At 45.0% G+C, this 144,179-nt stretch overlaps 1 protein-coding gene and 1 pseudogene across 11 annotated transcripts; one reads left to right on the forward strand and one right to left on the reverse strand.

Annotated features, from left to right (window-relative positions):
* Window positions 1–2,437: 2,437 nt before the first annotated feature.
* On the reverse strand, window positions 2,438–67,167 carry ACSL1 (acyl-CoA synthetase long chain family member 1). 11 transcript variants are annotated; one of them, XM_036249535.1, is made up of 22 exons: window positions 67,043–67,167; window positions 46,122–46,348; window positions 33,783–33,897; window positions 30,376–30,440; window positions 26,392–26,493; window positions 24,050–24,149; window positions 23,654–23,832; window positions 18,900–18,932; window positions 18,692–18,743; window positions 18,113–18,186; window positions 15,196–15,273; window positions 15,050–15,127; window positions 12,802–12,936; window positions 11,319–11,453; window positions 10,511–10,606; window positions 9,888–9,960; window positions 8,075–8,163; window positions 7,061–7,177; window positions 5,654–5,797; window positions 4,604–4,705; window positions 4,436–4,507; window positions 2,438–4,081 (listed from the first exon to the last, which is right to left on the reverse strand). In XM_036249535.1, exons 2-22 carry the CDS (start codon window positions 46,314–46,316, stop codon window positions 3,941–3,943), a joined length of 2,175 nt encoding a protein of 724 aa, XP_036105428.1. In that variant the 5' UTR covers window positions 46,317–46,348; window positions 67,043–67,167; the 3' UTR covers window positions 2,438–3,940. The 11 variants fall into 11 exon arrangements, with proteins under 11 accessions (XP_036105428.1, XP_036105429.1, XP_036105431.1 ...); XM_036249536.1 differs by lacking the exon at window positions 67,043–67,167 and adding an exon at window positions 66,645–66,758; XM_036249538.1 differs by lacking the exon at window positions 67,043–67,167 and adding an exon at window positions 66,641–66,748.
* A 15,363-nt stretch (window positions 67,168–82,530) lies between these two features.
* Window positions 82,531–84,142, forward strand: LOC118623005 (annotated as a pseudogene).
* Window positions 84,143–144,179: the final 60,037 nt, after the last annotated feature.

A 144,179-nucleotide genomic window follows, 5' to 3' on the forward strand; every position in this document is an offset into this window, starting at 1 on the left:
TTTCGAGTTTAGATAGTGAGGGTGTGTCTAGCTGGGCCTGCAGGGAGGGGTGACATGAGCTGGGGCAGCAGGGTGGCTACAGCTAGATCAGCACTTCCCACCGGGGCCTCAGGGCTCAGGCTGTCTCAGGAGCCACGGAAAGGCAGTTACTGGAAGGAGCTTCGCATACAGCCCGCCCTTTCTGTCCTGGCCGGAGAGAAGGGTTTCGGACAGAGATCACTGGGCTCTGGAGGTGCAGGTTCAGTTTGTGGGATGGAGGACCACCATCATGCATCTACTGGAGTTGAGCAGGCTCTGCCCCCCAACAGTGTACAATGGAAGTTAAAAATTGAAGTGTTTAGGGATTAATATTCATAATATATAAAGAACTCCTATAGATCAAAAACAACCCATGGGCAAAGTACTTTGACAGACATAAAGAAGACATACAGATGACCAGATGAAAGGATGTTCAACCTTATTAGTCACCAGGAAAATGCAAATCAAAACCACAAGATACCACTGTAAAGCCATTAAGATGACTATTGTATATATGTGTGTATGTGTACATATATATATTATATACACATATATATGTATATAAACAACCACAACAATCCAGAAACCAAGTAATAGCGAGGATATACAGAAATTGAGACCCTAGTGCACTGCTGATGTAAAATGGTGCAGCCAATGAAAAACAGTATAGCAGTTCCTCAAAAAAACTGAAACACAGAATGACCGTATGCTACAGCAATTCTACTTCGGGCATACACCCAGCAGAGATGGAAGCACGGACTGAATGGGTACCGGTGTGCCCATGTTCACAGCAGCATTAGTCATTATACCTGAAAGGCAGGAGCAGCCCAGTGTCTGTAGCAGATGAATGGATCAACAAAATGTGGTATACACACTCAATGGAATATTATTCAGCCTTAAAAAAAGGAAATTCTGGCACATGCTACATGGATGGACGTTGAGGACACTGTGCTGAGTGAAATAAACCAGTCCCAGAAGACAAATACTGAATGATCCCACTTATGTGTGTTAGCTCTTAACTTCCATATTACTGCCCTAAACCTCTCATTCCAAGAAACCAAAACCCATCACTCTTATCGTTTAACCTTTCCCTAAGCCTTTCATTCCAGAAAACTAAAACCCATCATTCCAGTCAGGAGGAACAGAATGATGGAACCACCCTAACCCACCCAAGGCTGCAAATGGTCACTGGACAAGAAAAACAAGTTTCAGTAGACCCCAGCTCCCCACCAATCAAGAACTTGGGAGACCCAGGTCCGACCAATCAAAGATGACCATGTCTCCTCGGCTGAACAACCACCTCCCCAGCCCTAAATTTAAATATCCCTGGTCTGTACAAGCCGGTTGCTACTCTCTCCTTAGAGGTAGTCCGGCAGGCTGGTTCCCAATACACCTGCACTTCTGGAGACCCTGCACTGCGTTCCACCTCGTTCTTACAATGTGAGGTACCTAGAGTAGTCAAATTCACAGAGACAGAAGAAGGTGGTTGTCCAGGGCTGAGGGATGGTGGCATGGAGGCTCATGCTTAATGGGTAGTTCCAGTTTGGCAAGGGGAAAGGATCTCTGTGGATGGATGGCAGTGATGGTCACACAACATGAACCCACTTAATGCCACTGAACTGTGCACTTAAAATGATTAAGATGGTAAATTGTATGTGTTTTTTACTACAATTTTTTAAAAAAGAGAATAAATCCAATGTTTACGTCAGCTTCATTACAAAGAGGAATCTTGTTCAAAATTTCAAGTACTCATTCAAACAGGACATTTAATGAACACCTACTAGTTCCCAAGGACTGTGTTCCGTGCTAGGAGAGGGAAAAGGAAAGGCACTAGGGAAGGAGAGGAAGAGGAAGGTAAGGCAAGGTAAGGACTCAAGAACTAAAAGAAGAGCCTTAGCAGAGAGATGAGCTTGGGGCTGGGACTTTAGAGGAAGGGGCAAACATCACCACACCAAACCCAAGATTTAAGGGGCCAGAGGGAGACGGGTTTACACACACAGGCTATCTAATGAGCTGGGGGTTGATTAACACCCATGGAAAAGAAAATCTCTACAATGACAGCGTAGGACAGGGACAGAGGGAAAGAAACGAGAGGAGGACAGCTGCTCTCTGGACTGCGTCTAAAGCAGTAAGAACACAGTAAGAGACTGACGAAAGTTCAGCAGCATCCAATCCAGCACAGACCACCAACCACAGCCAGCATCTCCTGAAATGTCGTTTCCCCGCAAAGAATGTGCATTCTCAACAATGTCCGCATCATTCCCACCACGTTCCTTCTCCACGGCCCAGCAGCCCTGCTGCCGGGGAGCCTCGAGCATGACTGTGCCGGAGGGGCGGCCTGGGACGGGGGGCTCCGCTGGGGCACGTCGGCGGCTGCCCGAATGTTACTCCTGACCTGAAAACAGAGGCTTCACTCACATGAAATGCAGAAATATTTATTTTGGTTTCCTTCATTGTTTTTGGAAATTCTGTTTTGGTTTATAAAACATAGAAATAGCCAACACTTAAAGCAAACATTCAAAACCCCAATGTGACAAATTATTGACTTTTTGTGCAATTAAGAGTACACGTAGGAAGTCAGGCTACTGAACAGCGCTACACGATGTCGGCTCTTCAGTACAGCCCTCCCGTGCTGTGCTGCATATACGCACACACGTCCGGAAACAGCTGCTCCAGTGTGCACGTGACAGCCCAGTCCAGTCACATGTGGCGAAGGCTTGCAGTCGAGTAAATGCTGCTACTTTCCCAAATTCATTTCTTTTAAAAATCCCTGGAGGAGTTCATCCCAGGAAGTGCGTTTTCCAGATTTCTACATCCTAGAATTTTGGCTTGTCAAAAACATTTCATAGAAATCAGGTAGCATGATTACAGGAGAGCCTTTGATTACTACATCCATTCAATGAGTGCCCGAGTCTACCTACTCCCTACCTCCCAAAGACGTGCCCTGCCTGAGAGTTTATTCTGGGGAAGGGCTAGTTAATCACAACATGAACTTCTGATAAACACCACATTAAGAACCCATTGGCCACCACAAACAGAGGGATGGTTCAGTGAAGATAAGGTGGACAGTTATTTAGGTGTCACAGTTGAGCATGGTCTTTCCAGGTAATTATTTCTTGAAATGCTTGTCTTCACTGTAGAGTCTAAGGCAGGTTTTTTCATAACCCCGGGGGACAGGGGGAGGACTCGGTCCAGATGGAGGCTCCGTGAGCTCGCCACTCTGTGGGCGCTGGATCCCTGCGCTCTGGCGAGGGGCCCTCGTCAGAGACTCGGTCTCAATGCTGTTCTGAGTCGTCTGTCCTTTGCTTCACTGGGCTACCTTCTGCTCTGACAGGAACAACAGGGGACTGCGGGGAGGAGCAGGAGTTTCATAGCCTTCGACCGAAGGGGTGTGAGTGCGTGAGGTGGGGAAGGGAAGGTGACAGGGATCAAAATAACACCTCTGGTCCACTTGTGACATTCTGCAGCCAGGGCAGTGGTTCATAAGGGACAGTTTCCTTCCAGTGCACTGTACTCCTCAGAGCAGCAGACGGCTGCAGAACCGCAGCGAGCAGCAGACAGCTCAGAAACAGCCCAGTCCTAGTCCCTCGGTTAGAAAAGCAGGGAGAAGTGTTCACATCCGCCTTCTGAACTATGAAAGTCGCAAATAACTTAGCACATTTATAATTTTCCCTTTACAATTTTTAAGGCTCATTTTGGAAATTGTGTATCACCACATATATACATGGTCTGCCACACGAGGTGACTGTAAGGCAGTGTCCCGTGTCCTCTAACATTCCTATGATAAGAATCCCAAATGCACAGGTCAAACATAGACGTGCCCTTCCCTATGCTTGCCAACGTGAGTCCAAATCGCCAATGTGAAGGCCACCAGCAGAAGATCGTGGAGGTGTGTGGTTTCTTCTGAGCTCTCCTCCCCCCTTTAAACTTTGATAGTAGAATAAAGTTCATCTATCTGTGACCTGAAGTAATTTCGAAGTTCTGGCCGTTTAGCCTTCATTGTTGGGGTCAGCAGGCCGTTGTCAACAGAGAATAATTCAGAGTGGAGAGCAATGCCTTTGACCTGCAAATAAACAAGGCTGTTATAGGAGGAGAAGGCACAGATGAAACCTGAGTCTGAAAAGTACTTCAGCCCCCCTAAGGGGATAAAGACCCTTATGCTGGGTCCAAACCACCCTCTCACCTCTGGCCCAGCCGCACTGTCTCCACAAGGGCCATGGCCTGTTCTTAGGACAGAAGTCAGGACTGTATCCTGACCCCCAAGAAAGAGAATTCATGCCCTTGGTTAAAGAAATCCCTCCCCTTGCCAAACCACTCCATTATCCATTCCTCACAGACTTCTGTAACCTATTCATAAAGTATCTTCAAGTCAAAAACATGTTTTACAAGAAGTCATGCACTTCCAAGAAAGTCTTACCTGTTCAAATGGCTTTAGGCCGGCCTCCTTCCCAAGTCTCACCATGTCTTCCAGGATCGCTTTCTTGACGTCCTAACAAGGCAAGAGAAACAAGGTACTTCCTGTGTCGGAGGTCCCCGTACTGAGTGCACGCGACGCTACAGCAGCGGATGGCGGCCCGGAGCCTACCTTGTTTCGGCACAGCTCTTCGAAGGACCCGTCCACTCCTCTCTTCTGGGCCCAGCGACCCAACGTCTCCACATCGGGCACCACAATTGCTATGAGAAATGACTTTAACACAGACAAGTGAGTTACTACACGGCTCGATCCACATGTTCTAGAATAGTGGTCCTTGATGATTTTGCATCACAGACCCTTGGGAGAAACTGATAAAGTGATAGATCCTGTCCTCAGGACACAGTACCAGCCCCAGGAGTCCACTGACCCGGGTTCAGAACTCCTGATTCTAAAATATAGACAGCATCAGGAATTTTATAATAAATGTTTTAAAAGAACCACCAGGAATCAAAATATAACAAAACCCTAATTTTTATCTACTTTTGTGTATACTTTAAAAAAAGAACAAAACAGAGTCAAATAAGAAAATATGGTGGCAGACAGCAGATAAATAAATAAATAGTAAATAAAAATCAAAGGCATGTTAAGATTCTACGTCAAAGAAAAATAGGTACACTCTCTTACAAGAAAATATTCTTCTAAAGTTACCTAAAAATCTCAAGGTTTATAAAATGATTAACGTTCAGGTCCCCTTCTCCCCCGTCTCCATCTGTCCACTAGGGCAAATAGATGTTTCACCACAGCACTGACCTTGGTTTCCAACTTTAAGTCTACACTGACTCACAACCACTTTTGCAAAGATGACTTAGGAGGCGTATCATAAACAGCTAGGTTTAATATGTTAGAAAATTCTAAACTTTCTTATAATCCCTACATCAACATTTTCCTTCCTAATTAAACTGAAAGCCTATTTTTACTCACTCCCTTGTATCTTTTATCCAATCTGTTCCCTTGGTACATCAGATCACTCTGGGTAAAATAAAAATGAAAATTAAAGAGAAAAAAACTTCTCTGAATAAGAAACGTCCGACAGCAAAACCCAATAACGCATCGATTACGTTCCAGCACGTCAGACGAGAAAATCCCCTGGGCACGAAGGTGTGCCTGGGGACCGGGCCTGCCCACCCTGCCCATCAGAGCTCACTGCCAGAAGGCACCTACCTGCAAGCTCTCTCCGTGGACAAACACCTGGGCAACAGGTTCGCTCCGCAGGTAGACATTTTCGATCTTTTCAGGTGCTATGTATTCTCCCTGTGCCAGTTTAAATAAATGCTTTTTCCTGTCGACAATCTTCAAGGTACCATTCTGTTCATCAGAAAGGAGGGGGCTGTGAGTGGGCCATGGCTGGTTTCCACCCATGATCAATCACCTGCCTCTCCCACTGAGTTCATTTATTTGAGAGCAGAGACACAGACTTATCCTCCCACAGTGCTCTGCACAAAGTAAGGACTCGGCAAATGTTTCCTACACAAAGGCAGGGCTTCAGTTTCTTTGTCACTGTTTCAGGGTGGGGGTGCTCCTGGCCCTTTGGGAAGAGTTGGTCAATTGCCCACATAATAACTGTGGGGACACTGGAATCTCTGGACCAGATCGGCCAAATGCCAGTACTGCCCACCTGACTTTCAACCCATCCCCACCCTGGGGTCACTGTCATGCTTCTAAAAGTCATCTGCCGGCAACTTCCTGGACTCTCTCATTCCACATCCGTCCTCCTTTTTCAACAGGAGCTGACGGGGGTCCAGAGAGGTTATGAGTCGTGCTCATTAGAGCCGGAGCCAGGATGGGAACAGGTACTGAATCCCTCTTGAACCTAGGAAGAGGAACTTTATTTCTAAATAGCTTGGATATTCTGAAATCTGAATTAATTAAGGAGGCGTTTTTCAGATCAATAAACGTTTCACAGTATTAAACACCCTGGATCTATAAGAATCAAACAATACACAATAAAAATTACATGAACCACTTTAGCACTTGCAGTTAAACACAGCAACAACCTTTAAAAGCAGTGGTTACTACCGCAGCAGCCAAATTGGCCAAATCTCTGGGTACTGCCTCTGCCTGAGCCTCCATTCGGTGGTTTCTGGAATTTCTCTAGAGGAAGTGGTTCTGAGACCAAACTGACAGGAAGTGGTCTAATCTGCGAAACACCTGTCCTATCTTTACGCAGATGGCGAGCCTGAGAACCCATGTATTCAGGTCCCTGCCCCTCGCTCCTGGCGTCTATCACAATGGTCCCCGTGCCCGTTTAACTAAGGCCCCGACATCAAGGCACAGCACTGACATATAAACCCCCAGGCTCTCTGGATTTCAAATAGGAAGCAGCGACCAGAATTGATGGCAAACATCAAAACAAAACATATCTGCCACAGATGTCTGAAACTCCTGCACAGGTACGCTAAGAATGCAGACCTGTTCCCTGCAGGAAACGGGAGTGTGCCTACCACCCCGCCCACAGGACACGGGAAAGAGAAGGGCCAGGGTGCAGCTGCCATGTGGCAGGCGGACAGCCCACGGGACATTTTCTTCCCTACCGTGCAGAGAGTGTCTGTGAGCAGGGTGACCACTTACTGGTAACCACTTGCCAATGTCCCCAGTGTGTAACCAGCCATCTTTGTCCAGAGCTTCTGCCGTTTTCGCAGGGTCCTTCAAGTAGCCTTGAAACACATTTGGCCCTTTCACACACACCTGGAGGAGAGAGGACCAGGATGGGGCTGTGGGGACTGGAGACCGCGTGACTGCTGCCCACAGCGCTGTGCGGGGCGTCTGAGCGTCACTCAGAGGACAGCCGGCGCTCTCACCACGAGGACAAGCGTTTTCTCTCACGTTCTGGCGTCTGCACGAGGTGAGGGATGTGAAGTAACTGACGTGCTGACCATCTCCCAGCCATGGAAGCCAGGTCATGACCGGGTACCCCTTAAGCTTACCCCATGCTATGTGTCAACTGTTCCTCAATACAACTGGGGGAAGGTGATCTGTTAGCAGCATTTCCTGGAGCTTCTCCAGAAAAGAAGTGGGGGTGGGTGTGTGGGGGTGTGTGTGTGTCCCCCAACCTTTCGCAAGAAGCCCTGGATTCCAGGGTCCAGAGAAGCCTACCCGTGTGCCACCGGGACCTCGTGGCCCCTCCAGTGACACGCTTCCCGCTCACTAAGCTCAGCAGCGGTCAAGCTGCAGAGCTGATGCTGCCCTTAGGTCCAGGTCACAGCTGCCGGGAAACCCAGGGGTGAAGTCCCTCTGAAGCAGTTAGGCTTCCCTCCCTAGCTGGAGCACACCAGCAGGCAGGTATCCAGGGCAACTGCAGACAGAGCTGTGCCCCGGCTCTCGGGCCCTGGAGCCTTGGCAGGCTCTCGGCCCATCCCTACCAAGTCTGGGAGAAGAAGGCAGGTGTTGGTGCCCACCCCCCATGCCCTCTGGGAGATAAACATATATGTACTTTCAAAGAAGCCAGTTTGGCTTCAAGATCACTTATACAATCCAGCTCAGAGGCTCAACGGCCTTGCATGACATCCGGGAAAGGCACTGCCCCTGGCGCGGTTGGCCCGAGACAATGACAATGGCGGTGAGTGATGGCAGGCCCTCACTCACCTCGCCCTCGCCCTTGGCAGCCAGGTAGTTCATGTCTTCCACATCGACGAGTTTCACCAAATTGCAGGGCATTGGGGCTCCAACGTGGCCTGTGTGTGAGAGAAAAGAAGGGCTGTTCCTGATGGGACTGCACTATCCCTAGGCCAAGTTATTTTTCTAACAAAGAAGCCTGCTTATAATAAGAACAGCTAGTATAAACTTTCCATTTCTGCAATTAAAGTCAGTCTCCCCCTGGCAAATTAACTGAGAGAGTTTACTCCTAGAAGATAGACAGAGTCATTCAAAAGCCTCCCAGGGACTTTCCCGTTTGGTGCTCTGACTACTTTTCAAAGCATAAACAATTTGGCTGCTGATTTTAAGGGTTTCTAGGAACACCTGGAAGCAAGCCTTCCACACACGTTTCCCGGAACCTCTGGTCTGATGCCCCCGGCCCATCATTTGCCACCTCTCCCTGACAGCAACCCCCACTGTCCCTATTCTCTGGAAGGAAACATAGGCAGCTGTGGCCAAGCTTGATTATTTTCTCACACACCACTTGGTTTTGAACAATATGGTCTTTATTTCATTGAGTGTGAATGACCCCGTTTTATGTCTAAGTTTATTAAGACAGGATGATGCTTCTTTTTACAGGTCACTTAACTGTCTTGCCAAAGGGTGTTAGGATTGAGTTCTTTCCCCAAGGCAAAAATAACAGAAATTAGATAACGTTACAAAAACATCACAAATAATTCTTCCTACGTTTTGATCATTTCAGCTTAAAAAGATCCCTATTCCAAAGTCTTTAGCTGGTAAGAAATCAAGAATTAAAAATTAAACACCATAAAAAAGGTTCACAGTTAGTGCCAATCCCAGCAGAACTGTGCTGGTAGATCGTGCTAGGTACTCCAGTCTATGCCTGTACACAGTGCTCCTACTTACAACACACCGTACAGACCAGGGAACTGATCCAGCGCAGGGCAGAGTGTACCACTGTGGTATAGGGGAGGGCACAGAGGTCTGCAGTCAGAGCTGGGCTGGATCCCTAGCTCCAGAGCATGATGCTGTCACTTCTTGTACATTATTTACGCACTTTTTAACCCACAATCAACCATTTCCTCTCTGAGCTTATAAAATTTATCTCACAGAGATGTTGTTGGGTTGAAATACACATAATAGCCCGGCCAGTGTGGCTCAGTGGTTGGGCATCAACCTATGCACCAAGAGGTCACCGGTTTGATCCCTGGTCAGGGCACATGCCCAGGTTGTGGGCCAAATCCCCAGTGAGGGGCATGCAGGAGGCAGCCACTCAATGTTCTCTTCCATCAGTGTTTCTATTTCTCTCTCCCTCTCCCTTCCTCTCTCTCTAAAATCAATAAAGAAAAAAAAATAGACATAATGTCCATTTCAAGTCCCTAACAAAGAACCTCATTATGGTGCTCCACCAATTTGTGTTTGTTTCCACTTTGTCCTTTTAGGAAAAAGGATCTGAGTTTATTTCTCCGGAGTCTCAACATCCAGCACAGCAGTGTAAATTTAATTAAAATTTACCAGCAAATCATTAGACTCCAATCAATTACTGGAAAGCTCTCTTGGGCCAAACGTTATGATCCTGATCTAAAGGCATCACCTCTTGCAGCTGTCACCTTCGGGATTGGGGGACATCTCCATTGCCACCCAGCTTTTGGCTCCCCAATTTACAAGACTGTGTACCCCAGGGCCTAAGGATCAGAGACACAGCACTTGTTTAAGCTGATGAATGAGCCCATGAATGATGAACTCAGCTCCACCTGAATAACAGAATGTCAATAAGGACTGTCCCACCAATCGAGCGCACCTGCTGTCCAGTCTCCAGGTATGGTCAGGGAGCAGCCGGCTGTGCACTCGGTCTGTCCATAGCCTTCGTAGAACTGGGTCACCAAGAGATAAAACATTATTAAAAAGGGGACACCTTTGCTGGAAGTATACAAGTAATTAAGTTCCTCTCACTCCTAAGTAATGGCCAATGTGGTGAAACCTCTTTTCAAATTTTCTGTTTGGTGAATTCATCCACTACTGCAACATGAATTATCACAGCACCCGAACACCTCATCCGCACACCAAACCCAGCCCCGCCCACGTGGTCAGGCAAGGACACTGCGCACGTGCCGCCAGGAAGGCACTTGCTCTGCCAGGGCTGAGTCCACCCGCCGAGTCCTAGGAGCCAGCTGGCTGGCCTCTGCTGCCCGTGCCCTTGAAGACAGGCTCTGTGCATGGTGCGTAGTCGGCGATCGCTTACGACCCATCCCATACCCCCCCTGCCTGGGCTCAAAGATAACAATACTTTCTCTAAGCAACCAAGGAATAACATGATCTTCTAAATAAAGGGAGACACACACAGGGAGAAAAAGAATCGCTTCTGGAAAGAAGACCCTCGGGCAGGACGAAGTCTGAGACAGTCAGGCCGTGGGGCCGGCTCACCTGACAGCCCAGCGCGGCGCGCAGAAACGTCAGCACGGTGGCAGACACCGGCGCGGCGCCCGTGACCATCAGCCTGACCTTCCCGCCCAGGTTCGCCTGGAAGACAGGAGGGGGGAAGGAGGGTTAGATGGCTGGAGTGGGTGGGCTCCTCGAAGGTCCTTTCTCGACACCATTCCCTGGGCCTCAGCTCCCTCTCTGCGGGGACACAGCGCTCTGAGGCCTAGGGACTCACAGGTTGGCACGAGGAGCGCTGAGGGGACTTTGTTTCCACCTGAAACTGTGCCATTTGCTCTTAACTAGTATGGAAATAAGCCGACCCCCCGCTGGTATCCTTGAACAAGAGCGTGGTAGATATGTGGCAACTACCACACTGCAGGCATTTTTTTCAGACATAATATTATTCTTTATCACTCATGACAAAAAGTTACAAGAGTGACATTCTTGTTCCAACAAAGTATAACCAAATGGAGAATAAGAAAAGCTACAATATCATGATTCCTTTTTCGCGCTCGATAGCTACAGTATTATTGATTTATCTCGGATCCTGAGGTTAGCGTAATGGCTTTGTCTTCAATTCTTAGAAACGTGCCAGAATTAATAAAAATGTGTCCTTCTCTCTCATCTTCATACCTCTCTTTTAAAAGAGCCCTCATAGAAAGGGGTGAATGGGGGGAAAAAAGAAGGGTTATCTGTAATTCTGTCAACAATAAAGATAAATTTAAAAAAACAAACAAAAAAAAGCCCTCACAGAAAATGTGAAGCCCAAGTCAGTTTCCACAACAAGTGGAAACAGGTGTGCGTCTGTCACCTGTATCTTGCGGAAGATCAGCTTATCCCACAGGCTGTTGTTTCTAATGATGCCGCTGCGGAGCTCTGCTTCCTTCCTCTTGGAGGCGAAGTCCAATAGCCAGCGCTTCAAGGTGGTGTTTGCCTGTCCAAAAATCTAATGAGTCAGGGAAAAAGAAGGTTCGCAATTACTAAAATGGCCAGAATCAGAAAGTCAGATAATAACAAGTGCTGGGGAAGATGTGAAGAAATGGGAACCCTTAGACCCTGCTGGCGGAAATGTAACTTGGTACATCGTTAGCAGACAGACTGGCAGTTCCTCAAACAGTTAAACACAGAGTTATATGACCCAGCAATTCCACTCCCAGACATCAACCCAAGAGAAAGGAAACACATGTCTACACAGAAGCCTGGGCTCTATTCATGGCAGCACAATTCATAATAGCCAACAGGTGGAAACAACTCCAAAGCCCATCAATGGATGAAGGGATAAACGAAATGTGTTATATCTACACAGTGGAATATTATTTGGCTGTTAAAAGGAATGAAGTACAGATACATCCTACAACATGGAAGAACATGTTAAGTGAAAAAAGCCAGTCACAAAAGAACATATATTGCATAATTCCATTCATATCAAAGTCCAGAACAGGTAAATCTATAAATTCAAAAAGTCAATTACTTTTTGCTTAGGGGTGAAGGCAAGTGGCAAGGTGGAGGATGACAGCTAAAGGGTAGATAAAGGGGTTCTTTTTGAGGTGATAAAAATGTTCTAATATGGACTGCGGTGATGGTCGCAGAACTCTGTGAATGTACTAAAAACCTTTGCATTGTCCATTTTAAATGTGTAAATTGTAAGTGAGTTATATTTCAATAGAGCTGTTTTAAAGTTTTTTCTAAAAGAACCATTAAAAACCAGGTAGGTTCTCATGGATGGCGGAAACCATGCCTCAAAATGAAGAGCATCAAATTGCCCGTCCAAATCCACTGTGGAGACTGCTCATGCCACACGCTGACCTTGCTGTGTGGTGGCCTTCTCAGGCCCTGCTGTGGCCTTGCCACTTCTCTGAAGGTAGCTAAGTCAGTCACATTTTACATGTGCACAGAGCTTTCCAATTTATAAAACCATTTCATAGTTATTATTTTCATGTGATGCAAACAGCAACTTTATGAGACAGACAGCAGGGGGAGGAGGTAACAACAGTCCACTATAGAGATGAGAAAACAGAGGCTCAAAGAGTTAATTATAAAAATAAAACGACCTCCCACCTATACCTGCATTGTACCTTCAGAATTATAAGTGTCACCTGTTTCCTCTTATAGTCCTTAAAAACAACTCTGTGAGGTCAATGTATTCTGGTTTTACAGAGGAGTAAACTCTAGTTCTGTGAGACTAAGAGGATTGCCCAAGGTCACACACAAGGTACCTGGCTGAGCCTGATTCAAACCTGAGTCTCGGACCTGAGGCCCAGCACTCTGCTCTCTGTTCTGTGCTTGGAACTTACCCGGTCAAACATCCGGTTCAGCAGTCTCGGGACCACAGGAAAGATAGTGGGTTGAAGTGTCTTGAGGTCATCCATAAGCAGCCTGATATCTCCTTGGAAAAATCCTATTTTAGCTCCGTGACACAGCATCACAAACTGGGGAGGGAAACACACACAGACACAAAGGCTTCAGCCATAGCTTTTCAGAACCATTTCCAGAAATCTTCAAGTCCCTAAATGGAGGCAGCTGTTCAGAACTGTTCTAGCATCTTTGGTCATTGTGCAGCACGGAGGTGTGGCATTGCTCTCCATCCTCCTGAAGATGAGGATCTTGCCAGAAACCGGGGTATGTTGGTTTTGGTGAGGATCATAGAGGTTCTGCTATTCTAGCTTTATGATAAATAATCTGTTCACTGAATGGCATGGTGTTAAATAATCCAGATGTTTTCAGTCTTCCAGAAACTTTAGATCTAATTTATTCTCAAAACAAAAACTTAGCAACTTACCTACAGTCCAATCTTATCAAGGTCTCATTTTCATTTATTTGAATCTAACTAAGAATTTCTAAAAAGCCACTGACTGTTGCAGTTGAGACCTAGGACATCTAACACCAGCATGGCTGGTCATTTAGCAATAATCTATGGCACAAATGTTTTCTTGTTACATGGGAACTGTGCTGGCAAGCCATGTGCACTTCGCAACAGTCTGCCTCTTTCAAACTTTAAAAAGAAAGATTCAAAAGATGATGCACCAGCCCGGGCCAGGTGACTCAGTTGGTTGGAGCATTGTCCATACACCAAAAGTTGTGGGTTCCCTGGTTGGGGCACATATGGGAGGCAACCAACTGATGCTCCTCTCTCTCTCTAAAAAGAAAAATCAATAAACATATTCTCAGGTGAGAAGAAATAAAAAATAATAATAATTCAGTGGAAGTACAAATGGTTTCACACTTGAAAGCAGAAACCACTAGGAAGGAACACCACGGTTCACTGCTTAAAAATTAAAAGCTCATAGGCTTTGTTCAGTGTGGCTTGCCTCTTAGGCACACGTCTAAAACCACCTCCAGGTGCATAGGGCCCTTCATCAACTCCTTTGGCATCAGTTGATAAGCTCACAAGCTCTCCTGAGGTGTGCAGGAAGCAGAAGGGATGAACAGCAGATGGCATCTAATGACCCTTGGCCCTGAAGGAATGAGGAAATCCCATAGGGGCAGCAGGCAGGCAATCAAAGGGCAGACCCACTGTTAATTACCTCTCTGCCCCAATACCTAGCACAGGGCACATGGGTAGTGCTCAATAAACACTTGTTAAATGAATGAATGGTGTTTATTTTTCCTGTAAGTATACAATCCAGAACTGTCCAAAAAGCAAAAAAGGTGGTTCTTGGCCAGTTTTTAAACTAGTCACACAGTTGTGTATAGGAAGCCCAGGCAAAGGTCAGCTCAAGATCATCCTGTTTTTCCAAGGTCACTTAGAATTTTGGTGAAAAAAATTAGTCTTGCCCTGGCCGGTTTGGCTCAGCGGTCAGAGCATCGGCCTGCGGTCCGGAGAGACCCGGGTTCAGTTCCCACTAAGGGCACGTACCTCGGTTGCAGTTTGTCCCCGGCCCTGGTTGGTTGTGCGGGTGGCGACCACTCGATGTGTCCCTTTCACATCGATGTTTCTCTCTCTCTCTTCCTCTCTCTTCTTCCCACTCCCTCCCACTCTACCTGAACAAAAAATGGAAAAATGTCCTCGGGTAAGGATGATAAAAAAAAAAAAAATTAGTCTTAAGCCAACTCGTGCAATTATAAACAAGCACAATAAAAAACAGAGACTTCTGCCCAGTTTGGTTCAGTGGTTAGAGTGTTGGCCAGTGGACCAGAGAGACCTGGCCCCGGTTGGGGTTGTGTGGGTGGCAACCAGTCGATGTATCTCTCTCACATCAATGTTTCTCTCTCTTTCTTCCTCCCTCTCTCCCTCTCGTTCTATCTGCAAAAGTGTCCTCAGGTGAGGATTTTTTAAAAAAAACAACAGAGACTTCTCACAGAGCAGCAGCCTTTATAGAAAGGTATTCAAAAAAAATTCTACCTCCACAGTTAATCTTCCTGGAGTCATGTCCATGTTCATAGCCTTCAAAAGTCTGAGCTTCTAATTTTAAAATGAATGATTAAAGTTCAAGTATCCAGATCCAGAAAAAAATAATACTTTTAAATAATTAGCACCGTTTCTATAACAGGGCTTGGCAAAAAACTAAAAGCACAGGGATGGCAGTGTGACGTCCAACTTACCTGCATGAGCTGCTCATACATGTGTGCAAGTGGTAAAAACGAAATGTGTGTGTCACTGGCATTCAGGCCAAGTACGCTCTGTAAAACACAACAACTCAGAGTACAAGCAAACAAGCAAGCAAGTAAAACAAAGCTCAATGCCTTACCTCGACAACTGTTTCAAACATGTGGGCAAGAGGCAAGAAAGAGATCAGAGTATCATCTGGGGAGGGAGTGACAATGTTCTGTAAGCAAAGACACCAGCAAAGCAAAAAAGCATTAAGATTCCAGTTCCTTCCCACTTCACTTTAGAGCACACAACACCTCAACACTAAGGAGAAATGGTTTCTGCTTACAATGTGCACTTATTTCTTACCAAAGAATGAAATGAAAAGCAATACTTTAATTACTCGAATAGAACAGAGGTCATTTCTCTTGACAACGTAAATCCACTCAGGACTTAAGTCAAGATAAAACATATTTTGCCTAAATGGAATATTAAGGGATTGTGTGCTCTAATCATTTAGTATTTCAAAATTATGGGACCCTACTTCCCAGCAAGCTTAACTCCACCGAAGGGTAAGAAACATAAGGTCCCGTCCAACACAGGATTGCATGTTTTGCTGTAGAAATATGAGATCCCGTCCAACATAAGACAGCATGTTATGCTGTAGAAATACGAGATCCCGTCCAACATAAGACAGCATGTTATGTTGCAGAAATATGAGATCCCGTCCAACATCCCGTCCAACATAAGACAGCATGTTATGCTGTAGAAATACGAGATCCCGTCCAACGTAAGACAGCATGTTATGCTGTAGAAATACGAGATCCTGTCCAACGTAAGACAGCATGTTATGCTGTAGAAATACGAGATCCTGTCCAACGTAAGACAGCATGTTATGCTGTAGAAATACGAGATCCCGTCCAACATAAGACAGCATGTTATGCTGTAGAAATACGAGATCCCGTCCAACATAAGACAGCATGTTATGTTGCAGAAATACGAGATCCCGTCCAACATAAGACAGCATGTTATGCTGTAGAAATACGAGATCCCGTCCAACATAAGACAGCATGTTATGTTGCAGAAATACGAGATCCCGTCCAACATAAGACAGCATGTTATGTTGTAGAAATATGAGATCCCATCCAACATAAGACAGCATGTTATAATTTAAAGGGAAAGGGGGAGAGACGATAAGAAAAACTTATTTTCAAGCTCCTTTTATCTATAGTGCAAGTGCATCTGGAGTATTTTAGTTTGATCAACACCTTTACCATAAAGCCCTCCTTTACCCATGGAAAATATCCCCATTTGATTAATGCAAGCTCTGCTCTGGTACCAGGGATTTGCTTCCCTATGAAGCACTGGTCACAAAAGGTCTATAGCGAGATAAAGTTTGGACATCTGGTTTCCACGTCCTGGCACAGAGAAGGTCTGCATGAAGTGTTATCAACATGAAGAGTTCTGGCCCAAACAGGGCTGCCGGCAGCAGCTGCTTCATCTCAGCTAAGAAATGAAGGTGCCTAGGGGGTGGTGCACCCACTTCTGAACCCTTCCCTTCCCCTCCCAAAGCCAGGCCACCCTTCATAACAATATCATAATGGGTGAGAGCACCAGTCCCGGGCAAACACAGGACTCCCAGCAGCATGTGATGTAGCCTGAACATGCCACAATCTTAGGTACATTTTATTCAAGGATGACCTGTATCCCAACTCATACTTCTCTGTGGGAAATTGTTATATAATGAGAAATCAGACTCAATAATATTGATAGTTTTCAATTTTCTGATTTAGTGCAACACATACTAGTGCAACACATTTTAGTATGATTAAAAGTTTTACAAAGTTGAGAATGCTCCTGATAATATAGTATTTTAAACAAAGTTCTGTAATTATTTGCCTCAATGAGACATGAATGCATTTTAAGTTTTTCTTTGAAGGCCCGTTAGAAAATGATCATTTCCCTTTGGAAAGGTACTAAATCTTAACTTCTGTTTAGAAAGTATATGCCAAGAAAGGTATTTGGGACTAAGAGGATGTGAGTATAAGTGTGAGACTGACCTTCTGCACCACCTGAGTTGCCCATTCTCCAAACCAATAGCACGGGCTCCTGCCACAGAAAGAACTCTCCCAGAGACCAGGAAAGCAAATCACGTAAAATGTGCCAAAGGTCTGAGAGAGAGGCTTCATCCTGTTCAATAGCAACTTTCTAAAAGGCAAGTTTGAAATCTAACCTTGGGGCTATGGACTGCATTGTGCTCCCACCCCCACCCCTATCAAATTCATATGCTGCAGCCCTAACCCAGTATGACTGTATTTGGAGGTAGGGCCTCTGGGAGGTAATTAAGGTTAAGTGAGGTCATAGGGTGGGCCCTGATCCAAAATAACGGATGTCCTTCTAAGGAGACCCAGAGACCTCTCTCATCCTCCTTGTGCACAAAAGGAAAGACCACGTGAGGCAGAGGGAGAAGGTGGCTATCCGCAAGCCAGGAAGAGAGCCCTCACCAGAAACCAAATCTGCTGGCACCTTGCTCACAGACTCCAGCCTCCAGAACTCTGCTGTTCCAGCCACTCAGTCTGTACTATTTTGTTATGGCAGCCCACGCAGACTAAGACACTTGGAAGTTCGAGGCTTTAGTCATTCTCATAAAAAGGAAGTCAAACTGACCATGATAAATAATAATAACAACTCAAAAACCTTCAACAGCATTTAATATTTCATTGTCAACTTAAATAAGTTATTTTTCCCACACTGGAATAGTAGGTAAGAGCACAAGAGTCATTTCTTCTCTGTCCTTTCCTGGAGACATTTACAGGGCAGGAGCCAAATAAAATTACACTCTACAAAAGTTCTAAGAAACTCTGTCAATTCACTTCATGATCAGGGCAGGAGTTGGAGGTGGGCCCACCGTGGAAAGCGTGTGCGAGAACTGCAGTAAGACTCAGGCCTTATCTGTATTTCAGAGGTCCACATGCGCGTGGACATGGCATGGCGGGGCTGCCTTTACCACTTTCATTCTTGAGGCCTAATGCCAACCAATGAATATGAAGAAAGATGGCAACATCCCACAAATTTACCTGTGTCATTTTCACAAACGCGGAGGAATCGCTCACTATATTTCCATGAGTGATCATTGCTCCTTTGGGGTTGCCTGAGGAACACATATGAGCAGAACCAAGTCAGAGGACAGAACTCCATCCAAAGAGGACAGGCATAAAGGAAGCCCAGAAACCTATATAATCAGGGCCGCCACTGCCTCTGGTGTCAGGTACACTCAGGAAAGCTAAATGTTGAGTAACACTAAACTCCTGAGCAATCCGCAATCCTTTACATGAAACTTAGTTATCTTAAACATTGTTTACTGCAATTTCGGAGGGTGTGTGGCCACAAGAGAAGAAAAACCAGGAGTTGTTTCTTTTTTTATTTCTGTAAATCACTGATACAATCTGTCTCAGGAAGAGGGATAAAGGGTCACCATTAACAAATGTGTGAGGAAAATACCTGACACGCTCACACTCTGAGAATGTCCTACCGCGTGACAAGAAGACAGTGTCTGACCCACTTCAGTCTCCTCTGCCTCCCATCTATCCCAGAGAAGAGGCAGGGAACATACACTTGCAGATACCAATTAGGGGCAACTCCATTGCAAAACTTACCTGTAGTTCCACTTGTGAAACAAATCACTGCAAGATCTCCTGGTGCTGGAGGCTGCAGCACATTAAAAAAAAAAAAAAAAAAGGCGGCATAAATCAGAACAGAAAACTGTGAGCCATAGACGTCACTCAACATCCCTACTGGTCTCTGAGATGGCTACATACTGGGGAAGACACAAAGGCTACGGCAGGGTCTGACGCAGAGTCTCACCTTGGGCTTCTTTCTGTTGGCTCTTCCCAGGTCCTAATTAGAAGAGAAAAAAATCTTAAATGGACACATTTTCTAAACGTAATAAGTAAATCACATCTAGTCACTTCGAGCTGACTTTACTGTGGGATTCACTGACACTGCTCAAAAACAGCATACATTTCCAATTAAATAAACTATGGCAACTTAAATTAACCCGGACCAGAAAATGTATCCATTGCTCTAAGAAGACATTTTTCAGTTATCTTCCCTCTTATACAAGACTATATAAATGGTATTAGGAATGGCCTTTGAAATAGGATTTATTCAAAAGAAGAAATCAAAGTCTTTTATGATGAGCCCTGGCCGGTTTGGCTCAGCAGTTAGAGCATCTGCTCACGGACCAGAGAGTCCTGGGTTCAGTTCCGGCTAAGGGCACTTCCTTTGGTTGTAGTTTGTCCCCAGGCCTGGTTGGGGTCATGTGGGTGGCAACCACTCGATGTGTCTCTCTCTCACATGGATGTTTCTCTTTCTCTCTTCTTCTCTCTCCCTCCTGCTCTATCTGAAGATAAATGCAAAAATGTCCTTGGGTAAGGATAAAAAAAAAAAAAAGTCTTTTATGATGGATTTTTTGTCCCCACTACCTATTCTGGCCTTTCACAAAATCCAGCTCTTAACCATCACCAAAGAACTAACTGTATATGCTCAGCACCATCTCCAAATCAGAGCACAACTAGATGTGTGCTCACCCAATTCTGCATAGCATCTTCAATCTTGAGAGAAAAATCAGTCTCAGCCAGATTTAAATGCTAGCCATTTTAGAGGCTCAAACATCTGCACTCCCCACATGAAGCAGAGAAAGAACCTGGGAATTTCCAACTATAAAACAGGCAAGAACAGAGGGCTTAAGGCCGCTCTTGAATGGACTTGAAGGTTAAGAACGACAGATTCATTTCAGAGGTCAGTATTTCCCAACAGCTGGCTCCCAATACTCCAGGGGTTCACTCTGATACTGTTCAGTTTACTGCACAAATGCAGTCTCTGTGGCAACTTTACTATCTATTTTTTAGATAAACCATATTCTTTTCCTATTAAAACTGAACAGCTTGAGTGAGCACATGGAGTTAGCAAGCCTAGAATTAAATAAAAATTAGATGGGTGTGCTCAGGGCTCAGTGAATTTCTGTCCAGCATACAGTTTTAAATCTTAATTACATTTTAAGTTATATACACAACAGATCACTGACTAAAAACAGGAATACTAACATTCAAATAGAAGTCAACTCTAAGAGCTAAAACAATGAGAATTTCCTCAATTAAAAAAAAATTATCTTTATTAGATGTAAATTCCCACCCAACTATTCAAAATTCTTACACTTCTTGAGATCTCTAATTCTTCAAAATTGATATTAAATAAAATGAAGCAATAGTGACATGTAATTGAGCTTCCAATTTATTGGGAAATGCGGCAGGCAGTTAGACAAGAGCAGAGCAAGGACAATGGGCCAGGTACAGAAGGTTACCTGGAAATCCCCGGATGCCTAGAAATGGGCAAAACTGGAAAAACAAGGATCTTGCCCCCAGGATAACCTTTCCTCCCCTAGCATATTGCTGGTCATGGGGTTTAGACCCCCTGACAGTTCCTCCCTAGGGGTTATCTCTAGGCCTCAGTTACATTTCAGCTTCAGGCCCAGAAAAGCAGCAAAACCAGACAAGTGACTCTGCTGACCCCTGGCCCAGCTGCATGGACTAATGCTCCCTTCCCTGGTGCCCAGCCATCAGCAGAGACTCTGACCCTGACCCTGAAAAGACACACCTGGAAAGCTGATGAATATTCTATTGCAATCCTCCCCTGGGACCTCGCCTAAAACCCCCACCCTTAATAGCTTTTGGGAGGGAGGACCCAGCTCCATGTCCCACCAGGGAGAAGGCTCTGGCTGCCTCTCCCCTCCCCATCCCTTCTTCCCGGAGGCCAGTTACCTATACCTTCCTCTCTCCTAAGCTCCAAGGGCACTTCTTTTGCCTCTGTAACTTGTTTCCTGAACCCATTTCTTCCAGCTCTGTGACTTTCTAAACAAATGTTCTCTTATAGTTTGAGTCTTGGCTCTGAAGTCTTTCCTAGCTAGAACTCAAGTACAGAGGTTGCTGAACCAAGGTCAGGTGTGACCCACTGGTCCAGCACCTGGTGCTGTTCTTGCTGCTGCCAACAGAACAGCATCCAAATCAGTGCACTGTTTGCCAAGAAAGTTCCACTGCCTGACACCTGTGTTATGTCATCAATTAGAAAAAAGTACAGTAATCAGCCCTGGTTGGCGTGGCTCAGTGGTTAGAGTCTCAGGTTCAATTCCCAGTCAAGGGCACATTACCTGGATTGCAGGTTTGATCCCCGGGTATGTTCGGTAAGCAACCAACTGATGTGTCTCTTTCACTCTCCACCCCTCGTTCCCTCCCTTCCACTCTAAAAATCAATGGGAAAAATATCCTCGGGTGAGGATTTTTAAAAAAAGTACAGTAATTATAAAAATAAACAAGTTGCCACCTTTAGGTCTCAAATGCCGAAAAAGAACCATAAACAGAAGAAACACCGAATTCTAGTTAGTGATTAGCATGCCGCAGTATGTAACGGTGATAAAATCTGCAACCTACTGAAAATGTATTAAATAAAAGACAGACTGATGAATGAAGAGGAACAGGGTGAGGGACTAACATGTGATTAAGCAAATACATTAAAATGTTAATTGTAGCCCTGGCCAGTTTGGCTCAGAGGCTGGAGCGTCAACCCACGGACCGGAGAGTCCCGGGTTCGTCCCCTGCTAAGGGCTTGTACCTTGGTGGCAGTTTGTCCCCTGCCCTGGTGGGTCATGTGAGTGGCAACCATGCGATGTGTCTCTCTCACATCAATGTTCCCTCTCTCCCTTCCTCTCTCCCTACTGCTCTGTCTGAAGATAGATGCAAAGATGTCCTCAGGTGAGGATAAAAAAAATAAAAATAAAAAGTTAATTGTAGAATCTTGGCATGGCCGTCTACTGTACTATTCTTTCAACTTGTGTTCATGTTTTAAAATTTTTATAATAAAATATTGAAAATAATGCAAAAATTCCAAATACCTGTATTTCTATTTTTGATTCCATATAAATATATAGTAATATAAACATGACCATAAGATCAACCATAAAGCTAATTTTAAATAAGTTTGTGTGGTCACAGATGATTATTACAATTAGTGGGGTGAAAACACTGTAAGGTATAAAAATGTCCAATCACTATAGTGATTGATACCTGAATCCAATATAATATTGTATACTAACTATACTTAAACCTAAAAAAGGTAAGACAACAGTGAAATCAACAGAGATGTGAGGTGTCAATTAAAGATACACTTAACAATTTTTACAATAAACATTGCATTTACAAGGCCAAAAAAATTAATTTCTTAAAACTTTAAAATTTTGCTTACAAAACTTGTAGAAACAAAATATGAATTACATTACACAGGTAAGTATAAAGCAATGTCTTTCATAAATAAAGATTTTAATATAAACTTTTTATTTGAATCTTCACTCATTTAAATTTTTTAATCTTAAAATTACTTCTTTATCATGTGTATGTTTGTAATGGGGGGTGGTTAGGGAGAAGGAGGAAAGATGAGGGGAAAAGAGATAATTATCATGAAAGGGGATTGATTATAAGTTTAAAAAAATTTTAAACCCAGTTTAACAATACAGCACATCTATTTAGCGCTTATTGACTCATGCTCTATGCTGCCGTGTTTGTGTGTGCATGTGTGTGCGTGCACATGTAATGTGTGTCTGTGTGTACACATGTGTATGATGTGTGTCTGTGAGTATGCATGAGTGTGTGAGCATCTGATGTGTGTGTTGTGAATGTGTGAGTATGTGCGCATGTGTGTATGAGAGCATGCACATGTGTGTGATGTGTCTATGTGAGAGTGTGTGCAAGTGTGTGCCTATGTTTGAGAGTGTGTGCGTGCGAGTGCATGCTAGTGTGTGTGTCTGTGAGTGAGGCAGAAGGCTCTGTTACAACAAATGACAGTTTCCATCTGACTTCTAAGTTCCCCAGGAAAGGTTTTATAGATTCTAATTTATAGCCTCAAATTCTTTATAGAAAACTAAAATAAATCTTAAGCCCTATTTATAACAGCTGCAGGAAACACACATACGGTTTTCAGAAAGAGAATTGCTGACTCCACTTAGCCTATTACTTCATATGATGTATACATATAAGGTCCTCCTGCTAGCTCCTTGGGATTGAACTCTAATCCAAGGCCAAAGGGGAAAATCAGCTTCTTACATGGGCCAATGTCAAACAACCAATTTCAACATGAGCCACATTTTCCTAGAATCGTTACCTTTAAAGTTGTGACGAATGTGAATCTGAAGAAATTTAATATGAAAATAAACCAAATCAAACATCCCTGCTAGAAATTCACCAGGCCTCTATGAAAGCAATTTGGGAAAAAAGAATAAGGAGGCAGATGTCCATCCCTGGCTCCATTTTAGATACAAATCGGTAAGTAACAGGTATTATATCCTAAAGAGGAGACACAAACTTAAATCTCTACAAGATGCGGTGCATTAACTTTGGGCATGCACACAGAATTCTTTCTCATCTGAGACAGGAGTTTCTGCTCTCTATCTTTTATGGGTTGCGAGACAACCAGCCAGGGCTGCGATGGTGTGGTCACACTGGATATCCCATATTTGCGGCCAGATGACCTCGGGGAAAGCCTCCAGAAGTGGGGAGAGCAGAAGGACTCACCTCCATGGCCTTCATGCTGGTGATCTCCACCCCACATTTCTTGCCTCGTTCCAGCAGATCACTGCCATAGGAGTCCATGAGAACTATGATTTTAAGGCCTGGTGTTAACTTATTTTCTACACCATCTAGTAACAGGTTGGCCTTCTCTGGCTTGTCAACAAAAACCAGAGAGAGTTCAGCTGAAAATGAAGAGATACAATGAGCAAGACACTCTGAAATATAAAGACTTTGATGGCATAATTTTTTAATTTTAAGGTTATTTTAACTACCACATTTAAAAAATAGGTAGACATACACTTAAATATAAAATCCCTATCTAATCAAATATAAGCAAGTGTGAATCACTGAATCTAACCAACAACGAGACCAATGTCCACCCGAAGACCACAGACATACCTTTGTTGACTATGTAAGTGATTGCTTCAGCTCCGAGGGTGTCATAGAGGGGAACCACCACCATTGAGTAAGCAAAGCATCCCTGTTCGATGATCACCCACTAAACAAACAGTAAAGGTTGGGGAGAGAAAATGACATGTCATCATGGACGGCTTCACAGAGACTGACCTTAGATTTAAAGGGGAAACACTGGACATGGCCCAATGTGTACATCTACCACTATATGCCAGGCACCATGAAGGACTCATAACAAGGACAAAGTATTAGTCCCCTTCTTAAAAAGGAGTGCAATCTACCGGAAGAACTGAAGCAAATGTAAAAGATAATTAACAATATAAGGTAGTGACTGACTCAGAGCCCTGATAAGCCACTTTTGTGGAGAGGTAACTGAGCGGCCCTTTGCAAGAGAACACAATTTGGTCAGATGGAGAGAAGGGCAAGGAGACCTGAAGAGCAGGGACTGCAGAATTACAAGCAGGAGGGAGGTCAGTGAGCAACTGACCGACCTGTATGTCTCTGCAGGGAGTGGGGAACAGGAAGGCTAGATGTGTGTGTGTGTGGGGGGCAAGCCCTTGGCTCTGAAGGAGCCTGGCTTTGGTCCCCAGGCAATGCCCAGCCACTGGGGGTTTCTCAGCAAAACTGACTGTGGGTCTGAGGAAGATCAGTCTGGCCACGTGTGCAACAGGGCCTGAAAATGGGGGAAGGAGGGCCACACTTGTCAAACAGAAAAATCGTTCCAGCAAAACCTCCCCAGAAAAGGAATGATGGAAAGAAGTGATGCAGTAACTAGTCACCTGGCCTCCAAACTCGGCAGCCACATAATAACTCATCAACCTACAAGGCAAATGTGGCAAGATCCTCAGGGAACCCGTTATCTCCATCGGCAGTTCTCAATTCTCTGCTAGACTCGGACACGGAACAGACCGGGGCCACAGACAGGCAGAGCTGTCATGGGAAGGGCGCACCGGCCACTCACACACATTTGGCCTGCAACTGGTTTTTCTCCGCTTGCCTCCCCTTGGAACCAATTTCAAACTACCAATAGGGAGGTAAGTCCCTAGCTCCTTAGCAGGTCCAGTGGTACATGTGGTCCTTTCTTCCCTGCCCCTTCTCCTTCAACCCCAAGCTCCCCCATGTTAAAATGCTTCGTTCCCCAACGCGGACATGCTGCTGGATGAGAACATTTCATTGACTTCCCCACCTTTACTTCTGTCAAGACTCCACTCAGCCGCACCCTTCAGGAAGTCCTCCTTGACTGAGTCCCCATAATCCTCTTGCCCTCTGTCCACACTTAGCACGTTACTGAGAAAGCATCGGCTTTTGGGCTTTCTTTACGCAGTACCTCACAGAGAGGCTCCAAGTCACTGTTGTACTTCGGTGCTCTGCACAGTGCCTGGCACATAGTAGGTGCTCAATAAACATCTGTTGGACTAACTCATAAATATAGGAAGGAAAATACTCCTTAAAGTAAAGAATGTGTGTCCTAATTATAAGATTCCTTATAAAATTTCCCTAAAACAAAAAAATTCAGGGTGTGTTCATTTGAATAGGTTTCACTCTAAATGAAAGAAATTAAATTCCACAAGCCTAGAAATGACCCAGCTGTGGGAAATGCTGTTTTTCCCCAAGTGGGACATAAAACCCTAAGAAACCATTCTCATTTACTAAATAGTCAGTAGCACATGGATGAGCCAACATACCTTCTGGACATAAGTAGGTCTGAGAAGTAGGACACAAGTAGGTCTTCAAGCCAGGTGCCTGAACTTTTCCAGCCCAGCAATGCCTTTAACTTACTCACTAACACCAGCAGCGATGCCTCCAAAAGAACTTCTCATTTAAACGTATTCTGATACAGAGTTTGCAGAAGCACCACGCCTAGGCCTGGACAGCTCAGTAAGAGACCGTGAGACTAAATTAAGGCCCGGGCAAGCTGAAGCACTTTCCCTGTTGTCTGTGGTATTTTAAACTTTGTAACTTGATCAGAGGGAAAAAAATCAAATCTTTCAGAAAGAAAATATGAGTTTGCTACTGACAAAACTGCATCTCAATTTCTTTGTAAGTCATTAATGCTATTTTTCTAATTGCTTAAGACTTCTATCTGTTGTAGGTATTTTGTTTGGGGATCTGGTTGAAAAAAAATAATAGCAATAATGTTTAAAAAGTGATTTTCCTTTTGCCCCCACCTAAACGCTAAGCAGGCCCTGGCTGGGGTTTTGACATGTGTAACTTTCTAAGGTGTGACCCAAAGCCACGTTCTCAGTAGAAATCAGACCACAAAACCTGGTCTCAAGCGGGGCAGGCGAGAGCCCAGAGCCTGACAGTCGGGGCCTGGCAGGTGTTACCTCAGGTCGGTTCTGGGCAAAGATGCCGACGAACTGATCGGGGGCGGTCCGGAAGCCCTTCCGGATCAGCGCCGAGCCCACGCACTCCGCCATCTCTGCAACCTAACGGGGAGGGAAGCCAGGAACAGTGTCAGGCGACTGGAGGAACGGAGCTCACCGTGACAGCGGCGAGCAGCACCGCACACAGAGGGCACGGGAGCAGACAGGCACCTTCAGGGACACGTCGAAACACCACAAGGTTTTAGTCACCAGAACCCACTCTTCAGGAAACTGACCACACAGTTCCTTCTGCAAAGCGACAGCTGCAGCTCTCAGGTCAGGGTTTCTTACCCAGTTCTACTTCACGCTTCAGTTTTACAAAATCTCATAAAATTATAAAAGGAATACAGGGACATATAATTTTTTTAAAATAAAGAGCAGCAAAGCAGCCCGGCCAGTGGACTGAGCTTCCCCCATGGACTGAGAGGTCCCGATCCGATTCCCAGTCAGGGTACATGCCTGGGTTGCGGGCTTGATCCCCAGTAGGGGGCGTGCAGGAGGCAGCTGATGGAAGTTTCTCTCTCACATCAATGTTTCTATCTCTTCCTCTCTCTCTAAAAAATCAGTAAGAACATTTTTTAAAAAAAGACCAACAAAGCAGCCAACACTTGTCATTTGGTATAAACACAGAAACAGCAAGTTTTGGAGAGATCTTTAAAAGAAAAAAAAATTAAATTAAACAAGTTCTTATCATTGGGCTCTCCAATTCCATTCTTGAGAATTTCTTAGGCAATAACTTAATCTTAAAAGGTGTTTTAAATTTTTTAATGTAAAAGATGTATATTTCAAAATTACCTAAAGTCACAAAACTCCAGGGGACAAAAGACCAACAGCTAGGGGGTTAAGTGCATGACAGCACATCTCTGGGGAAATGCCACACATTGAGTAAATATTACAATGATGAAAACCATACCAAACTTATGTATAACAATTTTAAGGAAAAAAATACAAAAATGCATACTATTATTACAACCAAGTTAAAATAGGTAGATTTCTAAAATTTTGGCAGGACTATTACTTGCCCCCATCCTCTGCCCATTCCTACTCCAAATTAACTAAAAAAAAAAGCTTTTTAAACCTTGAAAATTGGACTTCTCTGTTTTTATTCTGTTGGTGGATTCCCAAGAGCACCCTGAATTCACGCCCATGCCCACGGGAGGTGAAACCACACCTACTCCTTCCCCGGAACCTGGTTGGTTCTGGCACATAGGCCATGGTCGCTCAGCTAGCGGGAGTGAGAGCTGACACTGAGTGGCGGAGGATGACATCAGGATGCTGATCACGGCCACACACCCGTGGCCTGTTTCACAACTGCTGATGGCATTAAAGGTAGGGACTTGTGACAGGCCTGCAGCGTCTGCAGAGCTCCCTGGGATAATATGTGCGCATTTCTATCTCTAGAAAGAGGATCCACGCCTTTCTTCAAAAGGGGTTGCTAGGCCCTACATGTCAGAATCATTGGGGTAGTGAAAAAAAAAAAGATTGAAATGTACAAATCCAAAGTTGGCATCAGGTTGAATCCAGTTTTTCTGTTCATCAGACTGACAAACATGTATAATATGGGTGAACACCTTCAGAAACCTCAGTGATTTTCTATTTTCCCTGAAAAATGCAACCTGCAATAGATTTGTCTCTCTTCCAGCTGACATACAGAAGTGATGTGGGAATATATTAGAGTAAACCCTCGATGTGGGGGGCCTTGATTTAATGGACTTCAGATTTACCGGACAAAATTTCCAATCTGTATGTCATACATGATAATTAACACCCTGTTAATTTTAAAATGCTTTTAACCAAGATTTGCATATAATTCAATTAACAGGTTATTTTCTGTTATTAATTCAGTTATTTTAAACAAATTTTAGTGAATAGGCCATATGTTGGAAAAAACACTGTAGTAATTTTGCTGACATAAATAAATATTACATATCTACAACTATAGTCTACATATTTAAATCCAGGAGGCACCTCTCATAAACACCGTTCGGCAGATGATTAGCACGTGATCACACCACATCGTGCGAGGGAAACGGTTCTATTGTCTGGTGGGTGACTTTCTGCAGCAGTTTTAATGGTGCCGACAAATATTCCCACGTGCGCTAAGCCACACCGCAGCTGTGTGCATTTGTTCACTCGTGGTGACTGGTGAATGCACACATTTACTAGACCTATTCAGTAAAAACTTAAATTACAGTAACACATATAGAAATCTTTTCTGTGAAATTAAACTTTTCATACATACCTAATTTTAATTTCACAGACATGTCTACATAAGTGAAAACAGGTAAATTTGTCAATTTTTTAACGTACGCATTTGGAAAACCTCCTTTATTATATAATAGACTTTCAGCTCTAATGGACACCCCTTGCTCGAATTAGTCCATCATACTGAGGTTTTACTGTCCTGCACCTAACACAGTGGACATAACCCAGAAAGCACTCGGGGTTCTGTGAAGCCTTAAGACCATCATGCACCATTGTATGTGCAGCACCCACAAACTGTCTTTACACCACATACAAAATGAGGGACATTGAAAGCTGCTATTTGAACACTATTATGTGGCTTTGGGAAGGCAAAATAAAAACAGCGAAATCCATCCAGTCATCTGAACTACGGCTCGTCACCCCCACAAGAAGGTGCGCCACTGGCCTGGTCTCCTTGCCCTCTTTCCCAAGCCCCCAGCAGAGCCTCTGGCAAGCCGCTGATCCTCAGACGAGGGAAGGAAAGACAGTGTGTGCGTCAGTCTAGGACATAAAGCTTGACTCCTGGGCTGGCTGGCTTTGTGGCTCCCAGTGACAAACACACTCGCTACTAAGCACACGCTCACACAAAGCCTGGAAGGAGGAAGCTGGCGTGTGCTCACAGTGCCCTGGATAACCCACCCCCGAGCAGGGAGCCACTTCCTGGACAGCTGCGCAGAGACAAAGGCAGCAACACCGCCACTTCCTGCTGCTCCTGCTGGTCTGCAGGTACTGCTTGGACTGAGGAGAAGCACGGGCATGTAGATTTGTTGTAATCATAACAAATATAAAAATAAACAGCAATATCTTCCTGCTCTGCTACCTGCCACTCACAAACTACTATTTAAACAGCTGTAGCCATGGACAAGTTGGGGCTGCAGAACAACAAGAGTAACAACACCCAGATCCCAGCTTCCTTCGTATTTATGACAGAAACAGGAGTCATCTCTGAACACCTATGCTGCTGTGGATAGCTGTCCTGGGGTTAAAGGTCACAGCAGTCCCCAGCTGGTCGTGCCACACTGAAGAGCCCTACACTAGATGGCACGGACCACACTTCTTGGTCCTGGTTCCACCACTAACCAGCTGTGACCTTGGGTGGGCCCCATCCCTTTCGTCATCTATAAAATGAGAGGGCTACTCTATATGAGGGCTTCTCAATTTTTCTAGAACCTCTCACAGCAGAGAGGAGTAATCCTATCCTTCCACGGGTCTAGAAGGAGAGTTACCTGCTTCAAGCACATTTCTAGACTTTTATCTTCAAAATTATATTCTATTCCACAATGCATCCATATTAGTTCCAAAATAAAGTGCTTTGGGACCTGACTGGGTAGCTTAGTTGGTTGGAGCATTGTCCTAAAACACCAAGATTGTGGGTTTGATCCCTGGTCAGGGCACATATAAGGATCAACCAATGGATGCATCAATAAGTGGAACAACAAATCGATGTCTGTCTCAGTCAATCAGCAAATAAAAACAAAATAAAGTACTTTGAACCACCAGCTAAATCACTTCACTAGTTTTCCCCAAATCTGTGAGTCAGACTTCTCCACTCAGATCCTGCACATTTATCCTAAAGCTCTGCGTTGGTCAGGCACATACATCCTGCAGGGACCTTCCCACCCGAACATTCAGTGGCTCCAACAACCCACAAACTGAAACACTGCAGCTTTCGCGAGGTGCCCACAGAGCCAGAAAACTCACCTGCTTGTAGGAAAGCCATTCATAGGGCTGGTCTGGTTTCCGAGAGCCTAAGCAAGGGCCATTATCTAAAAAAAATAAAAAGGCACATAAGGGGTGTAACACATATAAATATCTCAATTTCTATCCCACCTCATTCTACAAAGTACCGAGTAGACTTCAGAGGTCTCAGATTAGAAACAGTGAGTTCAGGCCGAAAATAATTCTCCCTGGGTTTTGATTTTTTGCTTGTTTACTTATTTCTATTTTATTCTTAAATGGGGCAGGAGAAGAGGAAAATGAGAGGAGAGAAGGCAAATGCAAAAGTTAAGAAATACCAGGATGTGTCCTAATTCCAACTTAGGCACTTAATAAGCAGAAAGAAAGAAAACCCATATTAATTGTTCACACTAACAGCCAGCACAGTAATAAATATAATCCAAATCATTTACATTTGGAATTATATAAGTCCCTTTCTATAGATTAATCCCAAGCGAACTTTATGCTCAGTTTGTAGTTGTTGAAGGGAAAAGCTATGTTCACCTGGGGAAAAAAGCTGCCACATTTAGAAGATCAGAGTTGACCACATACAGGAATGTTTCCTAACTAGAAAGAAGGGCTCTACCACCAGCTCTGCCTGCTGGGCCTGTACAGCTCCTTCTCTGGGGACATCTGAAGTTGGAAGTTTTGCCACCTCCCATCTGACCAAGGCACCGACACTTCTGCTTTGAGACCATCAGACATCTGGCTCCACATTCTCAGTTTGAGCGCCAGCTGAGGTGGTCAGATGTGTGTTGGGGGCCTGGAGGAAGGGGAAGGAAAGGCAGGGCATGGCCCTATCTGGGGCCCGGAGAAGTGAGGTGCGCATGTGGGTTCCAGAATCAGTCGTGAGGACTCAGGCCAGACACGCCTACTCCTTCAGACCCACCTCCTGACTCTGAGCTCTAAGCGGCCTTATTCTCAGACCCTCCTCAATCCACAGGGGCTGTAATGAAGACCAGGCTGCCAGAGATCAATTCGTAAGTCCTGGGGATGTGATGTACAGAATGTACGGCGTGGTGACTATAGTTCACCAAACTGTATCGTATATTTAAAAACTGCTGAGAGTAATCTTAAAAGTCCTCATCACAAGAAAACAAACAAAATTTGTAACTATGTGTGGTGATGGATGTTAACCAGACTTACTGTGGTGATCACTACGCTGCATACCTGAAACTAATACACCATTATATGTCAATTTTACCTCCAAAAATAAATAAGACCAGGCCAAACATGACAAGTTCCATCAGATGTTTTCAGATGGAAAAATATATATATATTGGCCATAAAAAATAATATCACTCTATTCTTCAAGAAAAGGTGCTGGCCATCTACAACCAGAGGCCAAATCAGGCCTGCGCCTGTTTTTGTAAACACATCTTTTGGAATGCAGCCTCACTCATTCATTCACGCCTTATCTGAGGCTGCAGCTGAGTAGCTGTAACAGAGACCAGATGGCCCATAAAGCCTAAGACATGTACTATCTGGCCCTTCACAGAAAAACTTGCAGATTCTAGCTCTACAACAGTGCAGTTAACCCCGGCTCATCTGGGGAACTTAAAACTATATACTACACCCAGGCACTACTCACAACATTCTTAACATAATTGGACAGGGATGGGGCCCAGGCCTTAGTATTCTTCAAAAGCTACCAAGTGACTCTGAAGTGCAGGTGGGGGTGAGTACCACTGACGCACAGGAAACTCAGTCTTTACAAATGGCTTCCCAGGTACAGCTTTAAAATAGCAGGTTAAAAAACCCCAGCCTGGCTTCTCCCATCATTCAACAAACTCCTAACGACCTTATGTAGGTTTTGGCTCCCCTATAGAAGGTTAATCTTATGGTAGCCTAGGAAAACTAAAGCTTGGAATAAAAAGCTCCCCTGGGAGAAAAACAATAATAAAATAACCTGCAAAACAACTCCCTTTAATCAGTATAAGTTAAAAAAATTGAACTTATTTTTCTTCAGCTTCTTTGAAACATTCATGTAAGTCATTCATTTTTCAAGTAGAGAAAGTGACCCCCCCCCCCCAAGAAGTTAATAACTTGTCTTAACATCAGGGACACTCAAAAGTATAATGTAAGTCACCATACTCCTAGATGAATCCCATCCTCTGCTAACAGTGAAAAAAATGTGTGTATATTTATACACAGACATGCTTTGTGGTAGTGGTAAAGTACACGAACACACACACACACACGTATTTTTCATATGCCCTTGTTAGTCTGATTTACCTTATATTCATTCTCACAAACTCTGACCCTGATACTAACCCTGAAGAAATTCATAAATTCAATAATCTAGAAGTAAGTTTGCTCCCTTTATAGTTAATGAATGAATCTGCTACAGGAATGCTGGGGCAAACGCAGTGAACTGAGCCTCCAACTTTGCCAATATCGGGCAGAAACAACGGCACCTCTCAAGCACATATCACACGTAGCACGCTGTGGGGGACAGAGCAATAGCACCACAGTCCGTGACCTGTAAGGAAATAACAGTCTAGAGAGCAGTGGCAAAAATACAAGCTAACCCCCAAAAGATTTAAATAACAAAGTGTGGACCCCAAGGACCTGGAACAAGCAAAACCAAAAAGAACCGTGGGGGGAGCACAGGGCACCCTCCCCTGCACTGAGGCTGCCCGATGAAGCACCTACTGGGTGCCAGGCTGTGTCAGTGCTCAAGGAGCAGTGCCAATGGGACAGAAGGCTGGGTAAAAAGGTACAGGATGCTGGGTGTGGGAGGGAACGCCTCACTTGAAGGAAGGGGATGAAAAATGATAGGTTTTATAGAAAAGGTGGAATGCGACCTGAGTTTTACAAAATTAGCAAGAATAGATCAAGCACCCTGGGCTGGGGGGTAGGGAGAAGAGGCGTCATGATCGGTGGGGGAGGGGGAAGTGCACAGAGGTGCGGGGTCCTGAGAGCAGAGGCGGTCATGGCTGCGCAGGGAGTTCTGTGTGACTGGAGCCCGGGAGAGAGAGGGTCTGCAAAGGAAGGCATGTGCAGGATATCAGGGTCTCTGCTGCCACGGTTAGGAATTGAGGGTAGTCCCATTTCCAGTGTTGCTGATGGAACACTACTTCCTTCGGATGTCAGTATTTGTTTCTTAAAATGAGTCTCTTTATCAGTAACTTTGAAAAATACTGGACCGGGCCCAACTGAGGTCTCATGACTGCAGAAAAAGTCAGCCCGTAATAAGCTAAGGTGCGTGTGGAACCCACTCTGTTGCCACAGGCAGTCTTAAGGGGCCAGTGAGCTCTGACTCACTCAGCAGAAGTCATGGGACCAGAGGAGGCCTAAGCGACATGAGCAAATATGTTTCTCTGGTAAAGACCACTCCTCCTGAATGAAATCCTTAAGTGTCAGCTACGCGAATTCAGTGCAATGCTTACTTGACACGTGGATGCCCCTCAGGAAACCTTCGTATAAGGTTCTGACGTCATCATAGAAATACTCCAAGAGCTCATCACTGTCAAGCAGCGTGGATCTCCGAGCACCACCACTGCCCTATGGAAAAAGACAGACAGACAGATGAGCACGTTTGCAGAAAGCACTAAAAAGGAAAGGCCTAATGTGCCTGCCCCCATCCCCCAGGGGCCCTGTGGAGTAGCTGCCTGGGGAGTGCACTGTTTTTGTTGAACAAACTGAAGTGAGGGTGTGGTGCAGAAGGTGGATTTTGTGTCGGCTCCTATGGAGATGACACACCATTCAGTTTTACTTCCATAACACTTATCTATAGTCTTTATTTATTTAAAATAATTTTTTTTCTTTGATTTTAAAGAGAGAGGAAGGGAGAGTGAGAGTGAGATAGAAACATCTATGAGAGAACATTGATTAGCCGCCTCCTGCATGCACCCCACTGGGGATCGGGCCCACAACCTGGACAATGTGTCTGACTGGGAATAGAACCTGCGACCTCTTGGTGCCTGGGTCGACACTCCACCACTGAGCCACACCGGTTGGGCAATATATATATATTTCTTAATTGAAGTATAGTTGGCCATATTCTTTTGGAGATTATTCCCACTGTTTTCTCTCTGTGCCAACTGCTCTATAATTCGTTAGAAACTTTGGTTTCTCAGATAGTATGTAACTGTTACGACGTGCAGCACCAACAGGTGTGCAGATCTGAGACCTCGGTGCCCTTCCCTACGCTACCTCCACCTGCTGGCTCAGAGAGCACACCTGCTCTGTCCCAGAGCTCCTGACCAGGAGCCCAAGCCATCTTAAGGGGTAGTCATTCTCATCCTGCAAGCAGCTGCACCTGCTGGGGTCACAGAGACACTGCCAGGGGTCCAGATGTCCAGGGGAACGCCAGGCATTCTTTAGACATGGATGAACAAAAGTTCAACTACTATCATGCCAGAGCCTATAATTCTTTTTATTTATTTTTTTAATTTCAGAGAGGGGCTTCACATTTGCAATGGTCAGGAAACATCTCCTTGGGGAAATTAGATTATGATACAAGGACTTCTGGTACCTCAAGAAAGGACTGTTCAAAAGTTAGAGAAATCATTTCTGGCTTGAGGTTTGAAGAAAGGAGACAGGAAAGCCTTCGTGAAGAGGAGACAAAGGGCGAGGCCTCGAGGAGCAGACAGGCAGTGTGGACAGGGCTGCACCCCCCCCCCCCCCCGGGATGCACGGCAGTAGAGCCATGTGGAGACCCTTCACTAGGTAAAGATCCTTTTCTTCCTGTGGTTTCTTAGTTAGATCCGTCACTCCTCTTCCCACATGCTCTCTTTCCTCCCCTCCAGGTTGTCATTTGTATAGTGAAGAAAATTTTTTAATAACAGAAGTATATCATGGAAAAAAATAGACCCTATTACCAGTTCAGTGAGTCCCTTTCAGAATTTTTTCTATGTTTATACATTTATATACATTCTTTAAGTATCTAATAAGTGCTACATATGTGCCTTTAACTCTTGATCTAAAACTGCTAATAATTTTTCGGAGTAAATATCACCCAGTCATATATTCTAGTCTTCACAGTCTTCTCTAACTTGATAGAAACTTTCTGATACCTGTAGCCATGATTCCAAATATAATTATTAACTAGAACATTCTACTTTAGAAGACAAAGAAGCTATTCTTTGTGTGTATAAAGATGGAAATAGAATCATGCATCATTATTAATCTCTCAGTCTTTTTTCTCTTCTATAAAATGGGGATACCATGTATCCACATCCAGAGTTATTTTTAGTTAAACAAGAAATTTCCTATAAAATATGAATCTGTAGAACATTACTCAGATACCCTATAACATGCCCTAACTACAATACCAGTCCTTAGCCAATTTCTTTACTACAAAAAATATTCATATTAAAATTCGGAAGCAATTTTGTGGCTTTACAGTAAGATTCAGAAACCTCTTCAACCCAGAAAGCACCAAAAGACCCAGGGCATCATGGGTAAGTGGGAAGAGAAAGGGGGTGGGGGTAAAATGACAGCGTGGGAAGAAGAAAAGAGCGAAGAAAAGTACAAGGTGTGGAATCCTGGTGAAGAGGGGCCCACTGCCTGCCACAAACAACGGCCTCGGCCACTTTGCCCGGAGGCGCAGGTGGTCTGGCGGCCACAGCGCGGTCCCCCTGAGGCTCTGCTCGGTGTTTCTCTGCAAAAGCAGTGCCGTCCTCCCCATGCCCTCTGCTGTGCTGTGCCCACACCTGTCACCTGGGAAGGTGGGAGTCAGGAGGACGAGACACAGCTGTTCTGGAGGAGCCCGATGCCTATCCTACGTGACCAGAGGGGCTCCCGTGCACTGGCTGAGCAGAAGAGAAGGGAGGAGGTCAGAATGAACAGACAGGAGCAGACTGGAGTCTGCGGAGCACGGTCACCCTAGAACCACGCTCCTCAAAGGATGATCAGGGGAACACTCGGTCCTTGTCAGGAAGGCAAATAGCTAGCGCTGTGTCAGATCCGCTGAGTCAGAAAACTGGGGGATGTGATTCAGCACTGCTTAGCGCGCCCTCTGGGGAGCTCTAACACTGGCTCAGGTGTGAGAACCACCCGCCTGAGGTCCGAAGGTGCCCGGCAGGGAAGCGGTGCAACGGGCAATCGTGAGAGATCCACAAGCAGTGTGAGCCGGTGGGCAGAACAGGATGGAGGAGAGAGACCAAGGGGAAACCAACACATGTGGGCCTGGACCAGGGCCATGGCAAGTGGGAATGGGGGAAGGTGTACACTGAAGCATGAAGCCCCGGTGCGTGGGATTTGGCAAATAGCTAGATGTGGGAGAAAAGAAGAAAGGGGAGAGCTGGAGGGCTGAGTAGACAGCAGTTCCATTTTATCACAAATAAGACTGGGGGTTGGGGGTAGGTGTGAGAAAAGAGATTAAGCTTAGCTTTCGATATATGGTGACCACATCCCTTTGAGATAGAAGGTAAACTTCCCAGTGCTCATTTTGGAGATCATAGCTCTAGATATAATTTGATAACAAACTTTTGGAAAAATAATTCTTTGGTTAGGTTAATTTTTCGGTGGTATATAATCCTCAAGACTTTGAGAACACAGAGGTAAAACAGTCAAATCGAAGTTAAAGGAGTTAATTATATACCAAATAAAGCCATCCTCTTGACAATGTACCCTGAAGACAAGATACTTATTATTATTCAAACAAGCAATTAGAATAATTCGCAAACGTTTGAAGATGAAGCAGTACATGGGTTCTATGCCAATTTAAGGCATAAGTGACAAAGGGTAAAAGGTCGCACTATCACTTGATTGTAAGGCATACTCTGTAACTTTAGGAGAAGAGACTGAATGGAATAGGGGTGGCAAAGACCAAGCAGCAAGATTGGTGTTTTGACATGTGTTGCTCTTCGAAATGACCATGTTCCTGTAAAGAATCATTTCTGATGTGCACGCATGTGACCATTCTTACTGAGTGAAAACGCTCTATGTCAGCACTGGGTGTCACGGTCATTCCCACGAGGGACTCAAATGCCTGCACGTGCTATGGAAACTCAGCCGTTCAAAAGCCGGGGATTCAATTCTCGGGTTATTCAAGCACACATGCCTATTTCTAGGACCATCTACTCAAAAAAATACCTCAAAATGGGCCTTCTGGACTTCTGATATAACCTGCAGATTGGGGGTGGGGGTGGGGATGTCAATTTTGCTAAGCAGATAACCCCAACCTAATGTTCAGAAATCAGTGAGTAAGACTGTTAGTCAGGGAGGCTTAGGTCTTTCATTTCTTCTGCTATACACTTCGATGTGGTCATATCGTTTCCCAGTTAAAAAAAAAAAAAGATGGTGAGTTAAACCCCTAGTCACATCAGTGGTCATGAGTATATCCTGTAACATCTATACAGGCTAGCATGCCCCCTGAGGCTCCCATGTGGGCTAATGAGGATATAAAAGTTCAAACTCCCAGGACCACAGGGAACATCTGTGTGTCTGGTTCCCAGACTGGAACTCGAGCCAGCAGCTGACGAGAAGGAGCAGCTGATGGTGAGAGGCATTTGGAGCCACTCCCACATTTAAATGCAAAAGCAAATCATGTCCTTGAAGACTTCTGGGGGATAGAATGACCCAAGCTTTATAAACTGTGGTCTCACTCATCTCCATCTAGGAAACAGACACCCACAGGCCACAACTACCCAGATCCTTACCCTTCTTTACTCCCTGCAAGGAGAAGGGTGGGGGAGGGGCAGGAAGGGAAGGGACACAGGGACAAAGGGAAGAGGGGAAGGAAGAGAGAGCAGAGAGGGAGGAGGAGGAGAACCTGTAAGTTCTAAGGAGATGGATGAAGCCCTGGCCAGCATGCTCAGTGGTTAGAGTGTCAGCCCATGCACCAGAGGGTTGCGGGTTCAATTACTGGCTGAGGACACACACCTGGGTTGCAGGTTCGATGCCCAGCCAGCTCTCTCTAAAAATCAATTTGAAAAAAACAAAACAAAACAGGTGCAAAACTACTTTTCCATCCAATGACCTTGCAGAGACGCTCTCTGGCCACCAACTCTCATATCCAGCAACACCAGGTCTTTGATAGATCAAACTAGGGCCTTTTTGGTCAGCCCACAGTGACCCTCCCAACCACATTTTTTGAATGACAACGGTCAGGATATTTAAAAGAATACCTAGACTCCCCCATCATGCTGACCTATAAATGTCACAGAGTAGCACTGAACCCTCAGGTTCACTATTTATGCTCAGCATTTCACTACCTAACTTCCCAAGATCCTTTACATTCACCTGCGTAAATAAAGGCCAGAATCATCACAGTGACAATCAAAGCTGGTGTCATCTGAGCGCAGGAAAGATGGAAGGTAAGTGAGTATTTACTGAGCGCCTGCTACTGGCCAGCCACTTCGCAGATGAGGAACAGACCAGGAGGGAGGCTTTCTTGCCTCAGTCCCACATCCAAAACGTGGGGGAGCTGAGCTTCCAACCCAGCTCCTTGGACCATCTGGTAAGTTACAAGATTTCTCTGTGCTTCACTAGCACGTTCAAACTGCCCACACACTGGTCACCTTTATCTTTGAAAGACAGGCCCAGATCACTGGAGCCTTACTGGGATTTTTGGTTCCTCAATGCTTTCCCTGAATCCGCTGAACCTTTTTTCTTTTCACTCTCTGGTTTCCGACTTCCTGAGCTCCCACTGTCCCAATCAGAGGATCCATTTAGGGACGGAGGCTGACAGTACTTAGCAAACTCTAGTTCTGTGCTGCTAAACACACCTCAATCTCATCACCAGAGAAAGTCAGCTATCCACAGAAAGAAACAGCAACCCCCAACCTCTGTGAAAGGGGAGAAAGCTTAGAGTCACACAATCCAGATTCCCACAAACACACCATCCCAGCTACACAAGACAGCCTGTGGCACCTCCACACGCCTGCCATTTAGAATATGTGAGGCATCCCTTTCACTTCTGAAGCAAAGTCTGCAGGGACCCGGAGTCTACTTCTGGCCTGCTAGACACTGGTGTGAACCCAACTTGTGTCGAGGGGCTGGGAAAGCTTCCCTAATCGGGACCAGGGATCAAAACTGCAACCCAGGTACGTGCCCTTGACCGGAAATTGAACCTGAGACTCTTTGGTCCTTGGGCTGACGCTCTAACCGATGACCCAAACCAGCCAGGGCAGGGAGGCTATTTTTAAACTTAAACAAGCATCATGGCACCCATTTCTGTCATTATGTGCACACACATTCACAGACTGATAAAGCCCAGAAAGTGGCATCACTTCTGCAAAATGACACTGTGTTTAGACCTGCCTTACTGTATTCTCATACAGGTACCTGGGGGCTTTTCTTCCCATGTAAAAGAAACCCAGAAATAATTCTTTTTTCTAAAACAATCACCCTCCTTCTCCCTTCTTTGAATTCCTGAAGGCAGATACCTGATACTTCTGTGGCCTGGTCTTGGCACAAAGCTCAGAAACGTTCTCCAGTCCTCTGCACTGCCCGCCCCTCACCTCGCAGCCCATCCACCCAGTGCTGCTGCCCAGGACCAGCGGGAACCTTCTACCACCGCGTTCGAATCACTAGTCACTTTCCAGTTAGCAGACAGACAAGTCCAACAACGAGTTTTTTCCTATAATGTGAGTTTACTAAGAAAAAGTAAGTTAGCAAGGTTTTCATAGTTTGTTATTAAAAAGCCCAAGTTTTAGAAAAATTACCTACAGGTATAAAAGTGCTGATGCTTGCACACTCCCAGAATAACATGTCTACACAAAAACACCCCTCTAAACACCCTCTCTCCATCCCACCCACACTGCCCCAACCTTGACAACCGCTGGACGGCCTGATTACATGCCTCAGATGTTGTGACACTTCAGGAAAACGTGTCTGCAAAATCTCAAGCACCACGGCGGCGCTGCCAGGGTGGGACTGGAGGGCCAAATGTTTGCACACACTTGTAATCTGACAATTATACTGCAGTCGGGACCAGGGAAGCAGGCTGTGGGAATAGTGACCCGGAACCTGTAGTTACAAATGGTATGTAAATGGAAGTTAACGCCTAAAAACTGTCAAGATTTACACAAGGATGATTGACAGGTAGGAGGCCAGAGCACCAAACCAGGAGATTGCTCCAAAGCTCACATGCACGTCTAGTCAACTGTTCCGAGGCTTCCAGAGATGAGTTCGGTTGACATTTATGCAGATATTTACAGAGAACTGCAGGAACTAGACTATTCCTAGCATTTCTTCCTTCCTCTTCATGCTTACCTGCTGCCTCCTGCCTGGTGCGAATCTGTTAGTCTAAGGCTCCCTCTTACTGACGGCTTTGCCCTCCTTCCTTCTACAGACCCACAATGTCAGTGGAGGAGTAGTCCCACCCTCTGTCTGCACCTCCATCGGGGTCAGCTCTCATGTCTGCATCTCTGCCTCACAGCGCTCTGCCCGTCACAGCACCACCCCTGCTCAGAGCTAGCCCCAGCCATTCGAGACCTGAAGGGCATCGCCATTCTTTGTTTTTGGTTTTTCAGCTCTATTGAGGTGTAATTGACAAAACCACAATCTGTGTAAAGTGTACAATGTGATTTGATTGGCGCATACATTGTGAAAGGACCCCCATCAAGTTAACGCATCTACCACCTCACATCCTTATGGTTTTCTTTTTCTTTTTTGGTGAGAACACAAGTTCTACTTTCTTAGCAAATTTCAATTAGACAACACAGCTGTCCGTGGCAGTCACCCTGTGATAACAGCAGATCTTCAGACCTTCACAGCTTTTCACTGAAGTCTGTACACCCCATACACCCTCTAACGTGGACTAAGAGTGCTATCCTTGTTGCAAGTTCATGTGATCCTGGAGGTCTGAGGTTGTCCAGGGGAGCTGGCATTGAGAAGGACTGACTTCTGAATTTTAAAATCATCACCTTATTGAGCACCGCTTCCACAGGCTGATGTTACATTTACTTTGCTTCTTTTCCCTTCTTACCTGAGAATGAACCACAGCTCTGGTTTTATGGCATGAAAACAAGTCCCTTGCATTAGTCTTGGTTTAAGGATGATCCTTGCCCTCTGCCAGGGGTGGAAGGACTCCTCAGCAGAACCTTCTGCTGGCCTGTGAGCTCCCTGAGGGCAGAGCCTCTCCATCTCTGGGCTTGTACACATCCTACAGCAGAGCTCAGGTCCTTGCTGAATGAAAGCGTCTGCTAACTCTCTGTGACTTATGGAGGGTTACATCCAGAGTGTCACATCCTCCACATTAGACGTCCTGGAGCACAGAGTTACAATTCTATGGCAAGTTGCTAATCATATATATCCCAACAGAAGAATATTTAAATCTCAACCTTTCATGCAAAAGGGCCACATGTCCAGCATGTAACCCAAACGTCATGAGATCTTTGGTGTAGAAATTAATCAGCCACCCAACTTGGAGACAAGATGAGTTATACCCAAAGAACTAGCTCTGCATATTTAAAAAAACAGTAACAAATCTAAAGAGTGAATCTTTTATAGACTAACAGGTTTAGTTACCAGAGCTAAATTTTAATCTAAGCTCTGATCATCTTAAAATGAAGTCTTAGAAGGGCTAAGGACTAGAAAGTATAAAATAGTTTTTACTTGCTACAATTTATTCCCTTCTCTAATATTTAAAAACAAAACAAATAACTTGAGTTTTAAGTTTTTTATAATCTTGTAGCTGTCCGAATCTTCCCTACCTAACAGAAAGCAAGCTGCCTCAATGCCCAGATGACACCTCTCATCGGCTAGAGCAGTTCCCACGTTCTTTCCACTGCCTCCTGCAGCCATCACAGTGGTTTTCATCCACGCTTTCAATGGTTTGCTGCCTAAATCCCTTGAGCTCTGGTAGGCGGGCCTACAGCCCCATCAGCACCACGTTTTGCTCTGACCCCATCTATGTCCCATACTGTTCAGGGGTAGAGGAGGAGGAGGAGGCAGAAACTCACCAGAGATCAGCTTCCACTGCTGCGGCCCAGGTTCTGACAACTCTGTTGCCTCCCTCGTCCGCACTCCCATTCTCAACAGTTGCTGACCCTATGTCCCACCTGTGTGCAGAACCTCAGACTCTGTTTCTTACCTAACCTGCTCCCTTTCCTCCTCTCATTTCCATCACTACCTTCAGATTCATTTGCCTGCACATCCATTTTCAGAAGAGCCTGCTCGTGGGATCTAAAGCTGTAGCCACCACTGACTCTTTAAATTTATCTAGACAGACCCAAATTGTCCTTCTTGTCCTGATTTATCCCCTCAGCTGTAGTTATAACACATAACTTTCCATTCCTGTAATGAAGGCAGCATGACTGAGCTCTTGATCTTTCACTGACTGGAGGACACAACTGCACCTCCTCAGACTCAGTGGTCTCCTCATAGATAAAATGTGAGGGTTGAAAGAGGAGACCTTTACAGAAGAAGAAAACTGACCTTTACTGAACACTTACTAGGGGCCAGGCAGACACTGCATCTCTCTCACAGTCCTCTTAACAACAGCGACGGAGGGAAGGCACTGTCCCCTCTGTCTTCCAGATAAAAGATCTGAAAGTCAGGAAAGTCAGGTGCATTTGCTCAGGGCCACCCGGTCTAAGCACAGCAGCCAAGCCCAGCCTCTGCCACACCTCTCTGCCTCTTTGGTCCCTTCCAGCTCCGACATGCTCTTCTGTGTCCCTTAACTGCAACCACTGAGGTCTGTGCCCTGACCACCCCCAAAGGGTTTCCAGTTGTCCCAGTGAAGATCATCTCACTGGGGGGCATGGAGACGACAATCCCAGAGAACAGGCTGGGACTAGCTAAAACTGGAAAACTTGCATTACCACTTGTGAAAGTGATTGGGGAAAAAAAAAGACACACACACACACACACACACACACACAAACTTGCTTCTGTGTCCTGCTCAAAGTTGTGGAGCAGCAGTAGCAAAAACCCTTTGCAAGATGAAGTCCTTCCCTGACCAGTGGGGAACGGCCAGCCTTCACTCGCTGCTGCAGGCTGGTGAGCTGTAGGTGCAGACAGACACAGCTCTCTAAATAGGATGTTGATCAAACCATGCTCACAGATTTTAAAAAGACTTCGGATTCTGTTGCTAAGTCCAGTTTTCTGTCCCATTCTATAGTGTATGTCTACATCGCCTTTCCTGCACAGGTGCAGAGCATGAGAGCGAACAGCATCCTCTTTACAACCCTGATTTTAAAAGGAAATTTTACAAACTGTAACTTACAAAAAACGTCTGTCCTGCTGCTTTAAAAAAGTGTAGCTGGGAAACAGCCAGTGTGGGCAGTGAGGAGATGAAGCCAAACCAAAATGAGCAGATTCTTCTCATTTAATATCCACATAAAATTTACAGGAAGGGGAGGGCAAAGAAACCACATATGTGAGATGGGAGATGGGGGCGAGAGGAGGGACTGGCACATGGTGCCACTTGTTTTCAAAGGAAGAACGAAGCAGCAATATCCTATCCGATGCCCAGCCCTGCAGCAGTGCCAGGTACACAGGCTCCTCACGAACACCTAATGAAACAGCTGAGTTCCTCTTTCCGACACAGACATCGTACAATGATGTGAGCTCCATAAAAGCATCTCTAATTACTAAGCATCAGAGCTCCAAGGCTAACCTCAAATTCAATATTTTAAGCTCTCTTTTTAGAAACAGAAAGCAAATTTTGTATTTCTAAGATCTACAAATTCTGAAAATTCGAGCTTAATCCATTTCTATAAGCAAAGAGAAAAATCAGAAAGCCTATATGCCAGTAGTGAAATTACAGATTTTCATTTTCTTTCTGCTTGTCATTTTCAACTGTTTCACAGAGAACATGTATGAGTATTTTTTTTTAAAATCCTCACCTGAGGATATTTTTCTACTTATTTTCAGACAGAGTGGAAGGGGGAGAGAGAGAAAGAACAAAAGGAAGAGAGAGAGAGAGAGAGAGACACACACATCGACCGGCTGCCTTCCACATGACCTCGACCAGGGCCAGGGACTGAACCACAACTGAGGCACATGCCCTTGACTAGAATCGAACCCATGACTCTTTGATCTACAGGCTGACACTCCAACCGCTGAGCCAAGCCAGCCAGGGCACATGTATGAGTATTTTAATAAGGCTCAATGACTTCATGCTAATCTGGAGCTTAAAAACCACATTGTAAGTGTTGTAAGTGCCCTGGCTGGTTTGGCTCAGTGGTTAGAGCGTCGGCCCATGGACGCTCAGAGTCTCCTGGGTTTGGTTCTCGCTAAGGGCACGCACCTCGGTTGCAGTTTGTCCCCGGCCCTGGTTGGGGGTCATGTAGGTGGCAACCAATCCATGTGTGTCTCTCACATCGATGTTTCTCTCTCTTCCTCTCTCCCTCCCTCCTGCTCTATCTGAAGATAAATGCAAAAATGTCCTCGGGTGAAGATAAAAAAGAAAAAAAAACACATTGTAAGTGCCATAATTTCTCATACAAGAAATAAGAATTAGGTATTTTTTACAGTTACCACTAAATTATAAATATCTTACATCTGCACCTGCCGATTCCTCATTCCATAGTGAAGGCAATGCTACTAAGAGACACCAGGTCCTCTGCTGGGAGAGAAGACAGCCCCAAACCTCACACATACCTATAGAAGATATTAAAGCCCACTCACTATTGGTATATGATTAGCTGAAGTGAAATTGAGTTTACCTTCTAGATTGAAATAAAGGATCTTGACGCCATCTTTCCTCAGAAGTAGTTCAGTTCAGTTCTTCTATTTTTACATTTTGGCTTGAATAAAACTGACATATCTTTTATATATTTTAGGAGTTTCACATTAATGAATCCAAGAAATTGTCTGAAAGAACTAGAATCCTCTAAGTAGTGAGAAGCTGTGAGTCAGGCCTGGGCTTTATTGAGAAGGGCACACTCTCCCCCACATGCCTGCCAGCCCCGGGCTGGGGAGGCCTTTCACTTACATCTAGAAGCAGCAAACGAGGCAATTCTGCATCCTACACATTGTTTTCCATATAAGGTGAAGGTAACATACTGCACGTTCATTGAGACTTGGGGAGGAAAGCAAGAAAGGACGACGCAGAGAGTAGGTCAAGGGTCGACGCCCACTGAGAACGTGGCTGCTTCACCTTCGCTTCACCTGCCAACGGTGCAGGACCTTTACTAATGGTGAGAAGAGACCCAGAGGGGGAGGGAAGAGGAGGAGCCCTAGGACAGAGGTGGTCTGGGAGGGTGTTTAGATTTCCTCGGCCGTCCCACCCATGGGGCCCTAATTACAGAACACACACTCTGGTGTAGTTTTCACAGCGATGACAGCATGACCTTTCGTGTGCCCAAGTTACATCCAAGCAGGGCTCTCCACAGCTCTACCGCAGGTGTCTCTTGACTGCCTACCCTAAATTCTGCGGCCATGTTATTCTGGCAAGTTCCTAGTCTAGCCTCGTCCCATCGGAAATCCCAGAGTCCCTTTCCACCGCTGAGGAACGTGTTCTAGGCATCAGACACAGCACGAGCGAATCCTCCTTTCTGTGACATTTGTCTGACAACGCTCTTCTCCACTGGAGAAGCTCTGTGAGGGCAGGGGCTCTGTGCCCGTCCCTCCTGTCACGGAATCCTCGGGCCTACTGACCGCAGTGCCCAGCGGGACTTCTGGAAGGAGCCTCTGTGTGACTATGGGCAGACACCCAGCCAACACCACTTCATCTGTCCCTCTGCCCTGCATTTTGGCCTCCTCCTCCACTTGTAACCTTGGGCAACCTTCTCGCTGAGCATATTTTCCCTTACAAAGTGCCCTCGCAAGGGCTTAGCTTATGTGGGGAAACGCAGAGAACCCCACAGGCAGGCCAGCCCCCCACTTACCGGCACCTCCACCGACTGCATGGAGAGGTCACATGGCGGCTTCAGGGCCTTGGGCCTCGTGGCGTACCAGAACGTGGTGAGTGCCGCGAACGCCCCAAAGCCCATGAGCGTGTTGGTTGGCAGAGTGCGCACATACTGTCGGAAGTCAGCCAGCTCTGGCATCCGAAAATGCCGGAACAACTCGTGGGCTTGCATTGTCCTGCGCTGGAGGTGCCCTAAGCTGACTTCTGTGGGAGAGAAAACATCATGTTCATTCAAGGAGGCAGGACTCTTCTCCACAATTCCCAAAAGCCAACCATCTAACTCGATGGCCAGCTGACTAATCAAGGCGCTAAGCCCACAGTCTAATGGTCCAGGTCCTTTCCCGGCTGTCGAATTTCATTTTTGAAAAATCACTTTAGAAATGCATTTTACTTCTATCATCTTATATAATGTTTTTATTAACCACATTTAGAAATGTTTACTCACAAAGAATTCTTGCCATAAAATGCTCAAATAAGTGGCATAAGTTACCATTTTCTTGCCTGATACTATATCTCTGTTCTCCTCTACCTAATAAAAACAGATTCAGCTCTCATCATCACAGCTAATGGGGAGACACAAACAAGCCCAAACCACCGAAGGGCCATCAGTTTTCATTTCTTCCCACAAAGCTCAGAACAAGCTGGAAAAACAGACCAATCCAAGGTCAATGTGCCTCTCCCCTCCCCCATACTCTGCACCAGGAAAGCAACAATACAAATGCATGTGAAACTATAGTTAGCTATTCTGACAAGATAACATCCTTTATATTCCTCAATATAGTATAGCTAAAAAATAATAATAGATTGATGTGCATAAACTTTAAACCGAACACCACGTATCTGGAGAGATTTTATAGCACAGTATTTGAGAAAAGTATAGAATAGTATTTACGATCCCAGATTCTAGAACCAAATCCTGCCTCCCCAGCTTATGAGCTGTATGATTTGGGACAAATGATTTCACCTCTCTGTGCCTCCGTTTCCTCATGTATAAATGGAGATAAAAATAGTACCTATCTCAAAGGGCTTTTATAATTACTAAATAATTCACATAGAATTTAGAATGGTACAAGGCACCAGAAAGTGCTCAATAAATGGGAGGCATTATTATTATCTCCTTTACCAATACTCTGTGGTTAGTCCTGCATGCAGAACAGTAGGTACCAAGCTAATAAAAAACAGTGTTTGTGATCATGGTATCTCCCTTTCCACTGTCTCTGAAAATCGATGGAGAAATATCATCGGGTGAGGATTAACAAGAACAGAAAACAAAAATACACACACACACCCAGAGTGTTTGACTACTAAGAGTTTATGAACAAAATTTAGAAGCCAAAAACACATAGAAGAAAATTAGATGAACAACTCAATGTATATTAAGCCTCAAATTGCATATTATAGACAATTTACATATATATCAGTATAAAAAATGTGAAGTACAGATAATATATAAGAATAATTCTCATTAGAAAATTCTTCATGAATAACTGCACTACGGTGTGGTAGTAAAGGGAAGGGAATAACAGTAAATGATCTGAAAGAGTTTTTTCAAAGACTTCCTGGCAATCGACTAAGTATTATTAATTTACCTCTAAGTTCAGATATCTGTGAGCTACTTATATGCTCTTTTAAATAGACTGAAAATAACCCTGAAATTCTCTTTAAATTTCAGTCTTTACTATTGTACCCTTTTCTTTACAGAGTATCAGAATATCAAGTGCTTTCACTGGCCATCAATACTATATAGGGGCCAATATAATGTATTTGTTCATCTCATGCAATCTTGTGCTACCTGAGCTCTGTGTAGGTGTATGTACGTACACGCACATGTACACACACACACACACACACACACACACACAAACAGGAAATTTTGAGGTCTGACATGACAACAGAGAAGGAACAGATAAATACATTTCTTCAGGTCATAATTCTGGAGAGAAAGCACCAGCACTTACAAAACCACTCACCATCTGTGCCACCAACAGCTGACTGCTCGGTGACACACCACTGCCGAAACAGAAAAGGCAGTGGGGGTGGGGGTGGGGCAGGGATTGCAATAGCTTAGCCTGGTGCTTACCCAGGCCTGCCAAGGTCTCTCAGGGCACTGGTCACATGCCAAGTCCTGTGCTGCTGCCCACTGGGCTAAAGGTAACTAGCAGACAAAATCCATACTTGACTTCCCAGGAGAAGAGAGGGTGAAGAATGGGCCAATGAGAGGCTGGGAGCAGAGTCACCCCACTGCTCCACCCATGGGCAGGGACAGGCATCAGTTAGTGTCACTGCCAGTGCCAGTTCTGAAAACAGACATTGTTTTCTTTCTGCTCAGCTTCCCAATAAGAAGACACAATGGGCATATTTTTAAAAGCCACTGAAATGATCAGATGTTGGGTGGTATGTTGAACCAACATAAGACCGACCAAGAAAGAAACAGATTGTCAATAGTTCACTCACAGCTGATTTTATTCTAGATGAATTCATAGGAATTAAACTACTCCAGTCATTTAACATATCTGAGCATCCAGTGTGCACCAGACATGTGCTAGGAGCTGGGAAGACAGTGCTAAGGACAGGGCCAGGCTCTCAGTGGGCTCACCAGCTGGGGGCAGATACAATACAAAATTAAACAAGTGATATCCACAAGGTGTGATGAGTGTTACCACCATGAAGATCAGTGATCAGGCAAGGCTTCGCTGAGGGAGAGATGCTTACACAAGCCTGTGAGGCTGAGCAGACCCACTGAGTCCAGTCCTCTTGGCACTGAGCTTCAGACTTCACACAGTATTGCAATTCTATATATGCAAAGCAACCTTATGCATTTAATGTGCAAACCTGCCTTCCCCTCTAATCGATCCACCTCCTGGTCATCTTCGTTACCCCCACAGCACTCTGAGTGGTACTTACCCACACCCCTTACCCAACACCTTTGCCTGTCCCTGAAGTAATTTCAATAAAACCCACATTGTGTAAATTTACAGGGTTGCTCAACAGAATCACATCCCTGAGTGAGAATATAAAATAATTCCCTCACAAACAAATACAGTCATAAACGGGTAACTTTTTCTATTTTAAGCATTAGCAACCGCCAAGCTGTAGACAGCATTATATTAAGAACGAAAGGAGTTTCTTTATAGAAATGTCTAGGAAAGACAACTTTGTAAAAACTTCAAAAAATTACAGTAGCACTCAGGCAAAAGCATTTTATTGGATACTAACCTGCAATGCTGAGGGTTTAAAGCCAGCTAAATTCTTATCTCTGGTGATAATGACAAGCTACAGCAATTTATTTCATGCCTCTTAGCTGGCAATCAGTAGCTAGCTGCAAACCAACCATACTGAACAAACTGGTTAATGCTGTATGTGAGAAACCATAGCCTTCGCAATAAAGAACTAAGTCAATACTTCCTTTAGATTCGTGGAAAGAACTCTTAAATGTGAGACCAAGAGCATTATAAGTCTCTCCCCTTCTATTTAACAGCTATAAGGAAAAGGCACTTGGTATATTTATAAATGCAGGCAGACCTATATTCAAAGAAAACGAGCTACAATAAATAGCCTTTGAATGCTGTAGGTGAACATGAGTGCCACACTTCAAAACCATCTCAATCAATAATTTGTCTCAAAGAAGTATCGAGACTTATAAACTTGCCAAACAAATGTTTAAACTCAGAATTGATTCTTATTCCAATGCTGTTCTGGTTGGAATATTTTCTAAATTCTTTCAAAAGCAAATTTGCATGTCATCATCTCAGGAAGCTTATAGCCAAGGCATGCAATCATGCTGCTGCTTGCTAAGAATACGATTCAATCGGCTTAAAATCTTATGCAGATGGTAGCCAGTATTTCTCAGCTGGAACACAGGAGACTACTGGCAACCAGCTTCTCCTTCCCCTCAGCTACTCCTCTACACCTTCCTTTCCACACCTACAAAAAGAGGGTTTGCTCAGCTGGGTCTTTTGAATTTCCTATAAAGCTGGAGTCTAAAACCACAAAATGACTGGGAACATGGCAAAGGTCAGGGAAATCTGGCACAAGCCCAGTGCAAAGAACCAGAGCCCAGGCCGCCTTTAAATAGACCTGGGAGAAACGGATGCGCAGGGCAGGGAAACAGAAATGGCACTACATGCCACCACAAAGCAGCGATCCTGCCTCCCAGCTGCCCAAACTTGGAGAAAAATAGCTAATCACACAATGAGCATCGATTTGGTGTTTAAAAAAGGCTTGCACATCCAGTGTCTTATCTGAACATCGCAATACAAAATGATGATGGGGAAATCAAGGCTGGAGACTTAAAACGCTTTCCTCCTAAGGTGTCTTCCAAGACCAGGACACCAATCTGACTCTAAATCAGCGGTTCTCAACCTGTGGGTCGCGACCCCTTTGGGGGTTGAACCACCCTTTCACACGGGTCACCTAAGACCATTGATGGCGATTCATAACATAGCAAAATTACAGATATGAAGTAGCAACAAAAATAATTTTATGGTTAGGGGTCACCACAGCATGAGGAACTATATTACAGGGTGGCGGCATTAGGAAGGTTGAGAACCACTGCTTTAAATCCATGCCATTTTCGCCCTGGCCGGTTTGGCTCAGCGGTTAGAGCGTCGGCTGTGGTCCAGAGAGACCCGGGTTCAGTTCCTGCTAAGGGCATGTACCTCAGTTGCAGTTTGTCCCCGGCCCTGCTTGGGTTGTGCAGAAGGTGGCCACTCGATGTGTCCCTTTCACGTCAACGTTTCTCTCTCTTCCTCTCTCTCCCTCATCTGAACAAAAAATGGAAAAATGTCCTCAGGTGAGGATAAAAATAAATAAAGAAAATAAATAAAGAAAAATAAATAAATCCATGCATTTTCCTCCACATGAACAATTAACCTCTGGTGGGCCGCTGACCCTCTCCACTGAGAACATCCACATACTTCTTTGTACTTGGGGCTCACAAGTCCCCTTCAGTGCACCCCAGGTTAGGAACCTTTAGGAGCAGGAGACTTCTAAAACCCTTCCAGCACTCACACCCCACGGTACTAGGGGAGCTGGGCATCTGGAAGCTCTCCGTGGTTCACATAACCACTAGTATTTATCCCATCACCCTGACCCTGACTGTGCACAGAGGTTCACCTTTTACCATTCTATTTACACCAGGAAAAAAGTGGTCCAGGGCCAGAGGTGACTCACAAGGGCATCATTCTCTAAGGACAAAGGGACACACAGACGGACACACACACACACACACACACACACACACACCTCCTGCAATTCTGAAACTTATACTTACATTAGCATTTTATTTTCTTCACGCCATTCACACCACCCCCCTCCGCAAAAAAAACAGGTGATCTGGATGTTTCTCTCCTTCTGAAGTCCCTCAAGCTCTCATCCGGCTGAGTACTAGCGGTCTGAAGGAATACTTTATTTGGAATGCAGCCCTCAAACAAACCCACATAAACAGCACCCTTGCCCCGGCAGCAGCAAATGAAGAAATCCTGACATCTTTCCTTAAAACAGCAAGCCAAGCTGGCAAGATGCTGCCATTCCTTGCTCCACCTCCTCCCCTGGCACAATAGGCCATTTACAGAGGCTGAAAGCTCCCCCTTTGTCCTGCACTAGCCGGGCACAGCTCAGCCTGGGGAGGAACAAGAGAGCGGCAGCCAGACTGTGTGCTGTTCTTTCAATGTGCCACTCCAAACCGTCAGATCCATGCTCCTTAACCCTGGCTGGCAAACTACCTAAAGCTAGATTTGCTTAAGCCATCCCCTCTTGAACCAAAAGAGCAGTCGGGCTCTCCCTGGAGAGAGGGAGGTACAGACACCAAGATGCCAGAGGCTACCACTTAGAAAGGACAGCAGAGGCCACTGCCCACACCCCTTCTCATACAGGAATTCCTGACAGTTGCATACAGGTTGCTGCCCTTGGACCACCTCCTCTTTCCGAGCCTGAGAAGGGAAAAGACCACTTGGGTTACCCGGGATCATGCACAATGAGCCAGCCATTCACAGGGGACTGGTGATTCCAACCCACTGCCCTGGAGCTTTTCTCCCAAGTACAGAACCTTCAACCCACTGAACTTTCAGTACTGCGGTTCCATGAATCCCCAAGTCAATTTCCAAGATTTTTATAAGGAGAAACAAAGCAGAGATGTTCTGGTTTTAGAAACCTGGTTTATTAAACTATTTGAGAGTCAGTTGAATATTTCTACACTAACCCACTCCCTGCCTATCTCCCCTAAAGTTATCAGAGAAAGAGTAGACCACTACGCTCCAAAGGGCAACTAAGACTAGACCAATTTTTAAGCAGTAAGATTAGGGTCATACCTCACCCGTTCATATGGGTCACAGGCCACAAATAAATATAAGGTGTCCAACTTGAACAGATAAACTATTAGGGATTGGATAAAATGTCTACTTAAAATAGTTTCTGTACTTATTAAGCTATACATATATCTAATTCACATTACGATATAAATTACTTTAGACATATTTCCTTTTTCTTATTCACATTTCATTAATATTTTATTCAAATTCTTTGAACACACTTCTTCAAACAGGGTCTTAGGCATCCCTAAAGTCACTTTTGGAGGATGGACAGTTTTCTGTGGTTCATCTTCACATTTTTCTCTTCCATTTAAGTTGTCGAAGTCAAAGCATTTTTGAAGTCATATATGTGGCTACCACGTCACCGGAAAACAATTTGTACAGTGTTAAGACAGTTTTAAAAACTAAACCACACACTCTATTTCTTTTAAAAACTGATTTTTAAAACTTTTTACAATAATATCCAACACTTGCTTTTGCAATGACAGAACCCCAGGAATAATTACCCAGCTGGTGGTAAGTCTTTTGCCTTAGAAAAAGTAAAATTCGGTTAGCTGACCATTACGAGGACCCAAGACTAGGACTGCCACAGACACTTCCAGGTGCCTCCTCTACCTGATGCTGCTCAAAATAAAATGACCCAAAGATCACCCTAGAAAATGAAAGAGTTTGGGGGAGACCCTCACCTTCTATTAGGCATGTACATGGTTTAATATTCATATGAGGGGGGCAAACTGTGAAAAACTTGCAGACCCCATTCATGAGGCTTGGAATTAAAATGCATAATGCAAAGAGACACACAAAATAGTGACTACTGCCTGGCCGGTGTGGCTCACTGGTTGAGGGTTGACCCATGCACGAAGAGGTCAATGGTTCGATTCCCAGTCAGGACACATGCCCAGGTTGTGGGCCTGATCCCCAGTAGGGAGCATGCAAGAGGTGGGCAATCGATGTTCTCTCTTATCGATGTTTCCATCTCTATCTCCCTCTCTCTAAAATCATTAAAGAAAAAAAAAATTTTTTAAATAGTGACTACCAAGGTGGCAACAAGTGCCAAGAAATGATGAAAGTGATCACACGCTCAGGGGAGAGCTGGTGTAGCAGGCGCTGCTGAGCTGGTTCCCGAGCTGAGCGTGCTAAGGGAGGCAACAGGAACAGGAGCTCTGCTTCAGGGACTTCAGCTCTAGGCTTTTGGGTGAGTTAATCTGGAACAAATGATGGGTAGATTAGAAAGGGGTGGGGAAGGAAGACGCTCAGGGCGATCAGTTTGAGATGATCTCTGTCAAGCACCCATGCTGAACAATTATACACATGATTAAATGTAACCCTCATCACAGTCCTCCCTGCATGGAGTTGTTACTACCTTCAATTCAAAGAGCTGGGGAACTATACCAAGAAGGTTCAATGTCCCACCCCAGCTCCACACAAGAACAGGACTGGAGCCTGGGAAAATAGTGTGGAACAGTGAAGAGGAGGGGGAGGAGGGACAGGGAGGAAGGAGGTTTGGGAGCTCCAGCCCCTTCCAGGTCCTGAGAGACCCTCTCTGCCTGAGTAGAAGTTCCACCTTCTCACCTCACTCCTGGTGGCAAGAAGGCCCCTGCCCTGCCTCACCACCGCCATGGAGGCAGGGTCCCCGGAGCACACTCCCTCTGCTCCTCTCCCAACTCGCGTCCTTCCCCAAAGCCCACCAGTCGTCCCTGTGTCTTCCTGCGCTGTGCAACCCCCCCCCCCCCCAATCTCCTTCATTACAGCTCTATGCCCTGGCCCTTCTTCATGCCCAAACCCTACCCAAATAGGCCAGAAGCCACTTTCTGAAATAAATTCTTACAGGACCCCTCAGTCAGAAGCCGCCAGTCCTTCTTCTGACTCCAGGAATACTCCAGCCTGGTGAGGCCCTTGGCACATCCTATCTTACACCAGGTACATGTATACTTCTCCTACATAAATGCCTCTCTGCCCTGCCTGGGGGCGAGGGCCCTTCCCATCTGTCTTCGTATGCCCTTGGTACTTAACACAGAGCCTTGCCAAGAACAGGTGCTTCATAAACATTATACTGAGTCACGAATGACCCTCTGATTCTGACCAATTCTCTATGTAAGCCTGGGGAGGATACATTTTTAGAACAGAGAGCCTCCAAAGAGAAAGGGGTATGCCAAGCATCCCCCAACTCCAGCCTTCTCTACAGCCTGCGGAGCTGTGGTGGCCAGTGTGCTGGAGGAAGTGGGAAGCGGCTCCCATTTGACGTGGAGGGACAAAAAGGTTGCAAGCCACTGAAAATCTACATAAAAATACTGTATTGCCCCTCTTGCCATTATTTCTTAAACTGTTCCATTTATGTATAAAGTCACCCAAGGCCATCCAAAGACAAGGGTCCTCTCTTCTCAGGAGACATTTAGACAGACATTTAGACCTACGACTAGGGATTAGTTTAAAACAAATCAAGCTTTCCCTCAGGGAAGGGAACAGAGTAAACAAAAGCCTTTCTCAAGCAGAATAGCAAATGTCAGAAGGGCTCAAACCCATGACACCAGGGCTGGCCCCAGACTTCTGAGTGAGTTTTCTATGTCAGAGAGAGACTCCTCTAAACAAGACAAAGCCCAGGAGCTGCAGTAAAGATAGTGACGCTTAGAGGGCTGGTGGGTGGCCATCAGAGATGTAAGGAATGCTGAAGACAAGCCCTGCCCAACATTATCCAGAGAAAAACAAACAAACAACAACAAACAAAAAAACACCAACCAACCATATGGTTCTTCTGCCCTGTCTCTTTTAAACATTTTCATTAATTTTGAGAGGAAGGGAAAGGGAAAACGAAAGAGAGAGAGAAACATTAATGTGAGAGCAAAACATTGATTGGCTGCCTCCTGCACACACCCTGACCAGGGATCAAGCCTAAAACCTGGGCATGTGCCCTGACCAGGAATCGAACCAGCAACCTTTCAGTGCACGGGATGATGCTCAACCAGCTGAGCCGCACCAGCCAGTGCTCCTGCCTTCTCTTCAACACAGACGTGAAGACCTGTCCTATACATCCTGTTGGGAAGATGGTGATTATAGTCAGGACATGCCTGATGAGGATATCCATGTAAAAGCCTCCGTGTGGGACAGCAAGGTTAAATTACTGCTATGGATTTAAGAGGAAAAGTGTCCTTTCAAAAAAATTCCTTAGAGAAGAAGATGTTTCCATGGGTCCTGATTTAATACTGTTAAGCGACTTCTGTACATGGGTCGGGACAAGGCAGGGTCACTTGCTGATAAGAGCCGGAGAGGGGAGCGGCTTGGTCAAAGCAGCCGGCCTGCCAGTCGGCTCAGTCCAGTGGGTGGGAAGGAGGGAACCTGCGGGCTAGGCTTACCCCTCTCCAGCAGGAACCAAGACACAGAGGCTACTGCAGGTGAAGCTGCCCGCTTGTCACCTGGATGTAAGAAGGCCTGTCATTTCAGCTGACACTGGCCCCAGGAAGAGCCCTAATCCCATCTGCAGGGCTGCATGGTACAGAACCTGACCCGGGGTGTTGGCCCGCAAGCAGAGCTGGTTATGACGATACAAGAGCCCGGGAAGGAAAGAAAGCCCTGCTGCCACTCACACCACCTGGAAGAAGAGACTCTGGGCCTTCCTGGCCTGCGACGAGCCAAAGCTGACCCTGAAACAAGAGGCTCCACCGAGAGAAGGGAGAACCCCCTAACAGGAAAGGGGACAAACGTCCTTTCACAGTGGCCAGAGCTGGACCCAGGGAGGCAGGACTCCTGTCCGCTGAGGGGAGTAGAGTCCATTTGTTTGAGAAACTGTACGCACAGAAGGCACCTAGGTCCTGGGGTCCATCAGATGCTGTGTCCAACGCTACTCATTTCCAGTAGTGAATATAGGAGGCAGAGCAGAACGATGGAAAGAACATTAGATTCAAATGCAAAAAACTCATGTTCTGGGGACTGGCTGTGCCCCAATGAGCTAGAAAATCCTGAGCCAGCTTCCCTGCTGCTCCCTGTGTGGGCTTCGGGAGCAGAGAAAGGAGGGGGTGCTGAGGAAAGCCGTGCCCCTCCCTCACCAACACCGGGAGCACCCCCAAGATGATGCAAGAGAAGGTGGAGAACGGCCAGGAATCCTGGCTTCCAGAACCTGCAGGTAACAGTGGGACATGGAAAGAAAGCAATCCGTGTTAAAACCATCAATTCTATATGGGGGGCACTTAGTATCTGTTTTATGATTTTATTATCCTTTGCACTTTGCTGTATTTTTAAAATTTCTCAAGATAAAGAAGCTATAACTAGTCAGGTGAGTTCATTTCTTTGGTATTTAGGTATTTCCCACCTGTTCCAGAAAGGGCTTAGGGTGGCAACCTGTCCTAGAAGAGTGACAGATGAGGAGTCAGCCGGCCCAGCAAGCCCATATCCAGCTCTCACCATCTGCCCTGTGCTGGGCCCTGGTGCAGCTGCTGACCTATGTGGGCAACCTCCATGTAAGGGTCCCACTGCAAAGAAACAAATAATACTCTGAAAATCACGGAGGAAAAAAAATGTCTCAAGTTAGTCCCTCATAAGCAGAAGGCCGTCAGCATGAGGACACAGCACTGCAGGGTCTCCTCTGCCTTCAACAATTTGAGGGTGTCAATGAGCACAAGGACACCTGCAGGAGTGGACCAAACTGTACAGACAGAACGCGAGGACTGAAGAAGCAGGCGGCCCGGGTGCCCGGCACACAGAGGCAGGAGACAGCTCTCTGCAGGGGCTGCGGCGGAGGGAGGCCTGTCCACAGCCCGTGGAAGCAGGCCAGGTGGGAACAGGCAGGGACAGGTGGGGGTGTGGGGAGCAAAGAGGAGGCTGCAGAGCAGCTGGGTTAGAAACAACTGTGTCCCAAACCAGAGGCCATGAACACCCTGCCTCTGTCTCTCAGGACAGCACTCTGTTGATAGGCTAAAACGCAGGTGGCCGCAAGAGGCTGGCCCCATGCAGCTTCATGTCATTTAGGGAGCCCCCAGGTCCCTGCCAGGGTGAGGCCTAGTGTGGGAGACGGAGAAGAGACCCAGTCCTTATGGCTGAAAGAAGTCACCAAGATCAAATATCAGTGACCTGGATAAGAAGGCTAAAGGGACACAAGGTTGGGTCGAGTTACTTACACCTCTTAAAATAGATCAAGGTTTCAGAGGGCCTGAAAACTAGAGGAACGGCTTAGCAGAAGAGGGTAAGTGGAAGACAGGAGACAAAGAGAGACCTATACCCAGAGAGAGGACAGCCAGCTCCCCACTGCTGTGACCCTAAAACGCAGAGGCAAATGAAACCTACAAAGTATGCTCAGGCTGTGCGGTTCCTCAGGACCTAACAGAGCCTCAACAGAGCATGGGACCCCTATGACCTCTAAATTCTGTCAGCTCTGCCCAAGCAACATGTGAAATAGAGGAAAGGTGAACCAGGATTTAGCTCATTGTGTGAGGGATAAAGGAGGTGTTAGTGACAACCACGGGACAAGAGCTAGAGTTACACCAAGCGTTCAGGTAACTGTGAGACCAGGAACTGGCCCCGGGAGAAGTTAATACAAAACAAATCTACTGAACTGTGAGAATTACAGAAGCAGCAGCCAGTGTTTAAGGGAGGGGAAGAAAGAAAAAGAGATTGTTTGGTCTTGCTACTACCTACTTGGGTGACACTAGTTTGCTTATTTTCCTTTATGTTTTGGTTAAATTTTTATTATGAAAATTTCCAAATCTTTTCAAAAGGAGGCAGAGCCCTGGCCGGTTTGACTCAGCAGTTAGAACATTGGCCTGTGGACTGAAGGGTCATGAGTTCGATTCCCAATCAAGGGCATGTACCTAGATTAGGTTCGAGCCCCAGCCCCAGTCAGGGTCATGTGGGAGGCAACCAATCGATGTGTGTGTCTCTCTCCCTCCTTTCCACTCCAAAAATCAATGGAAAAAATATCCTCCAGTGAAGATTTAAAAAAAAAGTAGAGTGGTATAATAAGCCACCTCGTACCTATGACCTCAGCTTCAATAATGATCAACATTTTGTTACTATTGTTTCACCTGATATCCATTTTTAAATTTTTTTTTTTATCCTCTCTCAAGCACATTTTTGCATTTATCTTCAGATAGAGTGGGAGGGACAGAGGGAGAAAGAGAGAGAAACATCAATATGAGAGAGACACATCGAGTGGTCGCCACTCACACGGCCCCAACCGACCCCAACCGGGATGGGGACAAACTGCAACCGAGGTACTTGCCCTTAGCGGAATCCAAACCCGGGACTCTCTAGTCTGCGGGCCAATGCTCTAACCACTGAGCCAACCCGGCCAGGGTCATTTTTTAAAAGGATTTTAAAGCAAATCCCAAACATCCTATCATTCAGGTAATACTTCTGAGGCCCGTACAGCTCTGAGTTCCTACAGCCTGAGAACTCACCTGTGGGGAGTGAAACTGAACGGTACATCCACTGCACCCTGCCAACTGCCTGAAGGTTTCAACAAAGAAAGCCATCTTAAATATTGACCTAAAGTGGCCAACCCAGTGTGATATTTAATTGTCATGCAAGGAAAAGGTCCATATATTCAAATTGCAAATATTTATTTAGTTCCCAGTCTATGTCAATACAGAAAAATAATCAAATGCTGTCCAAATGAGGCTTCTACGTTGTCAAGTTTTGGGTTCAAAAGCAAAGCACACTCTGGATTTACCCTGACTCACCTGAAGTCAGAGACCAATTTAACGAGAATCACAGCCTAGTTTCACAAAGCAGTTTCTATCCCCTAAACTGACAAACTGAGTCCTTTCCTTTTAAAAAATGGCAGAAAAAGAGGTAGTGTTCTGATTCCCTAAACTTTTAACAATGCATCCAAAATAATAAATAAATGCATCCCTAATATGTAAGTGTATCTACATATAAACCATGTATACATATTTTCTGAACATTATAAAACACACAAATATAAATTTTTTTAAAAAGCTAAAAAAAATTATTATCTATAGATGTATACCCACCCTGCACCCTAATGGGTGGTCTACCCCCACCCACTGCAGGCACACATACCTCATTGCGGAGACTACCCCTCCATCTCCTGAGTAGTACCTGCAATGTCTTTGATCACTTGCCTGGCTAGGGTCTCCGGCAGCTCCCAAATATGGGCAGCAATAAACAAAATTGCTAACTGTAGCACCCTGAAACACCTGCCACACCTAGCAGGCAAAGTAATAGAGCCTGCCAAAGCAGGCTTTCCATCTGAGAGGGAGGCAAAGATATTTCAGAGCCCCATGATGGACAGTAGTGCTGGAGAGGGCAGGACACAACCTGTGACTGCCACCTGGCCAAGTGACCTATGGCTGTTCTGGTGGAAGAAGAATGGCTCTGAGGCCACAGCAGCCTCCGGGGCTGGCCTCATCTGAGGCGGCTGTCCTAGGGACCCTACAGCTCCAGCTCCTGCTCGGGGGCCAAGGACCTTCAGCTTGCCTGAACTCTAGGGAGGTCCTGGGATCAGTGGTGTTATCTCTGACTCATGGCAGAGAGCAAACTGACTGGCACTGTCTTCAGAGTCTAGCCTGCTTCTGGGCTGCTCAGCCACACCCGCTGGACCGCGGTCCCATCCTCTGTGAGGGGGCTGATTGGCTGCTCCACAGGCAAGGCCCCTGCCGGCTCCTCACCTGGGCCGCCTCAGAAGCCTGCCTGAGGCACGATGTGGGCAACTGTCCTGCAGGAGGAACAAACAGCTGTTTGACCATTTCACGAGAGGCAGGGCAACAAGGTGTGATTTTCAGCAGGAATACCAAGTAGATGAAGACTACAGTACAAATACGTAAGATTAGCAGGAACCTGCCACTTCTCCTCCACGTCCTCGAAGCCCACCCCACCTACAGCTCAAATATACCTGAAAGAGACACTTCAGAAGCACCCAGAACACAGTGCAGCTCAATGAAAGCACAGGCTCTGCTCTAGAGATCTAAGCTCTGCCTGGTATCATAATACACAAACCTGGAACATTTAAATTATATTGCTGTCAGTGACCCTTCTATGGGACATCAGCCATCGGAATGTTTCTGAGTCAAGCAACCAGCGGACAGTATTGAGTCCTCACTAGCATTGAGGCCCTATGTTAAATGCTGCTGACACACCAGAACGAGGTCTCCTGCTAGACCAGCGCTTCTCAACCTGTGGGTCGCGACCCCTTTGGGGGTCAAACGACCCTTTCACAGGGGTCGCCTAAGACCATCGGAAACCACATATTTCTGATGGTCTTAGGAACCGAGACCCCGCTCCTCTATCCGTCTCCAGGTGGGTCCGCTCACATACAACATGAGGAACTGGATTAAAGGTTCGCAGCATTAGGAAGGTTGAGAACCACCGTCCTAGACCATGACAAGGACTAGCCCAGAGCCTGGAGTGTGGCTGGGGTGTTTAACAAGGGAAGCAAGATATGCACACCTGAAAAGTCAAATGAAGGACAGAAAGAGGGGAGCTACTTAAAATACTGAATAAGCAGTACAGCCAGGCATCAACCTATGGGAAGAACAGGCCAATGCCCAGAACAGGGTTCAGGAGATCCTCTGCAGGTCAGGCATGACCTCTCCCCTTTCTGTGGTAGGGCTGGGGCCTCGTGTCTAACCAGTGCAGGAGCATCTCAACATTTTCACCACCAGTGTGGTTGCTGGTGCATCCCAGCTGGATGTCAGCCTCAGGCTCCAGTGAGTGATTTGGAGTCTGAAGACACTGAGTCACTCCAGGCAAGTGTCTCTGAGGAGCAGGGCCATGAGGAACGAGGGTAGGATGAGAAAGGTCAGTGCTGACAGGTCAGGGTAGGTATTCCAGGACACACGGAGGCTGATCGGCAGAAGAAAGAGCCATGTACAGAGTCTAGGGGTGCAGAGACCTTGATTGAACCCTGTGCCCCAGGTCTCTGTGCTCCAAAGGTCCCAGTATAAGATGGTTTGGGAAGCGTGGGAAACAGCAGTTGGAACCAGACCCTAGAGGCACCGACAGCCAAGTTAAATGAAGACTTGGGGCCTCACAGGAGCCCTGGAGGGCTTCTGGGCAGAGAAGGGATCTGACCAGACCTCTGCATGGAAAAGTCCTCCTCCTCCCCCTTTTTTAAACTAAGGGCCTTTCCTGTCTCAACGGGAGGTGACAGACTCTGGACTAGAATGGCAACACAACACTGAGATGAAAGGGAGAAGTGCCACGTGTCAGACAACACGGTACCAAGAGTGAGAATAAGCAGAACCTGTTGACTGACTGGATTTCAGGGTACAAATCAAAGATAAAATCAAGGTCCAGCCATTCCTCAGACAGACACTGGGCTCGGGAACAAACTCCACTGTGTGTCATGCCTGAGGGGACGCAGGCTCTGTCAAATGGGCTAAGGCTCCCTCTCCTGCACCAGTGACAGCGTCAGTAGGCTGAGTTGGGCTGAGTGTCTGGATGTAGGTGTAGCGGCTCCCGTGCCTGTGGGGTCTGGATTCGCAGCCCCTTGCCCCCTTCAACCATCACAGCCCTGCTTTTATTTATTTATTTTGCTACATTGGGGTTCCACCTAAAATTGTGGGGAAAGAGGCCATAACCACTGTGCAATACTACTATGCCTTCAAACCCTGGAAATTCTGTTCTACTCTCTTGTCTATTAAAAGTTTTCAGCACGATTTAGAACTTGTCAAGAAGGTCTATTTCTGGTTAAAAATACCCCTAAGGTATGCAGCAGGAAGTAAACCTCGGGGCCATGGTGAAAACAATCTCCTACTCAAGTGAGCGACGCTCCACCATCCCTGCTAAGCCTGGGTCCCTGTTCCCACCCCACGGGCTCTCTTCCAAATCAGGAATCCTGACTGTTCTTCAGTCTTACAGGACCAACTTCCAAGGCAAGCAAAGCCTTTTACTCTTTAATTCTCTAGAAAGTCAAGGCTGTGTAGCAAGTGATCTTATCACTCACTGAACCAAGCTGAATCAAAATTTGTTGTCCTTGTTACCACTCTGTGGTCCAAGACAGAATGCAAATGAGACAGGGAAAAATCAAGGAGCCATGACATTGAAGCAGCAGCAGCTCTGTCCTCAGACTTGCCACCTGCTGGCTAACCTGGAAGGGCCAAGCAATTAGGAGCTCTGGCCCTGAAGCCAGACTGCCCAGGTCAAACCCGGGTTGGGTGACTTAGTCTCTGCACTGGTTCTTTTATCTTTTATAAACTATAGAGAATAGTAGGACCCACCCTACAGGGTTGTTGGGAAGATTCCCTGAAGCACATCTGAAGCACAGAGAACAGTGTCTGGTACTGTTTGCTACTATTACCTACCCTGTCCTGATCTGCCCATGCTCTGCCTGTGGCTACCATGTCAATCAGCTACCACCACCCCGCTTTGCAGTTGACAGTAGAGCCTTGAGGGAGAAACCAGTTCCTATAGCAACTTTCCCTTTCTGGTTAATAAAAGAATGAACGTGTTCAGGGAGTTTCGGCATTATGTATTAGGGACACGGCTCCCTCAACAAACCTGAGGGCACAGTGCCAACACTGTGCCAATGGACAGATAATACATGTATCAGAAATCCCTCCCAGAATGAGGAAGTGGTGTGAAAGGCAATTCACATGCCTCCTTTGATGCCCTGACTTCTTTCCCCACTATCTTTCCAAACAATCAAATCTTTATTTTAACAGTTTTTTACTAGAACACATGAACCCAAAAGTCCATTGAAGCCATTCATTAATAAAAATAATTTTTAAATCATTGTTAATTTCAACAGCATTAAAGCAGAACGTGCCCTGATTTCTAAAACATATATTAAAACATGGAAAAATGTTCACAATATACTTCAGGCCATTAAAATTATCAAAAATGTATCTGTGCCCTGGCTGGTTTGGCTCAGCGGTTAGAGCGTTGGCCTGAGGATCAGAGGGTTGCGGGTTAGGTTCCGGTCAAGGGCACGTACCTCAGTTGTGGTTCATCCCTGGCCCTGGTCGAGGTTGTGAAGGAGGCAACCAGTTGATATGTTTCTCTCACATCAATGTTTCTCTCTTCCTCCCTCCCTCCCTCCCTCCCTCCCTCCCTCCCTCCCTCTCTATCTGAAGATAAATGGAAAAAAATATCTTTGGATGAGGATTTTTAAAAAATTTTTTATCTTCAATGAAAAATACATGCTTAAATTTTTTTTAAAAATTGTTTTAGAGTAATAAAAAGGAAATACATAACAATGTTAATAGTGCTGAATCTCTTCAAGACCTTTATTTTTTAGTTCCCAAATTTCCTAATAATAAGCATAGATTCCTATTATAAAACGTAGATAATATAAAATTATAGTATAATATATATATGTGTATATATATCTTTCTGAGGCAAATGGTTTTGATTTAACCCAGGTACCTACACTGAGCCACCAGTTTTGAAATCTTAGATCCTGGAGGTAAGACATATGCCTCCAGCCCAACGTCTTCTCCAAAGGCAGGCGGCACAGGGGAGCTAAGTCTTTGTCCAGAGAATATGGCATACCTCCAGGCCAGCCACATTTCAAGGAAAAGTTCCATCATCTTTCCTATTCCCCTCTGGACTCCACAGAGGTTACAACAAATGGAATACTGTGCCATTCCCACACACTCAAGAACTTCTAAATGTCTGGATGTAAAAAGGCAGAAAAATGACCAGAACTCAGGTTATGTGATAGTTTTCTCTTGTCACTGTGGTACAGGCAGTTGTTCCCAATTCTGTGTCACCTTGGGCTTACACAACCTAGACTTTCTCCTGAGTTAGCATTCAGCATTTTAGGTAAGGAACTCCATATACAATGACGATCTCAGAGTTGTGGCCACAAACACTGCTAAAATTGCCTCTATTTTGAGTTCATCAAGTCCAGCTACTACTTCAGGGCTTTTATTTCTTTAAAAGCTCTCAGAAGCCTGTTAAGTACTAGAATGTTGAAACTCAAACTCAACTACTGGCAGTTTCAGATCAGCTCTGTTCACTGAGACAGCATGTCAAAATGACCCTTATGTGTTTGTCTAACTATTGGTTGGACTATAATGTTCAATAAAGACTCTGGCACCTTCAATCTACCCCTTGCGTAACCATGGTCTATTGGAGAATAAGGCCTGAGGTGGCCTTAGTATGCTAACAGTTTTGAGCTGCCTAAAAAAAAAATGTTCTTTTGTATTTTGGAACACAGTACTTAATTTCTGGCATCATCCCAATGAGATCTTTCATAAAACATTATTAATGAATTCTAACTTATCAGAATTTGGTTATAAGAAACAGTAAATGCAAAATAATAATAATAATAATAATGGCAAAATTATCCATTTCTCTAAGGCTACTGAGTATCAATATGTAGAAATTACTACTCTTCTTGCCCTGGCTGGTTTGGCTCAGCGGTTAGAACGTCAGCCTGCGGTCTAGAGAGACCCGGGTTCGGCACCCGCTAAGGGCACGTACCTCGGTTGCAGTTTGTCCCCGGCCCTGGTTGGGTCGTGTGGGTGGCAGCCAGTCGATGTGTCCCTTTCACATCAATGTTTCTCTCTCTCTCTCTCTTCTTCTCTCTCCCTCCCACTCTATCTGAACAAAAAATGGAGGGAGGATAAAAAAATAAAAAAAAGTAAGTCTGGAGCAATTACTACTCTTCTTTAATCTTGCTCTTTCCAGAAAAGTGAAACTGGGAGAGAGGAGAAATTCCCAGCTGTAATGACAAGACAACTTTTGCACAAGACAGCTACATCAAGATGAAAGATGTAACAAGACCTGGACCCAGCTGGTGCACTTTTAGTTATTACAAACTTCATCCAAAAGCAGATATAGCCATGAAAACTCTACCTATATGGTATAACTAGGTACTTGTCCCTAGCTGCATTTGACACAACTATCTATCATTTAAATGTCAAAAATTAAAAAGCCCAGGGATTTCTCTTTAGTCAGGTTGCCTGTAATAATAATTTTTAAAAATTGCATAATAGAGACAGGAAGAAAATACATCAAAAAACTTATTGTGGGGGAAGGGTGATTTTCTTTTTTAAAACATCTTTTCTATTTATAGTAAATGCAGAAAATAGAGATCTATAGTATATGGTCTACAACATATCTATATTTTTATATGTTTTCATTGATTTTTTTTAGAGAGAGAGATAGAAACATCAATGTGAGAAACATAAATCCATAGGCTGCCTCCTGCACACCCCCTACTGATCAAACCATAACCAGGGCATGTGCTCTGACTAGGGATCCAACTGGGACCTCTTAGTCTATGGGACAACAAACACTCAATCCACTGAGCCACACAAGCCGGGCTCTATATTATTTTAGGGGAGGGTGGGAGGTGAGGTGTGCTGCTTTTAAGGATTTTGTTTTTCTAATTTAGAATTTTAGCTCCTGAAAGACTTTAGTCTAATGCACATTAGTCTTTTTACAAATGAGGAGTCCAGTTTCAGGGTGGGAAGGCTCTCTCCCGGTGAGTCAGGACAAGACAACCACATGATGGGAGGTGAGGGTTCTTTTCAAAGTTCCACCTTCTCAAGCACACCCAAAGCACACTGTCAACTCCAGCCTTAGGTTTTAAGCCAATCTAACTGGCCACCCCCACCTGCAAATGCAGAATCAACCAAAAGACTGGCTTTGTTTGTGTTTAGAAATAACTGTTTACACTGGGATAATAGAGGTGAAATCTGTGTCAGAAACTGTGAGGTTTAACCAGCTTCTCTCATGCTATGCAAAGGTCAGTAAATAAAAGGGTATTGACAGCAGGGGCACTTTGGATATTCCTGCACCCACAATAAGATTAAAAGTATTAACTTTAAAGGACAAAGAGTACTTGTACAATAGTCTTAATTAAGCTCTATAACCTTGAAAGTGAGTGGGTGGGAAAGGGGCCTGCAATGACACGGGATTACCCAGAGCACCTGTCTCTGGGTTTGAGTACACTGTTCACTAAAGTCATCTACCAGCACTATCCGTCTACGGTGTCACGTAATAGATATCATCTCTCCTTGTTAATTAAAAAAGCCAAAAAAGCCAGACTCTTCAAACCAACGACTCCATCAGGGCTCTGTGCAGAGGCTACCGCACTCCTCTGGACACGCCGCGAGGACTCTGCATATGGCAACCAGCTTTTGATGCTGCGTTCGACCCTCCTGCAGGCGCTCCACGCAGGGGCCACCGCCGGCCGGCAGGACGGCAGTCCGGCTCCGTCCGAGCGCACATCGGAAGCCCTGCCACGGGAGCAGGAGGGATGGCCGTGGCCAGGGGACCAGGATACCTGCCTCACGGGAGCATCTACTTGCGTCTGAAGCTCAGGCTCATCCAGGCCGAGCCGGTCCCCGCCGCCGCACAAACAAGGGGCCGGACCCGCGGCGCACGTCACCCGGACCCAGAACCAGCCCCGCGCCGGTGCGGACATCCTCGCCTCAGGCACGGGGGGGAGCGGCGGCGGCGGCGGCTCCGGCAGCACCAGGCCTCCGCTGCCGCGGGCAGGGCAGCCGCAGGGCAGAGGCCGGAAAAGCGGAACGTCCCGGCGAACCGAGCGGCGGCTCACGCGCCTCCGCTGCGGCCGCCGCCTCTCGGGTTCGGGCGGGCGGGGCAGCCTAAGCCCGGCACCTCCGCGGGGCTCACGGGCGCCGCAGCAGGAACGCACGCGGCTCCCAGCGGCAGGAGCACTCACCTCCTCGGCTGGCTCGGCCGCTACGCCGCCTGCTGTCACCGCAGACCACTGTCTACCCGGCGCCTGCTCCGGATGCTATTTAAAGGCGCCGCCGTCACCTCTGCGCGCTGGCTGCGCACCAGCCTCTGCTGCCGTGGGGGCGGGCTAATGCTTGTGCGCGTGCCGCGCCCGCCGCGCCCCGCCCCGCCCCAGGCCCCGCCCCGCCGCAGGCCCCGCCCCGCCGCAGGCCCCGCCCCGCCGCAGGCCCCGCCTCCGCGCGCTCTTACCCCAGGCCCCGCCCCCCCGCGTGCCCGCTCTCTCGTCCAGGCGCGCGCGTGTCGCGCAGGCGGCCAGCATGCGGCGGGTTGGAGGTTGCGGAGAATTGGCGAGCGAACGGGACTAGAATCTCCTGACTTTTCCTGTGATTTCGTAACGAGCTTGAGGAAGGGCAAAGGGTAAACTGTGGTGCCTCGGGCCAGGAGCCCTGCCAGCTCTGGGGTCTGCGGGTCCGCGGGGGCCAGGGGACGCTCTTTCGCATCTTCACCCACCACGACGTGCCCTGCTGACTCCTAGGCTGGCAGGGGTTCTGCAGCAGGGGCGCTGAAGGCCCGGGAGTTCTCCTTTCCTATATTCCTTGGCACACACGTGCACGACTCCTTTTAACCTGATTTCACCACGTTCCCCACATGGGGTTTTGACACAGCGCCTGGTGGGGGGACTGTTCCTGACTTCTGCAATGCCCCGGATGTGAAGCAACCCTGGGCAAATCAGCCGGGCACAGTTAGAGCCCAGGGCAGGCTCAGCATTGCTCAAGGGCAGTATTCATCTGCCAAGGTCTTGGGGTCCTTCAGGGGTCTGCATCCAGACAGTAACTACTGGGGGGTTTTCAGAGGCCAACGCAATTTATTTTCAGGTTGATATCTCAAATGTTACTGTTGCTCTTGGCGCCCGAGGCCTGCCAGTCTCCCTACCCTCGAATAACAGTGGCCCCAGTTGCAGTGGTGAGAAAACTGAGACACAAACAGGTTGAATGCCAGTGAGGGCAAAACTCCACTTGGAACCCAGGCAACCTGCCTCGAGAGCATGCATATAATGACCGCCCAAATACATTTGTACACCCCACCCCCACCCTAGGTCCTTCAACATAAAAGCAATACTCAACTGTAAAATAAGTGTAATAAAGTTTAAAATTTGTTTCTTTTGATAAAAAGAAGGAAATATGTTTGTACAGGGGGCCTTGGTGTATAGGTAGGTGGTTCAGCAGATACAGTCAACCATGGATTTAAAATATTCAGAAAAAAAGTCATGTTGTTGCTGACATGTCCTGTGTAGTTAGGCCTAACGTGGGTGCATCAGTACTGAACATGTACAGACTTTTTTTCTTGTCATTAGTCCCTAAATAATAATACAGCATAATAACTATTTACATAGTATTCACGTTGAATTAGGTATTATAAGCCATCTAGAGATGATTTAAAGTATATGAGAGGATGTGCACAGGTTATATGCAAACACCATGCCAATTTATATAAGGGACTTGAGCATCACAGATTTTTATCCTCAGGGGTCTGGAAACAATCCCCCGTTGACACGGAGGGATGACTGTGCTCACTCAAGGCTTCAAGCACACTCAGGTTGACTCCACCCTGTAATACACTAAGAGCTTTCCCTGGGCTTTTCTCACTTCTCCAGAACATGTGAACGTGGCAGCAGTCATTGTTCCCTCCACAGTGTGATACATTGAGGGTGAGGGCAGCCCACTCTCCAATAGCCTCTGTAACAACTCAGCTCTCTAGATCTGGATCTGGATACTTCAATTAAAAGAAGAAATGGACTCCACTTTCATTCTGATTGGTTTCCACTTGGCTAATCCTTGGTTTCTCTGCCCAGGTTGATTTCTCCCCACCCATGATTTCATCATTTTAGCCTCTCTTTTTTCCTCTTCTCCAACCAGTCCTTCAGCCTGATGCCTCCTCAGGGACTTCCCAAGTTCTGTGGTGGATTAGTCTGCTAGGGCTGCCATGACAAAGTATCACAAATTGGGTGGCTTTGATAACAGAAATTTAGTGTCTCACAGTTCTGGAGTCTGGAAGTTCTAAATCAAGGGGCGAACAGAGGTGGTTCCTTCAGAAGGCTGTGTGGGAAGAATCTGTTCCAGGCCTTTGTTTTTGGCTTGGGAATGGTCGTCTTCTGCCTATATCTCCTCACGTGGTTTTCCTTCTGTATGTGTCTGTGTCCAGATTTCTCCTTTATGGACACCAGTCATATTATCTCAGGGTTTACCCTAATGATCTCTTTTTAACTTGATTACCTCTGTAAACACTCTACTTGGGGTTATGACTTCAACATATAAATTTGGAGGGCAGGGGGACACAACTCCACTCAAAACATGTGACACTGTCACTGGTTCTCTCCCCTTATCCCTCCCCACTCCACAACACTTTTGCCCCAGTCGCATGCCTCCCCCTGGTTTCTAGCCCTCAGTGCCAGCGAGGGACAGCTCTAGAGTGGGAAATGCACACAACCGGGATCACAACTGGGTTCCAGCCCCTCTGGGAGAGGCTGTCATGACCTTGGGAAGCAACTTCATTCCCCTGAAGCCCAGGTTTCTCTTCTGGAAATAAGGGGGCTACACTAAATATTTTCTCAGGTCCCTTTCAGCACTAACACTTAAAAAACAACAACAAGTTTCTCCCTAATCATTTTAAAAAGTTTCACAATCTATAGGGCTGTCCTGCGACCCTCAGATAGAGGCTATGATGGGAGGCAGTATTGTACAGTCGTTTGGGGAGTTGAGCTACTTTGCATTAAGCCCCATTTCATCCTCTGTAAGACAGGAATAATAGTCTTATAATTATAATGGCCTTATTCTTATAATAGTAACCTAACACAGGAGGGTGTTGCAAGGACTGACAGCCCATTGCCTCAGTTTTCTCATTAAATGAAGGTTCTAGTCTCCATGGCTGGGTATTCTATTTTAGGGCTTGGCTTTCTTTTTTCCAAACATCTCTTTAGCCAAGCGAACAAGAGCCAATTGGAGGTTGCAGTGGAGCAAATTTCCTAATGGAAGTGTCAGTCTCTTTTCAAGTTGTCCTCACTGCCATTACATTTTTGTCTCTATTAAAATTTTGTGGCTAATTCTGGCTAGATCCAAATCTACATCTGCCAAAAACTGATTGATTGATCTTCTAGAGAAGCTAAAGAGCGTTAAAGTCCTTTCTGGGACAAGCTGAGGGGCAGGTTGACAATGGCCTTGTCTCGAAAGCCCCCACTGGTGATTGCCCGCTGCAAAGTGCTGATTATTCTACATCTATCGCTTTTGATGGTCATCTAACGCAGGGCCGCCTCAATTAATAATGGCCGATGTGCTTTTAGTTCCAGATGTTGGCAAGTGGATGATTAAAGAAAGAGGTGGCATCAGTGGCTGGGTGTTTGTCACTCAGTCTGTTCTGAGGCTACATCTACATTAGGCAGATACCAGTCTCTCCCATGAAGCTGTAAGAGCTGTTAATCTTTGTAAACCCACACTCCTCTGCAAGTCCTAGCATAGTATGTACACATCGTAGGTACTAAGCTGTTGAATTGGACACATTTTTCTAACTATTCACTTATGATTAATGGCAACCAAGGGTGGAATTCAGGTTTTGTGGAGTCTGAAGTTCACACACTTTAGGGAATCTAATTAAGAAAATTGTCAATATAAAGTTGGATATAAACAGGAAATTTATTTTAGAATGAAAACAGAAATGCACTAAAATAAAAAATTTTAAAGTTTATAACACAAAAATTTATAACACCATAAATTTCACAAAATCCAGAAAAATAACCTAAAACATTTATTAATTCTTTTTTCCCACCTTTGTAATGTTTTATTCCCTAACACTTTTACTGCATACTCATTAATTGCTACTTTACACGATAGTTTTAGTAAACTTTATGCATAGAAAAGTTTAAATTTTCAGAAAAATTGCAGTTTTCGTAAACTCCACGCCCAATTCCGGCTATCAGTAACATCTCACATTAGTATAGTACATTTATTACAATAAATGAGCCAGTATTGATACATTTTTACAACTGAAGTTTATGCTTTGTTCAGATTTCCTTAGTTTTTACCTAATATCCTTTTCCTGTTCCCAGCCAGGGAACTATATTACAGTTTGTTGTCATATCTCCTTAGGCCCCTCTTGGCTGGGACAGTTTCTCAGATTATCCTTGTTTTTGAGAACTTTGACAGCTTTGAAGGGTACTTCGTGGTCATTTGATATTGTGAAATGTTCTTTTATTGGAATTTGACTGATATGTTTCTCATGATAAGACTGGGTGTGGATTTGGGGGAGGAAGACATGTTTATAAAACAATTTTCTATAGAGAGAAGAGAAGGAAAATGCATTATTTCCTTCTACATGGTTGATGGAATTTTTTAAATTGACAGTTTTGATAAGATGTTGATGAGAACTGAATCCATTGCTTTTCATTTTAAATGAGTGCTGATCAGAATTTTCAATGGTATAGCTTCTGGTGATGCACCTTCCATCCTGGGTTTCTCTCTCATTCCCCACATGCTTCCAGATGCCTTAGGACAAACAATAAGGAGATACGGCTGCTGGCCCCCTGGGCCCAGGACGCTGCGGAGTTGAGAGAAAGTGGACAGGTAGTGCTGGTGACATGCCCACGCTGGGAAGGTTAGAAATATACGTGCAAAGACTGGAAATCCCATAAATACATCTCCCCAAACCCAAAGTAACATATTCCCAACTGTAGTTCCCTTAACTGGGTTCCAAAAATCAGCTGGCCACTTCAGTCCTACCAAGCGAGGTGTGGTGACAAAGGGAACTTGTAGTAGAGCATGGCAGCTAAATTAACTGACTGCAGCTAAATTGTCTTACTTTTGCAAATTTTGCAGAAACATTTGTGTGGCTAGAGGCTTCTGTGAGCAAGGGCCGGCGCGAAGCTGTCGGGGCCCACCGTGGCCTGTGCCGTGCCTCTGCTCGGGTTTGCCGGTGCAGCTCTCCTGGGCTTCCAGCCAGAGGAAGGGTATTTCCACCAAACAGACACCTTGCTATAACAACTGATGATTATCACATGGTCTGCACTGGCTGTAAGCTGCAGTTCTCCCACACCCGTTTCCTTCTTTAAATGCGCTTGATCCACTGACTTCATTAACCTTCTGAGGGATCCACCAGCTCTCCCAGCCCTGTTGCTGGATGTCAGGGCTTCCAGAATCAATCCTGCAACCCCACACACAACACTTGACTTTCTGTGTCTTGGGGTGATATGACTTTATTTAGTCAATGTCAAATATAAATTATAAGTACCCCAGTCTTCCAATGCAAGTAGCTTCTCATTGTCAACCAGTGAAATTCAAACCCTTTACAAGAACTTCTGAGATGTCCTTTATAACCTGTTCCTGCTTTTCTCAGCAGCTGGAGCTCCAGCAGCCTGGAGGGAACCTCATGCAGGTGAAGAGCAAAGGCTCTGGAGTCAGGCTGCTTGGATTTAAATCCCACGCTTTACTGGATACAGACCTAGGGCAAGAAGCCCTCGAATGCCTAGCTTTTTTATCTGCCAAGTGAGTACAAAATTGTATTGTATCCAATCTAAATCATAATCAATTGTAAAAGCACCGTTATTTTAGGTACCCCCGAGAAAGAAAATAAATGCTGCCCTTTATAATTGTAAGACTTCATCAATTGAAAGATGCACCCTAGATTGATTAGCTTTTACTGCATAGCAAATCACCTTAAAATGTAGTGGCTTATAACAGCAATCACTTATTCTGTGGGTTGACACTTGGGCTGGGTTCAGCTGGGCTGTTCCTCAGCTGGTCTCTCCTGCAGCCGGTGAGCTGCTGAGCAAACCGGAGCTGGATGATCAGAGAATGGTCTCACATGTTGGATGGCTGGCAGGCTGTTTCCTGGGGTCCCTTAGTTCTCTTCTACGCTAGTTCAAGTGTGTTCAAATGGTGATTTAGCAGCTCCAAGCTCAGCAAAGAGGATAATTGCTTTTCAGACCTCTGCGTGCATCATGTCTATTGCTCTTCCATTGGCCAAAGCAAGCCACAGGACCAAGTCAAGAATCTGCGTGAGAAAGGACGACCCAAAGACATGAATACAATGAGGGGAATTATTATGGCCATATTACAAACAGTCTATGACACATCCTGATTCCAAAGATGTTAAACTCTGAAAATATGCATTTAAGACTACACCAAATATAGTAATAGTGATGGATGTCTACTACACCTATTATGGTGATTATTTTGTAATATATTGAGTCATTATGTTGTATACCTGAAACTAATATAATGTTATATGTCTATTATATCTACATTTTTTAAAAAGCAAAGGAGCCCTGGCCAGTTTGGCTCAGTGGTTAGAGGCCCGCGGACCAAAGAGTCTCGGGTTCGATTGTGATCAAGGGCACGTACTTCGGTTGCAGTTCGATCCCCAGCCTTGGTCGGGGTTGTGTGGGAGGCAGCCACTCTCTCTCTCTCTCTATCTCTCTCTCTCTCCCCCTTCTTCCCTTTCACTCTATCAAAAAAGTCAATGAAAAAATATTCTCAGGTGAGGATAAAAAAAAACAAAGGAGAAAAGAAACATAGTAACTACAGGAAATACAGAGTTTAAGAATAGTTCATTTGTAGCTTTAGCTTATAATGACAGGAGAGATTACAGCAGCAGTACAGAAGAGACTGAAAATAATATAGGAACAGGGGTTGTTGGTCGAGGGAGAGCCAACGATGGAAGAGATGGGAGGTCAAATGTTTCTGAAAACAGGTTAAGCCATTAGTTTCTAGCAGAGGAAAAGACCTTTTTCTAGAACTTGAGGCAAGGAGGTACAAGTAGATACAGATAAAATTTGAAGATAGTAGAGTTGAAAGAGAAAAGAATCCTGCCCTCCACTCTAATGACTACAATAAATCAAACCGTCTGCATTCTGAAGAGTATATACTCACACTGCCCTTCCCTGCCCCACCTCCTTAGAGGCAGCAGTCCTGAAGTCCTTCTGTTTTCGCAGAAGAAATACTACTTTCACAGGAGAAACAATGGTCTGTGAGTTTTAGCCGAGGAAATAGCTCCTGGGCAATCTGAAAACAGGGAGCACTGTCCGGTTCGACAGCAGCGGTGTCTGTTGCGGCCCCGAAGGAGCCCTCCGGCCCTCACATCGATTTTACTGAGTCAGCAGGGTTTATAGAGCTGACGTTCCCGATTCATGACCACTGCTGCTCTGGCAAACCACGACTTCCGAGTTTAAACCTACTGTATCACTTTAACACTTTAGGGTGACCGGAAGAAAAATCTCACCAAAAATTTCCTTTCAAGAGATTGAAATATTAATTACATCCCTGTCCTCCAAATATGGTGTTCTCTTTTCATTCAATAATCACTCAGCTGACCGAATGGAGGGATGCATGAGTCAATACTTTTATAAGTGTATTTTCTGCTTATCAGAAGAAAAACAGAATTTCTTAAAAAACAAAATCCTATATCTGATTCCTTAATAAGCACTGGAATAGATATGGATATACAGATAGATGATGATAATCAGATAGATAGATATACTTAGAGTATGGTAGGCCCTTTTGCAATCAAGTGCCATCTTCTATCCAAAACAGGACCGCTGTGTACAAAAAAGAAAAAAAAAAGTCACTCTGAGAGAGAAGTCTGCAAAGCATTTAGTAGGGTGCGTGGCCCCGAGGGAATGCTCTGTGAACACTATCGTTTTCACTTCTCTTTGGAAAGCCTTTGTGTCTATAACCATGCTTCTTTCTATTTGCAACCCTGTAAACTATTTGTATCCACTGAAACCTAATTCAGGCATCACTTTCTCCAGAAAACACACACACACTTCGTTGTCCCCAGAGCTGTGTTACCTTGCGCTTCAGCCTTTGCTGTGGCAGGTCGTCATGTCCGTTTCCTAGGCCTCTGGGCTGGGTTTTAGCTGCTTGACTGCAGATATTCTGAGTCCAGACCCCTTCCTTCCTCAGCCAATACAGTGCATGGCACTTGATACAAGCGTATTTCATTGAACTGACATGTCGCCTCCAGTAGAAGGACTTCTCCTTCCCGAGGTCTAACCACCCTTTCCCAGGAGGCACAGCTGCAGCTCTTTATGGCGTTTCTGGCATAGCACTTCACATTCTATTGTGAGTCCTTGTTTGTGGACAAGCACACAGAGAACGTGCCTCATTCACATTTATGTTACACAGAGTCCCCTGGCCCCACGCCTGTGAATACTAGCAGCGGATACTCTGTAAATACCTGTTACGTGAATAGAAACGGTGTGTCAAATCTCCATTTCTTCTATACGCAGGAAGGCCTGTGGCCTAGAAGTCCAGAGAAAATTAGATTTAGCATTTAATTCATCAGTAGCTGTTCCTAGAGTCTGAGCTCCACCGGTTTTCCTCTCCCTTTCAGATCATGACAAGCTACATCACCACGTGCTCAAGAGAATAATTAATCGCAGGCCCAGTTCCCATCCGTGTGTCCTCTCTGACACACCCACGCCCGCCAAGGACCCTATTCTGTGTCAGGCCCACAGTTCCCACCAGTGTTTTAGGTTGTTCTCAGTGAGTAGAATGTGTCTACAAATACCATGGGGAGTACGTGGGACTTGGACTAGGTCATTTGCCTCCCTAGGCCCTGGAGACAGGACGCTGGACTTGGTACCTCGGCTCAGAGTGACGCTGAAACTGGGTGAATGGAACAGTGTGAAGCCTTCCACTTCCGCTCTCGCCTCTCCTGCCCCTACATTGCACCAGGCAAACACCAGCCCAACCCTCATGAGGCCCCATCTTAGCCTTCTGGAGGCCATGGACCCCCTAGAGCATCTGAGAAAAGATGTGGATCCCCCTAATCAACATTTCCCATGTGCTTCCTATGGGTTTCCTAGGGCCCCTATGCTAGGAGTCTTTGAGAGAATAGAAAGACTATTAGACTTAGAGCTATCAAGATCTAAGTTCAAGGCCTGACTCTGCCTCTTACTAATGTTTTAGTTCTCAATGATTCCAAGTTAAAGGATGGGAGAGAAATTGGAAACATGAATTTGGAGAGTCATAGCGATATTGTAGTAAACTAGAATAATTCGGGACCAGTCTAGTTTACAGGTAGAAACAAAACCAGGCTGATATTGCCAAGGATTTTATTGGTCTTAATTCCTTAAAGTTGTCTGTTCATATATGACTCTATGCATGCTTCTCTCAACTATGACGTTGCAGTCAAAGACTTGGGAAAATAACAATAAAAACAGATCTTATTGAACTTATGCAAATAACAATATTGCTGTGAAATAAGAATATTTACTGACAGTTTCTGAATGCTGGAGGGATCAAGTAGGGAGAAAAAGAGAAATGTTTCAATTCTTCTCAAAAAGGTATAATTTGCCAACATGTTCTAAGTCATAGCTTAAGACAAAAGGTTTCCTTATAGCTGAAAATTTTTTTAAATATTTTAAATAAAAGATAATAAAAATGATAATCATCCTCATTACTTCTTTCAGTCACATGTTATTTATTAATTCTTATTTATCTTGATCTTTTTGTTAGCAGATTTATGAATCCAATTTTTCCTTAGAGTTCTGCAAATTCTTACTCAGTTCAATGTTATGATCTGAAAGTTTATCAGAAACTTGTATTTTACAGTAATTGTCAGAATCCTCTCCATGAATCTCTCTGAAGGTAAAATATTTTTGCTAAAAGTATCAGAGTAAGATAGTGTCTCTCTATAAATGACACACTTAACATGACATGGTTAAAGATCCGATTACATTGCAAATTACAAATTTGTTTTTCTCTGCAACACACATTTTAAGGTAACTAGAACTGCAAATGAAAACATTTTATCAGGACATTGTAGATGCTCAGAAATTTTACATAATTTCTAGACTATTTTAATAACAATAACATATGCATACAAATATAATTGTTATTTTCCATTTGAAAATGCTTTCCATGCAATTTTAACATCTCAAATAGGCCTAATTAGTTTAATTTTCCCCTTCTATAAAGAGAGAGAAAGAGACAGCCTTTGAAATGTTTTGGAGATCCTTGTAAACATTCTCAAAGTTATTTTCAGGTTAAGAAAAAGACTATTCAATTTTTGAAATTTGAAAAGTTTGTCAAGCATATCAAAAGTTTTAAAACATGAGGTCCAATAGGCTCATAGGCCACTGTGAAATAAGTCTAGTTATCCACTTAATCACGGCGATAAGACTTGGTTATCCGCCTGAGCACGGCGACAATGAAGCCTCAGGATCGCACGTCTGTGCGGAGCCTCGGGAACAGAGTGGCCTCTGTCTGGGCAAGCTCCTGTGAAGCCCTTGCCCGAGGCTGGTGCGCATCTTGACGGCTGACCACCTGTTTCCACCTTCAGCGTGTGCTCCATTGAAGTATATTTGTTAAATGCAGATATTTGTTAAATGCCCTGGCTGGTTTGGCTCAGCGGCTGGAGCATCAGCCTGCGGTCCAGAGAGACCCGGGTTCGGTTCCCGCTAAGGGCATGTACCTCGGTTGCAGTGTGTCCCCGGCCCTGGTTGGTCGTGAGGGTGGCAGCCACTCGATGTGTCCCTTTCATGTCGATGTTTCTCTCTCTCTCTTCCTCTCTCTCCCTCCCACCCACTCTGTCTGAACAAAATATGGAAAAATGTCCTCGGATGAGGATAAGAAAAAAAAAAAATGAATGAAATGCAGATACAGATCATCTTACAGTCATGTTTACTGGGCATTCATATTTTTTGTCTTTGTCAGGCGGACAATAATGGGTCGCAAAACTTGGGCAGGCAGTGGCAGCAACACTTGGGCCAATTAGGAACCGTAGTGCCCATGAGAGACGAAGGCACTGGGTACCGCAGCGGCAGAGGTGGAGGTGGAGAGAGCAGAACCAGTAGGACTCGGTCCTTGATTAGATGGGTTTGGGTGGTGGTATTAACGGAGGAACTCGAGTTCTCAAGAATGACTAGGTTTTGACCCTGACAAGCTGGTGGGTCACAGTGCCATTTATTGAGATGAAGTCTTGGGCAGGAACCAGTTTGTGCCGGAAATAAAGAATTTTGCTGCCTTGGATGCCCTGGTTGGTTTGGTTCAGCAGTTAGAGTGTCAGCTCTCTGACCGAGGGGTCTCGGGTTCAATTCCCAGTTGAGGGCATATACATAGGTTTCAGGTTGGATTCCTGGCCCCGGTCAGGGTCCTGTGGGAGGCAACTAATCCATGTGTCTCTCTCATGTCAACGTTTCTCTTTCTCTCTCCTCCTCCCTCCCTTCTACTCTATCTAAAATTCAATGGAAAACATCCTTGGGTGAGGATTAACAACAACGAAAAAGAATTCTGTCTTGGGGATGTTAAGTTTGAGATGTCTCTTACCCATCTAAGTGGAATTTCGGAGCAGGCTGTCAGATGTACACTTGAGGGAGTTCAGAACTGGAGATATTCAGATGTGAATTCCTGTAATTCTCTAACCTCCTTCTCAGACATTAGGTTAAGTAAGGAGGGGGTAGAAATGCTTCTTGGCTTTAGAGAAATGAATAATTGATGTCCACTGTTCATTCATATTTTCATTCATTCCTCAAATATCCACTGAGTGCTTTTTATTGCTAGATACTGTGTTGAATTCTATGGGTACAATGGTGAGTCAATGAGCAAAAACAGATTCAACCATTGCCTTCCTTAAATTTGACATCTAGAGCAGCACTGTGTAATATAATCTGAACTTCCTATGCAAGTCTAAATTTTCTGGTAGCCACATTAAAAAAGTAAAAAGAGCCCTGGCCAGTGTGGCTCAGTTGGTTGAGGGCCATCCTGTGCACCAAAAGGTTACCAGTTGGCCCTGGCCGGTTTGGCTCAGCGGTTACAGCGTTGGCCTGCGGTCCTGAGAGACCCAGTTCGGTTCCCGCTAAGGGCATGTACCTCGGTTGCAGTTTGTCCCCGGCCCTGGTCGGTTGTGCGGGTGGCAGCCACTCGATGTGTTCCTTTCGCATCGATGTTTCTCTCTCTCTCTCTCTGTTCCTCTCTCTCCCTCCCACTCTACCTGAACAAAAAAATGGAAAAATGTCCTCGGGTGAGGATTAAAAAAAAAACAAAAAACAAAAGGTTACCAGTTGGACCAGTTGGATTCCTGGTCAAGGCACATGCCCAGGTTGCAGGTTCAGTCCTAGGTCAGAGCATGTGCAGGAGGCAACCGATCCATGTTCCTCTCACATCGATGCTTCTCTCTCTCTCTCTCTCTCTCCCCCCCCCACTCCGTCTCTCTTCCTGTCTGTAAAATCAATAAAAACATATTTTTTTTAAAAAGGAAAAAGACCATTTTCCTGTTGTAAGGTGCATGGAGTTGACTCGGGGGAGGTCTCACGCCTGGGACTGCACCCGGCGGCCCCACAACCGTCACCATCCACAGAATGAGGACAGTATGTTGAGTATATTGAGCAACACTGCAAGCGCTATGGATATCATCTGGGTGACCATGAGAAAAAGAGAAAGGTTGAGAGGCTTGTGAACATTCAAAGAAGGCAAAAAAGACGTTTGCTCTGAAGGCTAAGCTCCCCATAAACGTGCCATGCCGAGAAGGACTACCAGGAAGCTTGCGCAGAGAGGGACAGTCCCCAGCTAAAGTACCTGCTAATACGACTAAACAAAAACGAAAAGAGAAAGTGGGAAAAGGGGAAGTCCCTTTGCCCAGAGTTTGTGCCCAAGAAAAAACAGAGGTATTAAAAGTTATTTGAACAAGCCCTGGCCGGTCTGGCTCAGCAATTAGAGCATCGGCCCCCAGACCCAAGAGTCGCGAGTTCAGTTCCGGTCAAGGGCACGTACCTTGGCTGTGGTTCATCTTCGGCCCTGCGGGGTCGTTTGGAAGGCAACCAGTCGATGTGCCTCTCTCACACTGATGTTTTCTCTCTCCCTCTTTCCCTCCCACTCTATCTGAAGACGAATTAAAAAGTATCCTTGGGTGAGGATTAAAAAAAAAAAAGAGTAAGAAAAAAGCATGGAAGAGGATAGTTACCAAAGTCTGCTTTGTTGAAGATGGCTTTACTCGAAAACCAACTAAATATGAAAGATTCTCTAGGCCAAAGGGCTTACGTTTCAAGAAGACCCGTGTAACCCATCCTGACCTGCAGGCTAGCTTTTGCCTGCTAATACTTGGTGCAAAAAAGACTCCCTCACCCCCACTTTCTATAACTTTGGGTGTCATTAGCAAAGGGACTGTCGTCAAGGTGGACGTGAGCAAGCTGGGCCTTGTGACACCAGGAGGCAAGGCTATTTGGGGAAAATATGCCCAGATTACCAACAATCCTGAAAATGATGGATGCGGGAGTGCAGTCTTACTGGTTAGAGAGCAGCTTCATTCAAGGGACGCCTTCGAATTATCGAAGACGGTGCATCCATCAGGGGAACTCTACTGTGACGTTTCTGAGTGTGCCGCACAGCTTGCATGTCTGCAGTCATCCACAGAACCACTTATTTTATTGTAAAGCACATCAAAAGGGTCCTGTTTTACCCCCAAAATTGACAAAGAAACTGATGAAGTTAATTTTAGTATGTGTTATTTAACCCAACATGTCCAAAAATAATATTTCAACATGTAATCCATATCAAAATTTTAGTGAGCTATTTTGCATTCTTTTTTATTTTTAATTTGGTCTTAAAATCCACCGTGTGTTGTATTCGAGAGCGCATCTTCATTCAGACTAAACACATCTCAAGCACTCAACAGCCCCATGTGGCCCGTGGACGAGACATCTAAAGGGGTCGTACAGCTTTGCTTCTTGACGCATAAACACACCCCTTCTGCCCACTGGTCATCTCAAGACGCCGGGGACTGTGTGGAGCCCCAGGAAGCTGGGAAATAGTGACGTGGAAACTGAGGATCACAGCCCCAGAGCAAAGGGATCAGTTCACGCTACCTGTAGGGCCAGCAAAGGCAGCCTGATGGTACAGGTGCCATCATTACACAGATCGGTATCCAGCTGTCCCCAGCCACACCTGGATTAATTAGTGATCCACTGGAGGATAATTGCTGTTTGTTTTTCAAAGGACAGCATTGTCACCACGGTAAAGATGTTTATTGGCGAAGTTTAAAAAAATGTGGAGTTCCGGGGATCAAGCTGGCTCAATCCCAGGCTCCCTAGATGCCCCTCCTTGTCATGCTTCCCTGGAGCATGGTGGGAACTCCGTAGACAGTGTTCCTTCTCTGAATCCCAGCACCTGGCCGTGGCAGAGCTCAGTCTGTGCTTAGTGAGTGAACACAGGCACGCTTGCTTCGTGACTCAGGGGAGGAGACAGGGTGCGATATGTTTTTGAAATGGGTGCCTCCATCACATGACAGATACAGACAAAGACTGATGTATTTTCTGACAGCTTCTCTCAGGCAGACTCACCACAGATGGTTCTTTCTTTAACAAGTATTCATCACAGCTGCTGGCCACATCCATATCACACGGAGTTCAAAGGCCAATCAGAACAGGCCATGAGGACAGTGGCTTTGAAAACAAGAGGCTACAGAAGGTCAAACAGAAAGAGGTGGGACTTCATCAGGGCATCCTTGCTTCGGAACCACCCTTCAGGAAGGCCGCCCCGCAGCATGCCCATGGCGTGTCCCCTTCTCCCCGAAGATTCCATGTCTTAGGACAGTCAGCCCAGCGCAGTCATGCATGTTGAAATCTGCCTTATCTGTCTATCTTTTGCCTTCGTGGTTCATCTGCACCTCACTAGAGAGTCTGAACACCAGGGGTTCACGAGCCTGGAGATATGCCTTCCAGACGCACCCGCAGCCCAGGGACGAGACAGCCTGTGATCACCTGGGGTCTCCGAGCAGCAGCAGCCAAGCATTTGATTAGGGAGCTGCCGAAAGTCCGCCGTCAGAGTTTAATATGTTTGAACTTGAGCGAAGCAGAGGAAGGAGGTGGGGTGGACTTCCTCGGCTCCCACGTAGTCTAAGGAACGTTCAGCAAAGCCAGAAGTCCTGAGACAGAGTCGCCAATCAGGAGCCCCATGTGTCCCAGGAAGGGGCCTGTTCTTAGTGTCCCTGCCACACTCAGTCACTGGCGAGGAGTAGCCTATGGCAAGGGTGACCTCAGCAAAGGCAGAGGTGGAGTTTAGAGCAGAGGACAGTGGCTGGTGCCCTGGCCCGATTAGGCCCCTGGTGTTGGAGGGCTGAGAGGTGCTTGCTGTTCTCGGGTTCCCCCACTGAGAGCGGTGTGGGCCCGGCTTCGCTCACGCACAGAGCACGCACCACATGACAAGGTGGAATGTGCCTCGAATTGGCATTGAGGCCCTGGGTCAAGTCCCTGGTTGGTACTTACTAGCTCTGTGACCTAAGATAGAAGAACCTCAAAGAGCCTTGGTTTCTTGATCTTAAACTAATACCTGTCTCACAGTGTTTTGTAGAAGGAAATGAACTCATGGCAAAGAGTACTTTGTACACTGTGATATGAATGCTCACGTTGTGAGAAAAATCAACAGCCCTCACTCGCCGCGGACGGCCTCCCTCGCTGCTCACACGCCCTGCCTCTGCCCCGCCGAAATGCTCCGATGACACAAAGTCCTTCGCCAGATTAGGCCAGGGGCCAGGGCCCTGGCTCCTCATCTCACTCGGGCTTCTGCCAAAGATGTAAAATTTGGTGCAGATGCCCGAGCCTTAATGCTCCAAGCTGTGGACCTTTTAGCCGATGCTGTAGCTGTTACTATGGGGCCAAAGGGAAGAACAGTGATTATTGAACAGAGCTGGGGAAGTCCCAAAGTAACAAATATGGTATCTATTGACTTAAAAGATAAATATAAAAATATCGGCGCTAAACTTGTTCAAGATGCTGCCAGTAATACAAGTGGAGAGGCTGGGGTGGCACCACCACCGCTACTGCACTGGCACGCTCTGTGGCCAAGACGGCTTCGAGCAGATCGGCAAAGGAGCTAATCCCGTGGGAATCAGGAGGGCTGTGAGGTTAGCTGTGGATGCGGTACTTTCTGAATTTAAGAAACCGTCTAAACCTGTGACAACCCCTGAAGGAATAGCTCAGGTTGCTATAATTTCTGCAAATGGAGACAAAGAAATTAGCCACATAATTTTGGATGCAATGAAAAAGGTCGGAAGAAATTATTGAAGGCATGAAGTTTGATCGAGGTTATGTTTCTCCATACTTTATTAATACAGCTAAAGGTCAGAAATGTGAATTCCAAGATGCCTATGTTCTATTGAGTAAAAAGAAAATTTCCAGTGTTCAGTCCATTGTACCTGCTCCTGAAATTGCCAATGCTCACCATAAGCCCTTGGTCATAATTGCTGAAGATGTTGATGGAGAAGCTCTAAGTACACTTGTTTTGAATAGGCTAAAAGTTGGTCTTCTGGTTGTAGCAGTCAAAGCTCCTGGTTTGGGTGACAATTGAAAGAACCGGCTTAAAGACATGGCTATTGCTACTGGTGGTGCAGTGTTTGGAGGAGAAGGACTGACTCTAAATCTTGAAGATGTTCAGCCTCATGATTTAGGAAAAGTTGGAGAAGTCATTGTGACCGAAGATGATGCCATGCTCTTGAAAGGAAACGGCGACAAGGCTCAAGTTGAAAAGGAAAAACTAAATGAATGGCCGGCAAAGCTCTCAGATGGAGTAGCTGAGCTGACGGTCGGTGGGACAAGTGATGTTGAAGTGAATGAAAAGAAAGACAGAGTAACAGATGCCCTCAATGCTTCCCGAGCTGCTGTTGAGGAAGGCATTGTTCTGGGCGGGGTTGTGCCTTGCCTCAGTGCGTTCCAGCCTTGGACTCATTAACTCCAGCTAATGAAGATCAAAAAATTGGTATAGAAATTATTTAAAAAGCACTCAAAATCCGTGCAATGACCATTGCTAAGAATGCAGGTGTTGAGGGATTGTTGATAGTTGAGAAAATTATGCAAAGCTCCTCAGAAGTTGATTATGATGCTATGCTTGGAGATTTTGTGAATATGGTGGAAAAAGGAATCATTGATCCAACTAAGGTTGTAAGAACTGCTTTATTGGATGCTGCTGGAGTAGCTTCTCTGGTAACAACAGCAGAAGTCGCAGCCACAGAAATTCCTAAAGAAGAGAAAGGCCCTGGGACGGGTGGGGTGGTGGAACGGGAGGTGGCATGGTGGTGGTATGTTCCAATCCTAGAACGGTGATGTACCATCACTAATGAGAACCTGAGAGGAAGCCCAAGGCATCCCTCACCTACAACTTCAGAGAAGTCAGTTGAAGGAAACGACTGAAGATAAGGCTGGCTGATGTTTCAGAGAATCACTATACCCGTCAGTTACTGGTTTCAGTTGACAATACAGTGGTTTGCTGCTGTCATTGTCCATGCCTACAGATCATTTATTTTGTATTTTAAAATACAAATACATTTGTATATTCCTGACAACTAAGTACAAGAGCCACGTACCAAGGTACTGCTTCCAATTGAAATCATTGAGGCATTTTTACTACTATTCTGTTAAAATCAGGATTTAGTGCTTGCCATCACCTGATGACAAGTTAAGAAGCAGCTTTTCTGTGGAGAGTAAGAATAATTGTGTACAAAGTAGAGAAATACCCAATTATGTGATCTTTGTGTAATAAAAATTTGATTAAAGTTAAAAAAAAAAGAAAATCAACAAAACACACTGTTAAAGACCAGTGACAGGAAGTCTGGAATTTTGTCACAAAGAAAGTTTGTGGCAATGATAGAGACTGTTCATCTTTGTGGACAAACACCGCATACTATTCCAATATTCAAATTCTACAGCATGTCAATCAGTTCACAGATGTCAGGGTTTTTAAAAAATTGAATTTATTATGGTACACTGGTTAATAAATAGACAGGTCTCAGGTGTACAATTCTACAATACATCATCTGTATATTGTATTGTGTATTTACCACCCCAAGTCAAGTCAGTGTTTAAAACTAGGTTCTGGGTAGATATTTCTAAAAATGTTTAAATGCACAAGGATTGGGGAAGATGCAGAGCATTTTAGAAAGGGCTAAGATTTCACGAAGGACAGATGTTCCGCAGCTCCCGGATAGCTGGCGGGTGACAGCTCGCGGGGAGTCTGGGTAGCTCGCATGTCTTCCCTGCTCCCTTTCTACACAGGGAAGATGCTGGAGGTGAAATGCTGTTTTAGTTAAAGAATATCCCTCAGTTTTTATTCGAGGAAAATGATAAGGTTTCAAAGGCTGGGAACCACCCCTTAGAGATGACAGGGAGAGGCCACAGGCTCCGAGGCCTCAGGCAGATTCCGGACCGACTCACTCATCTGGGGAAGGTTCTAGAAGTCGAGGGTGTGAAGCTGGAAGAACAAAGCTGGAAAGACTCTGTGGATTTATTTCTAAATTCAGAACTGTATAGATTTTATTCTGGGAAAGAAAGGGGGGGCTGAAGAGGAGAATCTGATATTAGAATCTGTGGTTCTGACGTGAGCTCTGGGTTATTAGTTAATGAAACCAGGCGTCGGACCGGTAGGAACCGGTAGCCAAGGGCGGAGGCTGAACTCACAGAGTGATTCACACCATAAACAATTTCCTTGACTATGAGGAAACAGATCACCTCACTTCTGCACACCCCCGGACAGGAGACTCCCCAAACCAATCAGGCTACTTGTCTCTCTGTTGATCTCCATGTTGTCTCATTTGCCACCACCCAGAGATTACAGCTAGAGATTCTCCTTGGACGGCCGCAGCCACGGCTTCCCAGCGTCTGTCCTCCAGCCACGCGGCCTCTTTTGCTCCCGCAGCCCAGCAGCCCGGCCCGTCCCAAGGCCCAGGACTGCAGCGTGAGGACAGACCAGGCCCTGAGGAGGGTCGGAATGCACAGGGCTTCCGACGGCCTGGTCCCCAGCCCAGCAGCGGCAGGGAGAGCTGGTTAAGGAGGAGACTTCATCAGCCCCACCCAGACCTACTTATCCAGAATGTCTGGGGGCGGGACCCAGAATCCACATTCTCTCCCCCCACCCCACCCACACTCATTTCCCCCAAGTGATTCCTTTGTACACAAACTGTGAGAACCAATAGAGGATCTGTAAGCGCTCGGATAAAAAATCCTGGAGCTTCAGGACCCCGGTTTGAGATTTACCGTATTTCTCAGTTATTTGCGGTTTTAAAGTTTTAAGCTCCTTTTCCCCCTAGGTCTTCCCTCTGAACCTTCTTGTTTACTAGTCAGATATGTATTTTTTTAAGTCTCTACAAATTACTCATAAAATAATATATACTATATGTTAATGTATATAGTATATGTACTATATACCTACATATAGTGTATTACCTGCAGACCCACGGGGGATGGGGATCCTTACAAAAACGGATGAGGGGCTGCCCTGAGGTGTGGGGTACAGGCCAGAAGAGGAGCTGAGGCTGTGGAACCAACTTGGCTGCAACAAGGAAACCTCAGGACCGAGCCTTCGAGCACCCACCTCCCTTCTGATTGGTGGGCACTTGGCCTTGCCAGTTGATAAATATGCTGGATATCAGTCCTGGCAATAAGTACTATATAAGTGGTAGAAACAATATTTTCCAACATTTCTGAGGGGGAAGATGTCACAACCAACTGGAGCAATGAGGAGAGCTTCACGGAGGAGGTGCCAGAGTGAGGCCATAAGGAGAGGCGAGATTTCAACGGGAAGAGGCTATTCTGATGGAAGAGAAGAAATGAGAAAAGGCACAGGGTCAGGGAATTGTAAGGTGTGGTCGTGGGATGGGGAGAAGTTCAGTTCTGAGTGAGCGGAAAGATGGACGGTGTGTCAGTTATTTCTTGCTGTAGGACAAACCACTTAAAACAACAACAGTCTTATCCTGCTCGTGAGCCTACAGCTTGTCTTTGCTCTACTCAGTGCCAGCTTCCCTGGGCTGGGGACCCACTGTCCGGGTGGCTCCATCACCAGGCTGGGAAGGTGGAGGTGGCTGCCAGTTCTTTGTGTGGCCTTCTCTGCAGCTTAGGCTTCTCACTGCTGCTGGGTCGCAAGAGTAAGCATCCCAGGAGAGCCAAGTGGGAGGTGCACCACCTTTAAATGACCTGGCTTTGGGAGTCATATTGTCACTTCTGCTGCGGTCACAAGCCCACCCACATTCAAGGGAGGGACTGGAGTCTCCGCCTCTCAGTGAGGGGAGTGTCAGAGTTCTTTTGTAAGAAGAGAATGTGGGGAGATAGTGTTCTAGCCAATCTTAGTAAATACATGTGAGAACAAGCCTTAAGATGCATGAAGTAATAACATAAAGTGATTTTTAGAAACTGGGTGATTTCATTAGTTTCAGATAGGCAAAGCAAAATCACTCTTTTTTGCAGACGGGGAAATAAAACTTAGAGAGATGGAGTAGAAAGGTAGCTTTGCCATGAATTTAATGAAGTTTTAGCTTTCGAGCCCCTCACTAGCAATGACACCTCCTTCCAAGGCACTGGGAGGGCCCCAGAATGTGTTCATACGGGCATGCGTTCCGTAAATGTTCAGAAACAAGATATTTTAGCTGTAATTGGTTAAGTCTACTGTACTTTTCCACTTCAACCTGCCCTCCACCACATTTCTCCTGGTATCGGTGTCAGTAGAATGGTTATGGGCAGTTTGGAGATTCCGTTAAGGGGGAACTGAATCACGGGGTACATTTAGTTCTGGTGGAGTGGGACATATTGATGTGGTGGTTTTCAATAACTTAAGTTATTCCTGGGCATTCCGAAGTAGAAATGATTTCCAGAAATACTCCTCTGGCTATTGGCTGACTCACCCAACACAGTGTTACTAGAGTCCAGGACAAGAGGTTATATTGTGACATGACCGTGTCCTATGGTTCACAGAATTAAACTGAAAATGCATGGGTAGCAAAGGGAAAACAAAGTCTGAAATGTACGTAACCAGAAGCTGGTTTGCGGAGACTTCTTCCAGTCAGGAAAGAATTGTTGTTCCTGCTCAAAAGCAGAGTAAGTGCACGGAAAGGAGAAAGACGTTACGGTACAAGTTATTAAGAAAGAGGCTCTTTCCTGAAACTCTCTGAAAGGACCACTGGAACTCAGACCTGCTCACAGCGAAGAAAGTTAATGATGCCTGAGCTGGGTTAGCAGGAAATGGAAGAAAAACGAGACTGTCTAGTTGTCAGCATAAAAGAGGAACTTATGGAGAACAGGAATGGGCCACAATCATTATCACCTCCTCAACAAAAAGCATCTATAAAGTACCAAGTTTTACATGACACTGTGTGGGGATACTAGAGTGTAGAGGGTGACCGCTAGTTAGACACATGAATTAGACATGGCTTCTGATCTGTGGGATAGAAGGTAACGAAGCCAACTCAGGCTGGCTGACCAGGTAAAACCAACAACAGAAGGAAAATAAGGCATTAGTTATACCATGTATCTACACCGTCCATTGGCACATGACATTTGTTACTTGAGATGGAATTCAGGGAGCGTGTTTGGGAGGAGGATCGAGGGAAATAACTGTGGAAGGTCTATGCTTACCCAGGGCAGAAGTGAGGGAAATCCAAGTGGAGAGGCTGCGTGGAGAAACAGGATTCTCAGTGGGCTGGGGCAGGGAGGCTATTCCCAGTGCGCTCCAAATAACAGCTGGATCCAGCTCGTGATGGGATGATAGCGTAAGAAGTGAAGGAACTCAGTGTTTGAGAGGAGTGATCTAAAACCCACAAGGATAATAATAATCGCTATCATCTTTCAGATACCTGTGTCAACCCCAAAATAAATAAATACAATGGGTAAAATAACTTGCATTCCTGATGACACCTTTGAAAGAGAAACAGGCAATCTTATGTGTGTTTGGTCATAGGCTCCCTGACATCATCAGAAATGGTGGGGTTGGGGTTAAACGGGCAGGTGGATGAGCCTGGTAGCAATGGTGAAACCGGGAGGAGAAGACAAGAGTTAATCGAGGTCAGTCTGGGACTGGGAGTGATCACGGGAAAGGGGCCTGTTCATGAAGAGATTGGGGCGGGGCTGAGCTGACGCTGCCACTGAGGACTTCTTCTTGCCATGTGTGTACATTCATTCCTGTCTCTCCTTATCCCAGGAATCGAAAGCCAGCCTGCTGTGTCTCTCCAGGGAATAGTCTGTTAGCTGTTTTTCTCTAAATTACCTTCCTTAAACACTGTTTTGGCAGCAGTAGTATCATATGTCAAGTGCTTACTATATGCCAAGAACTTTAGGGGAACCTTGAAGTACACTGCCTCACTTAAGCCTCCCAACCCTACGAATTGATACTACTGTTAAACACATTTTACCAATGAGAAAACTGAAGCTCAGCAAGTTTGACTCTGTTTCCCAGAGTCACACAGCTAACACGGACTATGGCCTTGAACTCAGAGCTAGTCTAACTTCAGTGTTTGTCATGCTGCATGTGTGCTAAAAAATCTACCACAGACCCCTGTTACTATCAGGTCCAGCATCCTTGCTCAGCACCCAGTGTCTGCTAAACGAGCCTCACCAGTCTGTCCACACTGCTGCCTCCTGCTGTCCAGAGTGGCACCCTTCTCTATGGCCCCACCTTCCTGAGCAGCGGCGGAGCTCGGGCACCGAATCATGAGTAAGACATTTGTACTCCTGTACACCCGAGTTCTCTTGTAAAATACCTCCTCGTAATCCCAGGATTGTTGTGAGGACGAGATATCATGACGATAAAAAGTGCGGCATGGTGCAAGGCACATAATCGGTGCGTAATAAATAGGACCCACTGTGACTGTCACTGTTATTTCTGCCTCCGTGCCCTTGTTCATGATATTCCGCACATATGCAATGCTTATCCTTCCTGTTGCTGTAACATAATGGTTCTTAAAGGCCGAATCCCATCTTCATTAAGCTTTCCCTTTATTCCAGCACACATTGGTCTCTCCCCTCCACAGTTCTGAATGCACTTTTACATACGGTGGTTGGCTAGTATTATATACTATCATATTCTCTAATGGTTTCATATAAATGAGTCTCACATGTCATTTCTGAGCTTGTGAGTATTTCTTCTGTAATTATCGCAAAGCTCCTGGACAAGTGTGTCAAAGTAATTTATTAATTGGTTGGTGGAGACATTTAAACAATAGAAGAAGTATGAGAAAATAAAGAACAAATGGGACATTATGTTCTTTGATTTGATTTAGTAATCCATGGGCTGTGTTTATTTATTTATTTTTTTATTAATTTATTTTTGTTACAGATGTTTCTCCTTTTTTCCCCATTGACACCGTCCTCCCCATCCCCCCCACCCTGTCCCCAGCTTTGTTGTCCATGTCCATCAGTTATGCATACATGCATATAAGTTCTGTGGTTCATCTCTTTCCTCCCCCCACAACCCCCTCTTCTGAGGGTTGTCAGTCTGTACCCTACTTCCATGTCACTAGGTCTACCTGTTCCTCAGACTGTTATGTTCATTATATTCCACAAATAAGTGAGATCATGTGATATTTGTATTTCTCTGCTTGGCTCGTTTTGCTTAGGATAGTACTCCCCAGGTCGCTCCATGTCATCTCAAAGGAGAAGAGATCTTTCTTTCTTACAGCTGCATAGTACTCCATTGTGTATATGACCACAGCTTTTTTATCCATTCGTCTACTGATGGACATTTGGGCTGTTTCCAGATCTGAGCTATTGTAAATAGTGCTGCTATGAACATGGGGGTACATATATTCTTTCTGATTGGTGTTTCAGGCTTCTTAGGGTATATTCCTAGACGTGGGATCACTGAGTCAAATAGCAGTTCAATTTTTAATGTTTTGAGGTAACACCATAGTGTTTTCCATAGTGGCTGCACCAATCTGCATTCCCACAAGCAGTATACTAGAGTAATGGGCTGTGTTTAGATTATCCTGTAAGAGGCGTGGACCAGGGGGTAAAGTGGGGGGAGGTTCAGAAAAACATCATGAACAAGTATTGGAATAGAGAGCAGAGAAGAAATTTTCAATGGGAAGAACTGATTACAGATTTTTGGGAGAAAGAGATAAGTAGAATGAAGATGAAAAAAGGGCAGTTTTTGTGGGGAAAAGAGAAAGTAAATTTGTCTTGGGAATAAGACTAAAATGAAGCCATCAAAGCTGGTTTTATTCATGTATCATATACTTATAAATTAAACAGTCATTGAATAGCTGGAATTAAACCTGATGTCAGCCTTTAGAGGACTCAAGTCTAAAAACCATTGTTCATACAGCTCCAAAATGTAGTTCAATGGCAAGAGAGGTTGCTGACAGATAGGGTGCGGGAATTACTGTCTAAAAATAGACCCCTCGGCCAAAGGTCACAGAAGAGTTTCAGGAGGGCGTCACGCGGCAGACCTGCCCTCTCTCCCAGAAGGGACCCCGAGTGGAAATCCAGAAAGCCCAGTTGCAGCAGGTCAGGCCCCCTCTGCCAATCCCAGGCAAGATCAGACGAGAATGAACAAAAATTCAGGTTCCATTATTTGGGAGAGGGTAGGTAGAAATGAGGCTACTGAGGACTTTCTATACGCAATTATTCTCTGTTTTGCTCTTTTGTAAGAGAAGCCAACAATTAGCAACCATTTCTTGGTGGAGAGGTGCTGAGTCAGTAAGTCGACCAACCTCTGCCTGATATTTTCAGATCAGCTCTGTGAGTCTCTAGAAGACATTTAATGGCCTATTGTAGGTAGAGAGAAAGCCAAAACAATTAAGTTATTGCAGGGCTATTTTTTTCTTTTTTAATCCTGACACCAGAAAAGCAAAGCTCTTAATCTTTTGAACACTGATGTAAATGACCACTGGAATGAGATAGAGCAAGCAGGATTAACAGAGCGACTGCATTCCAGACTTCTGGAAGCCAGAAAGCCCCAAGCATAAGAAGAGCAGACGGGAGACTGACCGAACACCACAGGTCTCTCTCGTTCCTTAAGGTCTGGACCCCTCACCCATCATCATCAGAACTGTTCTCTGGATTGATGGGTATTGAGATGGACTTAAAAGTCCACCTCAAGTCAATATTGCTTTTCATAATTGTTTCCCTTCTTCCCATATATAAAAACAGAACCTCATTGAGAAGAATTTAGAAAAATATAGAAAAGGCAAAAAAAAAAAAGGAAGAATTTCTTATCATCTCAATATCTCTTATCCCCTGTTCTAGGGGCCCTTGTCGTATTTACCCCCAGACCCTAGAAGAGTAACTAGCACATAGTAGGTGTTCAATACAACACCTTTTCTGTATGAATTGATCCATATTTTTAAATGAACCAATCAGTATCCAGACATTACAATTTAATATCTAGTTATACATTATCCTATATTTCAATGCATGAGTTTTTTATAAACTTATGTATATAATTTTTTCTATTCATTTCTTATTGTGGTAAAATGCACCTAAAAAAATTGATCATTTTAAGCATTTTAAGTGTATAATTCAGTGGCATTAAGTACATTCACAATGTTGTGCAACCCCTACCACTATCCATTTTCAGAACATTTTCAGCACCTCAAACTGAAATTCTGTACCCATGAAACAATAACACCCCATTGCTTTCTCCTCCGCCCCCGATAACATCTACTTTTTCAATGAATGCAATATTCTAAGTATCGCATATAAATAAAATCATACAGTATTAGTCCTTTTGTGTCTAACACTTTAATTAGCATAATCTTTCCAATGTTCACCTATGTTGTAACATATATCATGATTTCATTCTTTTGAAGGCTGAATACTATTCTATTGTATGTATATAACACATTTTGTTTATCCATTCATCTATTTATTAATGGACATTTGAGTTTTTCCAGTATGTATGGTTTTGCATTTCCTTTGTTTTCTTTATGATATTTCATGAGCATTGTTTATTTTATTATGTATTTATATGTCATATATATTAATTTTTATAGTATACATACTTATCCTATATAAAAATACATGTATATAGTATAAGCATATACTATATAAATATATTACAAATATATAATAAATATCATTATTATAATTATTATACATTTATCCATTTTATTTTGGGGTCCTATTTTATCTGATTGAGCGACAATCTCCCTATGGGGGTACAATAGCTTCTCTAATCACTTTTCCATGTTTGACATTTCGGCTATTTCAGACTTGTACCGTTGTAAGCAAAGCTGTGACGCCCTGGGACACAAGCCTCCGTCCAGGCGTGAGTGACATTGTTCCTTCCTGGACGGATCCCTGGAAGATACGGCAGCTACGCTGGGGAAGTTCCCTGAGTCTTCCTTTCGATCTTGCCAAGAGGCTCCCGGCGCGGTGCTCTCCCTGGGCCCGTCAGAAAGTGTGTTGTTCTCTCCCAGCAGCAGTGATACGCTTGGAATGTCTTTGCTAACCTGACCAACGAGAAATGATTGACTTACTTTGTACTTGATCGGTCGGTTACTTGCTCAGACACATTCTCTGGTCTCGTGTTTTTCACGCAGCTCTCATGACGCCAACAACGGAGGAACCAGGGGCAGCGGTGGTAAAACAGGAATCAATGAGAGAGAAGTTCTTCAACAGAAAACTCCTTTACGTAAAAATGTTGAAAAATCAGTTTTGCATAAATTAATCTGTTATTTTCTGTCTCAAAAGTTACACTGCATATCAAAGATTTCAAGAATTTTTTAACTTTAGGGCTTTACCATCCGCTCTTTAGGATCAGCACTTTGCACTGTAATCTTTGTTGACTAGATGGAAATATAAAACGTGTATGGGGCCCTGGCCGGTTTGGCTCAGAGGTTAGAGCGTCGGCCTGTGGACCAGAGAGACCCGGGTTCGGTTCCCGCTAAGGGCGCGTACCTCGGTTGCAGTTTGTCCCCAGCCCCATCGGGGTCGTGTGGGTGGCAGCCACTCAGTGTGTCTCTCTCACATTGATGTCCCTCTCTCTCTCTCCCTTCCTCTCTCCTTCCCACTCTATTTGAAGATAAATGCAAAAAAATGTTTTCAGGCGAGGATAAAAAAAAATGTGTATGTGAATAGGATGAATCTATATAGACCCACTTTATCCTGGACCATGAGTTTGGAAAAAATTTCTGATATAATTTTTGTTTTCCATGTACTGGCTTCTTTTCCATAAAAATTCACTTACAAAATGGTTCCGGTGAAGTGGTTAATCAACAATTTGAAATGAAATACAGCTTTCAGAGTTGCACTTCAATACCACAGCACCAAATCAAGACATGCATTTCAAAACAGGGGCGAGGAAACGGAATTGCTGTGCATGGAGTATTAGAGGAAGTTGAATGACTATGTTAGCTTGAAGTCAGTCCTTCATTACTATGACAAGAAAGTACATGAAATGATAGTGAGAGCAGAACTAGCTAACCAGGCCCGGACTAGAGTGCATCGCAGTCAGTTGACCGGAGAATGAAAAGTGCACCAAGCACAGCTCTGCGTGCTCAAGCTTGGCTCATTCTAGAAGTCAGCACGGAGCATAAGGTGCTAGAGGGACGTAAGAACGTTGCGCTCTTGCCCTTAGCGGTTTGGCTCAGCGGTTGGAGCGTAGGCCTGCGGTCCAGAGAGACCCGGGTTCGGTTCCCGCTAAGGGCACGTACCTCGGTTGCAGTTTGTCCCCGGCCCTGGTCGGTCATGCAGGTGGCAGCCACTCGATGTGTCCCTTTCACGTCGATGTCTCTCTCTCTCTCTCTGTTCTTCTCTGTCCCTCCCACTCTACCTGAACAAAAAATGGAAAAATATCCTCGGGTGAGGATTAAATAAATAAATAAATAATGTTTGCCCTGGCCAGTTTGGCTCAGCGGTTAGAGCGTCGGCCTGCGGTCCGGAGAGGCCCGGGTTCGGTTCCCGCTAAGGGCACGTACTTCGGTTGCAGTTTGTCCCCGGCCCTGGTTGGTCGTGCGGGTGGCAGCCACTCGATGTGTCCCTTAACGTCGATGTTTCTCTCTCTCTCTCCCTTCCTCTCTCTCCCTCCCACTCTATCTGTAAAAAAAAAAAAAAAAAAAGAACGTTGCGCTCTTACAGTCTTGCTTCTAAAATGCAAGAACAGTTGACAAAATGGAGAGTTCATTACAGAAAATAGACATAGTATTATAGAACAGCAACTTGGTATATACAAACTAGGTCTAGAAAGACTGTGTTCACACAAGCCATTCAAATATGTGGCCAAAATATCAGTGAGAATGAATAGATGACAGCCTCAAAGTGACATAGATCTTTCTTAATCTGACCTCTGACTCAGAATGTTTCCTTTATGGTTTCTCTTCACTGACTATGATGAAATGGTTTGACTAAATCATTTACTGTACACCCAGGAATCTGCTGCTTGTTTTCAGTTATCCCAAGGTGCCTCTGGTTGACTCAAAGAATGGTCTGAAATCCTTAAACAAATAAATGGTTTTTATTTGCTTTCATTAAAAACTAAATTCACACCAGGAGGGATTTTATTTTATTTTTTATCCTCACTCGAGGACCTTTTTTGCATTTATCTTCAGATAGAGCAGGAGGGAGAGAAGGGTGAAGAGAGAGAAAGAAACATTGATGCAAGAGAGACACATTGACTGGTTTTCACCCATGCGACCCCAACTGGGGCTGGGGACAAACCACAACCGAGATACGTGCCCTTAGCGGGAACCAAACCTGGGACTCTGGTCCGTACACCAACGGTCTAACCACCGAGCCAACTGGCCAGGGCCAGGAGGGATTTTTAGAGATCACGTGGGGTGTTGTAAAACCGAACAAATCAAAAGCTTGGTAATTGTTGCATTATCTATAGTATATCAAAAAACACTACGTAAGCCCTGGCTGGTTTGGCTCAGCGGTTAGAGCATCAGCCTGTGGTCCAGAGAGACCCAGGTTCGGTTCCTGCTAAGGGCACGTACCTCAGTTGCAGTTTGTCCCCGGCCCTGGTTGGTTGTGCGGGTGGCAGCCACTCGATGTGTCCCTTTCACGTCGGTGTTTCTCTCTCTCTCTTCCTCTCTCTCCCTCCCACTCTATCTGAACAAAAAAATGGAAAAATATCCTTGGGTGAGGAAAAAACAAGAACAAAAACAACATTACATAATTTCCCTACGTATGTCTGAAGATGATCATTATCAAAAACCAATGACTTGAGTGAAGAAGTCATGTTTCAAGGTATCAATCAGAACAACTGGGTGATGTATGTTTTCTGCTTCTCATCAAGTTGAGTCGTATGCTATTTACCTTCTGTGCTCTGCTTTGCAATGCCGGGGCTAGGACTCTAGACACCCTTTTCCTTTGCCAGTTGGCTCGCCCTTGCACTGCCAACAGAGCACCCCAGGAAGACTGGTAGGTGGGAAGAAGGAAAGGGACCGGCTCCTTCTGTGGCTTCCAGTGGGCTTCCTGTTGCCCCTGCTGGGCCAGCATCGGACGCCTCCTGTCTGTCCCTGCAGCTGCACTTCACTCCAGGGGCCGCGTCTGCAGTTCTCCTAACCTTGGAGACACCAGCCCTGGCCGGGGGCGTCTTGTCCTCAAGGCCTACGTTTCTACTCTGAGGGCCCCTTTCCTAAGCTTCAAAGCTTTAAACATTCCAACATCTTCCCTTTTTTTGAAGCCTAAGGGACTTCCTGCTTCCTGCTGTGGCTGACTCAGGCTATAAAATGTGACACTTTCGTATTCTATATTTGCCCTGTCACTTACTCTGATGGGTAGAAAAATGGTCCCCCAAAGATGTCCACATCCTAATTCCTAAAACCTGGGAACATGTTACACGGCGAAAGGGACTTTGCAGTTAAGGTTGGGAGCTTGTCCTGGGTTATCCGTAAGGGCTCATTGTGGTCACAGGGTCCTTAGGAGAGGAAGGCAGGAGGGTCAGAATCTGAAGAGACATGACAACAGAAGCAGAGGTTGGGGTGATGTGGGGCTAAGGAGACAAGACATGCAGATGGCCTCTCTAAGCTAGAAAAGGCAAAGACATAGATTGTCCCCTCGAGCCCCCAGAGAGAACACAATCCTGCCAACATCTTGATGTTAGCCCAATGAAACTGATTTGGGGCTTCTGACCTCCAAAACTGTAAGGTAATAAATGTGTGTTGTCCTAAGTCACAGAATTTGTGGTGATTTGTTACAGCAGCAATGGGCAACTGCTGTAGTTACCTAGTTAATAATACTCTACATTACATTCTGTTCAAATAACTGTGGTGGTTGGTGTCTCCTGCCTTGACCCTGGCTGGCTCAAGCATGTCTAGTTCTGTATTATTAGAAGGTTAAGTATGGAGCGGTTAGTCATTTAATTTATATTCTCAAGTCTCAGGTGTATCTTCTGAGACGAACATTAATTTATGATGACATACTTAGCAATGAATTTTACAAATAGTTTTCCTATTTGTAATATTTTGTTCTTATTAAGGCCAGTTGGTATTATAGACTACAGCATATGAACGAAATTAGAAAATAAAGCAAAGGACACTCAAGCATCAATTTTTAAGGTTGTAATGACAATCAGGAAAAACCCATGAAAGATCTGGGCACTCGTGGTCACTGTGTGGGACTAGAAGTCCGGTTAACAACGAAATGAGTAAATAATACTCACTTGGGCATGAAGGCCCAGCCCAGTGACTGGAAAGCCCAGGGAGACTGGGAGGTAGAGGCAAGTGCAAACTCTAGGAACTGAGTGAAGGTACGAAGCCATAGCTGTGTGCGGTGATTCAGGCAGTTGAGCTGAATCCTGCACCCAGGAAGCGCCCAACAGACAGGAAGCAAGGTTGCCATCCTGGTTGTCAGTAGACAAATAGAGTGCATAGTTCAGGGAAGTGTACAAAGGCAGTAATAAGCAAGTGGACACACAAAAGGCTCTCTAGAGAAGATATTTTGACCTCAATCCCCAAGGCATATGCATGAATACATATATTTCTGTAACAACTACTCTACAATCAGGATATGCAAGGGTTCCAAGTCAGTTTAGGGGTTTTCAAAATGTGTGTGTGTATGTGTGTGTGTGTGTGTAATATATACAAAGATAGATATAGATATAGATATAGATATAGATATAGATAAAGGTATATCTTTATACAAATATTTATCTTTATCTATCCAACTATATACTATATAAAGAGATTTATTTTAAGAAATTGGCTCATGCATTTATGGAGGTTGGCAAGTCCAGATCTAAAGGATGGGCCAGCAGACTGGAGACCCAGGAAGAGCTGATGTTGCAATTCAATCCATCTGCTGGCAGAATTCTTTCCTGCTTGGGGAAGATCAGTCTTTGTTCTATTAAGGCTTTCAACTGATTGGATGAAGCCCACTCATCTTATGAAGGGCAATCTGCTTTACTGAGTCCACCGATTTTGATGTATATCTCGTCCTTGGGTGAGGATAAAACATGAAATAAATAAAGAAATAAAGCCCTGGCTGGTTTGGCTCAGTGGTTAGAGCGTTGGCCTGTGGTCCAGAGAGATCCTGGTTCGGTTCCCACTAAGGGCACCTACCTCGGTTGCAGTTTGTCCCTGGTCCTGTTTGGGTCTTGTGGGTGGCAACCACTTGATGTGTCCCTTTCACATCGATGTTTCTCTCTTTCTCTCTCCCTCCCACTCTATCTGAACAAAATATCGAAAAAAAAATGTCCTCAGGTGAGGGTAAAAAAAAAAAAAAAAATAGATGTATATCTCATCCAAACACCCTCACACAGACATTGAGATTAATGTTTGACCAAATATCTGGGCACCATGACCCAACCAAGTTGACACATAAAATTAACCACCACAGCCCTCTTCCCTACCTAATAAAGCAGAGAAGGATATTATATTTTAAAAGCAAAGAATATTGCCGACCAGTGTGGCTCCGTGGATTGAGCATCGTCCCATGGACTGAGGTCTGGGTTTGACTCCTGGTCAGGGAATGTGTCCGGGTTGCAGGCTAGGTTCCCAGTAGGTGTGCAGGAGGCAGAGGTTGATGTTTCTCTCTCACACTGATGTTTCTATCTTTCTCTGCAAAAATATCAATAAAAGCATATTTTTTAAAAAGCAGAGAATATTAACATAGCTTTGCTCTAGGCTTTTCTTTCCGCCTATCCCCTGAAAAATAATAGAATAATTTGAGAACTACATTAGATAATGCTCTCTTCAAACACAGGCTCTCAGCTTAAATAAACTGTCTAACCTTGTTTCAAGGTTAAAATAGCACATATTTAGAAAGAAGTAATCTGGAAAACTTTTTTTTTCAACTCCTACTACTGTTCTAAATGCTGAATAAGCAACTGTCCTGCACACAATGTTACATCATGCTCTTTAATTATAATTGTAAATGCTGCTAGAAGCCATTTTACTTTCATTCATTCTAATTAATCTCAACGTGTGTTTTTCATGTGTATACAAAGGGTGTATACACATGTATTGTGCCTGCGGGTATCTGCACAAATGTATACATGTTCATGGATGCACACAAATACGCTCATACACATACAGATTCAGCCCCCCGTCAGTATCCATGTATAATACAGCCTGTTCTGCTCCCTGGCATTCGTGAACACACAAACAGCACATAATCCTTTTCATGAACTTAAAAAAAATTTTTTTTATTGATTTTAGAGAGAGAGGAAGGGAGAGGAAGATAGAAATATCAATGAGAGAGAACATCAACTGGCTGCCTCCAGCATGCCCCCCATTGGGGATCTGGTCCACAACCCGGGCATGTGCCCTGACCAGGAATCGAACCGGTGACCTCTTGGTGCATTGGTCAGCACTCAACCACTGAGCCACACCAGCCAAGCCCTTTCGTTAATGTTTATAGGAGATGAAGATGAAAAGCTTAAAAAAAGAAACAAATAAATACTTTTTCTGAAATAATGGGAAACTTTTTCTTGGATAATGTAATTGCAAAAACAGAAATAATCTCCTCCCTGAAAGAGGGGCGGAGGTTGAAAAGCAAAGGCTTCTATAAAGCACATGCATTATTTTGTCGAAAGGAGAGGTAACTGGGTAAAACCTAAGACCAACAATTATAATAGTAAGACATCCAAGGAAGTGAGAACTGATCGTTCATAGCTTAAGGAAACAATAACCATTTGACCTCTGATCGCTTTCTACTTCTTCAGCAAAAAGTTGAGTGTCACTTGGTCTTTGGGGAAAGTAGTGCTACACATTTCAGCAGCCACTGAAGGTATCACAGTCCTAAAGCACAACTATAATTAGCACAATTGTTGAGTTATTAACTGGGCTGATATTCATCGCAATCTGTAAGAGAGAATGGAATCAACATGGAAAACTGAGTGCACATTTCTGCCTTCCACCCGAAACATGCAGAAAAATACCTTAAATAATTAAAAGAATGATTTAAAGAGATATAAGCACAACCAGAAAGCTTAAAACTTTGAGAAAACTCATGAATAATAAAAGCAGAAGGTATCAGCCCTGGCATGTTTAGTTCAGTGGTTAGAATGTCAGCCCATGGACTGAAGAGTTGTGGATTTGATTCCTGGTCAAGGGCACGCACCTAAGTTGCAGGTTCAAGCCCCAGCCCCAGTCAGGATTGTGCAGACGGGCAGCCAGTCGATGTGTCTCTCTCACATTGATGTCTCTCTCTCTTTCTCCCCCCCTCCCACTCTATCTTAAAAAAAAAAATCAATGGAAAAATATCCTCAGGTGAGGATTAACAATAACAACAAAAAAAAGCAGAAGGGATCATATTAATTAAGGAAAACTTAATCCAAAACACATGCAGGAGAAGGTAGCTATGGAGTCAGGAGAGCTTCTGGAAGAATTCCAAGCTCAGAGTCCAGGGAAAACGGAGAGGTCACCGAGTAAATAAGCAACTGCACAACTGAACGACTCAGCCAGGTGGGTTCCTTCTCCTTCCCCTCTGTGTGGAGCAACGGCATCAGCAGGTTCAGCATCAGCTACAGCATGCTGGCCTGGCAGGGCGTAGGATCCTGCCACTGTCCTCAGAGAGACCCGAGACGTTTATTAGATGTCCAAATGGGGACGTCAGATAGGCAAGTGCAAATGTGACTGTGGATCTCAGGAGAGAGGTAGGGGCTGGAGAGATACACTTTGGGGCATAACAGATAGATGGTGTTCAAAGCCATGAGATCACCTTGGGAAAGAATGTATGTGAAGGAGAGAAGAGGACCCAGGACTGAGCCCCAGGACACCCCAATATGTGGAGGACAGGTTTTATCTCTGGACACTGAAACAACCAGTTAGTTAAATTAGTTTTAAGTTTGTGAAAAAATTAATGGAATGAGTCATTGATGGTGATGTAAATAGGGCTTGTGTACCTGGAACAGAAGTGAGACACATTCTAGCCCCTACTAACTGCAGGACAGTCTGGGCTGACGGGAAGGAAGCTTTCAGGCGCAGAGACTGTGTTTGCTCGTCCTTATCTATCAGGGATGCCGCACAATAAATGCTTGATTAGGGTTTATTTAATCAGCAAAGTTATAAATGAACTTCCCATTGTTTGGGGAGAAGTTAGATAAAATTTCTAATTGTTTTTAAGCATTTTCTCCACCTGCCTCAGACATTTGCTCCTTTTGCAAGTAATGTCTAGAAACATACCTTACAAATTCAAAGATTCTGAAATAATAAGGGGCATCCTCCCTTTTCACCTACCTCAATATTAAGTAAATATTAAATATCCTTTTTTTCTCATCAGAAACGAGTAGTTCTAATTTTCCAGCTGTGATAAAAGGGAACACTTGTGCACTATTGGTAGGGATGTACATTGGTGCAGCCGCTCTGGAAATCAGTATTGAAGCGCAAAACAATAAAATAGAACTACCATGTGACCTAGCAATTCCACTTCTAGCTATTTATCTGAAGAAAATGGAAAACACTAATTCGAAAAGATGTAGCAATCCCATGTGCACTGCAGCATTATTTTCAATAACCAAGACTTGGAGATAAAATGGAATACCACTCAGCCATCTGCAGTAACATGGATGAACCTTGTGGGCATTATGCAAAGTGAAATAAGTAAGTCAGAAAACAACAAATACCATATGATCACAATTATATGTGGGATTAAAAACAAAACCAGAACTCATAAATATTGGCACTTGCCAAAAGTGGGGTTGGGCAAAATGGGTGAAGAGGGTCAAAGGGTACAAATTCCGGTTATAAATACATCTTGCGGACGTACAGCACGATGACTATAGTTAATAATACTGTATTGTATATTTGAAGATCCCTAAGCAAGTAGATCTTAAAAGTCCTCACTACAAAAAAAAAAATCTGTAACTATGTGGTGATGGATGTCAACTAGATTCATTGTGGTGATCATTTTCAATATATACAAATATCAAATTACTATGTTGTACACCTGAAATTAATGTCATGGTATATGTCAAGTATAACTCAATTAAAGAAGAATAACTTTTAAAAATAAATATTAAATTAGCATTTTCACTATGAGACCCAGCTACTTTTTTCCAAACGGATATTTGACCTCCATCATGATCTCTGAGTTGGATTTCATTAAAGGAACCAGCAGTTTCCTTGTGCCGTTTTATTGAAATGAAACAGTACACACATCTCTCAGAACTCTGATGTCTAGATCACAACACAGTACAGCATCTGCCTGTTGACTTATGCTAGCTATAGCTGATGCTAGCATCCATCTTGCAAAATGAGGAGCAAGACAGACAAGAAATGCATGCAAGAGAAAAAAAAATGCATGGTAGGACATTTTTATGATAATAAATGTAGCTCTACCTCATACCTTTTTATTTCAGAGATTTCTATTTTATGAATTTATAACAATTCAATTCAATCTACCTTTTAGGACATGTAATTTTCTCCTATTAAAACATCTGTCGCAGACAGTTTTGCGCTCTGGTCTGAATATTTCCTTGAGACAAACTCCTGCAAGAGGGATTGGTAGACTAAAGGATGTGCATTTAAAGGATCTGTAATATGTACTGCCAATTCTCTTCAGAAATGTTGGGCCAATTTATACTCCCATTACCAGTGACCTCTCTTCCTATACCATTGCTAATTTAGGGTACTGTCATTCTTTGAAATATTTGTCAGTTATATGGGTGAAAGGGTTATAATTTACATTTGTTTGCTTGCATTTTTCACATTTTTATTCTGGTCCAATTAATCAAGCTGTTAAAGAGGCTACAAGAAAAATGAAACCTGGTGCCTCTTCCTTTCCCTGGGATGCCTTGTACAGGAGCCGATTTCATCCAGCAGGCTTCTACCGAGTGTCCTTAGGGACCCAAGTGCCTGGGCAGCCCCACTGCGAGGCCCCGACAGGGCTGGGGAATCTGAGCCTGTTTCCCAACCCTTCACTCCTTGCATGGAAACCATGGTCTTTCACAAGACAGCAGAATGGTGTCTTAATGCTGAAGAACAGAGTTTACCTAATGATGAAAGGTTACTGCCAGGCATGTGCTGGAGTAGAAATCAGAATGTGAAATCGTCAACATCATGCAATGCAGCTCCGACAGCTAGAAGCCCTTCGCTTTCTGGACCAAAGATCAACCAAGATCCTAATCGTCACACATTATCTCTAATAGTTTAGTAGGAAACTTTGTAACCCTGAGATGAGGAAAAGGCTTCTTTTGCAGTGCCTGCAGTTTGGGTGTGTGGTTTATTCTCCTAAGCTCTGTGACTGACACAACGTGGCGTGCCAGGAGCTCTGGCTTCCTCGTGGTCTCTTATGCATCCAGCTTCCCGGTCAGTAGCACAGAGGCCTGAAGACTTTCTGGGGCCGTAGGGGATTACACACCAGAGCCCATCATGGCTACACATACATAAAGCGGCATTTGATCACACAGCCAATGAAGTGCCTGGGTTTTCTCTATAAAACCAGAAACGGTTACACTGCATATGGTCATCTTTTTCTGTGAAAGGGGAAAAAAGTTTCTACTTTCAATTCAGGCAGGATATTGCAGATTGCAGAGGGGTGAATGCTTTTTGCAATTAAGCATCAACATATTTGTCAACAAAACAATCTTCCATAGTTCCCGATACTCTTCTTTATGCGTCAGGCTACAGAAGCACTACTGCTTAGCAATCACATTGTTAGGAGATTTAATAGAAAAACTGGTAATTGCTGAGAGAGAAAAAAAGATAGTAAAATACTATAATTTCTTAGTATGGATGAAAGCATTTGATTTAAAGAATTTTCCTAAAAACTTACATCACGTACTGGAGCACAAGATCGCCGTGCGAGGATTGCTTTGGCGGGGCCGGGAAGCCGGGGCGGGCTCTGGGGAGGCGGTGAGCGTCCTGGTTATTTTCTGTTTCCTTCACAGGTCTTATCATAATTTCTAGGTATTGGATCTGAAATTGCAAGCTTTCTAGAGCAGAACAGTGGCTCGCGTACCTCTAGGCTCTAGCACCTGGGAAGTGGCAGGTAATGTGCAATGAACTGGTTAAAAAGCCCTATTCGGTTATATTCTAATTCCTTGAGCTGAGTTGATGCTCGCGTAGATAACCCCAGAAGTCCTGTTTCCAGCTTAAATAACAGCTGTGTGCTGTCCAGACGACCTTGGCACAGTCTCCCCCAAACACACCCCCATTTTCTGGGGAAGTGCGAGCGGAGCGGGAGTGCTGTGACACCCGGACGACCTTGGCACAGTCTCCCCCAAACACACCCCATTTTCTGGGGAGGTGCGAGCGGAGCGGGAGTGCTGTGACACCCGGACGCCCCGGTTTCGGGGGCGGTTAATCTTGTCTCCAAAGCCGGGTATTTTAGAACGGCAGCTCCCACAGGACCCTAGCTTCACTGTTGGGCTCTGCTCTTTGCGACACCCCTCATTTTTAATACCAGTTACACAATCGACGTACACTTCTGCCAGGAGAGGAGCAGAGTTGACAAGAAGCTTGCCAGCCCTGTTCTTTGGGGCCCGCCTGCACAAATGTCCTCCCTAACAGACCCAAAATGACCTTCCTCTGGGTGCCTCCTCCCCGTGACTCCTCTCTTCCAGCTCTGCCTTTTAACCGTGCGAGAGGCTACAGCCAGCTGGATGTAGCGGGTCCCGCTGGGGGCCTGCCCCTGCTCGGGCACTGACTCATCCCCCCATTCATTTCATCCGTGACATCGGCCCAGGCTAGAAATCAGTGCTGATGAAAAGCCAGCTCAGGGGAACATACGACGTGTTTTGTTTAGTTGGACTCGGCAAATTAAGTTAGTTTGATAGGTTTTCAAGGTCACCGCTTAATCAAATGTCCTCCCCTCCTGCTTCTGCTGCTAAAGCTCCGAGCGCCACAGAACAGGGAGTGCTCGCTGGGGCTGCGCCAGGCTCCACCCAGGACTCGCTGTGCCGGCGGGGAGCCCGGATGGTGCAGTGGTCTGCCCGCAGCAAGGGCCTGGGCACGCAGAGGGCGAACCGAAGCCCTGGTCTGCGGCGTCCACCCCATCCTCGGCGTCAGGGCCTCGTCCTCCTGTGCTGAGCCCCGGCCTCCTCCCCTCAGCTGTCAGCAGCAGGGATGGACCAGGACTGTGTTCCACTGTCTGCCCGCCTCAGGCCGGCGGCCGGCCAGGGGGCATCCATCGTACTACTTTTCTAGGGCGGTGTATCAAAGAACCACGCATGAGGTGGCCGCCGACAGAAATGTGTTGTGTCGCAGTCCTTTCTGGGAGCTAGAAGTTCAAGGTAATCAGGCGTCAGCAGGGCTGGTTCTTCCGGGGGCCCAGCAATCCCTGGGCCGTGACCGTGTAACTCCGGCCTCTGCTCCCAGGGCCAGCTTCCCTGTGTCGCTTTTATTTATTTATTTATTGTTTTTATCCTCACCTGAGGACATTTTCCTGTATTTTGTTCAGACAGAGTGGGAGGGGGAGAGAGAGAGAGAGACATCGACACGAAAGGGACACATCAAGTGGCTGCCACCCACGCGACCCAACCAGGGCCGGGGACAAACTGCAACTGAAGTACGTGCCCTTAGCGGAAACCGAACCCGGGTCTCTCTGGACCGCAGGCCGACGCTCCAACCGCTGAGCCAAACCGGCCAGGGCCCCTGTGTGTCTTTTTATACCAGCCTCCCTGTCGCATGTCCAATTTCCCCTTTTTATAAGAATACCAGTCTATTAGATGAGGGCCCACCCTAATGACTTTATCTTAACTCAATTAGCTCTCTGGAAAGCCTATTTCCAAATAGGGTCACATTCTGAGGTACTAGAGGTTAGGACATATCTTTGGGAGCGGGGCACCATTGAACTCATGACCACATCTGATACCTTTTCCCTGTCAGTCAAACTGCAAAACCACCATCTGACAGTGGGGAACGGGAGGAGACAGAAGAAACAGCGAAAGGAGTCTTTCTAATCCAAGGGGAGTGTGAACAAATAAGCCGATAGAGCTGAAACTAAAAAGTTTTGGTGTTATTATTGTTCTTGCTATTTGCTTTTAACATTCTCCCTGACCAAATCTTCTGTCACTCATTCATGAATTCATCATAGCTTCACTGAATTCCTACTATGTGCTAGGCACAGTTCTAGGCGCTGGATGCACAGCTATAAACAAAACACAAAAATCCCCATGGAGCTTATACAAAACCTAGTTGCAGGAGATCGACATAAATATGCAGTATGTCAGATTACAACAAATTCTATGAAGAAAAATAGAGCAAGAAAGGGTAAGAGCCCTGGCTGGTTGGGCTCAGTGGTTAGAGCATCATCCTACAGACCAGAGAGTCAAGGGTGCGACTCTGGTCAAGGCCACCTATCTTTTTTTTTTTTTTTTTTTAATCCTCACCCGAGGACATTTTTCCACTTTTTGTTCAGATAGAGCGGGAGGGAGAGAGAGAGAGAGAAACATCGATGTGAAAGTCACACATCGAGTGGCTGCCACCCGCACGACCAACCAGGGCCAGGGACAAACTGCAACCGAGGTACACGCCCTTAGCAGGAACCGAACCCGGGTCTCTCTGGACCGCTGGCCGACGCTCCAACCGCTGAGCCAAACCGGCCAGGGCAAGGCCACCTATCTTGGTTGCAGTTCCATCCCCGGCTCTGGTTGGGGTCGTATGGGAGGCAGCCAATTGGTGTGTCTCTCTCACATCAATGTTTCTCTCTCTCTTTCCCTCCCTCCCACTCTGTCTGGAGGTCAATGGAAAAATATCCTTGGGTGAGGATTAAAAAAGAAAAAGAGAGGGTCCAGCCAGTGTGGCTCAGTGGTTGAGCATGGACCCCTGCACCAAGAGATCGCTGGTTTGATTCCTGGTCAGGGCACATGCCGATTATGGGCCCGATCCCCAGTGGGGGGCGAGCAGGAGGCCGCCAAGTCAATGTTCTCTCTCATCGATGTTTCTCTCTCTCTCTCCCTCTCCCTTCTTCTCTCTCTAAAATCAATAAAGGGGGAAAAAATTGAAAAAAGAAAAAAGAAAGGGTATGTGTGCCGGGGGAGAGGAGTCATCCCGCTTCAGGTTCAGGGAGAGGAAAGAGGAGGCAAACCGGAGCTGAGACACGCGGAGGGGGAGGGAGCCGCACTGCACGTGGGGGGAACATTCGGGCAGGAGGAGGGGCAGCTGCAGAGCCTGCGAGCAGAAGGGTGCGTGGAGCGCTGAGGACCCACGGAGGCCGGTCAAGCTGGAGCAGAGGGAGGGAGTAGAGGGAGAGGGCGGGAGGCGGCGAGGCTGGGAAGGGTCAAGGGAAGCACACCAGAGCACAGGCCTCGAAGGACCCGTGAGGACGGTGGTCTTCACTCTGATGGACACGACAGCCGACCACGGGTTTGAGGAAAGGTGTGGCATGATCTGACTTGCATAACAGACCCGGGGGCAGCGCGGGTGACAGCAGGGAGCCCAGCCAGGAGGTCACAGTGATGATCCAGGCAGAAGGTGATGGGGGCCTGAACCAGGGAGGTGAGTGGATGTGGCGAAAAGGGGTTAAATTCCAGAATCTAGACAGATTGTGAAGGTAGCGCCGATCTTCTTTCTAGGGGACTGGGTGTAGTTTTGGAGAGAAGGGTCAAGAATGACCCCATGATTTGGAGCCTGATCAAGGGGATGGATAGAGTTGCCATCCACAAAAATGTGAAAGACTGGGATTTGGGGGGCAGGGCGGGGTTGGAGATCAAGAGCTCAGCTTGAAGCAAGATGGTTATTAGGCAGCAGAGTAGAGATGTCAGTGTTGCCTGCTGTGTGTGCCCACAGGACAGAGCGAACCCTTGTTAGGCATTCAAGCCCCTGCACTTGTCAGTGCCACACAACTACCCCAGGTTATCATCCTCCGACTCCTTCCCCACAGGAACTGATACTGCTGTGATCGACCTGGTTATTGATGAACTGAAAAGGAACAAAGGGAAGGCCAAACAGATGCATGCCCAGTCCGATCTGGGTGGCGTGGGGAAGGTACTTGCCTGTCAGTCGCATCTGGTCATTGGCCAGAGTAGTCATGGCCACTGCAAGCACAGGAAGAGTTGAAACACATAAGCTGCTAAACAAAGGAGCTGCCTCTCCCGTGTGCACAGGGCTCCTGTTCTCTTGTTGCAGGGGGCACACTCCCCTGCACTCCCCACACAATGGACTAATGAACTGTGACCAGCCTGCTACACCAGACCCAGCTCCACCATACAATGGAAACTGTGGACACTGGCTTTGCTTCTAGCTCTGCTGAATCCCCAGCTGCACATCTTCCGGGACTGGTTTAAGGGAAATGAGACTTTAGAAATGCAGGGATGTAATTCCATACAAATAAAAATCACTCATCCTCCTGTGCAAGTCTTACAAAATTCTTTTTCTCAAGATATCATAAGAATTCAACCCCCAGCACCCAGTGGGGAAAGGGACCCCCCACTTCCACCAATAACAGAACCATGGTGTTTTCCTTCCCTCTGTACACTTATTTCTGCCCCTAAAACTTCACTGGTGTTCTACCTCTTTCTTGGAGTGTCATCTCAACTCACTTTCCCTGTTGGAATTCAAACCACCCTTCAGTTTTCACTTATTCATTCAACAAACATTGACTCCGAGCCAGACACTGTACGGGCTGAAGAAGGGGAGCCCCTGTGCCTCTTGCTTCCCGGGAGCCCTTCCCTTCACCCACACGCCTCTCCTCTGATCTCAGCTCTGACGGAGTCCTCACTGCCTGGACCTCTCCTTCTGGCCTCTTGTCATACAGCACTGATGTCACTTAACATTTGGGGTGAATATCCTGCTCCCTAATGAAGATGCCAGCTGTCCACATTGAGTGCTTGGTGGTGCACAGTCAATGGCTCCCTGTGGAACGGCACTCACATCTCTGGTTCATTTGTTTGTTGGACGGAACCTCAGTCCCTGAGTGCACCTCCAGACCCAGCCCAAACTCCCCCTTCCTCTCTGGGGGTCTCCCAGATTGGTAAAGGAACAAGAGGGGGGGAGGCAAGACAGAAAGGAAGGTCTAAGTTGTCACAACTGTACACTTGTTCTTGATCTAATGGGCTGTAAGCCTTCGATTCCTTAGTGCCAGCACACGGCCCTACCCGAGCCACGTCTGAGAAGGTGTGGGGTCGCATATAAACGGTATGGGCTTTGCTCTCTAGCAAACTTGAGCTTGAATTCTGGCTCTGCTGCCTGCCAGAGGGCAGCATTAAGCGAACCACTTCACTTCTGTCACCCTCATCTTCCTCATCTCTATGATGACAGTCTCCAAGATTTCGTGAGAATCAATACGTATATGGTACACAGCACAGTGCCAGACATATAGAACCTGCCCAGGAAATAAGTGTCATTTTCTGTGAAAGGCCCATGGGGACATTCTCTGGTTCCCATGCTGGACCATTCCAGTTCCCGTGTGGGAGTTACTTGTCCACTGGTTTTGTCAATGCCAGAGGCCAATGTCCTGAGAACTCTCAGAAGTGAGTCCAGCTTGAGCGACCTGCCCCGCAGGGGTGGATAGTTGCTCTGCCGCCCCCAGAGTACTGGAGGTGAGAGTCTGTAATGGGAGAGTCACTAAGGGGCCAGGGGACTCCATGTGAACCCCATTCACCCTCTTGTCTTGGATCGCAACAGCTTCCCTCCCAGTTTGCTGTGCCTTGATCCCAATAATCTTAGTTTCGTGGCTAGTGAGAGGGATTTTAGCCTTACTCTGCTGCTCTAAGAGACTGGGTGTGACTGGACACAGGTGAGCTTTCCTAGAAGGACCAGCCACCGAGCTCCTGAGGGCCAGTGGAGTTAGTCACAAGGCCAGTGTAGACAGGAAATCAAGTGGAGTACAGTGGTCCCTCGTTTATCGCGGTTAATCGTTCCAGACTCTAGCGGTCGCACCTGGCGCTGAAGGATTCCTGGGGTGCTCGAGCACATAGGCCTACAGTCCACACGTACAGTAATTTTAATTTAATTGTAATACAGGGTGTATAATTGACTCAGACAACCGAGCGCGCGCTGTATCATTTTCACAGTCTCGATCAACTTTTTAATGAATATATTTGAAAAAACCGCGATAGAGTGAAGCCGCGCAAGTCGAAGCGCGAAGTGGCGGGGACGGCTGTACTCACTCGTCAACTCAGCCAAGAATATCTGAGTAGCTGAAGAAGAAGGAAGAGATTGTAGCCATAAATCATAGGAGAAAGATTCTCTGCAACTTCCTTCAATGAACTTGCACAGATCTAATTGCATTTGATCCTTTTACCTCTCTGGGGTGTGTAGCAGCCAGGTCATAGATGGGGACACTGCCCAGAGCAATTGCAATAGCAGAGTTGTGCTCAGAACCCAGCTACTCGGCCTCCAACCCAGTATTTCTTCCCCACCACCTCTCTCCTGCCTCAGATATGGATCTCCACCCTCCTGTCCTGCCTTGTCCTGCCCAAGTACACACGACAATGATCTCACGGACTGAATCCCATGCTTCATGCCCTGGTTGACTTTTTAAAAAGAGGACTTATGTCACACTTTTAACAGCCCGTCTTCCTAGTGTTTATGAGGAATGGGAAGCTTGGCGAGGGCAGACTCTGCCTGAGCACTGTGGCTTTCCGTTGCCTGAATTACCCGGTGTGCAACTGCCAAACCTGGGTAAATACAACTGCTTTTCCCAAACTTGCAGAGCAAGTCAAAACCTTCTCTCTCGTCAGCCTTTCTTTCATTTGTGTTTCTTAGGTACAAAGGTGAAAAGTCTCCATTCAGAGCTACAGATTTTCTAACGTGAACATTGAACAGAAAAGAGCACTGGGCTGAGTCAGGTGACGCGCAGCCTGGACAGCAGCAGCCTTCACCTTTGTCCCTGCAACATCCCCACTAAACACCCCAAATATGCGGGCTCAACCGCAGTCCGGTCTTTGGGGCCAAGCCTGCCCTCAGCCCAGTGGCTTTAGCCCAACATTCCAACACCCTTTTCTCGCTCCTGCTCTGTATGCTCTTGCTTTATCCCCCCAAACGAACCCCATCTTTGACCCAATCGTTGGGTTCTGCCCTAGTTCCTAAGCTTGAATATCATTGTCGCTCGCCATCCACTTCAGTACCGGTGGGGCTGACTCTGACTTTCTAGTGTCAGCCGCCCTCCCAGGGAAAGGCAGGTCCTGGAAGGGGCCAGAGCCTGCTCCCCGCTGCCAGGGCACCAAGCCGGCGCTCGGAGAGAGGCACGCTAAAGCGTTCATGGGCAGCGAATAAGCCACCCCAAAGGGCAGAGTGCCTGGAATTCCCGAGTGTTCGAGATTTGAACCTAGTTTCAGTACAGGGCACGGATCATGTAGTATTTCTCAATATCTAAAAGTAATCGTTAATATCTGTTTGAAAGAAGCCGGAGTGGGCGTTCTATCTTTGGTTGCCAAAGGATACATTAAATCCTTTTCAGTGCTTGTTTGAATAACAGAGTAGATAGTTTGGGTTGGTTAGGGGAACACAAAGCATATTTTTATCCTGAACAGGGCAATTAGAAATCCTGACTTTAAAATAGCAACAAATTCCTTTTCTGCTTGAATTAGCACATCAATTGGTTAAATAGCAAATATTTATTAAGTTCCTGCAATGGAAACTTTGCCTTCTCTGTTTAATAGCTCTTGACAAATTCTCTAATATCCTATCAAAGAAAATATTTCCTCTACCCAATCATCTTAAATCATGTTTATTTTTCCATTTTACTTTTGGAATACCTAAGGTTTTCTATTTTTGTTGTTCACTTTTTTTCCCCTAAGAGATGGATTGGTCAATCCTATATCTCATTCCAGGTCTAAGTTCTATAGGTCAGAAAAATAAAATTATATTTCCATGTTATAAAAAACAGACTCATGGGTTAAGAATACCTTAGTTGAAGGTCCTCCCTGTGGAGTGAGGGGTCCCCATTTCACACCAGGAGCCCAGCTCAGGGTTCCAGTGCCAGGAAGAGAAGTTCCCCATCACTTTGGGCTGGAATACCCAGTGGAAACTTAGGCAGAGGGAGGCTGAGGTTGCTGGAGCCCCAGGCATTCCTCTTAAAGGGCCCACTCACGAACTTACTCCAACATGCTCCCTGTAAGCTTGGAGGGGAGGCAACTTGAGGGGCACCAGAGACATACAGGAAAGAACTGAGCTGTTTGGCCTCAGGACAAGGGCTGGAGAGGGGGCTTTCTACTGGACAGACGTGCTGTCAGAGGCCTTGTTCCTTTGGTGAGCCCTTCCCTGGGGCGGCAGACAGCCGCCATATCTGAGACTCCAACAACCTGGCTCACACTGTTGGCCCCGCCCTGGTGATTCCCTGGGGCCACGCCCCACCCAACTTTTGGGCCCATCCAGGCTGTTTCCAGAGGCTTTACCATAGGATTGGCCTGTCTTGGATCCTGCTTCAGAGTTTCCTAAAATCTCTCAAACAAGCAGCATCAGGTCTCAGTAAGCCCCATACTTCTCATTAAGTGGCCCCAGGCCTGGCACTAGAAGCAGCCAGCCTTGGTTCACAACTTGGCTTTTCCTGGGTAATTCCAAGCCCAGCACAAGAAGCACCCATCGGCAGATCACTTTGTAGCTTATGCCTGTTGGCCCCTGACAGAACACAGGCAGTGGCTGACCTTGCCCCAGAGCCAGCACACCCAGTGGACAGCTCCAGACCACGTTGAAACACCACCACCAACCACCTCCACAAGTGACACACTCAATGAGTAGACTCAGTGGGTACCAGAGCCCTGATGAAGTAAATCTTGCTCTGTGTGGTGAGCCCCTACACAGCTGATCCTCCAAGGTAGTCAGAGGCTGGAGGTTAATGGGTACAGCCAGTCCTTACAGCTGATCAGCCTGAGTAAATCCCTCCATTGATGTGCCAACAGTAATCAAGACTCAATTACAACAGAAGGGTGTACAGTCCATACTACGAGTGCACCTCGAGGGCCCAGCTGGGGCAATCAGGGAGGCTGTGCCACTGAATCCTACAGGACACCTATAACAATAGGCCACCCTACAAAGCCCAGGAGACATAGCAACTCTACCTAATACATAGGAACAATCATAGGGAAGCAGCCAAAATGAGGGGACAAAGAAATATGTCTCAAATGAAAGATAAGAACAAAACTCCAAAAAAAGAATTAAACAAAATGGAGATAAGCAATCAATCAGATGCAGAGTTCAGAAAACAGGTTATAAGGTTGTTCAATAAACTTGGTGAGACATTCAAGGGACTTAGTGAGACCTTCAAGGAACTTAGTGAGAACATCAACAACATAAAAAAGGACCAGTCAGAAATGAAGGATGCACTAACTAAAATAAAGAATAATTGACAGGGAATCAATAGTAGAACAGATAAAGCCAAGAAGCAAACTATTGATTTGGAATATAAGAAAGCAAATAACACCCAATCATAACAGCAAAAAGAAAAGAGAATGAAAAAAAATTAGGATAGTGTAAGGAGCCTCTGGGACAACTTCAGGCGTGCCAACATTCACGTCATAGGAGTGCCAGAAGGAGAAGAGAGAGAACAAGAAATTGAAAACTTATTTGAAACAATAATGACAGAAAACTTCTCTAACTTGGTGAAGGAAACAGACATACAAGTCCAGGAAGCACAGACAGTCCCAAACAAGATGAACCCAAAGAGGACCACACCAAGACACATCATCATCAAAATGCCAAAGGTTAAATACAAAGAGAGAATCTTAAAAGCAGCAAGAGAAAAACAGTCTGTAATCTACAAAAGAGCTCCAATAAGACTGTCAGCTGATTTCTCAAAAGAAACTTTGCAGGCCAGAAAGGAGTGGCAAGAGATATTCAAGGTGATGAAAAGCAGTGACCTACAACCAAGATTATTCTATCCTGCAAAGCTATCCTTTAGAATCAATGGACATATGAAGAGTTTCCCAGACAAGAAAAAGCTAAAGGAGTTCATCACCACCAAACCAGTATTATATGAAATGTTGAGGGGTCTTCTTGAAGAAGAAGAACAACAACAAAACTGTGAACAATAAAATGGCAATTAATACATATCTATCAACAATTGAATCTACAAACAAAATGAGCAAGCAGAACAGAAACAGACTCATAGATACAGAGAACTTTTGGTTGCTTGCCAGATGGGTAGGGGCTGGGGGAATGGGTGGAAAAAAATGAAGGAATTAAGAAGTACAGATTGGTTGTTAGACTGATGAACCTCAAAAGGAAAGGGGGAGGGAGGACAGGATGAGATAAACCAAAGAACTTCTATCCATATATGCATAACCAGTGGATACCGACAATAGTGTAGGGAAGGCTGGAGGCGGGTAGAGTTGGGGAGGAGGGGTTAATGGGGAAATGCATAGAATTTCCATAGGGAATCAGTGGCTTCATCTTATAGGCAAGGAAATTGAAAGCCACACAATTTGTGTCAGTTGGGCCATGAGACCCAGGCTTTCTCCCAATCACAGTCCTGTTTCCATTTTATTGAAGCTTCCACTACATTCAATAACCTCCAGGATTAAAGAGATAAATATCTTTCATTGAAATTCTAAATGGGCTTTTGGGCATATCTATATTATTTCTTTGCCCTAGATCTCCCCTCACTAATAGCCAAGCCTTTATTAAAAGGCTTTATGTAGCCAATAGCACATACCCCGGTACTAACTACTATCGGAAACAAGCCAGAGACTCGTTTCATCCCGTGGGAGCTTGTTGAACCTGTCACTCGGCATGTACTGCAGGCTCACATGTGCACAGCTGTGTGCTCGGCTCTCTGGGGACATCCCTGTTTTCATGTGTTCCAGAGGAAGCTGCAGACTAATTGAAGAGAGGGCACTAAACATTTGAAAGTTAACACAACCAATCTGTGCAATCCTAAATCCTCTTCTCGGGGTGTATTAGCTAGGGAAGGTGAACTGCTGTAACAATCAAACCCCCAAATGTTTAATAGAAGTTTCTAGTAGGTGGGAAGCTTCCCCCCAGGCTGTGATTCAGGTCTCAGTCTCTTTTCCATTGTTTTAGCTCTGCCACCTTCCAACACCACTTTCCACACACAGCAGCTACCCCTTGATCGCACTTAAAAATGGTTAGAACCATAAAGCAAGATGGCTTCATGGTTCTCCCCTCACTGAACCAGGGATGAGGTGAGTCTCTGGAATTTTCTGTAACCATGAAGGAGCTCTGGCTGCATCCCACCCAATGTTCGAAACTGCAGGACTCCCCACGCGCATCTCTGCACGAACTTGCCCTCTGGTCTCCTCCACTTTAATTTTCCCCTTTCTCTGATTTAGTGCTTCCTTCCTTCCTTCTTTTTTTTTAAAAAAGCTTATCAAAGTATAAATTATGATAAACCAAAAATTCTAAATTTAGTCAATGAATATAAATGCTGTTAGATCTTCTCAAAGCCTTTTCTAATGAAGTACAAGACGCATAAGTAAACGTATGAAAATAAAACATACTGTTATCGCAGCCAAAGAGAAGAACACAGCCCTTCTGCAAGCCTCTTTGCTGTGTGATGTTTTTAATCCAAACAACAGAGAACTGGGAACATTAGTTGCTCTTCCTACATGGTGCGGTGACAGCCTGCAACCCAAGTCCCCGCCCCCGGAGCCACAGGCACAGAGGTCCTGCGGACAGGCAGTGGGATCCAGCCTCACCAACAGAATTTCCTTGAACACAAACAACCACCAAAACCTTCCCCCTGCAGGAAGTGGAGTGGGGAGGGGCAGAGAGGAGATAATTGAGAAAACAGATTGAGCACATTTTTTAGAGACCTTGTAATAGTAGAAAAAAATCATCACTTCGAGTATGGGCGTAGCCACCCTGTTTGCCTGGTGACAAGATTTTACCTTTTCCTCCCTGGCACTAGGTTGGGCAGAGAATTGGAGGAGTACATATTTTCTGAGGGTTCTTTTTGGCTTGTCCACGGGCCCTCTATGACCCTGAGAGAGGCGACCTCCAAGGCCAAGTGTAAGACGATGACACAGGGATTCCCTGGCCAGATGGGGCAGCACTGGACAGACTGCTTGGAAAAACAGAATATATGCACACGTATATGTGCATTTTGTTTTAATATACATATATAAAGTGCTCTTTTTTTCTGGTTATGCAATATATGCTTACTGTAACAAAAAATAATTCATGGAAAAATTTAAAAAGACAAAAATCAGTTCTCACCCTGTCTCCCAAAGGCAAATTATACTTTTGTACATGTCTTTCTTGCTTTCATATAAATACATATGTGTATATACTATATATGTATATATGTCACATAATTGGGTTTAAATTATATCTGTTATTTTGTAGTCTTTTTGGATCCAACATTAGATCATGAGATTTTTGTCCATCTCACTGAAAAATCTTTAAGGATATTATCAGTAAAAGCTAATATGAATAGCCCATGATTTCCCCAATCATTTCATATTGTTGAACATTTTAGTTGTTTGCACTTTGAAGTATAAGGGGAGGGAGAGCGACATTCACCTAGGTGTCTGTTGCTAAGCTTCTGCAGCACGCCAAGAAGGGGCATGTGCCCGATGCCCTGCTCTTACCCGCTCAGGAACCGCTAAGAATGAACCTGCTCTCAAACGGTGTAAACCGGCGGCTGTACGTCTGGTTCGGCTCCTGTTTTAAAGAAGGTGGTACCTCACTGCCGCCACTGGAGCTGGAGGGCCCTCTTCCCAGATGCCTTACCTCTGGAAGCATGTTCCTGATTTGCCTGGATGGTTCCAGTTTGTGCCAGTTGTCCCCATGTGGCACCCCTTCTTACTCTCGAAGTGTTCTATTGGAAGAGAAGTGACATGGCCACCATCCTACACCTCGCCTGCTTCACTACATCTAAGTTCCTGCCATGAAAGCGTTTGAGGTGACAGTGTGCTCCTGTCCCTTCTGGGGTGTGCAGAGATTAGGAGCAACAGCAGGGCCTTCTGGCTCTCCCTGAAACTGCACCCAAGGACGCCGTGCCATGGGGGTGCAGGAGACTTTCCACGTCCCCAGCAGAGAGAGCACGTGATAAAAGCATTTCTATTGAGGTTGATGGAAATTTTATGCGGGACCTTGTATTTTCTATTATGTGGATTTCGTGTGCTCTTGGTAATGACAACTCAACAGTATAAATATATTTCTGTCTTATTTGTACCTTTCCGACAGCATTATGCACACAATGAATGCTCAGTTAATGCAATGGATTCACTGTCTTTAAGACTGACATAAAAAACCTTAATAAAATTTGTGACAATTCTGATGCAAAACCAAAAAACAAAACAAAACAAAACAAAACAAAAAACCAACTTTCTGCTGGACAGACAGAAGGGAGAACTGAACTGGAATGTTGACAATATTTGTGTGATAGAATATTTTGTAATTTTCTATCAGAGTAATAAACTGGAAATTATTTTTTTAAAATAGAAATAGTTCAGTTTTTATTGGATATTAAAACAATTATCACGAATAACTCAAAAACGAACACTGTAAACATTTTGGGTCGTGTCTCTCCTGACCTTTTCTATGTCCTGTAAAGCAATTACCAAGTAGATGCAGAACAGGCTCCCCTCCCCAGGGGGCAGCATTCTTACACAGAGAAGTCATCGGAAGGTTGGCCGTACTTTCCTGCAAATATCCTCTGCCACCATGGGCTTCCACCTTTGCCCATGTTGCTGTGTGGGACTCTGAGCTGTGGTCCCGCCCACCCCTTTGCAACCGCACCCTTTCCATCTCCACAAGGGTAGCACGCTAGACTTTGAGGTGAGGGCAGCCGTAAAAAAGGGATTCTAATGACTTGTGCACACATGTTCATAGCAGTATTAGTCACAATAGCCCAAAGCTGGGAACAACCCGTGTCCATCAACAGATAGATGGGTCAACAAAATGTGGTTTTTAGATGCAACAGAATATGATTCAACCTTAAAAAGGAAGGAAATTCTGATACCTGCTACAACATTGATGAAACTTCATGAAATGCATGATGAAAGTTTATGAAGACATTATGCTAAGTGAAATAAGCCGGACACAAAAGGACATACATTGTATGATTCCACTTACATGGTACCTGGGATAGGTACCTGGGATAGGCAAATTCATAGAAACAAAAAGTAGACTAGAGGTTACCAGGGGCTGAGAGGAACAAATGGGGAGTTACTGCTTAATGGGTACAGTTTCTGTTGTGGGTGGAAAGTTCTGGAAATAGATACTGATGATGGTCACACAACATTTTGAATGAATTTGTTGTCACTAAATTCTACACTTAAAAATGGGTAAATGATGTATTTTACTACCAAAAAACCCCCCAAAAAACCAAAAACCACCCTTAAAGAAAAGGAGGAATCACCTGTAAGAGAGTGAGCGTTAACTGAGGCTCGACCTGAAGACCGGGTCCTCCTCACGGCCCTCATGACTGGTCTTCTGGGGGCCATGCCAGGGACACTGTTACCCCTGCAGCCTGGCTTCCCACCCTCCCACCTGTGTCCGTGCCCCTCCCGTTCCAGCACAGCCCACTGCTCCCGGTGTCTCTGTTTGTAAGTTCACCCCACCTGAAAAATGCCACTGCTCCCCACAGCGCACTGACTCTGGGCCTTCCTCCCGGACAGGCCCTGGAGGGCTGCAAGCCACTAGGATTTTACTGCTGGTCTAGAAAGACAACACATCTGGAGACAAAGGTTGGTCCTTTTCCTGGAGACAGCAGAGTTGAAACCCTTACTAAGGAACTCCTCAATTAGCAAGATATTCGAGGTCACTGTGCCCCCATTGTAGGCAGAGGAGCGTTTGGTTTCTGCTGTCCTTCTGAGGCCTGCTGTAACCACTCACGGCCCTTTCCCCTAGGGGCACATCAGGACTCCAGAGCCATTTCTTGTAAGAGGTGGAAGAAGGTAGGAGTGTTCCCTGTCACAGAAACAGAGACACTTCGGGAACAGAGCCAAAGCTGAGACTCGCATCTGCGCAGATGTGGAGAGGCAGAGATAGTCAGGTGCTGGGGACAGACCAAAGCTCCTAAAAACCAAGGGACGTTAAGGGACACGAGCAACTGTCTAGCCACACCCTTAATTTGTCAGGAGGTTCATGGGGAGGAACTTGAATCCTGTCCAGAGCTGGGATTCTGACATGTGCAGGAATGTCTGCTGGGCACAAGGTCTCCAGAAGACAAGCTCCCCACAGGTGAGGAAGGCACAGTGCTGGGCTGGCCTCGGGCTCTGAGCCTTTGCAAGGCAGTGGGTGATGCCCTGACTTATCCCAGTGGGGGGCCCAAGCTCCGCAGGCAGGAGAGTGCTGGTCAACAATTAAATGAAGCTAAAGTAAAGAATGAGTGTAGGTCACCAGGACAAGGAACTTGTTCAAAAGGCTAGACTGGAGAGGTGAAGGCGTTTCCATACAGGCCGGAGACATCTGGAGGCCAACACAGATGGAGCAGGGGGGAGAGAACAGACACTCCAGAGCCATCAGGCGTCGAGGTGGCTGGACTCTGTGAGCAGCTCTCCAGTCAGGAGGCAGGTGTCCTCCGTGGGGGCAGCCAAGGGCGGCGGATGGCCAGAGCACCAGGGCACCAGCTGCTTCTGTGTGCAAGGCCCACACCACACTGCCCTACCCTAAGAGCTGGCTGCAGGACACTGCTGCTTTCCAGTGGCTAAACCTTGAACCAGGTGATCTCGATAAAAATGAGACATCCTCTGTTCTCTCCCTTTTATCCATTCAAACAAATAAAAACACAACATATCAACAGCAAATAAGGCACATGAAAGGTCTAATCTGGACTCTCCTACAAAGACAAAGGCCCCTATCAACCCCTAACCATTTCTATCGCCCAAATCACTGCTGCCTGGGTGCGACCGTCACAGTCCCAGCCAGACACAGCTTCCCTTTACCTTTGTGTCCTCGGGTTATCATGTCCTTTCTCTGGATGATAAAGTGATGTTCCTGCTCACGTGTGGGTTCGGACAAACAACCCAAGGGCGGAAAGAGCCTGTTCCTAAAGGGGGAAGTGCCCCTCTTCTCTCAAGCACCTTGAAGACAGACTGCCTCGTGGTCGGCCTGGAAGTCTCGGTAAGCAGGACACTCGGAACAGCCCGTGGACAGAAGCCTTCAGACATGCCCTGCGTGCTCGGCCTCCCTGGGTCTCAGCACAGTGCCTCAAGCCGTGGTTTGGGCAGCCCTGCCCCCAAACAAATAAGGAACAGGATGTTTTTTAATGTTTATTGAATTTATTAGGGTAACATTGGATAATAAAACTATACAGGTTTCAGGTGTATAATTCTATAGTGCATCACCTGTGTATTGCACTGTGTGTTCACCACCCCAAAGACACATCTCCGTCCATCAGCATTTATTCCCCCTTCACCCTCTTCTGCCTTCCCCACTCCCTTTCCTCCGGAAATCACCAAACTGTTGTCTGTGCCCAGGAGTGTCTTTCTTTCCCTTCCTTCCTTCCTTCCTTCCTTCCTTCCTTCCTTCCTTCCTTCCTTCCTTCCTTCCTTCCTTCCTTCCTTCCTTCCTTCCTTCCTTCCTTCCTTCTCTTCTTCTTCTTCTTCTTCTTCTTCTTCTTCTTCTTCTTCTTCTTCTTCTCTCTCTCTCTCTCTCTCTCTCTCTCTCTCTCTCTCTCTCTCTCTCTCTCTCTTTCTTTCTTTCTCTTTCTTTCTTCTTGATCCCTTCGCCCGTTAAGGAACAGGTTTAATGCAGTGAAGGAGCCCCTGGGAAGCAATGGTGCCTATGGTCTGCAAGAGTGGAAATTGCACAGAGGCCTTCCCAGAATTTCATTGCTGTGTATGTAGTTGGCATGAGACACTGACCACAGCAGATCTGGCTAAATCGGAGGCAGTTTCTCGAAAGTCCAGGGTACAATTAGTGTGTTGATCTGTTAGGTCCCAGCCAGTGCCAGTATGGGGCCTCTCTTCCCTGACTTCTCAAACTGGATGGCCAGCCAGGGCCAGGAAGCTTGCCAAAGGGGTCATAGGAACAAGCGATGAATGCAGTTGCTGTGAGCCTGTGCACACTGAGCCCATTTGGCAAGTGCACCAGGGACGATTTCAGTCCACTGTTAAAGACCCCTGCCTCTGATCTGGGCTCAGGAGAGAGCATGACCTCCATCTGTGTTTCAGTATCGCATCCCCCATAGCGACCGGGTTTCCAAGTACCGGTGTTCCAGTGAAGTTGCCTCAGTCTCTTAGAAACGTTTTATCCCTCGTATAGAGAAGAAGCAGACTATGGTCATCAGAACAAGAAATGTATCAAATGAGAGAAGATACCAAGGATGTCCCCAAGAACTGAACAGTGGCATCTCATGGACCATGTCACTACTGGCTACACAACTGCTAAGTGTTCATTCATTCACTGTTTCATTTCTTGAAGTGTGCGTGTGCGCGTGCGTGTGCGTGTGCGCGTGTGCGTGCGTGTGTGCGTGTGTGTGTGTGTGTAAGGCACAGCATGCAAAGGTGACTTCTTTCTACACTGAGTATCTCACAGTTTAACTGTTTTCTTGGGGACACAAGACTCGGAGCAGATGAGTACGTGCAAGCTGGACTGAACACCTGCTTGAGGCACGGTGGCCTGTCATTTGGGCAGATTTAGGTTTTGCTGAGCTCTCGTCTGGTGCACTTCTAGGTAATGGGGATGTAGGATGAGGCCTGGAAAGGCTGAAGGGGAAATTAAAACAAAACATCAAGGAGAGCCCAGCTGCCCTAGGGAGTGGAGATTTGGGCGAAGAGGGGACGTGTAAGATGTTTTAACAGGCTTCAGTGCTTTGTGGTGTAATTCCCTTTCCATTTGCCCAGAAACCTTCCATCAAAACCCACGTGCATCACACTGGAACAAGGATGTACACAAGGGGACAGGCTCCACCGCTGGCCCGGGGGTTGGGAAAGGCTCCACTCAAGACCCAGCATGCAAAATTGATCTCGAAGGATGGGTGGGAATTATCTAGAAAGAAAAAGATGGGTAGGGTAGTGGGTCTCAAAAGCAGCCCAGGATAGATGCTGATGATTAATTTTTCAGTGGTCTGAGGGGAAATGAGAAGAATAAGGCCAAGGTAGTAAGTTTTCCCAAAAGGTAGATTTATTCCATTTAAAGCAACGTTGGTTTGAGATACATGCTTTCTCCCGTGGAGTGCTGCTGTCCCTCTTCCTCTGGTGAAATCGAGGTGATCACAGACGCATTATTATAACGATAGTCCCCTCGCTTGGCCTAGAGCAGCAGCACACGTTCCCCGCATGCTACACCACGTCCTGGTCTTTGAACTCAAAGGCCTGCGGACTACGAAGCGTGCACTCCGGGCGAGGGAATGGCCAATGCAAAGGCCGACTTCAGGGACAGGCCCAGGGTCTGTGGAGAAGCCGGAGGGGTCCGGTGTGTGGCGGCGGCTGGGACAGAGCAGTGCTTTAGGGTTCGATGGGGGAGGTCTTTCATAAGGAGCTCTGACTTCATCTTTTAGTAAATAGGCCTTTCTAAGTGGAGGAGAAAGCTGATTTTGTTTGTTTTGTTGGAAGATTAACTTGGGCTCCAATAAAACATAGACTGGAGAAGAAAGAGACTGAAAGACCAGTGATAAGACAAGGGTGTTAACCATGACCAGTGACAGCAGAAGTGAGGAAACAGCAAGGACTCTAGAGACCATTCTGAGATAGCATTGGCCTCAGACACATTCCGTGGAAGACTGAAGATCGCTTTCGGGCGCCATCAACCTGGATACAACAGCTGTGTCCAAGTATATCTAAGGGTGTGGCAAAGCTGAGTTGTAAGGACTGCAAATTACCTATCAATCCTTTAGGCTCACAAATCTCAGTTCCAGAACCGACCAGAACAGGTAAGAGCACTGGGGTTACCACTGGTCTAGTTCACCTAAGAAAGTATGGCTTTGGGTCCATTGGCCAGGATTTTCACCTGGCATTTTTGAGAATAAGAGATGATAGATTCAAAAGACTTTGGGAGCCAGGCAATTTGAAGGAGCAGAATAGATTTGCAAGCGTGATGATAAAATACAACTGACACCAGGCCTCCGTGAGAGGGCTGCAACAGGAGTGGGCCATGGTGACCACCTGGAGCGCAGGTGCCCAGTCCAAGGGGGCAGCTGCTTCGGCCCCAGCAGGGTGGCAATGAAGCCAGATCTTCTGATGTTTTTTTTAACAAAGCTAAAAGTCTTGATTTTTACTGTCAGCTAATTCAAGTGAAAAAACAACCACAACACTATGGGAATCAAACTCCATTTTGTTTGCAAGCTGAATTTGCTCCACTGACCTTTAATCTGAGATTTGTGGTTCAGGGATGAGAAAACAATTAAGCTAATAGATCCACAACAAGGCCTCAGGCAGGAAAGAAAAACATGAAGCTATTTAGTGCTATAGGTATATTTGAACTGTCTGTGGGGGGAGAAAGAGAGTATGAAATATTTTGAATTCAGAATTAACAAACGCAGTAACCCGGAGTCTCCACTTCTGTTTCCAGAGGATGTACCAGTGCGTTTTGGGAATATCCTTGTCACCTCCAAGCAATGCTCCAGCTATGATCACAACTGCTGTGCACAAAGGGAGAACAAACGTTCTTGTCCTCACTTGACTGCTGGGAGCACTGAGGGGGTGAGTCTGTCATTTCCCTAAAATCGCTGAGCGTGGCAGCAGCAGAGCTGAGTGGACAGCCCTCTTCCCTCTGCGCACCCCCTCGGATGAGCTCCCCTGGTTACAGGGGTAGCGGGAGCTCCACACGACGGAGCTGCGCACAGGGACGTGAGGGATACGTGATGCTCTGCTCGGCCACGCACACCAGATGTTCGGACTGGTGTTGAGTGTTACACAAGCTCCCTCAGCACGGCCTCTCACTTTCATGTTTAGCTGTGAGTGTTGTCCGGACGGCTTAGGCACTGAAAACTGTTCCTGCAGACGCTGGCCCCGGTGTGCGACCTCTCATCTGTTTGGAGCCTTGTCCTAGAGGGCTGTTGGGTTGCCAGGCAACCAGCAGTCCTCTGTGAAATGTTCCTAACCTTTCCCCTGAAGACACAGACAATTTGCAGCTACAGCTTAAGACCTGACCTTTTACATAGCCCACGGCAGAATTTTAGCCGTGCTTAGGTGGAAGAGGGTAATGTGATCCCACAAATCAGCTGACCGCCCACAGGCTAATGAGCAGAGCCGTAGGGATGATAAATCCATGATCCCCTACCCTAAAGTGACTACCATCTGCGTATTTGCAGGGGGCCCAAACTCACAGTTTGTATCTGACTTGCCCAAAGACCCATGTCTGTGAGAGGTATTTAATTGAGGTGTCTTTTCAACTGCACAGCTAGGATCTTATCTCTTTTCCTCTCTTAGGGCCAAGAGTGCTCCAATTAATGCTCTGAGTATTCGTGCTAAATGAAATAAGGTCACAGATTACAAGCAACTGGAAGAGTCAGGGCCTGTGCTCCTGGAAGATCATTACATGGCCATCATGTCTGCCTGAGCCCTCGACCTGTCGTGTACTTATAGAAAAGGTGTATTGTTGCGGTAAGAGCATCGGGCTAAGTGGTAGAGTCCTGGCCTTCCTTTACTGCAGGACATTCTCATCCTCAGACACATCATCAGTAAGATGGGAATCCTAACAGACCTCACAAGCTTGCTTTAAAACTCCTTTGTAGCCCTGGCCAGTGTAGTTCTAGGGCTGACCTGTGCACCAAAGGCTCTTGGGTTCAAATCCTCGTCAAGAGCATGTACCTGGGTTGCAGGTTTGATCTCTGACCCCGGTCAGGGCTCACGTGGGAGGCAACCAATCGATGTGTCTCTCTCACAACCATGTTTCTCTCTCCTTCCCTTTCTCCCCTTCCTTCCCTCCCTTACACTTTCTCTAAATATCAATGAAAAAAATATCCTCCGTTGGGATAACAACAAATTAACAAAAATAAATAAATAAAAGTCTTTTATCATATTTGATGCATTCTACAGGTATTTTTTTTAATAACCTTTAAGATTGTTTATTTTAAGAACAGTATTAACCAAATTTCCCAAATTAAAAAAAAAAACAACAAAAAAAACCCCAAAAGTTATTTTTACGACTTAAGTCTTTAAAAGGACAAGATGCATGGATGGACCTGGAGATTATCATGCTAAGTGAAATAAGCCAGTCGGAGAAAGGCAAACATCACATGGCCTCACTCATATGTGGAATCAAAGGAACAAAATAAACTGAAAAACAAAATAGATCCACAGACATGGAAGCAGGGAACGAAGAGACAGATCTCAGAGGGAAGGTGGGAGGGATTAATCGAAGAACTTAGATACATATATGCACAGCCCATGGACACAGTCAATAGACAGGTGAAGGTCTGGGGTGGGGTGGGAGATGGGAAAGGGAGGCAAATTGGGGAAAATGGGGGACATCTGTAATACTCTCAACAATAAAGTTTTTTTTTCAAAGAAGAATAAGATGATTGTGATTTTCAGAGGTACTGAACTCAATACAAAGACTAATTCATAGGAATTAACAGTACCTGAGGTATTTCAAAATGGCAGTGGAGTGAATGGAAGCAACACAGACCATCCCCCAGGACCAAACTGGAATTACAACTAAAATAAAGACAAATCGTCAAGAAAAAGCAACAAACAAGCAGCTTGTGAGGATCATATAACCAGGGACCCTGACTCGATCCTGGTAGGACTGTGGAGGCGCGAGATGGGGACTGGGAGCCCACAGACAGCAGCGGCCTTAGCTGGGAGCAGCGGCCTTAGCTGGGAGCAGCACCCTCCAGTTAAACTCCCAAGTGGCTCCCAGTGCAGAGCTGAGACAGATGCTAAAATAGCCACAGCCACTTACCTTGGGCTCCGGCAGAGGAATAGTGGACGGGCCTGGAACTGTGTGGGGACACTCGAAATTTAGAGGGTGCTCAGAGCTTTTGCTGCGTTGCGGCCACGCAGGATGGTGGACTTCATGCTCCTTCCCAGGGCTCTGGGAAAAGGCAGCAGCTGCTCCCTCAGAGATCCAACCTCACCCTGTGGGCAATTGAAACGCAAATTGAGGCTCATTAACAACCAGCATCTGCCCCACCCTCAAGAAAATCCCCTTATGCTGAGCACCTGAGGGAGTTTTTCATTCAACTGAGAACCCAAGGCTCTTCAAGGAACCACTACTGATAGCCTCCAGGCAAAAAGGTAGAGGATAACTGAACCATTCCTGGGCTAGCAACCCTAACCAGGAAAGTAAGACTGGACAGTGGTGTTTAACATGGGTCCTCCCTCACTCATCTAAACCCAGGAGAGGGAGCCACAAACAGCAGAGCACCATCACACACAGGAAAAATTTGGCAGGCTCCAAAGCCAACTATGACAGCCAAAATGGTGAAACAAAAAAACAAAAGCCAAATGAAAGAACAAGAGACCTCTACCGAAGATGAGATAAATGAGAAGTTAAGCAAGTTAACAGAGCTACAATTCAGAGCCATGATCTTGAGGAAGCTCAACAGCATGAGTAAGGACATCAACACCATGAGTAAAGACATAGAAATGTTGAAAATCAACCAATTGGAAATTAAAAACCACCAAGAAGAAATGAAGAATGACATAGCAGAAATAAAGAACACGTTGGAAGGTCTAAACAGCAGAGTAGAGGAAGCTGAGGACTGGATCAATGAATTAGAACACAGGGTAGAAAAAAAAATCAACCAATCAGAAAACCAAAAGGAAAAAACAATGAAAAAACAGGAAGACAGCTTAAGAGAACTGTGGCACAACTGGAAACGTAATAATATTTGCATCATAGGAGTCCCCAAAGAAGAAGAAAATGAGCAAGGGTTAGAGAACATATTTGAAGAAATAGTGACAGAAAACTTCCCTAATTTGGTGAAGGAAGAAGGCATTCAAGTTCAAGAAGCACAGAGAGTCCCAAGTACGAAGAACCCAAACAGGCCCACACCAAGACATATGGTAATTAAAATGCCAAAAATTAAAGACAAAGAGAGAATCCTAAAAGCAGCAAAAGATAAGCAACACAGGTTACCTACAAAGGAACTCTCATAAAGCTCTCAGCTGACTTCTCAACAGAAACACTACAGGCCAGAAGGGAGTGGCATGCAGTAAAGAAGGTCATGAAAAACAAAGATCTGAATCCAAGACTACTCTACCCAGCAAGGCTATCATTCAAAATAGAAGGTCAAATAAAGAGCTTCCCAGTCAAAAAAAAGACTAAGGGAATATATAAGCACCAAACCAGCACTGCAGGAAATGTTGAAAGGCTGCTATAATTAGAAGAAACAGGAATAAAAATATAACCACACTAAACAAAAATGGCAATAAATAAGTACATATCAATTATCAACTTAAATGTGAATGGTTTGAATGCTCCCATAACACAATAACAAGACACGGAGTAGATGACTGGATAAGAAAGCATGACTCACATATATATTGTTTACAAGAAACCCACCTCACAACAAAAGACTCAGATAGGTTGAAAGTGAAGGGATGGAAAAAAGTCTTCCAAACAAACGGAAAGAAAAAAAAAGCTAGGGTAGCAATACTCATATCTGGTAAAATAGATTTCAAAATGAAGACCATAGAGACAAAGAAGGCCACTACATAATATTGAAAGGGTCTATCCAACAAGAAGATATAACCTTGATAAACATATATGCACCCAATATAGGAGAACCAAAATACATTAAAAATCTTTGGAGGATTTCAAAGGAGAAATTGACAGCAATACAGGAGACTTCAACACCCCACTTACATCACCGGATAGATCCTCTAGACAAAAAATTAGCAAGGAAACAGAGACTCTAAATGAAGCACTAAACCAAATGAATTTAATAGCTATCTACAGAGAATTACACCCCAAAACTACAGAATTCACATTCTTCTCAAGTGCACATGGGACATCCTCAAAGACAGACCACATGTTAGGACACAAACTAAATCTCTACAAGTTCAAAAAGATTGAAATCATATCAAGCATTTTCTCAGATCACAATGGCATAAAACTAGAAATCAATTGCAACAAGAACATGCAAAGACATTTGAACATATGGAGGCTAAATAGCATGTTATTAAATAATGAATGGGTTACCAAGGAGATCAAGGAAGAAATTAAAAACTTCCTGGAAACCAATGAAAATGAACACACAACAACACAAAATCTATGGGATGCAGCGAAAGCAGTTCTGAGAGAGAAGTTCATAGCTCTACAGGCCTATCTCAAGAAACAAGAAAAATTTCTAATAGACTATCTAACCTCAAAACTTAAAGAAAACCCCAGAGCAAGTAGAAGGAAAGAAACAGTCACAATCAGAGCAGAAATAAATGACATGGAGACCAAAAAAAACAATTCAAAAGATCAATGAAACAGAGAGATGGTTTTTTGAAAAGATAAACAAGATTAATGGACCCTTAGCTAGACTCACCAAGAAACAAAGATAGAGAACCCAAATACACAAAATCAGAAATGAAAGAGAAGTAACAACTGACACCACAGAAATACAAAAGATCGTTTACAACTACTATGAACAATTATATGGCAACAAATTCGACAATCTAAGTGAAATGGACAAATTTCTAGAAGTACATAGTCTCCCAAAACTGGACCAGGAAGAGATAGAAAATTGACCAGACCAATAACAATTAAAGAAATTGAAGACATAATCAAGACTGTCCCGGCAAACAAAAGCCCAGGCCCGGATGGCTTCACAGGGGAGCTTTACCGAACATTCAAAGAAGAACTAACACCTATTGTCCTCAAACTATTTCAGAAAATTCAAGAAGAAGGAAGACTTTCAAACTCACTTTATGAGGCCAGCATAATTCTAATTCCAAAACCAGAAAAACACACTACAAAGAAAGAAAACCACAAGTCAATATCCTTGATGAACATAGACACCAAAATCCTGCAAATCGGATCCAGCAATACATCAAAAAAAGTATTCACCATGACCAAGTGGGATTCATCCCAGGGATGCAAGGCAGTACAATATTCACAAATCAATAAATATGATACACCACATAAACAAAATGAAGAATAAAAACCACATGATCATATCAATAGATGCTGGAAAAGTATTCGACAAAATCCAGCATCCATTTCTGATAAAAATGCTCAGCAATATGGGAATAAAGGGATCATATCTCAGCATAATAAAGGCCATATATGAAAGACCTACAGCCAACATCATACTCAATGTGCAATAACTAAAAGCATTTCCCTTAAGAACAGGAACAAGACAGGGATGCCCACTTTCGCCACTCTTATTTAACACAGTACTGGTATTCTTAGCCACAGCAATCAGACATGAAGAAAAAATAAGAGGGATCCAAACTGGAAAGGAGGAAGTGAAACTGTCATTATTTGCAGATGACATAATATTACACATAGAAAACCCTAAAGACTCCATCTAAAATCTACTAGACTTAATAAATGAGTTAGGCAAAGTAGCAGGATACAAAATTAACATCAAGAAATTGATGGCATTTTTATACACCAATGATCAACTCACAGAAAGAGAAACTGAAAAAAAATCCCATTTACCATTGTGGCAAAAAAATTAAGATACCTAGGAATAAACTTAACCAAAAAAGTAAAGGACCTATTTGCAGAAAACTACAGGACATTGAACAAAGAAATAGAGGAAGATATAAAAAAGTGGAAGCACATACCTTGGTCATGGATTGGTAGAATTAACATCATTAAAATGTCCATATTACCCAAAGCAATCTATAGATTCAATGTAATCCCCATCAAAATACCAATGACGTATTTTACCGAACTAGAACAAATACTTCAAAAGTTCATATGGACCCAAAAGAGACCTTGAGTAGCCACAGCAATCTTAAAAAAAAAACAAAAAACAAAGTAGGAGGGATCACATTACCAGATTTCAGGTTATACTACAAAGCCACTATAATCAAAACAGCCTGGTACTGGCAAAAGTACAGGCAGATAGATCAATGGAACAGAACAGAGAACCCAGAAATGGACCCAAGGCAATATGCTCAATTAATATTTGACAAAGGTGGCAAGAGCATACAGTGGAGTAAAGACAGCCTCTTTAATAAATGGTGTTGGGAAAATTGGACAGCTACATGCAAGAAAATGAAACTAGAGCACCAACTTACATCATACACGAGAATAAACTCAAAATGGATAAAAGACTTAAATGTGACTCATGAGTCCATAAAAATCATAGAAGAAACTGTAGGCAACAAAATTTCAGATATCATACGCAGCAGAATTTTCATTGATACATCACCTAAGGCAACAGAAACAAAGGAAAAAATGAACACATGGGACTACATCAAACTAAAAAGCTTCTGCACAGCAAAAGAAACAACCACCAAAATGTAAAGGCAACCCATTCTATTGGAGAGCATAATTGCCAACGATATATCAGATAAGGGGTTAATTTTCAAACTATATAGAGTGCTCATACAACTCAACAAAAGGAAGATAAAGAACCCAATTAAAAATTGGGCAGAGGAGCTGAATAGATATCTCTCCAAACAGGACATACAAATGGCTAAGAGACATATGAAGAAATGCTCAACATTACTAATCATCAGAGAGATGCAAACTAAAACAACAATGAGGTATCACCTCACACCTGTCAGAATGGCTGCCATCAACAAATCATCAAAAAACAAGTGTTGGCGAGGGTGTGGAGAAAAGGGGACTCTAGTGCACTGCTGGTGGGAATGCAGACTGGTGCGGCCACTATGGAAAACTCTATGGTGTTACCTCAAAAAGTTAAAAATTGAACTTCCATTTGACCCAGTGATCCCACTTCTAGCAATATACCCTAAGAAGCCTGAATCACCAATCAGAAAGAATATATGTACCTCCATGTTCGCAGCAGCACTATTTACAATAGCTAAGATCTGGAAACAGCCCAAGTGTACATCAGTAGGTGAATGGATAAAATAGCTGTCGTACATATACACAATGGAGTACTATGCAGCTGTAACAAAGAAAGATCTCTTATCCTTTGAGGCGACATGGAAGGACCTGGAAAGTATTATCCTAAGTGAAACAAGCCAAACAGAGAAAGACAAGTATCATATGATCTCACTAATTTTTGGAATATAATAAACATAATAGTCTGAGGAATGGGGTAGTCCCAGAGACGTAGAAGTGGGGTACAGACTGACAATCCCCAGAAGTGGGGCTGGGGGGCAGAGATAAACCACAGAACTTATATTCATGTATGCATGAACAAGGACATGGACAACAAAGCTGAGGACAGGGTGGGGAGGGAAGGGAAGGGGGAATCAGTGGGGGGAAAAGGAGAAACATCTGTAACAAAAATAAATTAATTAATTTAAATAAATAAATAAATAAAATAAAATTTTCCTTGTGATTTCTTCTTTGGCCTTTAGGTTATTTAGAAATGAGTTGTTTGATTTTCAAATATTTAGAGATGTCCCATATCTTTTCATCACTGATTTCTAATCTAAATCCAGAGGTTTGGTCAGAGAAGATATAGGGCACGAGTAGGTTTACAGTTGTAATACAAATAAAAAATCCTATTACTAATAAATAATACAAGAATAAACTCTGTTTAATGTACTCGTGGTTGTAAACCTATTTTTGCCCACCCATGGATTCTATATAATTTCAATCCTTTTAAATTTATTAAGACTTGTCTTACCCAGCAGATGGTCTACTTGGTTGACTTTTCATGTACCTTGAAAAAAATATTTTCTGCTGTTATTGGGTGGTGTATTCTATAAGTGTAGATTAAGACAAGTTGGTTGGTTGACAATGTGATTCAAATTTTCTGTGTCCTTACTGATTTATGTCTACTTGTTCTAAGGTTATCAATAGAGGAGGGTTAAAGTTTCTGACTATAACTGAGAATTTGTTTATTTTCAGTTCCATCTGTTTTTGCTTCATGCATTTTGAAATTCTTAAATATCTACATATTTTTTATTATTTATTGTTTTCTTGATAAACTGACTTATTTATCATTATGAGATATTCCTCTTTATCCCTATCAATATTCCTTATCCTAAAGTCTACTTTGAATGATATTAATACATCATTTTGATAATTTGTTTTCTATTTGTTCCATCTATTTGTTTTCCTTTTCTAAGTTAATTTAGTGAATTTTTACTATTTTAACTCCTTTATTGGCAATTACTTATACCTACTTGGGGTTTACTTTTTTAAAATTTAATCCTCACTAGAGAATATTTTCCATTGATTTTCAGATAGAGTGGGAGAGAGGGAGGGAGGGAGAAAAACATCGATATGAGAGAGACACCTCGATTGGGTGCCTCCCACAAAACCCTGACCAGGGCTGGGGATCGAATTGCAACCGAGGTATGTGCCCTTGACTGGAATCAAATCCGTGACCCCTTGGTCTGCGGGCCATCGCTCTAACTGCTGAGCCAAACCACCCAGGGAAGTTTTTCTTTTTTTATGTAGTGATTGTTCTAGGATTTACAATAGTATTATACTACTTCATGTGTAATGAAAGGACCTTACAACAGTGTACTTCCATGTATATTCCTTTCCTGTCCTGTGGATTATTATTGTCAAACATTTTATTTCTATATATCTTATAAACTTAAAAGTGTATTATTGTTTTTGTTTTAAGCAATTGCCTTGTAATAAAATTTTAAAACTAGAAAAACATCTTTTTGTCATTGTTGTTAATCCTCACCCGAGGATTTTTTCCCATTGATTTTTAGAGAGTGGAAGGGAGGGAAGGAAGGAGAGGGGGAGAGAGAAACACTGATGTGAGAGAGGCACATGGACTGGTTGCCTCCTGAATGACTGTGCCGGGAATGGAACCTGCAACCCTTCAGTGCCCGGGCGACACTCCAACCACTGAGGCACACTGGCCAGGGCTCGAAAAGTCTTCTATAACTTCTTACATGTCGATGATTTCTGGCACTCCTTTTCCCTTTCTATAGATCCAAGTTTCCATCTGGTATTATTTCCCTTTAGCCTAAAGGATATCTTTCAATATTCATTGCAGCATAAGTCTCCTGTCAACAAATTCTCTCAGCGTTGGCTTGGCTGAATGTGTTTTAAGTTTGCCTCATATTTAAATAATGTTTTCTCTGGAAAGGGAATTCGAGGTTAACAGGGTTTTGTTTGTCTTCTGACTTACATTGTGTCTGTTGAGAAGTCTTTTAAATCACTGTGTCTGTTCTTCAGCAATGCAACCTTTTTTCTCTAGTTGTTTTTATGGTTTTCTTTTTATTATGTGTTTTCAGTATTTAATGATAATATTCCTTAGCCTGGTTTTCTTTTTATTTATCCTGCTTCTTGCTTGAACTCCTGAGATCTATGGGTTTATAGTTTGTATTCAACTTGGAAATAGTTCAGCTGCTCTTTCTCCACATGTCTTGCACACCCCTTTACGCTGGGACTCTGAGTACACCGTGTGGACTCCTTGGCGCGGTCACACAGGCCCCGAGGCTCTGCTCGCTTCTCTTCCACCCCCTCCGGGCTCCGCAGCACGTTAAGCAATCTTCTCTTTAATAACACAGCTTAATCTGCTAGTAAGCCTTCCCAAGGATTTTTGTTGTTGTTTTTTTTATTTAAAAAGCTGTATATTTTTTACTTCCAGAAGTTGTAGTTATTTCTTTTTAAATACATCTTCTATTTCTCTCATCATATTCATGTTTTCCTTCCCAGTGTCCTCCTCTCTGGTTCTCCACCCTCAAATTGTTCCTGATGCCTCTATCCTCTGAGCTCCATCTCCTCAGCTCAGCAAAACGGCCTTGCTCTGCGGGCGCTGTCCCTCCTTGTCCTGCACAGAAAGTGCCACCAGGCAGAAAGTCTGGGCAACTGGAAGGTTCACTCGTGTGTTTCCCTTCCCTCAGCCATAACATCCCTCCCTAGTTTTCTAGTTGTAATCGGAAAGTCCGGAACCACTTACTCCTTCATGGCCAGACACGGAAGTCCTCTAAGCAACTATCTAAACCTCTAAACCAGACTCCACCTTGCGCACCTGCTGCAGCACATCTTTCTGGCAGCTCTTCCCTGACCCTCCCTAGTATCCAGTTTTTGTTCTCTGCTGGGTCATTTCCATCCCACAACATGCAGTGGCTTTTCCCATACAAACAACAACAAACCTTCTTTTAACCCTGCCAGCTATCTCCCCATCATTAAATTGCTCCCCTTTGCGCCAAACCCCTTGAAAAAGCTTTCTGTATTCCTGCATCCCGGTTCTACCCCGTCCTTCTCTCTCAGGCCCATTCCACGTAGGCCGTCTTCCCCTTCATGTAAACTACTCTCATCAAGTCAGTACAAACTACGCGCTGCCCAAGCCAAGGGTCGACATTCTGTCCTCTCTCACACTGGATCCCAGATCTACAAGCTGTATGTGCCCCAGGAGGTCACTCCCTGCTCCTTGATACATTTTCTTCACTTGGCCTCCAGGACACTGCAGTCGCTTGGTTTCCTTTTCCCACCTCACGTATCACCCCTTTAATCTCTCTTGGTTCTCCTCGTTTCTCTATTCGCTTTCATATCCATAGTGATCTCCTGCGATCCCGTCCCTTTAAATACCATGCCTTACACTATGATGGCAACATAGCAATTTATGACCTGCCATGCATGAATACATCCACTTGGATGATTGAGAAGAATTTCAGAGCTCACATGTTTGACACTGTTTCCACCCTTAGTATTCCCCCATCTCAGTTAGTGGCAATTCCGTATTCCAACTGCTGGGCCAAAAACATTCTCAACTCTTATCTCACACATACCATGTCCATCAGGAAACTATGCTTCAAAACATACCTGGAATCTCAGTACTTCTCACTGTCTTCCCTGTTACCCCTCTAGTTCATGCTACACCACCTCCCTCCCTCCTGGATTACTGCTCTACCCTTGTAATAGGTATCCCTGATCTCTCTTTATTCTATTATCAAGATAGTGTATTTTTATTTTCAACAGAACTTGTTAGACTATGTAGTTCTCAGATCAAAATTCTCCAGTGGCTCCCCACTTCGCACAGAGAAAAGCTAAGTCCTTATGATGGCCTCTCAGGCCCTAAATGATCAGTCCCATTACCTCTCTGACCTTGTTCCCTGCCATTAATATCCTCTTCACACTCCTCTCTCCAGTCACGCTGGTCTTCTTGCTGTTCCTTGCTACAATGTTCATTCCGCGAATCAGGGATCGCCAATAGACTTTTGTTCAAAACAACCCCTCCCAACTTCCTCCTTTCTCTTTATAAAACGATGTTCCTGCCCTGGCTGGTTTGGCTCAGCGGTTAGAGCCTCGGCCTGCAGTCCAGAGAGGCCCGGGTTCGGTTCCCGCTAAGGGCACGTACCTCAGTTGTAGTTTGTCCCCGGCCCTGGTTGGGTCGTGCGGGTGGCAGCCCCTCGATGTGTCCCTTTCACGACAATGTTTCTCTCTCTCTCCCTCCCACTCTATCTGAACAAAAAATGGAAAAGAAATGTCCTCGGGTGAGGATAAAAAATAAAACAATGTTCCTCTCCCTTGCTTGCTGGACTTGCCTGTGTTTTTTGTTATTGCTTGCTTGTACCGACTGCAAGTCTATTCCATTCCCAAATAAACCTATTCTGCTGGCAAAATAACTGACTGTTTAATTTTTAAGGCTGACAATGTGTTAAAAACTCATGGAACTGTTACCAAAAAAGAGTGAATTTTACTGTACATAAATTTTAAAATAAATTTTAAAAAATGAAGTCAAGCCCTGGCCGGTTTGGCTCAGCAGTTGGAGTGTCAGCCTGCGGTTCAGAGAGACCTGGGTTCGGTCCCGCTATGGGCATGTACCTCGGTTGCAGTTTATCCCCCACCCTGGTTGGTCGTGCGGGTGGTAACCACTCGATGTGTCCCTTTCACGTTGATGTTTCTGTCTCTCTCTCTCTTCCTCTCTCTCCCTCCCACTCTATCTGAACAAAAAATGGAAAAATGTCCTCAGGTGAGGATTAAAAAAAAAAAAATTAAGTCAATAAAAACAGAAAACCTTGCCTCTATTCCCAGAAACTATTGTGATTACTTTTACATTAATTACACATCTGTTCACAATTTAAATGCCCATAGAGACTCTAATCAAAGGGGAGGAAATGCCCTAAGATTGTGTGATTAACAAAAGGACTACATTTACATTTAATCTCTTCAGTGATTTAGGTTTAGCAATATAAGTAAGAAGTTTTCATGGTGTTTGGTGTTATTGACCGGCCAGCTCAAATTACAGCTGCGTGGTTACCAAGGCTTGAATGATTACATCATGAAATCAAAGTCTAAACAGATTAAGGGAAAGCTAACAGGAAACCAAAATAAGGTTTTAGAAAAGAAAGAAAGAGGTTGGCTTGGGAATCAGTTGCATTATTTGAGTTCATTTCATGTTTCCTTGAAAATGTTTTCAGTTAACACTCTCATGGTGGTTCAAGTGTCCATTCTGTATTTAGTAGTTGATTCTTTGGACTCATTTGGAGTTTTGGAATATAATAGTTTGCTCTCCACCCTACCCCACCCCTTTGAGTCTCTTTTAGCAGATTTATTTATTCACTGTTGAATATTTTCTCACCTGAGTTCATCAACAATAGGATAAGACTAGAATCTATGCAGCAGAAGCTGAAATCAGTTGGGGACAAGTGACCAACAGGTCAATACCTTTGAATTTCAAGTCACTACTCTTATGCTCAATATTTTCTTTGTTATTTTTGGCCTGGTTCCACATCAGAAAGTTTAAACTTGAAGATGTAGATACACTGCTTTTAAGAAAAAAATCATCTCTTGAGGTCTGTTGAATTGTCCAACCATCTTTTTGTCTGTAGTTCTCAAGATTTCTTTCTCAGCATCATTGCATAGAAACATTAAAAACGGGACTTTGGGGTTGCATCTGGAATGTAATCGCCAACACAAACGGCCTGTCTTTCTGGCTGTGACTTCTCCTGCCTCCGGGAAGGGGCTGCTTCCCACGTCAGTGTCTGACGCAGCGCAGGTGCAGCTTCCCTTCACGTGGGCAAACAGGCCTCGCCGGCTCTGAGCTCCAAGTGCCTCAAGCGCACTGGTTGAAATCACGTGCTACAAACATCCATCACTTAGTTTAATTCACTTAATTCAGAGAGGCACACCATGTGGCTTTTCTCTGTTTGTTTATACTTTTACTTTAATTTTTATTAAAGCAATACTGTTACCGCACTGAAGGAGCCTGCTTGTGCGCACATCAAAGCCCAACAGACATGAAGAGGAGTTTGTGTCCAAGGAAACAAGGCTTTCCTGCGGAGCTGGCACCATGCCCGGAGTCACAGGTAGCTCATGCTCGGAGACCGGGCTCACCGGTGGCTTCTAGGGGATGGATTACATAGGGAAACAATTATTAATCGTGGTGACAGAGTAAGGTCATGTTCTCTACTGATGGGTTGGTGCTAGGGTAGGGGGTTATTGATCACTGCATTTGGTCCCAATGTCAGCCGTGGAGTTGTTCTGTCCAATTCCACAAGGATTTGTTCTGTGGGATCATTTCACTTTCCTGGATCCGGAGCTAAAACACAACTGAGGCCAAGGGATATTCTGTTTAGTTTGATTGGAAACTGTCTCAATAGTCAGTAGACCCAGGACCTTGTTTCCTCAAGACGACTGGACGTTGACCAGACCCTCACTGTCCTGAGGGCTTAATGATTAAGCAAGGAAGAGAGGGAGGTGGTGAGTCAGGGTGCTAGGTGAGGCCAGTTTGAGTAAAGGAAAAAAATCAAAATTAAAGGCCAGATTAAAGAAAATAAGATTTCTGCAGGGTTACAATACAAGCAGGAATTTTACAGAGTCTAATAGTTCTGCACTATTTGGTAAGACAATTAGAGTTGCCCCACTGTTTCTTCTCCAGAAGAATCACTTTCAAGTGTCTGAGCTAATGCTTTTGGTATTACCCTCTATCTCTAGATAGGATGTTTGTTTTGCTTCTGAAAGACAGTAGAATATGCCACACTGAAATGTGACTGTAGGAGCTCAGGACACGCCCCCCAAATAGGTTACTTTGGTATATATTGATTATTTTGAGCTGTAGGCACTTGAAAAACAGCAAATGCTGGGAGAGGCTTTCTTTGAGCTCCCTGATTTGCTTAAAGAGGATCCTCCAAAAGAAACTCAATTGTCATAAACCCCTCCCAAGAGTTTCATCGACCAGGGAGGACTTAGTGAGGCTTGTCATAGAGGAGACTAGAAGTCAACAGCACTTTGTCACAAACCATCATACCTATTCGATTCTCCTAGAGGCCCATTCATCTTTCCTAAAACTCATTTCCTCTCCCCTAAGAGGCCCACATCCGCACCCCTTTTCCCTATGAAGATAGTATTTAAGTTTAAGTTCTAAGCCACTTGGGGAGTTACTCATTTTCCCCTGGGTAACTCCCATGCATACATGAGGTAGACTTGTTAATAAACTTTGTTTTTTGTCTTGTTAATCTATCTCTGATTACAGGGGTCTCAGCTAAGAACTCAGAAGAATACAAGGAATATTATTTTTTTCTCCCCTACAGGTTCCTTGATTTTTCATTTTCAGCCATTATGTACTGACTTACCTACCAGTTTGCAAGGTAGGGAGGGATTTGGCTCTCTCCCCTTCTCTCACCCCCATGTAACACACACACCTCTCCCATCCCTTTATTCTTATACAGATATAATTTTTGTTAGATCTTTATTTGGTGTTTCTATCATGACCATGAAGAACCATGTAAATGTTACTCTGAACTAAGCCATGTAATAAACTATAATGACTTTTCCTATCCTGAACCACTTTTTGTTTCCCTGGATAATAATTTTTATTATTGCTATTATTGTTGTTGCTTATAACTATTTCAAACACAAACTCTCATTTAGCTATATAAACTTCCTTTCAAGGCATTCAGAGCATCACATATTTTATCAATTTGTTCATCTTGAAGAAGGATCTCCCAGATTCTCTGACCTGTTTCAGTCTGGACTATTTTGTCTCAACATCTGGTGCAGAACTGTCATCCTGTATGTCCCTTCATCATCTTCCTGGGGATTCCCTTCACTTCTCTCTTGCGTTGGATCTTCTGTTTCCTGTATCTTATGTCTTCTTTCTTGGTTTACTCCTTTGTTTTGATGAAGCATATCCTTTAGTAGTCTTCAGATAAAGACACATGGAAAAATGCAACTTATGAAACATTGCCTTTCTAAAATGCCTTTATTCAATCCCCATATATAATTGGTGTTTACCTATGTATAGAATTCTAAGACAGGAGTCAAAATGCTTTCTGGTTTCCCAATAGCCTATTGAGAAACCAGAAAGCATTTTGATTTGATTCTTTGTAATCTACTAAGATCTTCTCTTTAACCCAGGAGATTAAAGTCTTATGGTGACATGCCACGGTTTGTATCTGCTTTTATCTACTGTATGCCAATCTAGAAACTTACATAGTTTTTATCTGGGAAATTGTTTTGGATTATTTTGTCAATGATTTCTTCCACTCCTTTTCTCTGTTCTCTCTCTCTCTCTCTCTCTCTCTCTCTCTCTCTCTCTCCCTATTAATAGGTATTAGCTCTCCTGGACTAGTCCTCTAGTTCTTTTTATTATTTTTCTTTCTTATTGAATTTATTGGGATGGCAAAAGTTAATAAAATTATATAGGTTTCAGGAGTACAATTCATAATATATCATCTGTATATTTTATTGTGTGTTCGCCACCCCAAGTTAAGTCTCCTTCCATCACCATTTATCCCCCATACCCTCTTCTACCTCCTCCCAACCCCCCTTTTCCTCTGATAAGCACCATGCTGTTGTCTGTGTCTATGAATTGTTGTTGTTTTGTTGTTGTTTAATTCCTTTCCCTTTTCCACCCAGGCCCCCAACCCCTCTTCCCTCTACCAGCTGTCAGTCTGCTCTATCTAGGAGTCTGTTTCTATTTTGTTTGTTAACTTATTTTGTTGATTAGATTCCACATATGAGTGAAACCACATGGTACTTGTCTTTCTCTGACTGGCTTATTTCCCTTAGCATAATACTATCTTGACCCATCAATGCTGTCGCAAAAGGTAAGATTTCCTTCTTTTTATGGCCAAGTAGTATTCCATTGTGTGTGTGTGTGTGTGTGTGTGTGTGTGTGTGTATACCACAGCTTTTTTATCCACTCCTCTACTGATGAACACTTGGGCTGCTTCCAAATTTTGGCCATTGTAAATGATGCTGCAATGAACATAGGGGTGCATATATTATTTCGAATTGGTGTTTCAGGTTTCTTTGTATATATTCCCAGAAGTGGAATCACTGGGTCATAGGCAGTTCCATTTTTAATTTTTTGAGGTAATTCCATACTGCCTTCCACAGTGGCTGCACCAGTCTGCATTCCCACCAGCAGTGCATGAAGGTTTCCTTTTCTCCACATCCTCACAACAGTTGTTTGTTGATTTACTGATGAAAGCCATTATGAAAGGTATGAGGTGATATTTTATTATGGTTTTAATCTGCATTTCTCTGATGATTACTGATGAGCATTTTCCATATTTCTATTGGCTATCTATATGTCCTCTTTGGAGAAGTGTCTATTCAGGTCCTTTGCCCATTTTTTTAATTGAATTATTTATGGGGTTTGGTTTTTTTGAGTTAATCCTCATCCAAGGACATTTTTTCCATTGATTTTTAGAGCAAAAAAGGGAGGGAAGGGAAGAAAAAGAGAGATCAATATGAGAGAGACAGACTGAATTCTGGGGCTGGGATTCAAACCTGCAACTGAGGTTACATGGCCTGACTGGGAACCGAACCCGAGAACTTTCCATGCTCGGGCCAATGTTCTAACCACGAACCTGCACTGGCCAGGGCTGGTTTTATTGTTTTTTTTTTTTTTTTTTAGTGTTGAGTTTTATTTTTTTCTTTATTGATTTTAGAGAGAGAGGAAGGGAGAGGGAGAGAGAGAGAGAAACATCGATGAGAGAACATCGATTGGCTGCCTCCTGCATGCCCCCCAATGGGGATCGGGCCCACAACCTGGGCATGTGCCCTGACCGGGAATTGAACAGCAACCTCTTGGTGCAGGGTCGATGCTCAACCACTGAGACACACCAGTCAGACTAGTGTTGAGTTTTATAAGTTCTTTATACATTTTGGATATTAACCCCTTATCAGATGTATCAGCGAATATTTTTGTTCTCCCATTCAATGGGCTGTCTTTTCATTTTGTTGATGGTTTTCTTGTTGTGCAAAAACTTTTTAGCTTGATAATTCATTTGTTTAATTTTTCAGTTGTTTTCCTTGCCCAAGACAATATTAGTCCTCTAGTTTTTTATTTTATTTTGCTTTTACATAATTTCTTTTCTTTATTGATTTCAGAGAGAGAGAGAAACATTGATGTGAGAGAAAAACATTGACCAGTTGCCTCTGGCATGCACCTGGACCAGAGATTGAATCCACAACCTGGGCATGTGCCCCAACTGGGAATAGAACCTGACACCCCTTAGTGTATGGAATGATGCTCCAACCAATGGAGCTATGTGGGGCAGGGCTATTATGTTTTTTCAGATGTGTTATCATGTTTCTAAATGTTTAAAGTTCCTTTTTCTTTAAAAGTTCTGTTTTATAATCATTGTTACTATTTCAAGGTTGAAATATCTTTTCTTATATCCCTGAAGATACTATTGATAGGTTTTTAAAACCTTTCTTTGAGTACCAGGTGTTTTTCATGTGGCTTTGTTGTTTTTTTTAATATTGATTTGTCTTGGTCTGGATCTTTCCCATCAGGGTTTGCCTCACGCATGCTAAACCTTGATCATGCGTGAATGAGAATAAACAGTGCCTGGGCTTTTCAATGATGAACTTCACACTAGGTGACCTGGCTGGGCTGCTTCACTGGGATACTCACCAGTATCTCGATGACTTTCTTCTTGGGCTGGTCCGATTCCCCAGAGGACTGTCCCAGTCTCCTACCTGGAGGACGAGGGCCTGCTGCCAGTATTCTGAGAGCAGAGGAGGAGAGGGGGGCTGAGGGGTGGTCTCAGAATCCAAGAAGAACATACTGACTTTACCTCCCCATTTCTCAGGCAACACTCACCTTCATCTCTGTCCAACCCCGAGACCTTCTGTTTCCTCTGCAGAGAATAATCTTCTAACGTTCTGTGAGTGTGGAGGGGCCCCGCTGACTGCACCAGCTGGAGAAGGTGATCTGGGAATCAAATTGCTCCTTCAAACACTTCCAACAAGCCCTCTTTCTTTAGACCCCTCCTCTAACCCCCTTTCCAGGGGTGTTCAGTGTTGCCAATTCACAGCCTTTTTAGGGAATGTGTGGTGTTAATACGCTTCCCTCACTGTGAGCTAGGATTCAGCTTCCTTCTGTCTGCTAAGTCAATTAGCATCATTTATTTGCTTTCCAGATTCCGAAAGTTTGCAGTGGTTTTCTCCTCTCCCATTCTCCCCAGGCCTTTGGAAAAACCTCCTTATGGTAACTTCAGAGGGCTTCAGGAGAGAGGGATGTTAGAAGCACTTCAACCTGCCATCCTTATCTGGAGGTCACCGTGTGTGTAAGATGACAACATGTGAACCGACGGTCCATATACCTTCCTCTCCTGCAGGCAGGTGCTGCTGATCGGGGCAGAGCTTTGCTCCAGGGGCACTTCCTAGCTCTGTCCGGACACCAGCAGGTAGGACTGAAAGCTCGCTGCGTGGGACAAGAGGCTACTTCTCCAGGCACCGCCTGCTCGCCTCTGGCAGGCCGTGAGGTGTGAATGCCCATGCGTGTGCTTATGGGAGCAATGCTTGCCTCGGGCAAGTGCGAAGGAAATTTGTTCGTCAGGGATGAAACGGCTAAGGATAACTTCAAAATTGTCTATTTCTGCCCCCTAATATTATAAATTCAGTTCTTTTTTTTTTCTGTACGTGCCCCTAGTAGGGACCTAACACATGACTCTGGTCCGCAGGCTGATGCTCCAACCGCTGAGCCAAACCAGCCAGGGCTGCCCCCTAATAATATAAAGAAGAAACGAAGACCCAGAGTAGGGTCATGACATGCTGAAGGGCTCTTCCCAGGAGGGCCTCAAAGTCCATGTAGTTTGCCCTGACAGCACCCTCACCCCTGAAATCACACAGCTAGCTGCTGGCAGGGCTGGGCTGGAACTGGCCAGGTTTGCTTTCGCACTGTGCCTGTCCTGCTGCCTCCACGGACAGATGAGACACCAGACCCAGAGAGGTACAGGCTTTGCCGGCTGTGCAACTGATGCTCGCGCTTAAGGAAGGAAGTCACACAGAAATGACAAAGACAGAGTCCTAATGAAGGGGGGAAAACGTGCTTTTGATGTTAGAATGTAAACTGTGTCTTATTTTAAAAATTTCTAAACTATAAAGAAAAACCTCCTGACCTTGAACCAATGAAACTTTCTTTGTACCTTAGGAGCTATTCAGGACAGTAGTTGAAATGAATGCACAGAGCATCTGGTACGTAGTTTATTCCCCTTGTGGTATCGGGTAGGGAGTTGTCAGATGAGGCTCTTCCCTGCGATTCTCCCTGGTGTTACCTTACCCTCTCCTCCGCGCCCTGGCTGCTCCCTCCACCCACATCTGCTGTCGAGCTCAATAACGTGGGGCACGGCTTCCTTTTCAACTAATCCACAGCCAGTCCTCAGATGCTGCCTACTCAGTTCCCTTTGCACTGGGTCCAGTTACATTCTGGAAGCAAGGATCTCCCAACATAAAAACACCAAGTCTCACAAGCCTGATGCAACCCGCTGAGGGTTCCCTTGCCACCACCCAGCCCCGGTGGCTCAGGCATCTGCATGCAGCTAATCCCAGGAAGGAGGCAAATGTTCCTTTGGCACCACAGTGTCAGGGTTTTTGTTTGTTTGTTTTTTTTGCAAGGTGTAGAGTCAAAGTTATATTAGCAGAAAGAACAAAATTCTACACCTGAGACTGGGGTATTTATATCTGGAAGAGAATTCCTACATGTTGGTTAGGCGTGTTTCCATTAAATTCAGGAGGAAAGCAGCCTCAGCCACTGTGGGGAGAAAAGACAGACTGTCGTCGAGTTTCTGCTGTTTCCCTCACTCTAGGACTGGGGCAAACGCACGCTTGTGCAGCCAGCAGAAGCCTGTGCAGGGGAGACCCTCACTATGACCTGGCCAAGCCCGGGGCACAGAGTGTGCAAGTCACAGGGAGACACCAGGCAGGAACCCCTTTACTTCCTGCAGAGCAGTGGGGCTCTCCAGGGAGAAAGGGGTGTGGGTGCAGGTTTGGGGAAAGGCTAAAGAGGAGAGCATGAG

Source organism: Molossus molossus, unplaced genomic scaffold (assembly GCF_014108415.1).
Source record: "Molossus molossus isolate mMolMol1 unplaced genomic scaffold, mMolMol1.p scaffold_m16_p_9, whole genome shotgun sequence".
Classification (NCBI taxonomy): Eukaryota; Metazoa; Chordata; class Mammalia; order Chiroptera; family Molossidae; genus Molossus; species Molossus molossus.

Bases quoted from the DNA above. Each gene is read 5' to 3' on its own strand.
- ACSL1 (XM_036249535.1), bottom strand. From the start codon at position 46,316: ATGCAAGCCCACGAGTTGTTCCGGCATTTTCGGATGCCAGAGCTGGCT. The intron at 12,937-15,049 runs GTAAGTTGGACG...TTCCCTCCCCAG, and splicing joins TGTATGAGCAGCTCATGCAG to TTTGTGATGCTGTGTCACGG. The intron at 4,082-4,435 runs GTAAGACTTTCT...GTTTATTTGCAG, and splicing joins GCCTAAAGCCATTTGAACAG to GTCAAAGGCATTGCTCTCCA.